This window comes from Clarias gariepinus, chromosome 16 (genome assembly GCF_024256425.1).
Source record: "Clarias gariepinus isolate MV-2021 ecotype Netherlands chromosome 16, CGAR_prim_01v2, whole genome shotgun sequence".
Lineage (NCBI taxonomy): Eukaryota > Metazoa > Chordata > Actinopteri > Siluriformes > Clariidae > Clarias > Clarias gariepinus.
The window spans coordinates 18,638,105-18,768,671 of record NC_071115.1 but is presented as its reverse complement, the minus strand read 5'-3'; the positions used below and the strand labels follow the sequence as shown (position 1 = coordinate 18,768,671).

General features: G+C 38.0%; 9 protein-coding genes and 1 long non-coding RNA gene across 12 annotated transcripts; 4 read left to right on the top strand and 6 right to left on the bottom strand.

Annotated features, from left to right (window-relative positions):
- Positions 1-20,637: 20,637 nt before the first annotated feature.
- Positions 20,638-23,348, bottom strand: LOC128544124 (galectin-3-binding protein A-like). The gene is made up of 6 exons (XM_053514101.1): positions 23,277-23,348; positions 23,057-23,146; positions 22,629-22,838; positions 22,353-22,484; positions 21,939-22,206; positions 20,638-21,858 (listed from the first exon to the last, which is right to left on the bottom strand). Exons 2-6 carry the CDS (start codon positions 23,133-23,135, stop codon positions 20,823-20,825), a joined length of 1,725 nt encoding a protein of 574 aa, XP_053370076.1. The 5' UTR covers positions 23,136-23,146; positions 23,277-23,348; the 3' UTR covers positions 20,638-20,822.
- A 6,321-nt stretch (positions 23,349-29,669) lies between these two features.
- On the top strand, positions 29,670-31,063 carry LOC128544179 (retinal cone rhodopsin-sensitive cGMP 3',5'-cyclic phosphodiesterase subunit gamma-like). The gene is made up of 3 exons (XM_053514184.1): positions 29,670-29,881; positions 30,259-30,299; positions 30,391-31,063. Exons 1-3 carry the CDS (start codon positions 29,700-29,702, stop codon positions 30,465-30,467), a joined length of 300 nt encoding a protein of 99 aa, XP_053370159.1. The 5' UTR covers positions 29,670-29,699; the 3' UTR covers positions 30,468-31,063.
- Positions 31,064-33,116: 2,053 nt separating this feature from the next.
- Positions 33,117-35,065, bottom strand: LOC128544591 (tetraspanin-10). 2 transcript variants are annotated; one of them, XM_053514808.1, is made up of 3 exons: positions 34,799-35,065; positions 33,814-34,412; positions 33,117-33,588 (listed from the first exon to the last, which is right to left on the bottom strand). In XM_053514808.1, exons 1-3 carry the CDS (start codon positions 34,889-34,891, stop codon positions 33,279-33,281), a joined length of 1,002 nt encoding a protein of 333 aa, XP_053370783.1. In that variant the 5' UTR covers positions 34,892-35,065; the 3' UTR covers positions 33,117-33,278. The 2 variants fall into 2 exon arrangements, with proteins under 2 accessions (XP_053370783.1, XP_053370784.1); XM_053514809.1 differs by having other exon boundaries at positions 33,814-34,295.
- A 12,756-nt stretch (positions 35,066-47,821) lies between these two features.
- Positions 47,822-52,452, top strand: si:dkey-282h22.5 (uncharacterized protein LOC107988040 homolog). Its single transcript, XM_053514053.1, has 4 exons — positions 47,822-47,897; positions 48,375-48,469; positions 50,192-50,318; positions 50,685-52,452. The coding sequence occupies exons 2-4, from the start codon at positions 48,376-48,378 to the stop codon at positions 50,944-50,946; spliced, it is 483 nt and encodes a 160-aa protein (XP_053370028.1). The 5' UTR covers positions 47,822-47,897; position 48,375; the 3' UTR covers positions 50,947-52,452.
- Positions 52,453-52,455: 3 nt separating this feature from the next.
- Positions 52,456-55,247, bottom strand: LOC128544092 (protein NATD1-like). Its single transcript, XM_053514054.1, has 3 exons — positions 55,002-55,247; positions 54,751-54,869; positions 52,456-53,148 (listed from the first exon to the last, which is right to left on the bottom strand). The coding sequence occupies exons 1-3, from the start codon at positions 55,150-55,152 to the stop codon at positions 53,032-53,034; spliced, it is 387 nt and encodes a 128-aa protein (XP_053370029.1). The 5' UTR covers positions 55,153-55,247; the 3' UTR covers positions 52,456-53,031.
- Positions 55,248-55,774: 527 nt separating this feature from the next.
- Positions 55,775-60,847, bottom strand: dhrs7ca (dehydrogenase/reductase (SDR family) member 7Ca). Its single transcript, XM_053515167.1, has 7 exons — positions 60,541-60,847; positions 59,797-59,969; positions 59,592-59,704; positions 57,693-57,903; positions 57,503-57,595; positions 56,803-56,955; positions 55,775-56,711 (listed from the first exon to the last, which is right to left on the bottom strand). The coding sequence occupies exons 2-7, from the start codon at positions 59,942-59,944 to the stop codon at positions 56,503-56,505; spliced, it is 927 nt and encodes a 308-aa protein (XP_053371142.1). The 5' UTR covers positions 59,945-59,969; positions 60,541-60,847; the 3' UTR covers positions 55,775-56,502.
- A 2,640-nt stretch (positions 60,848-63,487) lies between these two features.
- Positions 63,488-67,436, bottom strand: LOC128544869 (uncharacterized). The gene is made up of 6 exons (XR_008365819.1): positions 67,208-67,436; positions 65,195-65,503; positions 64,757-64,819; positions 64,623-64,685; positions 64,387-64,539; positions 63,488-64,277 (listed from the first exon to the last, which is right to left on the bottom strand). It is a non-coding gene; the product is annotated as an uncharacterized LOC128544869 (long non-coding RNA).
- On the top strand, positions 66,664-81,270 carry LOC128544868 (splicing factor U2AF 65 kDa subunit-like). Its single transcript, XM_053515169.1, has 11 exons — positions 66,664-67,117; positions 70,099-70,228; positions 71,004-71,107; positions 72,304-72,455; positions 72,834-72,950; positions 73,587-73,725; positions 73,980-74,059; positions 77,083-77,205; positions 77,357-77,443; positions 77,689-77,931; positions 79,973-81,270. Exons 1-11 carry the CDS (start codon positions 67,069-67,071, stop codon positions 80,102-80,104), a joined length of 1,356 nt encoding a protein of 451 aa, XP_053371144.1. The 5' UTR covers positions 66,664-67,068; the 3' UTR covers positions 80,105-81,270.
- Positions 81,271-82,527: 1,257 nt separating this feature from the next.
- On the top strand, positions 82,528-95,451 carry LOC128544735 (phosphoribosyl pyrophosphate synthase-associated protein 1). Of its 2 annotated transcripts, XM_053514982.1 has the most exons (11): positions 82,528-82,883; positions 84,469-84,521; positions 84,711-84,777; positions 85,039-85,211; positions 85,685-85,800; positions 85,884-85,939; positions 88,745-88,890; positions 89,846-89,884; positions 92,307-92,377; positions 92,963-93,109; positions 93,941-95,451. In XM_053514982.1, the coding sequence occupies exons 1-11, from the start codon at positions 82,801-82,803 to the stop codon at positions 94,097-94,099; spliced, it is 1,110 nt and encodes a 369-aa protein (XP_053370957.1). In that variant the 5' UTR covers positions 82,528-82,800; the 3' UTR covers positions 94,100-95,451. The 2 variants fall into 2 exon arrangements, with proteins under 2 accessions (XP_053370957.1, XP_053370959.1); XM_053514984.1 differs by lacking the exon at positions 89,846-89,884.
- Positions 95,452-97,161: 1,710 nt separating this feature from the next.
- On the bottom strand, positions 97,162-98,104 carry rasd4 (rasd family member 4). The gene has a single exon (XM_053515297.1). The coding sequence runs from the start codon at positions 98,102-98,104 to the stop codon at positions 97,478-97,480; it is 627 nt and encodes a 208-aa protein (XP_053371272.1). The 3' UTR covers positions 97,162-97,477.
- Between the last annotated feature and the right edge of the window lie 32,463 nt (positions 98,105-130,567).

Here is a 130,567-nt window from a genome sequence, read left to right as displayed (position 1 = left end):
TGGCTATTTATTGTATTGCCACATTATGTTACTGAGGCCAGAACTGACCAGTTAAAGCAAGCTGAGCTCTGCCTCCAGATGCTTTACAGTAGGCACTATTCACGATGGGTGCATCACTTCATGTGCTTCCTTTCTTGTCCGGATGCACTCATCACTCTGGATTGGGGTCAGTCTGGACTCATCAGACCACATGACCATTTTTTATTGCTCCAAAGTTGAATCAATATGCTTCATAGCAAAATGAAGACTCTTTTTTTCTGGTTAGCATCACCAGAAAGTGACCTGTTTAGACCCAATCTTTGTTTGTGTTAAAATGCTTTTAGTTTTATTACTAAATATAGGTATGATTTCAACTGACAATTATTTTACAATGCAACACCATTAAGTAGAACACTTAAAACCATTAGGTCTAAGGATCAGTTCATTCTCAAAGGCTCCAAAGGTTAGGTTAAGACATCAAGGGGCCTTCTATTTCATTGCACCTAAACTATGGAATGAGCTACATTTCCAAATCAGACAAGTGTCATCTTTTTCACTTTTTATACCCATTTCAAAACATTTTTGTTTGATAAGCCTTTTAATCGGTAACCTTGCTGTATATGGTGTTTTTTCCTTCGTAAATGGTCAGTTTTTTTATGCTCTATACTATTTTTTTTTATTTTGCCATGTTACATCTTTTAATCATTGTAAAGACGTTTGGACAACCTGGTTGAAGTCACTGTGCTATATAAATAAATTGCATTGATCTTGTTTCTCTAATTTACCAAGATTTACATGAAAGGAGTTTGGACCACTGAGCACAGTACAGTTCTTTTTCTACTTAGCTCAGGTAAGATGTCTGTGTGGGGTGACTCTTGATGCATTGATTATAGCCTCAGTCCGCTCCTTGTGAAGCTCTCTCAAGGTTTTAAATTGGCTTTGCTTGACAATCTTCCTAAGGTTGTGGTCAACCATGTTCCTACCACAGTTTTTCCTTCCAGTCAACTTTCCATGATTATGCACTTTGCCTTATAGGACTCTGGGAGCAGCCAACTCCTTCAGCATAGACCTTCTGTGGTTTACCCACCATGTGGAATGACCAGTGATGATCTCCTGGACAACTGTTACATCACCAGTCTTCCCCATAACTGTGGTTGCATGTACTTAACCAGATTTAGCGATACACAGAATTTATACTGTATGAATAATAATTTACTCAAACTTAAAATGAAATGATCTAATATTTTCAGGTCCTAGATATTTTTTTTTGTTTTTTGAGCTGTAATCATCAAAATTAAAACAAAAAAGACTTGAAATATTTCCCTTGACATGTAATGAATCTATAATGTATGAGAGCTATAAGAGTTATAATTAAATGACAAAAAAGCATTGTAATGCGACAAAAAATTAACATTTATTATATGCCCATTATTACAAGTACAAGACAGCACCTAATAGACTTAAGACACCTGTAAAGTTAAAGTTTTTCTCCGCCCACGCTCATGGTCTGGATGTCTACTTTCATATTTGTTTGTGAAAATTAGAATGTTGTGAAAAGGAATTGTACAAGAGAGAGAGAGAGAGAGAGAGAGAGAGAGAGAGAAAGTGAGAGAAAGAGGGACTGTTGAACAATTTATCATAAAAGTTGAACCAGACTTTGGAAACTTTGGAAATTTTAGTTTCTATATATTTAGCTAATTTGGAAAGTACTTGAAATTCAAACAAACAAACAAACAAACAAACATTAATGCTCTATATTATCGTATACTTTAGCAAAGCATTTACTAATTTACTAATACATTTTACATTATTTACATTTGTGTGTACATATTTTAATCATACATTAGGCAGAAATATACTGTCTGCTTTAATTACAGTTACTTAATCGGCCTACAGATAGAGGTAAACAGCATCAGTTAATGTTCGCATCAGAATAGAAAAAAAGTGTGGTTTGAGCATTTGAGTGGGAAAAAAACAAGTTGGAGCATTTCGGGAACTACCGTTCTGCTGTGATTTTCACACACAACTGTCTTTGAGACGCAGAATGAGGGGAAAAAACATTCTGTGTGGGGAGGGTCTGCAGTCTAAAACACCAGGATAATAAGAGATCAGAGAGAAGAATGACCAGTCTGGTCTGAGATGACAGGAAGTCTATACTAAGTCAAATCTGCAAACAAAATTGTGGTGAATTTGTGGTAAATGGGTGACATCACCAGAAGACCACATCAGGTTCCAATCCTGTCTGCCAAGAACACACCAATGTGTGTAAATTCCCAGGAGATCAGTTGTGTCTGAAATATCCAAACCCATCTGTCGTCACCAAAATACCACAGTTAAATGAACAAAAATTGGAATTTTTCCACATGTCTTTAATGGCAACATGAACTAAAGGTCATGACCTGTATCTTCATCATTTTATGCACTGTTCTGCTGCCACATTATGGTATTTATAGACATATAAATGTGCAGGTGTATTAGTAAATGCAAATGTATTTTGTACCATTTAACCAAACTTTAAGTAATATGTACAATCACGGTTTTTAAAATATATCTAAAACGTAATAACCAATAACCAGAAAGAAAGGTTTGAGTAGGTCAACATAACTTTAACAGAATCTCTCAGTATCTAAAAAAATGCTGTTTATTCCAAAATATTACATTTTATTAACATTAACATTACTCTTATTCTTGCTGCCTAAACAGAATAAGATGAGTGCCAATCAGGGTATAAAATAATCACATTTGTTTGCTTTTCAGCCCGAAATGAAGACAGAATTTTATTAAGTGCAGTTTTTAACATCCAAGTGAAAGATATAAAATGTCAGAAAAATGAAGAAAAAAAATCAGAATCACTGATTTGGAAAAGGATCGCCCCATCCTAAAAAATAATCTAATTACCTTCTGAATGGCACAAAAAACTATTTAACTTTAAACCGTAATCTGCTGTAGTCATTTTGTTTAGTTCAGCAGGAGAAACTGGAGCATTTCAGTCCCAGGTAGTGCAACTGAAGCAAACAGTCAACTAAGGGTGGCAACGCACTGTCAAAAGATCTCCAGGACGAACTCAGTAGATAAATACAAAAAAAAATTAAAAGGCTTTATCACTGCCTAGAAAAGTGAAGTCTACTATTAAGAAGTAAAAGGTATTTTGTGCAACACAGACCCTTCCTGAATGTCACTCCAAACTGGATAAAAGAGCCAGGAGGAAAATGGTCAGAGAGGCTACCAAGAGGCCTACAGCAACTCTTAAGCAGTTGCAGGAATTTATGACAAAGAGCAGTTATTGTGTGCATGTGACAACAATAACACAAATTCTCCATAAATGTGGCTTGAATGGGAGGGTTGCAAGAAAAAAGCCTGAGCAGCTGAGCTTTTCAAAAATGCACGGTAAAGATTCTAAGGCCACTGAAAAAAGTTGTTATGGTCAGATGAGATTAATTTAATTATTTGTCCACAACACTAAACTATATGTCTGACGGACATCTGATACAGCTCAAAATCCAAATAACACCATTTTTACAGTAATTGCTGGAGGCGGTAATATCCTGTTGTGGGGGTGTTTGTTTTCTGCAGGGACTGGAGGACTTGTCAGGATAAAAAAATGGATAGGGGAAATACTGTTAAATCCTTAAAAAAAATCTGTTGCCCTCTGCCAGAAAGTTGTCAGTGGGAAGAAGGTTTACATGACAATAATCCAAAGCACACAGCAAAACTGACCACACAGTGATTGAAGGAGAAAAAGGTAAATGTCCTTATATGGCGTAGTCAGGGCCCAGACTTAAACCCCATTGAAAGTCTGTGGAATGGCTTGAAGACTGCAGTCCATAAACCACCATCATCAAATTTAACTTCAAGTTCGGCAAAGAAGAATGGACAAATTTTGCAAAGTTTATATGGGCTTTGTTCGCCTTGAGAAGGTGATTAGCTTAATCATTTTAGGAGAATTGATCCTCTTCCAGATCAGTGATTGTGTTTTTATTCTCCTCTTTTCTGACATGGTGGCGTTATATCTTTCACTTCAATGGTAAAAGTTGCACTGATTTAAATAACCCTGATTTAAGGGAAATAGGGCCTGTCCACACGGAGACGTGTTTCGCTGTATATGTATACATTTTTTATCGTATTGGCGTTTCGTCCACACGGATCCGGCGTTTTAGGAGACTGAAACCGCTATTTTTTTAAACCGGGTCCCAAAGTGGATAAATCTGAAAACGACACCCTTGCGTCTTCGTGTGTACGGCCAAATCGGATATTTTGTGAAACGATGATGTCATCACATCACGTGTCGGCTGCGTCACACGTAACAGCAACAACAATAATGGCGGACTACATGATTGTGTTCGTGTTGTTACAAAGCCTACTAGCTTTATTACAGCAAAATCTATTGCTTCTATGCAACTGTTATGAGCAACAAGCGATAATGGACAACACCATCTTAGTTCGTATACAGCGCGAAGGTTATGCGCATGCTCAAAGTCTTCTTCTCTGTGTATAGTGTATCACTATGGCAGAATTACAGCGCCCCATACTGGTCTGGCATATATACCACACCGTTTTCAGTGGTTTCGTGTGTACGCAGATATTTCTTGAGATGATGCCGTGTTCACGAAAAAAAAAAAAAGATTGGATAGGGAAAGCACCGGCTTCGTGTGGACGGAGTCTTAGTCTCTAATAACTACCTACCCTTAATGACACGACTTAAACAGAATAGAAATAGGTGGACCTCTTTACTGATTTCGTTCTTTGGAGGAATTAACGCTATTAAAATGAATGTGCTCCCCCATTTTCATTACAGTGGATTATGAGCATGATTCGTTTCGGAAGTGTGTTCGTATTCCAAAACACTTGTGAACCAAATGGAATTTTCCCGTAAGAAATTATGGAATCTCAAATTATTCGTTTCACAGCCCAAAAAAATAACTAAATAAAAATAATTAGCACAAAATATTAAGTAAAAATAAAACAAATTACCCTGCACTTTACCTTTTAAAAAAAGTAAAAATAAATCCCAAAAGATAAGTGTTTCCTTTTGTGCGCCCAGGCACTGTGTATGTGTGTATGAAACTAAAATAAGGAACCCCTCCCCCTCTTCTCCTCTTCCACAATTACCCTTCCTCAACTCTTTTTACACACTGGCGCACACACAACGGAAACACCGTTTTACTCAACTCTTTTCATACACTGGCGCACACACAACGGAAACACCGTTTTATCTGAAAAATAAACAAGAAATCTCTCTAATGACACTCGATTGAGAGACACACTACAGAATCACTGCTGTAAAGTAAAAATAAAACAAAGTAACCTGCACTTTACCTTTAAAGAATCGTGACAGAGCAGTGTTTCTGTGTAAAGCAGAGAGAGTATGTGTGTCTGTGAAGGCGAAAGTAGGAGGGGTCTGTGTGTGTGTGTGAGTCGCGAGCATACATACACAAAGAGCAGGCTGAGCCTTGAGCAGAGAGAAAATGGATTTTTAACCTCTTTAATGAGACTTTCTTTACATGTGCACTGTACACACACATAGAGACACAAAATAAAAAAGTCTGTGTGTGCACGTCATTTGACATTATGCCACACACACACACACACACAAACACACACCCCTACTACTTTCGCCTTCTCAGACACACACAATAGTGATGGGAAGTATATATCATTTTAGTGACTCGATTCTTTAAATCTCTTTCATCAAAATGAACAAATCTTTTGAGTCATTTAGTTATTTTAATCAGAAATAAAATAAAATGTTCCATTTTCACTAAAAAGACCCCCAATATGTCTACATACACAAATTTGGCTATAGTTCCAGTAATGAAAATACTACAATGCAGCTAAGGACATATTATAATAAACAGAATAAGTAGCTCACCTCTCATATCATCCAATCTGAGTCGTTCGTTCTTTCAAATCTATTGCACCCCATAGCGTCTATGGGAGTTACGTAACAAAGGAACGAACGACTTGGGACTTGAAGACTCACTAGCAGAACCGTTCAATACTGTTTTCTGTGTACTGCACTGCATATGGGAGTCACGTGACAAAAGAATGAACGACTCAGGAACGAAAAGACTCAAAGCTAACTACTCATTTCCGTTTCCTGTATAACACATGTGGAGGTTTTGCGATGCTTTACGCATGCGAGCCCAATAGAAAATGAACGAATCACTCTCCGAGACAAAAAAAAGTTGGCTTAGTTTAGATAAAAGTTGGCTTAGTACTCGTAAACCAAGACTTGTTTGTTTCAAAATTTATAAAAAAAATCCTTGCTTGTCTTGCGGAACTCTTGCAAACCGCGTTACTCGCAATCTGAGGTTTTACTGTATTTATTTAAGTGTATATCCTGGTTTTTGAATTATAATTTTATTAAATGGTCTAAATGTAAAAAACCCAGAATCAAATTTGTTTCTTTCCTCAAGCCCAAGGAGTATAGAGATGCCCAACATACAGCTTTATTTTTGTGCTGCTCAGATCAAACATGCGTAATCTCTTCTTTTTTTACTAAACAAAAATGAGCCATCTCAGAGAAGGTTCATATTTGTCTTGTGTGTTTCCGCAGTGCAATATCTTTCACACATAAAGTATACAGTACTTGAAAACTGTGCATTTGGGTTTTCTGATATGTTCTGTAGAAATAAACGTATCATTACTTTTGAAAAAACATACAGTTTACTGCTACCGGAATGTTGATGCAAAAATGTGGAACTCTCAAAAAGAATACTATTACAAATTATATCCTTGATATGAAATGTATGTTTGCAGACAAAGAGAGTTTTTATTACATGTGTCACTTTATTTTAGATGGCATAGTTAATGTATGCTTTCTTCTTCTCATTATTATTATTATTATTATTATTATTATTATAATTTATAATATCTTATAAATCTGTTCTATTTTTTTGCCTATATGATCCATTTTAAAATCTTTTCTCAGTCATGTGTGCATAGTTGGTCAAAATAAAATAAAATTCAGTTCATTATATTGCCTAGGTTGTGCTGAAAAATGTCACTCTATATTGCACAAGCCTGACTCATATATATGTATTAAAACATAATGCAAAGAAAGGCTAAAGCCACTCAGACAGAGAACAGTATGGAGACTGACTGGTCTCAGGTGGTGCTAGTTGGGGCTCATAACTGTATGCTGTTAATTGAGAATTTCTTTTATATATATTTAATAAACCTATAACTAAACACTAATGTGTGTTTTATGCTTCTCATTTATATCTGGCTTTAATCTCATTATGGTCTTATATATGGCTCATTTGCTTCCCCTTTAAATGCAGTTCTATTTCTCATGTACATCTCATATTTCTTAAATGTTTCTTAAGTAAGGTTTGGGTTGTATCTCAGTTGTGTCTCTTTGTTTCTCAAAGTCAGCTTTAGGAGAATTAGAAAAGACAAAGTGAAGCTTGTAATGAGAAAGCTTATTTTAGTCTTATGAGAATAGACAAGCCTAATTCTGAGCAGCAAATTTTTGCTATGGGATTCCCAATCACCTAGATCCCTGACCTCCCTGATTTGTTAGCCAGTATTGGGCTCTTGACCTTGGCAGAAAAGAGTATTTCTAATTTAGCCAGTATATTTACAGATAAAGATATTCTCAAATCTTTCAAGACACGTAGGCTGGATTACCAACATCATCAAACAGATTGTGGATGGAAAACCTCTATTAATCCAATCAACATCATGGGAATTGAGGTGTTAAAAGATACAAGTTTCTATGTGTACACATAGACAATAAGCTAGACTGGTCAAAAAACACTGATGAGCTGTATAAGAAAGGCCAGAGTCACCTGTATTTTCTCAGGAGACTCAGGTCTTTCAGTGCCTGCAGAACCATGCTGCAGATGTTTTATGACTCAGAGGTTAGCAGTGCCATATTCTACACTGTAGTGTGTTGGGGTAGCAGAGTAAAGACAGCCGATGCCATCAGACTCAACACACTAATTGGGAAATCTGGATCTAGTGGAGCTAGAGTCTCTTTCGAAGGTGTTTGAAAGAAGAATGATTATGTACTGTATTATCTTTTAATATATTTTTCAATATCTAAAAAAAAATTGCAATATTGTTTAGCAAAATAATGTGCAACATCATTAAGCAATATCATCTGCAATATCTTTTAACAATATCATGGGCATTATCAGTTAAAAATATCATATGTAACATCATTTAGCAATATTATGTGGAATATTACTTGTCATTGCTGATGTGTAAATTCTTATCAGACAGATTACTACTAGTTGCTGCATTCTACTTCGTTTGGTTTTTGCAGTCTCCTTTTGTTTATCCTATGTCTAGTTGTCTTATGTATATATCGGACCTCTAAAAAGTATAAGTATGCATATGTTCTAAGTACTTGGTTTGGGCCCCTTTTGCAGCAATTACTGCCTCAATGTGGTGTAGCATGAAAGCTATCAGCCTGTGTCTCTCTCTCTCTCTTTCTTTATATATATATAAATTCCAAGTCCTGTCGGAAAAAGTCAGCCTCCCCATAAAGCTCATCTACAAAAGGAAGCATGAAGTGCTCCAAAATCTCTGGTACAGTAGACGGCTGCGTTCACCCTGGACTTAATGAAGCACATTGGACCAACACCATCAGATGACATGGCTCCCCAAATTAACACAGACTGTAGAAACTTCACACTGAACTTCAAGCATCTTGTGGTGTGTGCCTCTCTATTCTTACTCCAGACGTTGGGTCCTTTGTTTCCAAATTAAATGCAAAAGTTGCTCTTATCAGAAAAGAGGACTTTGGACCACTGAGCAACAGACCAGTTCCTTTTTTTCTTTAGCCTAGGTAAGATGCTTCTGACGTTGTTTGTTGTTCAGCAGCGGCTTGACAAGAGGAATATGACATTTAAAGCCCATGTCCAGGATCCCTGTGTGTGTGGTGGCTCTTGATGCACTGACTCCAGCTTCAGTCCATTTCTTGTGAAAGTCCCTAACACTTTGAATGGCCTTTTTCTGACAATCCTCTCAAGGCTGTGGTCATCCCTGCTGCTTGTGCACCTTTTTTCCACACTTTTCCCTTTCACATAACGTTCTATTAATTTGCTTTGATACAGCACTTTGAAAACATTACCTTTTGAGGCTTACCTTCCTTTTGGAGGATGTCAATGATGGTTTTCTGCACCATTGTCAGGTCAGCAGTCTTTCCCATGATTGTCCATCCTACTGAAACAGACTGAGAGGCCATTTAAAGGCTCAAGAACCCTCTGCAGGTGTTAAGGCTTAATTAGCTGATTAGAGTGGGACACTTTGAGCCTAGAATATTGAACCTTTTCACAATGTTCTAATTTTCTGAGATTGTGGATTTGAGGTTTTCAGGAGCTGTAAGCCATAATCATCTCAATTATGACAAATCACGGCTTGAACTATCTTGCTTTGCATGTAATGAGTTTATCTCATATATTAGTTTCACTTTAAGTTGCATTACTGAAATAAATGAACTGTTGCACTATATTCTAATTTTTTGAGTTTCACCTGTACATATATGAGTCAGGCTTGTGCAATATAGAGTGACGTTTTTCAGCACAACCTAGTCAATATAATAAACTGAATTTTATATTATTTTAGCCTATTATTCACACATGACAAAGCAAATATTTTAAAAACGATCATATAGGCAAATAAAAAGGACAGATTTATAAGATCATGTGTGACCATACAAAAAAAACTTTTTTATTTTATATTATTGTTTAGCAAAATCATGTGCAACATCATGTGCATTATCAATTAAAAAAATTATATGTAACATAATTTAGCAATATTATGTGGAATATAATTTGTCACTGTTGCTATGTAAAATCTTGTGAAGTCATTGTGACTTTATCATTTTTGATTTGTGAACATCTAACTGTCATGTACTATAAGATGTAGGACTGTGGGCATGGTGTTTAGGCATAGATGCAGATGGGGATGATGGAAACAAAGTCTTTTAATAATGAACAAACCAAACAAACAAAACATGAACAAAGGAAGCTGGCTTGAACTTGGAGCATACTATAAACAAAACTCAAAACACTTAAACATACACAGACTAGGGATTACACAAACTAATACAATATAGACAGGGGATACAAACCAGACCAGACTAGACACACTAAACAGACTAACGGACTAAATACTACGGACTATACATGCAGGGGATAAACACACACGGCTAATTCTCCTAGAGACTAATCCTGCAAGGAGACACAGACACAAAGAGACATACTAACTTAAGACAAATATAAACTTAATTTAAAGAGCTCCGAAAACCAAAAGGCCAACTATAACTAAACAAACTAAAACCCACTTAACAGAACTGAAATTAGTGCTCGACCCAGTTTCCCAGAACAACCAGCTATTTATAACGAGAGTAACGAGCACCCGCATCACCTGACCGAGGTGCCTTCTGGGAAACTGAGTCTACCAACAAAAACTCAAAACTAAACACAGTGCCCTCTAGTGGTGAACCCTCACACAAATTATTTCAGCAGGAGTCACGCATTAGTTAAACCTTACTTAAATATATTTGTATGGAAGTATCCTCAGCAAAAAAAGAAACGTCCCTTTTTTAGGACTGTGTATTTCAACAATAATGTTGTAAAAATCCAAATAACTTTACAGATCTTCATTGTAAAGGGTTTAAACAATGTTTTCCATGCATGTTAAATTAACCATAATCAATCAATTAACATGCACCTGTGGAATGGTCGTTAAGACCTTAACAGCTTACAGAAAGTAGGCATTTAAGGTCACAGTTCTAAAAACGCAGGACACTAAAGAGACTTGTCTACCAACTGTGAAAAACACCCAAAGAAAGATGCCCAGGGTCCCTGCTCATCTGCGTGAACGTGCATTAGGCGTGCTGCAGGGAGGCATGAGGACTGCTGATGTGGCTAGGGCAATAAATTGCCATGTCCGCACTGTGAGACGCCTAAGACAGCGCTACAGGGAGACAGGAAGGACAGCTGATCATCCTCGCAGGAAGACCACGTGTAACAACACCTGCACAGGATCGGTACATCCGAATATCACACCTGCGTGACAGGTACAGGATGGCCACAACAACTGCCCGAGTCACACCAGGAACACACAATCCCTCCATCAGTGCTCAGACTGTCCGCAATAGGCAGTCCATGAGGAGGAGATGCACTGCAGTACTTCAAGCAGCTGGTGGCCACACCAGATACTGACTGGTACTTATGATTTTGAGCCTCCCTTCATTCAGGGACACATTGTGAAACATTTTTAGTTTGTCTTATGGTGTTGACTCTTTTAGTGTTCATACAAATATTTACACATTAAGTTTACTGAAAGTAAAAACAGTTGAAAGTCAGAGGATGTTTCTTTTTTGCTAAGTATATATTAGTTTCCTTATTATTGCAAATCTATCAATTTATTTGATGGAATATGAAATACTTTGTCGCTTTAAGCCATCATTAGAATTTCAGAAACAGTCTTTTATCTGGTGGTATATAGCCTTATATATTTTTGGTACACATTGTTTCAACTAAAAGTCATTCATTCTCACTTATCGTCTATACCACTTTTCCCTGAGACTTATGGCATGAGGTTGGATGGGGTGCCAATCCATCGCAAAGCACACACATACACACACTAACACACTACAGACAATTTAGGGGAAAAACCAATTAGACTAATCTGCATGATTTTAAACTGTGGGCTGTGGGAGGAAACTGAGCTACCCAGAGGGAACAAACTAAGCACAGGAAAATCATGCAAATTCCATGCACACAGATGTGGGAATCGAACCTAGCTAGGAATTGAACCCTGACCCTGAAGGTGCAAGGCGACAGTGCTAACTACTAAACCAATATGCTACCTTCAGTGTGAAATATTTTGTTTGGATAGCAATTTCTTTAAAAGTCGAGTAAACTTAAAAATGCTGTGCAACTTGTTATTAAACTTTTTACATTGAGGCACCTTATTATTTATTTTAAAGTGTATGTGTCTTAGCTATTATTTTGAAATGACCTGTTATAGAAAAATAATGTACTTTCCCCTAATTACATCAAAGAGATGGTATGGGACCATAAAATGTATGCAATTGTGATAAGTTGAGTTTTGATGCACTATTACATGCAAAGTATGTGATAGTGCATCATGTTTAGCTGTATTTTGTTTTGTTGTCTTTTAGATGTCTCTTCCTATGTGTAAACATTTTTGTTATTGTAAAGCGACCTTGAGTCTCTTGAAAGGCACTATATAAAATAAACTAATTATTATTATTATTACTATTATTATTATTATTATTATTATTAATAATAAAGTTCAGCTACAGCCCTAAGTACTAACCCGATATTGTGCAATGCAGATTATCTGACAAAATAATGACATGTGCAATTTCAACATGAACTTAATGTTCACTTCACCCAGCTCTGCAAATGTACCAATAATCGATAAATACTTTTTTTTTTTTTTTTTTTAGAATATAGTGCATCAGCTTAAAAAATAAATAAGACAAATCAATTAATAAGATAAAAAAAAGACAAAAATAGTTTCTTGTTGTTAGTTTGCAATAATGGTTATGATAATTTAGGAATCAGTAAGAAACTGATAAGCATTTGGTGTTATCAAGGTATTTAACTGATTTTTAAGCAAAATAAAACATATATTCTCATGATTTAGGCAAATCACTGTTTCAACTTTGACGTTAATAGGCTAAGGCTATAGATAAATAATTATCTGAACCACCAACTGCAATAGAAAAAATAAATTAACTTTTTTAAATAGTCAAAAAATTTGGCTGTCAACCCTAGAGAACAAAATTGATTAAGGCCACAACCAATACTATTTGACTAGATGGCAATTTCTCCAAAAGTTGAGTAAACTTAAAAAAAAAACTGTTTAACATGCTACTAAACTTTTTACATTAAGGTGGCTTGCTTATTTATTTATTTTACAGTGTATGTGTCTTAGGTGTTAGGTATTATTGTTACCATTTATAAAAATAAATTACTTTCGCCTAATTACCACAGCAAAGAGACGGTATGACGCCATAAAATGTATGAAGTTGTGAAAAATTGAGTTTCGGTACATGTAAAGTTCAGCTTCCGCCGTAAGTAACTCAATCAACCTGATATTATGCAACACATATTACATCTGAGGTCTGAATAATGACGTGTGGAATTTCAACATGAACTTAACGTTCACTTAACCCTGAACTCTGAACTCCTAAATTAACCAGTAACCCCTAAGTAACCTGCTTGGTTTATCCAGGCAGTTTTTCTTTAGAGTACAGTGCAAAAGGTTAAAAATAAAACAAATCAATCAATAAGACTAAATAAATTTAATCTTGCATATATTATTTATATACACTCACCTAAAGGATTATTAGGAACACCATACTAATACCGTGTTTGACCCCCTTTCGCCTTCAGAACTGCCTTAATTCTACGTGGCATTGATTCAACAAGGTGCTGAAAGCATTCTTTAGAAATGTTGGCCCATCTTGATAGGATAGCATCTTGCAGTTGATGGAGATTTGTGGGATGCACATCCAGGGCACGAAGCTCCCGTTCCACCACATCCCAAAGATGCTCTATTGGGTTGAGATCTGGTGATTGTGGGGGCCATTTTAGTACAGTGAACTCATTTTCATGTTTAAGAAACCAATTTGAAATGATTCGAGCTTTGTGACATGGTGCATTTGGTGCATTATCCTGCTGGAAGTAGCCATCAGAGGATGGGTACATGGTGGTCATAAAGTGATGGACATGGTCAGAAACAATGCTCAGGTAGCCTGTGGCATTTAAACGATGCCCAATTGGCACTAAGGGGCCTAAAGTGTGCCAAGAAAACATCCCCCACACCATTACACCACCACCACCACCAGCCTGCACAGTGGTAACAAGGCATGATGGATCCATGTTCTCATTCTGTTTAAGCCAAATTCTGACTCTACCATTTGAATGTCTCAACAGAAATCGAGACTCATCAGACCAGGCAACATTTTTCCAGTCTTTAAATGTCCAATTTTGGTGAGCTTGTGCAAATTGTAGCCTTTTTTTCCTATTTGTAGTGGAGATGAGTGGTACCCGGTGGGGTCTTCTGCTGTTGTAGCCCATCCGCCTCAAGGTTGTGCGTGTTTTGGCTTCACAAATGCTTTGCTGCATACCTCGGTTGTAACGAGTGGTTATTTCAGTCAAAGTTGCTCTTCTATCAGCTTGAATCAGTCGGCCCATTCTCCTTTGACCTCTAGCATTAACAAGGCATTTTCACCCACAGGACTGCCGCATACTGGATTTTTTTCCCTTTTCACACCATTCTTTGTAAATCCAACAACCATGCCACGTTTAAAATAGCTTAAATCACCTTTCTTAACCATTCTGACATTCAGTTCGGAGTTCAGGATATTGTCTTGACCAGGACCACACCCCTAAATGCATTAAAGCAACTGCCATGTGATTGGTTGATTAGATAATTGCATTAATGAAAAATTGAACAGGTGTTCCTAATAATCCTTTAGGTGAGTGTACATCTTATATCCATTTAGGATCTCATGACTACAGTACACAGCACACAATTTATGCACATGATAGACTTTGAGTAACAAAAGGACTGGACGTACACCTTTAAAGTGTACAAATTTTTATTGCATTTGGAGAGCGAGGATGCCCTCAGATTCAGTTGTTGGGAAACCACCTCTTGTTGCCAAATATTTATGTCTGACACATTGGGAAAACAGATAAAGAAAAACAGTTTCTTTTTTGTTAATGAAAAAATGGTTATAATAATTTGATATAAAAGAATCTGTAAGAGACTGATAATGCATGATTACATGTAAAGTTTCAGCTTCCACTGTAAGTAACTCAATCAACCTGATATTATGCAACACATATTACATCTGAGGTCTGAATAATGACGTGTGCAATTTCAACATTAACTTAACGTTCACTTAACCCAACTTTGAACTCTGAACTCCTAAATTAACCAGTAACTCCTAAGTGCTTGCTTGGTTTATCCAGGCAGTTTTTCTTTAGAGTACAGTGCAAAAGGTTGACAAATCAGACAAATAAGACAAATCAATCAATAAGACTAAGTAAATTAAATCTTTTATATGATAACCTATGTCCATTTAGGATCTTGTGGATACATATATTACATGCACATGTAAATTGCTTACATTTCCAGAAAGTGTGCTGTCTTAAGTTCTAATTTAGAAGCTGAAATTTAGTTTTGAATGATTATTCAAACCTTTTTGGCAAAAGAAGCCAAATAGAAAAAATGGACAAATTTAATAACTAGGAATTTTGCTACAGGTGCCATGGAGGCTTAGTAGTTAGCACTGTCACCTTGCACCTCCAGGGTCCCAGTTTGTTTCTCATCCAGGTTTAATTTCCATCTCTAATTGCATGGAGTTTGCATGTTCGCCCAGTGCTTGGTTAGTTTCCTCCAGGTACTCTGGTTTCCTCCCACAGTCCAAAGACAAGCAGATTGGGCTAACTGGTGTTTCCAAATTGCCCATAGTGTGTGAATGAGTTTTATGAATGTGTGTGTGTATGTATGAGCCCAGCGATGGATTGGCACCCAGTCCAGGGTGTACCCCACCTTGTGCCCTAACTCTTCTGGAATAGGCTCCAGGCCCCCCTGCTATCCTGTATACTGTACAGGGTAAAGCAGTATAGCCGATGAGTAAATGAGTAAGTACATTTTTTTACAGCAATTCTAAGATAACTACTTTCAACCTTAAAAAATATTGATGTATCTTTTAAAGTTAAGTTAACATTTCGGCCCACTATAATTAATAAACAACTGAATTAATGTTTAAGTATATATAAAATGCTATAATACATGTATATTCCATAACATATTGTGTACTTTAGCTGTCAGTTACTTTCATTCTTATCCCACAAAGTGCAGAAGGAAGTGACTCAGCATCACTCCAGCAGAGGGCCAACCAATCTCACAGACAATTTCCACTGATTTATTGTAGCAACAAGCAATACCAATAACACATAGACATGCAATTTTGTTTTATAACATTTGCTTAATATAAAAGAGGACAACCTATAATTTTGACGCATGCAGAACTTCTCCACTCATTACTCTCCAGATGTTTGACATATCTTTGGGAAACTCAGACCGATGACACACAACCTCAAAGTCATTTCTTAATCACATTGCAACAGTCACTCTGGGTCTTTCATTATGTCTTTAACTGTGATCTTAGTGAGGTTAATCAGAATACAATGTAAGGGTATTTAAACTGTGGGACACAGGGTAACTTTTTTATATTAACAAGTACAAATGAATAGATTTTTATAACGTATAGGTGCCTTTGAATATGCACTTTATCTTTCATAGAGTATGATGGGAAAGATTACATGAAAAAAGGATATAAAATGTCTTCTTACAGTCATAGCAAAATTGCTGCTCTTAGGTATTACTGTACAAATGTATACCAGGCATTGGTGATTCCCAGAAAATGCCCAAACCCCAGACATTGGATACAGTACCAGTCCAAAGTCCAGATAAAATCGGAGGTTGCATGTGCATCAGCATGTAGATCACCATGGGTCAGCCGAAAGACCAACAACAAAATACAGTACTGGCAGCATGGTGCATAGTGGTTAGCACTGTGACCTCACACCTTCAAGGTTTGAGTCCACCTGAACGGAACCCTAGTCCTGATTGTGTGTTTGCTTGTGCCCTGAGAAAGATTGACACCCCATCCATGATCCATCTAGTGCCCATGTCCTCCAGGTCTCATGGAACCCTCTACAGGATAAGAGAATGAGTAAGTGAGAGTGTAAAAATGTCTACTCATAATAGACTTATAAAAATTATTGACAAACAGGAATGTGTGATTCTTTTACTAATACAGTACTATATGGATGGATATGCATATAAAAAACTAATTAGAATGCATTAACAGGTAGCGTAGCAGAAAGAGTAGCAAAAACCAAATTCTGATAAAAATTTACACAGCAGCAATGACAAGTAATATTGCACATGACTTTGCTAAAAGATATTGCTAAATGATGTTGCAAATGATTTTACTAACCAATATTCCACATGATTTTGCTAAACAATATTGCAATTTATTTTTTAGATATTGAAAAATATATTAAAATATACAGTATATAACCATTCTTCTCTCAAACACCTCCACCAGAGACTCTAGCTCCATGCCAGATTTCCTAATTAGTGTGTTGAGTTTTTGTGGCATCGGCTGTCTTCTCTGCTACCCCAACACATTAGTGTAAACAATGGCACTGCTACCCTTTTTCTTTTTTGTCTTTCGGCTGTTCCCTTTCAGGGGTCGCCACAGCGAATCATCTGCCTCCATCTAACCCTATCCTCTGCATCCTCTTCTCTCACACTTCATGTCCTCTCTCACTGCATCCATAAATCCTCTAGACCTCCTGTCTGGCAGTTCAAACCTCAGCATCCTTCTACCGATGTATTTACCATCTTTATCTCCAAAACATCTAACGTGGGTTGTCCCTCTGATAAACTCATTCTTGATCCTATCCATCCTTGTCACTCCCAAGGAGAACCTCAACATCTTCAGCTCTGCTACCTCCAACTCTGCCTCCTGTCTTTTCTTCAGCGTCACTGTCCCTAAGCCTTAGAGCATTGCTGGTCTCACCACTGTCCTGTACACCTTTCCTTTCATTCTCGCTGATACTCTTTTATCGCACAAAACACCTGACACTTTTCTCCACCCATTCCAACCTGCCTGAACCCGCCTCTTCACCTCCTTTCCACACTCTCCGTTGCTCTGGACTGTTGACCCCAAGTACTTAAAGTACTGCACCTTCTTTACCTCTGCTCCCTGTATCCTCACCGTTCCTCTTGAGTTCCTCTCATTCACACACATGTATTCCGTCTTACTGCGACTAACCTTCATTCCTCTGCTTTCCAGAGCATACCTCCACTTCTCCAAATTTTCTTCCACCTGTTGCCTGCTCTCGCTACAAAGCATAATGTCATCTGCAAACATCATATTCCATGGAGACTCCTGTCTTACCTCATCTGTCATCCTGTCCATCACCAGAGCAAACAAAAAAGGGCTTAGAGCCGATCCTTGATGCAGACCCACCTCCCTCCACCTTGAACTCTTCTGTCACACCTACAGCACATCTCACTACTGTCTTACAGCTCTCATACATGTCCTGTTTGGCACTGCTAACCACTGACTCACAAAACATCATGGTCCGGCAGGCATTGAAAGACCTGTGCTTGTGTACTTTATTTATGCAATTCTACTATATGCAGTACAAATAACAAAAAATATATATGACCTTTGTATGAAGAGTAAGATCAATTATTTAAAAAGAACTAAACACTGTTTAGTGTATATGGCACTGTTTGTTAGAGCACCCCAGCTCTTAAATCCCTGAGCAGTTTTAGCCATTCTTTGCATTATGTTTTAATAAATATATTATATTATATTATATTATATTATATTATATTATATTATATTATATTATATTGGACAATGAAACTGAAACGCCTGGTTTTAGACCAGAATAATTCATTAGTATGGTGTAGGACCTCCTTTTGCGGCCAGTACAGCATCAATTGGTCTTGGGAATGACAGATACAAATCCTGCACAGTGATCAGAGGGATTTTGAGCCATTCTTCTTGCAGAATAGTGGCCAGGTCACTACATTATGCTGTTGGAGGAAAAAGTTTTCTGACTCGCTCCTCCAATACACCCCAAGATCTGGTGACTGTGCAGGCCATGAGAGGTGTTCAACTTCACTTTTATCAAGCCACTCTGTCACCAGTCTTGCTGTGTGTATTGGTGCATTATCATCCTGATACATGGAACCACCTTCAGGATACAATGTTTGAACCATTGGGTGCACATGGTCCTCCAGAATGGTTCAGTAGTCCTTGGCAGTGACGCGCCCATCTAGCACAAGTATTGGGCCTAGGAATGCCGTGATATTGCATATAGATAGTTTACTCCTGTTGAATGCGGTTCATCTTTCTTGGTGGTATGCTGACATGACCCTCGATGCCGTGGCTCTCGATACATCACAAAAACTTGCCGTCTTGGTCACAGATGCACCAGCGAGACGTGCACTAACAATTTGTCCCCTTTTGAACTCTAATATGTCACCCATAATCTTGTGTGCATTGCAATATTTTAAGCAAAACTGTGCTATTACTCTGAGAATTAAACCTTCACCCTCTGCTCTTACTGGTGACATGTGCAGTCAATGAAGATTAGCCACCAGGCTGGTAAAACTTTGCCATGATACCTCCATTATTAAATTGGCCAGTGTTTCAGTGTCATTGTCCAACCCATGAATAATAATGAATGCCTTATTCTGCATGTGATGACACAAAGTTACTGTGCTTCTCATAGAATAATTGAACTACTATAACATCTACTATAAAAATATCTAAATTGTTTTGCACTTTTAAACTTGTTGAACCATGTCATCAGATAGAAGACACGGGAAATGATTCTAAAAGTCAGCAATTTCTGGAAACAGGAACAAAAACTGCTCACAAGAAGTCTAGTCAAACAGAAAAACAAATTTCCAAATAGGACATCCATTACCAAAGCAAAAGACATTGCATTCTGTAAATGTTTTAGCATGTGCAATGATTTTATAACCACAATTTATATCCTGAATCCAATACTTCTGTAGTTACAAAAAAATTAGGGCTAAAAATTATGTAAGTACTGTACATAATTTTACAAATGATTTATAGTAGTATATTCTATGATCGTTTGTATCCTGAAAAACTTAAAAAGTCTTTAAACCAAACTGTAAGTGAATGGTGCTGAGATAAAATATATAAAGCATATTCAGTTTCTGGGCCATTAGTACATAGGCCATGACATGTGTATGACATTGGGCAATGTATTAACAAAATACACACAGGAACCTACGAAACACGGGAGGTGGTTTGCATAATCTGAATGGGGTTTAGAATACTGATTTAGGAGCAATTTAATTGAGCTCTTATATGCATAACTCTCCTTGGGTTAAGAGTGTAATTTTGCACACATAGACTCTTGAAGTCCTTAAAATGCCCTTATTAGATTTTTAATACATTCAGTAGTCTGTATGTAAGCACTGTACCAACAAAATAGATGTTCACAAAATTTACAATATAGTTGTGTGTAAAAGATTTGGTGCAACTAAACTTGCATTAAAGACATATACAATACATTGTGTTTTTTTTGTTTTCAAAAACTTAAACTAAAAAGTAAGTGTGTAAAAGTTATAAAGTAAATTTCTTTTAAAATATTTTTCATTTGAAAAATTTTTGCATTTATGTTTTTGTCACTGTATAATATGTTATTTTCTAATTTTGAATGTTTTTGTTTTGTTTTCACTCACTCACTCACTATCGCTTTATCCTGGGGACCTTGAGCCAGGAGACTAAGGGCACGAGGCGGGGTACACCCTGGATAGGGTGCCAATCCATTGCAGGGAACTCACACACACACACACACACCCACGCTTATTCACACACTACAGGCAATTTGGGAACGCCAGTTAGCCTAATCTGGAGGTCTTTGCACTGTGGGAGAAATGCAAATTCCATGCACACAGAGACCGGAATTGAACCCGGACTCTGGAGGTGCAAAGTGAAAAGTGACAGCACTAACAGTGGCAAAGTACTTGTCTGTGATCACACAGTGGTTGAAAACATTAGTCAATAAACACACAGTCTTTGAACTTGCGAAGATCAGCAACCTTTAATTTCATCATTTAGATTTTTTTCACATTGACAGTTGATAAATGTTAACTAAAATACTAAAGAAAAAAATCATTATCATTGGCATACAAAAAAAATTGAACATTGCAAAATAACAAAAAATGCAAGCAGAAACCCATTAGAGTAAAGGGGGATTTAATTAGATGTACTCTGGACGCACAACAAATGTAAAGCTATAGTCATTAGGGCAGGGATGGGACAGACCCATACTGCTATTACTTGGAATTACAGCTTTATCACTTTTAAAATCTTGGACGTAGAAAACAACGTTGTTAGTCTTGCATGTGAGAACTAGCTTATTGTTGAATCGAATAGAGCTGTTATAATTACTCTGGCTGTATGAGGAAATGAGCCTGGCTACAGGAAGAGTGTCACAATTAAAGCCTTGGTTAGAACATTCCCATGCATTCTGCAGAACCTGGACTCGCCACTCGATTGACTGGTGACTGTAAATCACACTGTTATGGGGGGGAGTCCTGAATGAGCCATAATTGTAGGAAGAAATATAGCCATAATTATAACGGGGATTATAATTCCTATTGAAAGTGTCATTGAGGACAGTGCTCCAGGGCTCTGCGGTGTAGATCCTGGGCAGATAGTCTTCAAAGTTGCTAAAATGCTTTTTAATCTTTGAGAAACTCAGTGAGTTGAATTGAAAGCTTTTCAGCAATGCATTTTGGTAAAATGCTTCATTGCTTTGGTACATGCCTGAACTAAACTGAATATCATAAAGCTTTTCAACTGGAATCATGGGGAAGCGAATGTGACTCAGTAGGTTTACCTTGTCTTCTAAACTTAATGTCTCTCCTTTCTCTTTCACTGACTCCTCCAGAACCTGAAGCACAAAAAACTCATCCTTCACCACTAAGTCAGAACGTGACAGAAGGTCCTTCATCATTTGCATGGAGACAGTTTTCCAAACAGAAGAGACAACAAGGAATTCAAAATTCCATGAGAGGTACTGAAGAACATTTTCCTGAAGCACCATGTCATTTGTACGGACACCATACTCATACAGCGACACTTGAGAATGGAAGGTATTGTCCTGAGGAAGAAACAAAATAAAGATTTTGCCTATCTCCTCCAAAAGCTGCTGCAACTGGTAGATATAGGACAGCAGGTGTAGGCACTGAGCTGAAGACATGGTGACCTCAATCTTGCGTGTGTACAGATACCTGGAAGGAAATGCATGACATGAAATTCATAAACAAGAATAAATGTAGCTGGATCGGTTTATTCAATCAGCAGACCTTACCTCAAAAAGTTGGAGACATAAGGATGGCAAGTTTGGCTTATTTCAATTGTGAGATTGTTGGAGCTACTAGATATATTAAATTGAGGATAGAGAGAGAGAATTAGCCTATGGACACAAATTGTCTTCTGTTCAGCTTGATCTTCACTTGAGTCACGGACCAGAATGCTGAAATCACAGTTGTCCCCGCTATCAAAAAGTTTCCCAAGCTCTTCAGAGAGGCCCAGGCTGTGATCCAAGTGGAATTTACGACTGTCATCCATATCTTTTTCTGTAAATATTAGAGCGACTCAAATCAGATAAAGAACCCAGACCTAAAAATAATTCATGCAAATGTATAACATTTTTAGTCAAAAGCAATTTTATGACTGAAAATGCTAAAGATATACTGTACAATTAACTATGTACTATGCTCACCATTTTCACAGACCACTCCTGCATCCTCTTTGTGAGAACAGTCAGTAACACCCCAGCCTTTAAAATGACAGCTGGACAAAAAATTCTCTGATCCCTTGCAGTTCATATCATCAAGCCAAATAGGGCCAGAACCTAAAACGCAGTCCCATATACATGTTTATATTAATAATCAATTCATTTGTCAGCAGGAGACTACCACTTCATCCTCAGCAAAGTCACAATAAATGTAATTTATTGATCATGTCTACAATCAGGTCTTCTGAACTTTGAACTTGCCTTCTCCATATGTTCCTCCTACTGCAGCTGAGACAGCTCCAGGAAAACCAAGCTGCTGACACACTACCTGGGCCTCAGCTAGTTCCCAACCATCATCACAGATTGTCCCCCATTGGCCATCATGGTACACCTCCACACGGCCTTTATTGGGCAGGTCACCTCCCACCAACCTTAATCCACCCTCCACGGCCGGTCTTTTTTTTTGAATATCTGCAAATTGACATTATGCAATAAAATTAAGTAATTACACCACTTGGCCTATTTGTTCTTGAAAAACTACGCCTTCTGTGTCATAGATGTCACAGTCCTCCAAATAGCCTTTCTTTATTTAGTGAAAACATTTTCTTTTGTCAAATTTTTTAAATTAATTTTATTCATACTCAAATAAATTTTTTAAACTGATTGAAATCCTACAGTAACATACTGACCTAATACATTCCAGCCATGTGTGGAGACATGAAGAGACAGCAGCATCCAAATGACAAAACAACTTCTAGATGACATCATTTTAGAACTAACTGTGTAAACAAATATGAACAGTGTAAGCATAAAAAAAAAAAACCAAAACCTTGTGATAAAACTTTAAAAAACGTCCAACAAATCTATTATTTAAATGGTTCGATTCTGAGCAAAAGAGCTGTAGCTTACCTTCAGAGCAGAAGAAGGAGTAATGAGACTTTTGTCCCAGTCTACCAGAGTTTATTCAGCACACTGAGCTGCCTTAAGTTTCGTTTACCAGAAAACATAAGGAAGAAGGTGGGTATGTTACAGAACTTAAGTCTAGCATGTTCAAAAAAAATGCTGAGATCAAATTCCATGCTTGAACAAAGACATGCTTGAACAAAGGCATTTGGGAACTGGGTTTGTCCAAATAAAGCCAGTGAAAAAGAAATCGGAACTTACCTTTTTAGAACCAATTTTTGCCAAAATGTCAGATATTACAAGCAATATTGCAGTTGCAATTGTGTATATTGTCATTACTTAGCTATGTCACCTAGATCACATCTGTGCCAAAAATCTGTATAATCACACTCTTGCTCATGTGACATTGGTTAAATACTGTATACTTTTTTTCTGAATCAAATTACTTATATAGCGAAGAAATTCTTCTTCTTCTTTTTCTTCTTCTTCTTTCTATTCCTTATTTCTCAGCATATTAGGAATTGCTTAGCAAGTATTTTATGTTTAAATGTGCTTATTTTGGAAAAATTTACAGATACCTGTCCTATTTATATCCTATGTACAGAGTGGTGGGGGGCTGGAACCTATCCGCACGTGGCAGGGGACAATTTGAACAGAATACTAATTCATTAGAGTACATACACACACATAAACACACACTTACACACACATTTGCTCATTCACACTACCGGAAGTTTTGGAACGCCTATAGTCTGCATGTCGTTGGACTGTGGGAGGGAACCAGAGCACCTGGAGGGATCCCACCAAGCACGGAGATAATATGCAAACTCCACGCACACGGACCTCGAGGCAGGAATCAAACTCAGACTTTGGAGGTGCAAGGCTATGTAAAATGCTAACCACTAAGCCACCATGAATATTACAAACTTTGTGCTGTAAATTTTAGACTTCTAGTCACAAATTCTGAATTATATTAAGGTACATTTGGGGACTACTGACAACTGTAGACACATCAAACTACCTGCTTATAAAAGTATAAGCTGACTCCAAACTTTCCTTTCATATTTTACTGAATTTACCGGGTTTTTGGGTCACCAAAGCTCTGGAGTACAGCAGGAAAGAGATTGTTCACACTTTTCTTTGTAAATCTGACCCAATCAGTCTGTAACCTTTGTCTTGCCCAAATATCATTTCCTAACAGCTGCTATTTCTTGATTTCAACATTTTGTCAGCGACTATAACAAAAGCAAGGTAGTGGTGTAAGGGGACAAATCTTAGTAATCTCTTTTCCTGTGCAGAATTGCACATGCTATAGAAAACCCAAGACTTCACCTTCAGGCCCTTTGATGATAATGGAGCCTTCTGAGATGTAACATCAAAAGCACAGAATGAAATATGAGCAGGGTTGATACTCCCAAAAAGTAGTCTGTCTGTCTGCAGTGGACATCATGACTGCAGCACCTATCATCATTAAATGCACTGAGCAGCTACCGTCACAATTAAGCACATAAAGAGTACATTACAGTATGCCCACTGCCCTCACCACTCAATAGAAGATGCCTTTTTTGCCGTCATCCACCTTTTTTGACACACTTGAACCAGTACTATTAGGATACTGTTCATAAGCTTTAGTTAAGCAATCAACACAGTTATCCCACAGCAAAAATGCTAAACCTGTTGGGTTTGAAATCCTCCCTCTGTAACTGGTTCCTCTGACTACGAGATCGTAGTCTAATTGGCAACACCGGTGTTCCACAGGGTTGTGTACTGAACCCAATGCTATATGTCTTACTGACTCACGACTGGGCTGCGAATTAGAGCTCCAATCACATTGACAACATTGTTGCTAAAACTACAGTGAAGGGTAGTTTTAGCAACAATTAGTTAATACCATGAGCAGGTGACCCAGCTTAGAGAATGGTCCAGAAACCGCAATCTGTTTCTCAATGTTTATAAAACCATTGTTTACTTCAAGATTATTGTTGACTTTATGGAATACTCACCACTGTGTATCAAAGGAGCAGTTATGGAGACAGTCCAAGTTTTTTGGTGTGCACATCAGTGGTGACCGCCTCAGGACTCTCAACACCATCCATCAAAAATGACCAGCAGTGCCTTCAGCTCATGTGGAGATGGTTATAAAATCTGATCAATTTCAGGTATTAAAACCATACAGTGAAAAGTGAAAACAACTAAAAAGGTCTTTGGGGTTTTTCTACCAACCATTAATGTCTCTAACTACAACTGCTGCATCTTTAAGGCCAGAAACTTTGTGGATGATCCCTCGCACCTCTGTTATGACCTCTCACCTAGACACGTTGTTCACTGGGAGAGTTAGAATACTCAACACACGGTGGCCAACACATGCTGTGGGACACTTTTATCATTTTAAGGCTCTTGTTTTTTTTCTACCAATTATCACCCAATATTAATGCTAAATTGAAGTACACAACACAATAATTTACAGACTTATTGTCCCATACAACACTGTCCTGTCTAGTTTTACTGTTCTTGCTATTTATCTTTTTTTTTTTACTTGTCTTACACTGTCTTGTATATGCAGAAACACACTCTTAAGTCTCCTGAAGAATGTATATTTATATTTAATGCCTTTATGTAGGGGTGAGAATAAAGACCCACTTGTATAAATGACTTAATTCTGGATTAAAATAATATTCTGTGGAGATAGATGTCACATAAAGTACCAGTCAACTACACGCATTCAAATTCTGTGGGCGTTCTTAGTTTTCATTTCTTTCTACATTGCTGAAGCTGTCCATAATATGTAATAATCTCCTTTGAACAGTTGATATTGATATGTGTCTGCTACTTATTCTCTGTAAAGCTTTCGTAATGGTTCCAATCTGAGGTGCTGGTTGTTGATTGCTGCTTCTCTGATTGTTCTTTTCTTGGAATGGTCTTTGTGAGAGCCAGTTTCATAATGATGCTTAATGTTTTTTAAAAAAGCACTTGACAATACTTTTCTGGAATATCTGACCTTCATGATTCAAAATAACAAATGACTGTTGTTGTTGTTGTTATTTAACTAATGCCATATGTGTTATTTTACAGTTTTGAAATTTCCAGTATTGTTTTAATTAAAAAAAAAAAAAAATTAGATATAAATTAGGTGTGCATAAACATTTTACTGATGGCAATAACATTTAAATCTAAAATGAGGGTGTACCAGTTTGCTTCCATCCATCAGAAACAGACTGGTTGTTGGATTGAGGAATTCCATGGTAAATGTAAAGATGATTGTAATTGTATGTGTGAAACCCTGTGAAGTACAATCTAGTGTGAGTTCCTGTCCTGGTGCTAGTGTTCCCAGACCATGCTCTAAATCTAGCATTGGGGTTACTGAAAATGAATAAAATTTATCCATTAATAAACCCATTAATTAATTAATTACTTATTTTTTAGCCAATTCAAACATCAATTAATTTGAAACTGTATAGATTTCATTTATTATTGAAGCAATTCAGTAAAATTCAGTGTAAAATTCAGTAGACAAATAACTGTAGCTCCTTCAATGATGCAGCAGCCCCACCTAGTGAAAGATGTACAGTGGACAAAGGTTAAAAATATAGTGCTGGTCAAATTTTTACTTAACAGCAGTATCTGCATCACTTACAGCCTTATACTGTATGCATCCACTTAAATGATTATATTTACTAATTTAATAAATGAGTTAATAAATAAAATAAAATGTTATATTTATTTTATAACAAATAACCTTACACTAAAACAATAGCTATAAAGTTAAATTCAGCCCTGTTAAATCTAATGCCATTTATAATATTATGCTGTCCTCTGTTCAAAGCAAATTAGCTTAAAACCAAATGTGCAGAAATTTTTGAGCCTGAAATGCAAATGTTCTTTGGACTAAAGTTACATATATTCATTCCATTTGTCATCTTTGGTGATAGCACAGTTTTGCCATTAAAGTAGATTTCAGATGTTACATAACTGATGTTATGACTTTTTGAACCTCCTAATTTTACAGATGATTTTTTTTAGAATTCAAAGTGAATTTAAATTCAGCCTTCCAAAAGCCCTACAGTAGTTCATTTATGATGTAGCAAGGGGGCAATTACTTTCTTTACACAGGGCCAAATAAGTTTGTACAGTTTTCCCTTAATAAATGACATCATCATTTAACTTTTTTTTTTTAATTACTCAACTCTTTGTAATATCAAACAGATGATCAAATATAAGAAATATTTTAAATATACATTTAGACAAGCAAGTTCAGGATCAGATGCTCTATGAATGCAAAACAAAAGTGAAGGGATAGGACATGCCTATGCTACTGTTGGGTGCAACTACAATTTTCCACCTTTTAAAATCTTGAAAATGGAACACAAGTTTATGACCCTGCATGAGAGAACCAGTGAAAATGAACGATTTTTTAATAATGTGGGCTATTTGTCATTGGTGCTGAAACTTGGCATGGGTGTAAAATGTAACATGATGGGTGCACCAGGCCTGCAGCTTGTCATGAGCCTGTGGCAGAGAGGACCACCTTCATTGACTTTTGGTAAGAGCCTGCCTAGAACTGAACTTGGGCTTACAACAGAGGAGGCCACCTCATGGGCCCCTGGAATGAGCCTGACTTGCAGAATGTTTTTAAAGTTGGTGGGTAAGGCTAAGAAGGGCATGTTTGCTTAGCCTCACCAAACAAAGGAGGTCATGGCAAAGAAGGCCATGACGCAGACAAAGCTGTTTCCCTGGCTTAGGAACCAATAATATCTCCTTGTAGAATTGGCATTGCTTAAAGATTGTGCTGGGGTCAAGCACCATCACACTGTACAGAATGTGTTTCTTTAGGTTCATTGGCCTGGTTAATGTGATTGGTTGGATTGGTTAAGATGATAGCTTAGCTTGGTTAAGATCATGAAGCTTTCTAAAGTTCTTAGTAACAGGATTATTTAACAACACTTTTGAGTACCATTGTAATGACTTTGAGCATTTTTTTTTGTAATCACCTTTTTTTTTTTGTTTATATACAAGATAGAAGGTTCATGGAAAAACAACTCATCATCCCCAGACAGGTACACTATGCAAGATTTCACAAAGCTTTCTCAGAATAATGATAATGATACGGATTATAAGCAAGAAAGCACCAATCCATTGAAAAAGAGTTGCCACACAGCATGAAAAGCAAAAAGGACCAAAATCAACCAACTGCACTGCAGACATGTACCTACTGTACACCACATACAAACATCCTGTGCTAAATAAAAAGCACTTCATGCTAAATAAAAAATCACAAAGGAACAGATGTGCACCATGCCCAGTGAATTATAGACATGGGAGCATCATGATATGGGCTGCTTTTTTGAAAGTGGTACTGTGCCATGCCAGTAGAGGACACAAAGTTTGAGAATATGAGTGGAGTCCAAAAGCCTGAGACCACTTTAAAAATGATTTCTTTCAATCATAATTTTTTTCATTAAAATATTAAAAAAGAAGGTCTCATTTAAAAAAAAAAAAAAAAAAAAAAAAATATATATATATATATATATATATATATATATATATATATATTATGACAAGAAAGTCAATGTTTTATTAAATATCATTCAATAATTTGTTATATATTTTCTTTCTTTTAAGCTTACATTTTTCCTGTAATGAGGTGAAAACAGGCCCCTTGCTTACATTGGCAGATAAACAAAACCGCTTGTGCTCCAATCAGCATTTTATGCATTGTCCTTTCCCTAATGAGATTATTTAAATACCCAGTAGACAGGAGACTGACTTACAGGGTGACCGAGGAAGGAGTTTATAGTAATCCTACTCATTGTTGTAGGTCATTAGTTTGGTATTATTTTGTTGAGTCTACGTTTCATCAACTCTAGTCAAGGCAATAAGGAAGACTGGGACCCTTATGGTCCTACAAAACTGAATAAAAGCTAAACAATTTAACGTTCAATAATAATAATAATAATAATAATAATAATAATAATAAATAACCTTTTTAGCTAGATGGGCAAAAGACAAAATTGACTGGTCCAACAGGCCAAACAATTATCAAAGCTTGTTATAGAATGGATAAAGTAGTCCAACATGAGGCTCTTTTTAAGCCCCACCACTTTAGGAAACTTGTGGACTGTGTGTAAAAGTCAGGAAACTAACAAATTTAATTGAACACAACCAACTTTGGTTTAAAAAAGTGATAAGTTTCCATCAGGTCTAAAAAATCATCAGCCCTTGATAAATTGATCATCAGCAGGTGGGTAGTAATCAGTTCTGGGCTGATTCTGGCTACTGACTTACTGTATACACCATGGCTTTAGGGGATAATATTATGCTTCACTGTGCTGCTTACGTCATCTTCAACCCAACCTCGGCCTTATCTCCTTACTCTAATCCATTCACATCTTTGCATGCAGACAGTCCACTCAGCATCCATCGCTTTCATCCATGGGCCTAAAGACTGAGCCTGACTTTATGAATGTGGATGTCTCCAATTCTGAGCATAAAGCTGGCAGCAAGAAGCCAACTCGTACCACAGGGCCAGGATCTCCCCACAAGGCACCACCGCGATTCAAACAGAGATCCACTCGGCAGTTCAAAAGCAAACCACCCAAGAGAGGCGTCATTGGGTAAATTACTATTATTTCTATCACCATGATTTTTTCACTATATATGTATTGTTTTACATATATAGACTTAAGACACCTTAGGTATAGACACCTACAGTATAAGACACCCAAATTTGTAACACTAATATTCTACACTATTATACACTCAAATAAAAGTATTCGAATTATTCTTTAAATCAATGCACATTTATCAGACTATATGCTAGTCAATTTGAGTACTGTAATAAAAAAAAAATTGATGATTAAATCATTTCAACATCTGCTATCTGTAACTGACACGCACTTTACCAGAAGCCTTACCGGGTATGTTTTACTAAAACAGAGAGTTTATGAGAGTTTATAAGAGTCATAAATGTGTGTGGGTGTGTTATTTACAGATTTGGCGATGACATTCCTGGAATGGAAGGCTTGGGAACTGGTACGCATTACATGAAAAGCCTTGTTCGTAACTCCTTAAATCAGCAACAGTGAAAACCCAAGTCTAATACAGCTGTTGTTCTCTTTTGCAGATATCACTGTGATCTGCCCCTGGGAAGCATTCAGTCATCTGGAACTGCATGAATTATCTCAGTATGGCATCATCTAAGAAAAAACTTCTCCTGTTCTACACAAAGTTATCTAGCTGTATGCAATGGATTTCTACATGATCTGTTCAAAGTTTAGAGACTATAAAGAGGATCAATTGAAAAAAAAACTGAAAAAGCAATAATTCTGTGGTTGGAGACATACAGTATACTTCCTTGTAGATACAGTAACTATGATATACGTCAGGGTAGATAGCCATACTGTACATAGACCATGTGTAAACTCTATAAAACTAGAACCCTAAAGAGTTGTCTGTCTATGGAAACAGCTAAAAGTACTTTTTAGAATTATATAATGAAGTTCTTTTACATGAGTCAGGGTTTCATGTCAAGTGACTGTATTTAAATATTTATTCATAGTATGTTCACTGCAGTGATTTTAAGTTTTTACTCTGTAGAATAGATTCAGCTCTTATTTTTACCTATATTGTCTTTATAAATCTATTTAAGATCAAAAATGTTATTAAAAAAATACTATAATATCAACCTTAAGTAAGCTACAGTTAAGCATTTCTTCCTCTATGTTACTTTTTTCTTCCTTTCTTTTCTGTTTGTAATTTCTGTGAACAATACACCAAACTATTTCAGCTTGCATTCACATATGCTTTCGTGTCATACTTGTAATTCTAAAGACAACAAAGCATTGTAAAGCATGATCAGAAACATATTTCCATTTGTGATGAAAATATGTTTCTGATCACGCTCTCCATTTTAAATACAGTATTAATTTGTATTTTACCATTAGTTATTATAGTGTGAATCTTATGTGCCGCTCATGCTTTTAAAGGGGTTATCCAGCCCCATTTTTAAATGTTAATATGATTCTTTAGGGTCCTAATGAAAAGTTTGTAATATACTTTAATTAAAAATTCTTAATGGTTGTGTAAAAAAAACACGACTTTTACCTGGTAAAAACTAGCTCTGTTCTAAGTAACCTATTTCAGTACATGTTCCTTTAAATGCTTATGACCTCTGCTGAGCCTGTCCCCCAGTTCTGTGGGGCGTGTCTTCACAACACACGTGGGGTATAGCCACGGGAGTGTAGTCCAGTGCGGGCAATGCTTTGGACTGCATTACCCACAAAGCATTGCCCACAACGCAGTGCTTTGTGGGTAATGCAGTCCAAACTGGAAAACGCTGGAAGAGCCTGAGCCTGTTTTCTTCAGTCGTTTTTGGTTTGATTTAAGTACGGAACCTACGTGGAAGTTTGTAATATCGCCTGACAACGCAGAAAAAAAAGAATGGACATACATCGACCCGTTTGTCTTTCTCATCACTGCATGGGCATGAATTAACGGGCTGTTACGCTGCTGCGAGCAACAACAACAAAAGCGGAGAAACTTACCGAGAGAGATACGGACGCGATGTGTTTACTGATGTGTTTACATGACTTCTTAATCTTCGACAGACATCGTTATAAACCATCTAACGTTACAAAGGTAAGCATAATATAGTTTTCCGACTACGTACACAGTTTGCAACTAGACAATCACCTTAATGCATTGTTTATTATAAACGGGCGATTAGGGATTATATAGAGACGGATGTACATAGAGAAGAAGCCATAACCATGTTCTATGAGAGTGTAGGTTAACTTACACTCCGCATTCATCGTGATTATTAGAAAAGGCGATCTGCAAAGATTCATAGAAAAAGGAATTACACTCACCGAGCCTGGTGAAGATGAAGCAGGAACACGAAGCGTTAGTACAGATCCATTTTTTAGGAGCAGCTTCCTAGTAAAACCTGCTTTATATTGACCCGCGTTTATAAAGCAGTCTGGTGAAAAAATTATTAGCGCAAACATGAACGCATTTAGGTAGAACGGCGGCGACGTTAGCTTCAAAAACAAAATTCAGCCACTGCGTCCTCAGTGGCTCAGATGTCAGTAGTAAATGACGACCGCTGTGTTCGCTATTACACCCAACAACTGTACACAACACTCGCTTAGGCGACATTTTGCTCCAGCGGCGAAAAACAATGGCCGACAGTTTCTTTTCATTCGGGGCGGGTCTTTGCTAAAACACCAGTGTCAATCAACTAATGTAGAAGCGGCCTCTTGTGGTGTGGCGTCACATCGACAGGCATTTGCGATTGGCCTGATTTCAGAAGGGGTATGTTATTGTAATAAATGAAAAGAAAATTACTGGGCAGCTCTTTATCATCGTAGAGTGGTTGTGTACACACTCTCCTAACACACAGTTCAGTCCAAACAGCTTGAAAAAGTGCATGTAGGCCTGTATGACCCCTTTAATGGAAATTGTTCATTTTTAAATAGATAAGTTTATTTTAAATTAAATAAGTTTGTTTTTAATTATTTTGCAAAGTAAACATTCATTTTTATGTTTTCAAGTCATGTCAGTCATATGAGTCGTGTCTTAAATCAGTTAAGTGCTGTGGTGTTTACTGGGGTTATGATGCTTCTGCCCTGGAGAACAGGCAAGACGCAAAATCATTTGCAGCACCGAAATGATCAAGCACTGAATAAAGCTCACATTCCATCAAAGTCTATATGCACCTTTTTCAGTAGTGTGGAAAAGTATGAAATTGGAATAACTACATGTCTTTGCAACAAAACATGTCTTTTTAATTGTACAACAAATGAAAATCAATAAAAATGTATTGGGAAAATAATATTCACTTTTTTTTTTTTTTTTGCTGTGGGAGTAGTAAAACATACACAGAATATGATGAGATATGAAACAGTAGGAGTAAATATACAGCAGGAATACAGCTAACTTGCCTGTCTTTTGTACCTTGTATTTCTCAATGACAAAGACGTTTCTTTATGCAACATTAAGAACGTGTTTTTTTCAAAATCCTCGTGTTTTGTTCCATTGGATCCTGTCCAGCAAGCGTTTAGTAGTGACCAGTGTGAGGAACTGGACTGAGAGCAGGCCAGCTGTTACTATGCCAATAATCCCAGAGTGCAGGTTGATCCAGCGTGAAATATTGCCCATGCAGCCCCCTAGGAAAATCACACTCTGAGCCGAGAACTCGTCCAGCTGCTGTGCCCCGAGGCCACACTGCGAGTTCCACACTGTACCGTTCTCTAGTGGATCCACGCAGCAGGAAGGAGGCACACCACATGCCTGCACACCTGGAGAGGAGCAATTAAAGTACCTACAACAGAGAGGGGTAATCATTTTAAGTATAATGACAGGAAGTTACATGATTCTGCTCTAGCAGTGCTTGTAAGTTGACTTTATTGTACCTACTTAAAATGTATTATTATCATTATTATTATTATTATTATTATTATTAGTAGTAGTAGTAGTAGTAGTAGTAATGTGGTGTGTAATTTAGTGTGTCTCTATCATAAATCATTTTGGGGCATGGCATACTTACTGATTGACTTCCCAGTCTCGATAGTTATCCACCCCACAGCACTGCAACCCGATCTGGACCTCATCTGTAATGAACCTTAAGTCCAGGTCAGCCTGGTAGCGTGTCATGGCTGTCAGCATGCCTGAGCGCAGCAGCTGAGTAATCCAGCCCTGCATGCTGTAGGCCACAATGACCACCAGAACCTGAGCAGCTACAAGAACCAGCAGTACTGCAGAGAAAGTACGCAGTAGGCACTGGTTCTCCCTCAGTGCTCCTACACAGCCTGTCAGACAAAGCAGTGAAAGCAGCAAGCCCAGAAAAACTGAAAACAGCATGGGATCAGTGCCAAGGCCATCCAGCTTCTCCTGAGCGAAGGACTCCTTGATCACAAGACCCCAGAACCCGAGCCCTAAGGTGGCCAGGCCCAGCACAGAGAAGAATAGGTTGCTAGTGAAGAGGACATATTTCAGCAGAAAGTCAGTCAGATCGGAGGAACTGTGGGTCTGTAAACAGGGAAAGGTCCAGGATGACAGTTTGTCATTGCTTGATAAGCTTGAATCGGTTTGGCTCACTGTGCTGATATCGGTCGCCAGATATTGAACGTCATTTCTAGTTGTTACCTAGGATATGTAATGGTTGTAAAATCTTTAATAATTTATGAATATAGACTCTTATACATGACAAAGAACACCAGATAATATAGTAAAGTATAGTAGTTATTGTCTTATTAATGTATTTACTGTATTATATAACAGTTACTGTAGTTCTGACTGAGTAGTCTGATTGAATGAGAGGCTTTCTATGGTGATAATAGACAATAAAGGCACTGGCACAAATTATATTTAAGTAATTAATGACATCTTACTAAAAACAAGAAACAATACAAATATTTTGCACTAAAATTTTACGAAATTATGAACACATTATATAACTGTTACACTTAAATTCACTTAATACATGAAATAAAATCAATTAAATATTCGTCGATCTCCATGGGGGATGTTACCTTTGATATGAGCGGTTTGGTCACATCATCTTGAATTTCTGACCTTGGCTTCCACAAAAAAGAAATCTTTCTTAAAAGCCAGAAGAAACTCATCTCATATTTCTGGTATGGGACCGACTGTTCCCACCTGCATGCTGGTCAATGTTAAAGGGAGAGCTTGCAAAAGAGAGAGACAGTATAAAAGAGCGTAGCTGAGATTTTGATCATTCCCGCATCATGTGAGAGTCACAGTGCTGGGATTAGAGAAAGACTGTGTGTATAAATGAGATCTTGTGACTTCTTGCTCGGTCATGGACAAGGTTCAACAGAACACAGAGTGATCTTTTCCGAAAAGGAAAAAAAATACAGTATGACAGAATGTGATATAGTGAAAACTACAACAATAAAACCAACAAGATTTGGGGATTTAAGAAGTGCAAAAAACATTCTTTTTCAATAATCTAATAATTCTTTAAATATGTTGATTGTCACAAAAAGGCTTCTATATTTTATCCCTGTTTCTGAAAATACTCAACTACTAATCAGACTTGACAAATTATTTGGCAACACCTGAAGGAAATATTTCAGAAATAGCAAAACACAGAGCTGCATCAATAAATCTGTCACCTGTGACATCTGAAGGAATTTCTTCCAAAACGTTTCTCACTCATTGGCGTGCTTTAGTATCAGCTGCAGCTCTGACAAGAAATAGACATTCACACAGTCGAACTGAAAGCATTAAGCTAGGATCAGTTTATGCTTTTTATGCTTATTCCACATATGGTACACAGGCAGAAAGTTTTCAGACCCTGTCAAGTTTTCCATGCACAATACTCCACAATGACAAAGTAAAAACAGGTGTCTGGAGTGTTTAGTTTTTTATTTGTAAAAATGAAATAAAATAAAGACTGAAATATCCGATTTACATAAGTATTCAAACCTTTTCTTCTGACCCTTGCAACTGAGCACTGGTGCATTCCACTCTAATAAATGTTTTTTTGGAATGCTTCTGCAACTTGATTAGTGTCCACCAGGGCAGGAAAAACACCATTTCTTTTACTTCCACTCCCTGGAAATGTTTAAGCAGGTTTTCGACCAAGGAAGTTGGGGTGCAATTACTTTTAATTCGGCAGGAAAAACAAGGAATGGTGGAGTTTCTTCACCTTGAGTGAGTTGGAATGAGCCTGTTTTTGAAATTTGCATTTCACAAAGGTCTGAACTGTCAGATGTTGTGATAAGGGAAAAATCTTGGATGCAATTGATCTGATCATCCATCTTGATTCCTTGATGTCTCATAGAGCAGCTCTTGTTGAAGCCACCAATCTTTTACCCTCATGAACCGATGTACCAGGAAACAGCACAAAATGAAGCAGCTACGCTAATGCTGTGGCAGCAATCAGCAAATCACTCCAGACTGCAAAGTGAGAACTGAAGACAGAGGAAGAAAGCCCAAGTCTGAGTGAATCAAAACTGCTACTCATACCAGCCCGGTGAGTACTCTCACCCTCAGACAAAGCCTTTTTGTGTCAGCATTGTTCGAGTTTAGGGCATTGGGAATGCTGAAGAATATCAAATTCCATTGATCCACTTGCAACAATCTTTGCATATCGAAGCTCTGGTTGGAGGGCTTATGAAGGATAAGTATCACATAACACATTAGTTCTACCTTGGGCAGGGTCAAAGTAATTCTGTGCTTCCGTTGGATGCAAAAATATGATATCCTGGAAATGAAAAGACATTATGCATTGGTCCATGATGAGTAAGGAACACTGATTCATGAAATGAGCCCTTGTGGCAGCATCTGCCTGTGAATCACAGAATAGGGCACTGTGATCAGTATCCACAGGCTATATAAGGATATGCCCCATAATGATAAAGGAATGTAATATGATAAACTGAATTTTACTTAATTTTATACATACATGACTGAGCAAAAAATTATAAAATGTGTCACATAGGTATAGAAATAGAAAATATACACATAGTTTTACTGTTTCTATTGTTTCTAGGACCAAAATAAATATTAATATGCTCATTCTGAGAGTGGTAACATTTAAATTGTGTAATAGTATTGATACATTTTGTTTGAAGACTGAAGTTTCCCAGGAGTCTCACACCAGCAAGGCTTCCATATAAGCTCTTTTTTTTTTTTTTTTTTTTTTAATCATCATTGACCTATGCTATGTTGCTGGGTTTTAGAGGTTTTAATTAAATTCTTTTGTGATTATAGCATGTCTCTAATCGTTCTCATTTCAATTCATATCTGGCAGTTCTAATATTGTTTAATGAAAACAATCTGCTTCACTCCTGACTTTTTAAGTCTCCAACTTTTTTTATTTTGCAGCCAGAATGGTGTAGTAACAAATAAATAAATAAACAAATAAATAAATAAATCCACAGACCTCTTTATGTAAAGAATACTGTATATGTATTCTTAAACATCCCACAAACGACTAGTTCCCCTGTGTGGAAATATTTTGTATCTTTATAATAATAATTTTAAAAAAACATTATAACTACAACAACTAAAACAACTTTGATATTTGTTGCTAAGGTCTCAATTACCTGCCTTTACAACCCGACTTTAAGAACTGCACAATATTTATAGAATATTATTCAGTCTTTGCATACATCTTTACATAGATTTATTATTATTTTTTTTTTGGTTGGCTACATATCCAGACAGGCAGGCTATCCAGAGGAATCCGGGTCTTGGCCGTGGCCTTACATTGCACACATATTGAAGAGACTATCTCCAGTAAATTTTAGAAATCAGCTAAAAAAACTCTTCCTGAGTGACTTTTCTGAGTGTTTAAGTTATCTTAACTGTGGCCCAACCAGTTCCAAACCTCCTACTGTATCTATTTAATTAATTGACCAGATTAGTTCAATTCAGTGGTTCATAATATGATCTCGGTGTTAAGATTATATTTTTTAATTATAGAAGACCGTTAGTAAGTTTTAATAAGTTATTTCTACATGCTGAATTAAATGGCACCACAGAAGATTAAGGCCAGCAATGGTGTATTGCTCTGACATGCCACCTAGTGGAGGTCCAGGAAAACAACACAAAATAGAGAACCCCAGATGAGGGACAAATTAGTGAATGCACCCATGATGACAGGTTGTTACTCTTCCACTACTCTATGTTATAATGTCAGTACTAAGTGTATTCAAAGGATCTTCCTTACAAGGTTTTAGCTTTAATTTGATAGGCACTAAGGGAAGTGAATGATAGCAATCTTCAGGGTATCTGTGTGGTAATATTCACAACAACATTGTGGCAATCCTTGGTAGCAATGAGTGACTCGCAGTTAAGCAGTGGTTAAGATATTAAAGGTAAAAATCCTAATTAAGATTCGTTGTTTAAACTACTGCTATATATTACTTACTTTCTCATTTATTCATCCATTCACTCATTCTCTATGTAAACTGCTTATCCTGTACAGGGTTACAGGAAGCCTGGAACCTATTCCAGGTGACTTGGGGCAGAAGGCAAGGTACACACTGGAAGGGGTACCTATTCATATCAGGGAACAAGCACACACAATCACACTCGCTCACTCGTCTTCTGTACCGATTTAACCTGTGTACAGGGTCATGTAGCCTACGCCAGGAGACTTAGGGCACAAGCTCCCAGATTAATACATTTAACCAAACAACATAATTATTGAGCAAAAATCCAACAAAACAGATAAAAAAAAGTCATATCCACAAGCAATACCATGCTTTGACTCCAGAAGATCATAACTGATGAATAAATATATCTAGAATCAGATGTAATCTTTTTAGGGTTTTTTTCCACAGAGGGTTCCATGCAAAATGTTCATGCAAAAACTATCCAAAGAGCTCTTTGTAGCGTTTTAACGTTATAATGACAATGAAAAGCTGCCGGCATTCTCCACCATAATATATAGGTAGAGTTTTAACATAATAATGACCATGAATATTTTCCGGCATTCTTCATCATTAATACGTAGGGTTTACATAATCAAGACAACGAATGACGGTTGCATTGTCCACCAATAAATATAGACATTTTAATGTAGACACAATGCCAACGCATCCGTCATCATTAATAAGTAATTTTTAGCTCTGGGTCAGAGTTGTATCGAATCTTTAACGATTTGGTTTAATTTGATTAATTGAATCAAAATTTATAACGTACACTATATTGACTACCCGTCCAGCGTTTAGCACAATTTAGTGTATCTTACCAGTTCTGGTTATCACATGGCCAACGGCTATAACACAAAATTTAGTATTTAGCAATTTATGAGCAAGGTAACACGATCTGGGCAAATGTTTAGACTTTAAAATACATGACCAAGACAACAGTACTTTATAAAGAAACGAGAATTTATTTGACTAATCTACGATACATGAAACTACACTACTTGAACGCACGCGCACACACACACACACACACACACACACACATACACACAAACAATTTGGCAAGTGAAAATGAATGAAGTTATTCTAGTACTGGTTACTAGATCAACGAAAGTCACAAGAGCAGAGTCTTGGGTTCAATCTTACGGTTTAGTTATGAAACGAGCACCAACTTCAGCAAGGTATGCAGCATTGTTTGTTTACTTGCGTTACGTTTCGTTCTCATCCTTTGGTTCACCTCCAACGAAGGGAATCATGGCGTTGCTGGTTGGTTGGTGCACTGTTGTAGAGATGACGTCAGTCGGGAAAGCCCTTCGGTGAGGCGTTGGTTGCCTGGTTACCGATGGCTGCGCTCTGGAACTTCTCCTGAGGTTTCCTTCGTTGCAGGACTTTGGAGTTCTGGCACGAAGTCTCGTTGAGAGTTCTTGAAGAGCGGATGACGCCAGCAGCGGCGGCGCAGCGCCCGCAAGGGCAAAGCCTGAGCTGCTTGGAAGATGTTGTAGGTTGCAGTTGTGATGATAACTTCTATTCTTCTCCTACTGTGGACTTCCTGAGGGTTTTTGTCCCTTGGGGGTCAGTCCGTCCCACAGGTTATTCATCCAATCGGATGTGATTGCAGGGCTTAGCCACACCTCACGTGGTCCTCCTTCCATGCATAAATGAGCCAGGTGTTTCGGCTGTCACGTGTGACCCATCCGGTTGGAGTTTTTAATACTTTATAAGAAGTAATTTTGCATGAGCTCCCTTCATGCTACCAATTACCCATGTTCACCAACATTCTTGAAATAAAGCCAGCTTGAGATTGACACCAAACATTACATATCTTACCCACTCATTCCTTCCTTTATCTAATAAAAAGGTTTGTAAATGCTGATTACACCTTGAACGTTATGCAGATTAATCAAACATATACACAGGAATAAAAGGAACTGAGTAAATATATGTAAATACGTTTTGCCCTACTGGCACACTTTAAAGATGTTTAAAATAGTGTCCATGCCGTATGCCTTTGTTCATGGAAAGGCACGTCTTCCAGAGGTCAAGAGACTGTCCAGGTGTGATGAGGCCTCTTCCTCCCCAGCTTGGGGTGGAGCTGTAAAGCTGTCTTCTTTGTTTACCGGATCGCCGATTTACACCCTCGGTTTCGGGGTCTACTTCAAAGCATCTGGCCTTGTGGAGTTTCTTAGTTTTACAGACGTCCCCCTTAAGATAGCAAACCAGATAAGGTTATCAGGATGGTGCCATGCATGCTGGAAGAGGGTGTTCAGGAATGTGATCCATTGACTGTTCTCTCTATGTCTCTATTCGCTACATCTTCAAATAGTTTTATTTTATTAGGTTCTCTCAAACGGCCTATTCCTGCATCCTATCCAATTAGGTCCAATTTTGGTAGATTTAGTTTTTTCATTTGAAATATATGTAGGGCAGATGTGTGAAAAATCTACACTGTTTTTGTTTCTTCCATTCACTTAAATTAAACCCATCTGCTGAAGGCGCTGAATGTTGATGCACAAATTTCACCATATTGTGGCGTTTTTATCGCCCGAAAGGAAGGTGCAGAGACGAGTGCGCTTATATTGCTGCCCAATGCAAATGGCTGGGAGTATTTTATTAGGTAGGACAATCTCACACACGAACATATGAGACGGCTCAAAAGAAGAACACACCTATCACACATACCCTGGCTGAAGCCACTAAACCAAACACCTTTCCCCAACACGGTGAACACATAACAGTCCCTCCCGCAAAGCATGATGGTTATTACCCGAAACCCCGCCCACGCCACATTGCCCCCACCCGAGCTGTGACCGTCCCCGGTCACCATGGCGAACTCAGTCTAGCAGGCGTGACGGTGGTCGGCGCTGGCGTTGTGAACGCCGGAGTCTTTTTGCGGGGGAAGGCGGGGCACAGCCCTCTTCCTGAGGCGGACCGGCCTCCACAGAGCTCGATGTTTTGCTGACGTGGGGCTGGTAGGGAGCGAGCCGGTCCCGGTGGAGCACGACCAATCGCGACCGCCCCGTCAACCGCACCCGGTAGACCACATCAGAGAGCTGTGCGACGACCGTGCAGGGGCCCACCCAGTGCGACATAAGCTTAGGTGAGAGCCCCCTTTTCCTTCCGGGGGAATACACCCAAACCTGCTCCCCAGTAGCAAAGTCGCGCCCCCGGCTGTGAGTATCGTACACGCGGCGCTGCTTAACCCCGGCGTCCGCCAAGTGTCTACGCGCCAATTCGTGGACACGAAACAGTTTGTCTTTCAATGAACAAAAATAATCCAAACCTGGTTTCGTGGGTAAATCCACTTGTTGCCAGCTCCTCGCCCGCGGCCTCGTTACGGTCCCCTGCGCCGAAACGGAAACAGAGCGACTGCTGCAGCTTCAACCAGTTGTCCCGCTCATCAGCCCGGAGATCTTGCAACGCCCGCAGCGCGTCACCCTCCAACGAGAGGGCCACCCGGACGGCTGTTTCTGCCGGGGACCAGCCCGCGAATTTGGCGGCTAGCTCGACCTGGGCGATGAACGCGTGGGGATCGCCGGCGCCGTTGTAGGCCGACAGGCGCAGCTGTAGGTCGCTTCGCTGGCGGACGGGGCACGGAGCTGTAGCTTGCTCCGGTGTCGGCGCCGCGTCACTGGAGGAATCCTCCCCGAGGTCCAATGCCGGAACCTGGAACGCGCCGCTCCGCTCCGGTCGCCGCTCTTTGCCCGCGCTGGCACCATCAGGGAGGGTCTTCTTCCTCCTCAGCTGCTCTGCTACTCGGCGGCCTATTTGGATCCTCCGGATTTCCTCCGGGGTGCGCTCCAACTCGCGACTCTCCATATCCCACTTCTGACACCAATGTGGCGTTTTTATCGCCCGAAAGGATGGTGGAGAGACGAGTGAGCTTATATTGCTGCCCAATGCAAATGGCTGGGAGTATTTTTATTAGGTAGGACAATCTCACACACGAACACATGAGACGGCTCAAAAGAAGAACACACCTATCACACATACCCTGGCTGAAGCCACTAAACCAAACACCTTTCCCCAACACGGTGAACACATAACAGTCCCTCCCGCAAAGCATGATGGTTATTACCTGAAACCCCGCCCACGCCACAATATTATCCTGCTGGTAATAAGCTTTAATTCACTCACACACAACCTGAAATACCAAGAATTAGAAACCAAAGTCAGAATTTTGGAGTCAGATCAGATATAATAATATTTATGTATACATTTACACATAGAAACGTTTTAGGTCAAAGGAGAATAAATTGTGTAAACAGCAGTTTATTTATTTGACAGTAAATAGCTCACCTGCACATGGATCCCTGCTTTCTGTTTTGGAGTTCAGATTTCTGGAAAACCGATTGCCTCAACTTTGTATGTTAAAAAAACCCCATCTGTTTTTTTACTTGCATAATCCTTTATACCCCATTCCACTCATTATAATATGCTTCCTGTACCAATTCAGTTCATTTTCAAGCTTAGCAGCGTACCATTGCACTATTAACAATTCAATTTAATTCAATTTAATTTGTATAGTGCTTTTAACAATTGGGGACATATGTCAGATGCTCAGCTATTTAATGACAGTGAGCTGAAGGAGTGCATAGAGGATGGTACCATATACATAAACTTTCCTCCACCAGAAACCATGACAAATGATAAGCCTATGCCTTATTTTAACCTTGGTGATGATGCTTTTGCCTTGAGGACTTATTTGATGAAGCCCTACAGTAGACTTACAGATGAAGAGCTTGTGACCAACTACAGGTTATCTAGGGGGAGACGTGGTTGTGGAGAATGCCTTTGGCATCCTTACTACTTTATCATAGAAGCTCCATTAATATGCAAACTAAATGTTACCTTAGTGATTTTAAGGGATCCATACTAACTGACAGTACAAATGTCTGTCACAAGACCAGCTGGACAGAACATCTTGCTCTTTTTTTTTTTTTTTTTTGATTGATCGGCATAACTTCAAACCCCTCCAGCATGTGAATGCTTACTGTCACTAATAGACACGTGATGAACGCTATAAAGGATGATTAGATGCAGCCTCAAATCTTTTTTTCTGATTACAAAATAAGATGTGGCAAACATATGCTGCTGAATTCAAACTTCTCAAATCGCTACACAATCCCTATGTCTTATGTTCAGTGCTGAGATTCATACCAATAAAAATAAAGATAGGTAAATATTATGATAATAAATAAATAAATATTGAAATAAATAAAAATAAAGAATATACAGGTAAGTCTGCATTACCTTCATGAAATCAGTAGAAATTGTGGCTGTCAGACTTCTTCTAAGTCCCAGTTCGACTCTTGAGGAGATGTCCTGGCCGAAACAATGGACTGAATACAATAACAATATTGAACTTGTGCTTGAGGATAAATGAAATGTCAGAATATGAAATTTAGCATAAATCTGGAACCAAGTTAACCCTGGGAATATATTAGGGACATTTTTGGCACTCTACTTCGGACTATTCATCATCCAAAGCTTTCCTCTCTCTGGAACTGGCAGCAGGAGACTGTTAATGAGGAAAAATCATATCTTAACTACAATAGCAGTTGAAATGTTAAAGCGTTTAGTTTCTTTGAGAATTTTCTTCTTCAGTGAAGTTGCCTGACCTGTTCGGGTCGCTCTATAAATTAAATAGACTACGTAGGCTACTTGGAAAGGCTACTGTATGTAGGCTACTGTGTATCACAGAGATACATGCAGCTCAGTTATAATTTAGATTTGTGTTTTATTAAATTTTTAATTAAACTGAGATTGAAAAACACTGACTTTTATAAAACTTCTGGTTTTATTAAGAAATATGACTACTGACTGCTAAAATTTAAACCTTAAACCAAATATTCAATACCAAATGTATTGGAATTCTATAATGTCAAGTTAAAAAACTTTTACTAGATATATAGGAATAAAGCACTGATTGAACCAATTGCAAAGAATGATTGTCATGCTAAGAATAGAGTCTAATAAAATATCACTGGACAAAAAACAAATGCTGACTCAAATGAGAAAGGTGAAACATAGTTATTGTAATACATATTCGTTTATTTGTTTACTCTTAATACAAACACATATGACTGTCTTTTTAACCTTTGTTCAGTTTTTCATGGGAATCTTAAAGGATTAATTCAGGTAAATTGCAGATTGCATTAACTGAATTGAATACTCAGCTGGGAGCATGATATCCACAATCATTTTCCATACCTTCAAATGATAATACCAATGAAACTATCAGTTTAAAACATTGAGACTGCACATATTCAGTGGAGGAAAGCAATTAATTTACTAATTATTTTCTATGGGTGTTTAAACAGCTATAGAAGATGGGGTGATAAACTAAGATATCATGGGTGTTCACTAACTGGTGACTGATAAAAACTCTTTGCCACTTTTAGTGTGTATGCACAGGTAAAATTATATACTCTTTTTCTGCGTTGTTACTTCTGCCTTTTTGCTGCCTGACTTGAAAGTTCTCTACCTAATATAAGTACAGATATGACTAAGTTAAGAATCATAGTTCTCTTTTGTGCACCGTTTCATGTATCTCCACATTGACTCGATTTGGCAGTTCGTTTTTAGCTTGTGCCTCAGACGTAACAGATTCTTTAGTTACATTATCAAAGGTTAAAAAATTATTCGTTAAAAAGCTCCCGATCTGCCTTTTTTACACGTATCAGAACCATGCGTGATAAAAGCTGCGTGTGCCCGTGCGCTCACAACTGCTCAACACGTTTAGGACTTCCATTTGTTCCGAGGTGGTAAAACATCAATGTTTCCTTATAATACTACAGGTGGTCCACTCTAAACTATTTACATTGGCATCCCGTGTGGTAGGAGTGAATTTAGTTTTGAAATAATAATTTTGGCAGATCACATAGTTACATGCTACTCAGTTAAAATTTTTACTTTTGTTTATTTAAATGTTCTCGGCATTCATCCAGGCTCTTTTCTGTTCTGGCACCTAGGTGGTGGAACGAACTTTCTCTAGATGTCCATACAGCAGAAACTTTGACTATCTTTAAACGACGACTCAAGACGCATCTGTTTCTGCGTCTGCCAAATGCCTAAATGTAAAATGTAAATGTAAATGTTACAAAAATGGCTAAAAATTAAATAAATTAGTTTTAAATAAAACTCTTACGTTGTATTGTTTAAAAGCTAAGGAATAAACTTTTATGTTATGACCACCATTATTTTTAAGACTCAATATCTTAAAATTAAAAATAAAATTGGAAAAAATTTTATATCAAGTTAGGATATTTTAAAATTGTGACACTTAGGATATTTTACCACTTACAGAATCACAATACTAATCAAATCAGCACCATGTATCATGATACTATTGTATCAGGTAGTCCCAACTCTATTTATAATTATTAATAATATTATATAATTATTTATTATTATTATTTACAGCTTGGTCAACTACTAGGTGTTTGTGCCAGTGACAAGGATCAGATAAAGACATATTAATTTTCATTTATACTGATAATATAGTACTCAAAAAAAAAACGTCCATTTATGATAAATGCTGTGCTGTGTTGTACCTACTGATTGACAAAAGAAATGTTGCACTATACAGTATAATACAATACTTCTACTGTTAAAAAAACCTGAAATCTAGTTTACAATATTGTTTGCCTTTATCGTGAATGACCTAACTTACATCTTCTAAAGGGGTGCCATGCTTGAAATCTGCCATGTCATTATGTCATGGTATCAGAAGTAAGGAAAAGCTTCTGATTGTGCATCTTGTCTTATATGACCTCATTTTTTACTTTTAAAAAAATAATAAAAATCTAATTCAGGAGGACAGAAATTTGTTCACTTTCCAATAGTGCTACAAGCTGTGGTTTGTTCAATTCAGCCTTCCTCCAAGTCCAATTCGTTTGGGAACATTATCCAAAACACTTACACACAATGATATCATCATTATGTAATTCAAGTACAAAAGTTCACATCTGCATGAGAACACGCATGTTGTTTCAGAACAAAACACTGGTTTCTATTTTGATTTCCTCTCATAAACAATGTCCATAGAAGTCCTTAAAGCAACACTCCCGTTTGATGTAACAACTTTTTTTCTTTCTTTTTTTTTGTCAGAGGCTTAATTACTGTATCCAAGGCATAATTTGGGAAGAAATTTATAAATTTGCATTTTAATAAAGAATGACGAACATCAAAGGAACATAAAACCAAAATTAAAAGAAATGCATAAAAGTAGAAGAGAAGAAACTCTAAGGGAATAACTCTTTCCTTAATATGGATTTAAACACTGCTCTTGTGTTACTCATTATCTCTCACAATGTCCTCAGACAAGGTCACTCTAATATATCTTTCATTCTGAACAGACAGTGTAGCATAAATACAATACGTATTCAAATTAGGTTTTTATTAAGTGTGTCGGTTAGAGATTTCCAGATCTACTGCTGTCATCTTTCCTGTTTCAGGCTGCTTGCTTACCAGAATGGCCCAGATGTTCCACAGACCATTACACTGAGAAGCAGGAATGCACCGCTGGAGCGATGCCCTCACATGAAGATTTTCTCTACTGGAGTCGAGCACGACCTCCGCCAATACTTGTTCTTAATCGGCACCTCTGGATTTAAATAAGTGCAACAGAGGATGTCTGTGGGTGGGACATGGATCACTTTTGTTTGATGTGAAAAGTGAGAATGGGGTGAAGCTACTGTGACTTTTTTATGTCACAGAACCTTTCTTAGCTCCTGTTTCAGCCATACCACTGCTGAGCATACAGTACCTGTCAAATCTCTGTTATAGGTTTAAAGACAGTTTCCTTATTTAATGAGCTTGTTTCATTACCACTTAAAGTCATTCCAGGCCTAAAGTCATTTTTAGAGCAGAATTTCCCCAAAATACAAAAAGTATTAATATTCTTTATACATTTACAATACCTTTAGGAAAACTGGCAGTTACTTGCAAGGTGTTATGATTATCAATTATTAATATATTGATTCCATTACTGATATAATCAAGGCATCTATTTTGTAACATTGTGGATGCTACAGTACCAAGAGAAGAATTCAAATGATACATCTTACCGACTGTACAAGGGCAAGACAATGAAACAATCCTGGAATGTAGAGTTGTTCTCATTTGATCTGTTTCTGGAAATGATCATACTTTTGGCTGTAATTACTATTCAAGCTGTGATTTAACTCCTATTTTTGATTTAATTTTAGAGCTACCTAGATAAATCATCAATTATATCCTGCGGTTTTATTTTTTGCTGAAGATGGAAAGCCATGTGGACACAGGGAGAACATTAAAAAACTCCATAGATACAGTAGGCTGAGCTTTGGGACCCTGGTGCTGTGAGGCAGCAATGTACAACTAGATATACCTATCAATTTTTAAAAGATAAAAATGTTTGTTAAGCAAATGCAAAAAAAAAATATTTTTTTTAAATAAGGGGTAAAAAACTACATAGATAAGTGTGTCATTGACCACTGTAACAATAATGTAAGTCATTAATATGAGTACTTTGATATGATCTCTCGCTTTCTTTTTACAGTTGGTCTCTCTCACTTTCTGTGGACGTGTGGAGGCGGGAGCAGGTTGAGGGATGGCTTTTGGGCTTTAGATGCTGATATAAGAGAGCAACTCTGGTCATGTTGCTTCATTGTCAGCACACACAGTTGAATTAAGCTAAGCCTTGGATATTATTGACCTCAAGAGAACGGCCATCATTTTCAAGGTATTTTACTATGACCCAGTGGTTTTGTGTTGAATATTTTCATAACAATTAAGTTGTCAGAATATATAAATATATATTTTGCCAAATGCTTATAATGTGCACAATGTGGTCACCGAGCAGAGCATGTGGAGGCTTTACACTATTAGACAATGGTACATCTGTTCTGTAATTTTATTGACACCTCAATGCATGGTCTTTATGTTAGCAAACATCCAAGATTTATGTTTTGGAAGGCGTATCATTTACATACAGATATGTGGTTACAATCCAACTTTGAACTCCTATGCCAAACTCCGCCTAACTTTGTTTTGTCCGGGAAATCTGGTGATCTAGGGATGAATATGTGAAACATATGCTATTGTTGGAATAACTGAGATCAGATGAACTCGGGAACTTAAGAATAATGTTATAATGTTTGCACTGGCTGTATATCAAAGGACTACAGAATTGAACTGATATCAGTGTTGTACTGCTCAGGATGATGAGACTGAAGAGGGATCTGATCCTGCTGGTGCTCATCTCCTTATGTGTCGCTCAAAAAAAGAGCACTCAGGTAACTTGGGAGCACAGAGGTAACAGTTTTCCTTTACTAATTTGACAATTAACTAGGTGAACCATAAATTTGTGTTGTTTTGTAATGTTTATTATGAATAATTTGCAAAAAAAGTGTTGATCATAATTTTAATAATAGATGCTTTCAGTAAGGAAAAAATACAGTAAAGTAAAAACACTTTCAAAAATGAAAGTGTTAATATTTTATTTTTATTGATTAACAAAATGAAAAGTAAATGAACAGAAGAAAACCTAAATCAAATCATTATTTTGTGTGACCACCCCTTGTCTGCTAAACCAGTTCTCGAAGAACTAACTGCGGATCTTCTGTGGACGTAGGCTGACTCAAATCCTTCTGTTTACAGTATATAATCCCAGACAGACACAATGATGTTGAGATCAGGGCTCTGTGGGTGCCAAACTACACTTCCAGGATTTCTTGTTCTTCTCTACATTAGAGACAGTTTTTAACCACATTGCCTCTCTGCCTGGTGTTGTTTTCCTGCAGCAGAATAATTTGAAGTTATTATATAATCATTTCTGATAACCCTGAACCCTTCAAATGAAATGCCCCAAACTTGCAAACTGTTGCCTGAAGCTGAGTTTTTCTACTCTCAAGCCCTTCGCTAAACAACTTGTGTCCTGCTACAGCCAAATATTTCAATTTCATATTAATTTTTCTTTTATCTGCACCCCAGTTCCTATGTTTTTGTGAATAGGTAAGTCATTTAGCCTTGATTCCATGTTGAAGATGATGTGTCTTTCATCTGCTGCATTACGTCTTCCTGGCCAACAACTGCATCTATAGTCCTCCACATTGCCAGGTTTTTGTGCTTCTTCAAATAAGTTTGAACAGCACGTTTTTCAAACACACAGCTGATTGGAAATTGTTGCCTGGGAGCAACCTTGTTGCTGCAGTATAACTACCTGCTTGTTGCTCAGTCTGGCCATGTTGTATGACCTGTGGAACTTTCTTCCACAATCTAACCAGAGTAGAAGAGTGTGGCTTTTCCTTACACGACCGTTTTAGTTTCGGTTAATGGCTGTATTTTAACCTACAAATGAAATTCCTGACTGCAACTGCAAGAACTGATGAAGTATCGGTTTGAGATCGATTTTTCTTCTGTTTGCTCACTCTGAATTTGGTAGTTTGAAAAAAGTCCATTCAAACATTTTTTCACACATGCCTAGCATTTTTGCAAAGTATAGCAGTCACCTTTAGCTCTGATTACATCACACAATGTTTCATTGTAAAAAGGTTTTCCATATGCTCCTAGAATTACATGCCTTCATGAGCTTCTCTTCTTACTCTGACGTGCCCATCACTCTCTGAATTCATTAGATTACATGAACATTTTCCATTGCTCCAAATTCCAATCTTCATGCTCCCTAGCACATTCAACCCTTTTTTGATTAGCCTTATTAGCAATTATTAGCAAATGGTTTTCTTATGGCCACAGCACTGTTTAGTCCCATTCCTCTGAGTTCTCATCACATTATACATGATGACTATAACATTGTTTATGCATATAATTTTTTTTTATTTTACTATTAAATAGTATTTTTTAACCATGCACCAAGTGTTTAAGAGCTCATTCTGCAGGTAAAACAAAATGCCTTTTATAAACGACCAACACTCCACCACTGAGCTCCTACCCATTATATGGGCACATACTACTCAATGAATATACATGCATTAAGTATTATTTCTATATTTTTTTGCCTAACTGCTTACCTCATAGAAAAAACAAATGGCAAAAGCTGCTCAAACATGACCCAAGTGCTGGACAACTGGAAATATGCTATCCTCCACCAGGTGAAGCAGATGTTGGTGAATGACTATGCTTCAGTCTTACCTGAATATGTGAGGTAAGTAAATGGCTGTACAGGATGCATAAAAGAAATGCACCAAATTTTCTTGTGATGAGTCATTCTTACTTCACCAGAGCAATGGCCAAGGCCATGTGCAAAAACAATTACTTGAAAAATGAGTGTGTGTAGTTTTGAATAATTATAATCAAATCACATTACCCAACTTACAGATTTTATATTTGTTCCAGTCATATGTTAACTTGCCAGTTACTGGCACTGAGTCAGTTCCTATAATGATAAAAAAGAAAGGGAAAAAAGGACATTGTGCCATGAAATTACCTCATACATGGCAACAATTTCTGTAAAATTTAAGAGACATGATTGCCAAACATCTTTTCTGTATTTCTGTTTTAATTTTCACAGGATCAAGTCTCTGTCTGATGCAGTAGATGACCTCTACAAACAATTCAACACAATGAAAGAAAACCTGGCTAAACTCACCAATAAATTTGATAAGGTGGAGGAATTCGTGGACGAACTGCAAGCAGGGAAAATACCCAAAGCCTGGCTGTGGAAGCCACCACAGCGTCCAACTGTGAGAGTGCCAACTCAAACACCAATGAGGGCATCAGGTAGAGGGCAGTGGGTTCGGAGAGCAAGAGCCAGGAGAGGCCCTGTCACTTAGTGGGCATCTTTTAGTGGGATATTGACAAAAGGTGTTTAATTACACACACTATTAGCAAAAAGTTCCTTCTCTGTTTCTTCTATGAAAAAATACAACAAGCCCATAAGGGTTTTAAATACCTTTGAATGGGATTTCTTCATTACACAGCAAGAATAAGGATACAATGGAACCTTGGATTACAAGCATAATTCGTTCTGGAAGCGGGCTTGTATTCCAAAAAACTCATAAATCAAATCAAATTTTCCCAAAAGAAATAATTCACATTATTCATTCCACAGCCCCAAAAAATAAATACATAAAAATAATGAACACAAAATATTAGGTAAAAATAAAACAAATTAACCTGCACTTTACCTTTAAAAAAAGTGAAAAAATAAATCCAGACAGATAAGTGTTTCTGTTTGTGCGCACAGCCACTGTGTGAGTATGTGTGTGTGTGTGTGTGCGCGTGCGTGTGTGAAGCTAAAGTAAGGAGCCCCTCCTCCTCTCCGCCTTCTCGTCTTACACACTTACCCTTCCTCCACTCTTTTTACATACGCGCACACAACAGAACCAATTTTATAAGAAAAATAAACAAGAAATCTCTCTAATGACACTCGATTAAGCAACACACTAATGGAATCACTGCTGTAAAGTAAAAATAAAACAAATTAAACGGCACTTTACCTTTGAAAAGAATCGAGACAGAGCAAGGTTTCTGTGTAGAGCAGAGAGAAAGGGTGTATGTGTGTCTGTGAAGGCGAAAGTAGGACGGTCTGTGTCTCTGTGTGTGGTACAGTATCCAATGGCGCGTGCGCACAGACACAAAGAGCAGGCTGAGCCTTGAGCAGAGAGAGAAAATGGATTTTTAACCTCTCTAATGAGATTTGCTTTTGCTTTACACGCGCTGTATACACGCATACAGACACAAAATAAAATGTTTTACGTGCACACACGTGGTCACAGTGTTATAGTAAAAACAAGAAGCACATGCGTGATACATGATACTCGGGACTCGTAAACCAAGACTTGTTAGTTTTCCAAGTCAGAATTTATTAAAAATCTTTGCTCGTCATGCAGAACACTCGCAAACAGCATTGCTCGCAATCCAAGGTTTCACTGTACATAGTTTCTTATACAACTTCATAAAAAAAGAAAAATACTGACAAATGGAGTTAGAATTATTTTCACTATAGGAAAAATTTTAGGTGATGTATTTTTATTGAGAAGCTTTGCATACAATATCTAGTTTTAAGGTTAGCAGCCAAATCAGCAGGGCTGATTACTCTTGCTTTGGCAAATCTATATAATATATAAAGTTTGAGTGATAAAAATATATAAATACAATTAGCTCTTTATCAGGTACCAGGTATATTATGATCACAGATATTATGTTGAATGTGTGCAATAATAATAAAAATTACAAATGGGTTTAAAAGTTTTAAATTTTTCATGAGTCTTTGATTAATGATGGAGATATGAAATATAGACAATTTACTTTTATATTTAATTCACTAGTTCTTCAGACAATGCTGTTTATTTCTTTCAATGCAGCTGCAAGAAAATAATGGAACAGCCTAAGTTTATACACAACTTTATAATCATCCAGGACTATTCCAGATTTTTATCTTTATAAACAAAAGACAATGGATGAGTTAATAAGTCCTTTCAACTCTTCTTCTTGTCACGTTCCTGACAAATGTTTTAATGTTTTAATGACTTTGTTAAATTAATTCAGATTTTCTACAGTATGTGTAAATTCTGCAGTAGGCAGTCTGTTCTAGTTGGGCGTACAATGAAACCTGTATGCAAACTGTTGATTAAATAAAGGCAATAAAGTGTTCATCAGGCTTCATCCATTCCGTCCATCTGGTCAGTTTTAAAACAACAAGATTCTAACAGAGTATAGCATTTATACAGTATGTACATCAGTAATTTAAGCATCTGTATAGTTTTAAAACCAATGGTCACCCCAAAACTGACTGCTTTAATGAACACTGTTAAATTAGCAGCTCAGACTGGATTCTGTGACTGCAGCTGTAATGAAATGGAAGTCCTTGCTATAGAGCTGGTGCTCATTTGGTGCTCATTTGGTGCTCTAAAATATTAGTTTTCAATGTGCAAGTGGTATCCATGATGTGGATTTTCATCAACATATTTTTTAATATACCAACAAAAGATGCTTGCTTTTAGTCTTTCTTCAACCACAAAGTCGAGTGCAGCCTGTATTGGAAAAAAGGTACAATTTGTTAGATCTATTGAGTAACCTATTGTGTTGCTAAATGTGTTAATAGGATTTCGCTCAGGAAAATATTATGTGAAATACGAAATGTGATGCCCATTAAACCAACATATTTAACTGTTGGCATAATTTGCTTACTTACTTATGGCACTGCATTAAATCAATGTGGTGGGTTGTTAAATGTATAAATACCTAACATGCATTTTACCTCATTGGTTTCTAACAATGAAATATGTAATAATAACGTAACATATGAGTCATACTACAGGAAAGGTGGAATTTGGGTCATAAAATTCTCCTGAAATGTATTTCTTCCTTCACACCTAGAACTTCTTTAATTGCAACAGCTTCCTTTATTCTTTTAAGTGGAACGTAAGTAACGTTATTTCTCTTCCAGGTAACACCAATGATTGCAACAATAATGGGAATTTAGAGAAAAATCTTAACTGTTTGCAAAACAGCCTCCATGTGTAAGACCACATGGTTTTCAGTTATGTCAAAATCAACGAATTATTAGATGTAGTCAGTTTTTATGGGCAACATTTGACAGTTATAATTATAAAATGAGTAACACCAATTACGAGCTTAAAAGCTTCCCCTAAAATTGCTATATGAATTCTGACATTTCAAAACAAATGAAGAGAGACATCTGACATGCCTTTTGCACTGGTCCAGTGCTCTTCATCTAGTGACCTCTGACAGGAACAACTACAAATTGTCAAATGTATTTCTAAATAAAACTCCCTGTGTAACAGAAACCAATGACATAGTTTGGGGTGACTGACATTTATTTCACATTATTCATTATACATCAATTATTGTTTTGTGGTTTTAGTGTTTAACCTATTTTAATAGATATTATTGTAATTATTTATCAAATTTATTTCAAGTAAAAAATCTTTATCACATGAAAGTAAAAATCTTTATCCCATGAAAGTAAAAATAAATAAATAATGTATTTCACCCACTCAGTCATCGTCTATACCGCTTAATCATGTATACATTGTTGTGGGACGGGGTACACCCTGGACAGGATGCCAAACCATTGCAGGGCACACACATGCTGCACACACACTAAGGGCAATTTGGGAATGTCAGTTAGGCTAATCTGCATGTCTTTGAATTCCATGCACACAGAGGTGGTAATTGAACCTGGTCAGGAATCAAACCTGGACCCTGGAGGTGCAAGGTGACTGTGCTAACCACTAAGCCACTGTGCTGTCTCATGTATATCATTAAATGTTAACACATATACTGTATATACACGAACATACTGTATACAAGTATCTGCTATGTTTAATTTAAATGATTTTGGCATCAGTAAAACCGCAGTACAGCACTTTCCACCATTTTCATAGAATGACCCATATATGTTTAAATGATTTGTTAAAAAATGTACAATATTTCTTAAATTAGATTATTATTAGATTAGATTAGTTTATCACGTGTACTGTGCAATTATTTACAGTAATGCACTTTGAACGGGCTCAGTGGTCTATGAGTGTTTGTGCACGTATGCCCTGAATTGTGTTGGTAACTATTTATTACGTGATTACATTTATGCCTGGTATTTAAGCATGTACCTTGGCGAGACTGGCAGCTACTCCTTTACCTCTGGAACTTTCTGGAACTTCCGTGGACAGCAAATGCACGCGCCCGTCACTTACGTGCGCGTACTTAAGCACCGCGTTTTGCTCTTTACCTTTAACACACGGTAAAAACGCAAGAGTTAGTTTAAAAGTGATTTATTTACAATATTTGTCTTTGGCGTTAAGGGATATAGAGTAAATAAGAACCATATTCGATATGAAAAAAGAAATGTGTTAGACGTCACCTCCGTGGTCCAGTCTGACGGTAAACCTACACTGTTTCCTGTCGTGAATCACTCGGTACGGCGCGCTACTTAGAACACCGAACTGAGTTGTGCTTAATTTGATTTTGGTCAGCGTCCGAGCGGCTGTAAAGACGCCGTGTCGAGAGAGCATTGTGTACAGCACTGTGTCTCAATACAGCACTCGAAAACGTCATTTATAAAAACGACTTGTTCGTGCTATCAGCCATGTTTATGAATGCGAGTCGACGAAAGCAAGAAAATTCCTCAGATGAACACAAGAGGGCGCTCGTGTAACTTCACCAACTTCACATAGGCTCTCACAAAAATGGTCATCGCCAAGTTCTTTTAAAATATACAACAAAAATACAGTGTATATATATATATATATATATATATAAGTTCAGCCTTTATTGTTCGTCAATTAGTAATTCATTAATATAAATGCAATTATATAAATGCAATTATAACTTTATCATTTTTTATACAATTATTTTTTGAATGAATCAAAAATAAAGTATGTATATTCTTCTTGCCAGTATTTAGTATTATATTTAAAATAAAATTATAAACTACCACAGAGGTGGTTCAGGTGGCTAAGGCTCTAGACTGGGTTGTTTATCTGAGGATCCGGGTTGATGTTGGGTCCGGTTGCCGGTCGTAAGCCCAGTTACAAAGTGAAAGGGTTGACAGGAAATAAAGCTTCCAGCGTAAAACCTGTGGGAACCCTTTGACAGGAGCAGCAAAAAGAAAGACTGCACACCATTATAAACATATATATTCCACATCTTTATTACCTAATGCACCTTATGTTTACTATAGCACATTCACTGCACAATGTTGTACAGTGTACATGTTATACTGTACATTACTATATCACTATACTGTATATACTGTACCATAACTTTATTACTAAATGAATCTTCTGTTTGTAAAACACATTGTATTTATTGTAAATAGGCCACTTGTGCACTTTTGGTTAGATGCTAACTGCATTTCATTGGCTACATACATGTACTCTGCACAATGACAAGAAAATTGAATCTAATCTAATTGAATCTAATCTCCCGCAATCCAAGGATACAGATTACTTTAAATGGCATTCCCAAAATGCCCGTATGTGTGTGCCCTGCACTGGATTGGCACCCCGTCTAGTGTCAGTGTATACAGGATAAAGCGGTATAGATTATGAGTGAGTGAGAAGGTAATTAAAATATGTCAAACTGCTTCAACCATGACCAACAATGAAAATCTTAATTCAGAAGAGAGGAAAAAAAACCCATAGGCTTACAGTAATCCATTAACAAATGGAAAAAAATATTTAAAGACTGGTCATTAGAAGGAAAGCATAGAAAAATACCACAATTTCATTTTATGACATTCAGAAACAGATCTAATTGTTTTACTACAATTAACTTTTGCACTGTGAATAGTATGCTGATTTTGGCATTTAATTGTATTTTTTCATTATGTCACCAGAAAATATGCAGAAAAAGTTTGCATTTTACTGCACTGGCTCCACACCTGCACGATTTCTTACCCCTGCTGCCATAACAGCAAAAAAGAAGTTGGGAAAGAGAGAGCGAGTGTAAATAGCTGCTTTTGAGATGAAGTGAGACATGATGATTTCCTTCTGCTTACTGCCCAAAGCTTGCAGTATTGCATTGGCCATCATCTCTGGTGAAACACCTTGATATCCCTGTCCTGTTAGGACTGCAGATATAAATGAACAGGAGACAATTAGAAATCAAAAGGGACGGTGTGTGTTTGTTTTGTTTAGAAGATGATCATGAGGAAGATTTACCTGACAGGATGGAATTGCTTGAGGTGGTATGGTGTGTTGTGGGAGCAGCATTTATGAAGGTATGATTGATGGTACTAACAGAGATGCCAGACTCTTGCACCTCAGCTCTTAAGCAATCGAAGAAAGCCTGTACAGCATGTTTGGAGGCGGCATCTGCAACAGCAGACAGTCAGCATATTTAAAATATATATATATATATATATATATATATATATATATATATATATATATATATATATATATATATTGCATACACACAAAAAAAACGATTCCATATCAGTGCTTGCATTTTTCGAAGAAGAAAAAAAGATGGACAATGCAAAGCAGAAAGTTATAAACACTCATCCTGATGCGTTTTTTTCATCTTATACTACAGCTGACTAATCAAAATTGTAAATTGAGTGCCCATTAGTTATTACAATTAACCTTGTCTAAGGTTGATTGTAATAGCTCATTATTTGCTATATATTTTATGTGTTGTTTTTTAAGATACTGTGATATGGTACGTAGTTATGAAGTTACTGTATTGTTATTAAAGCTGTACAGTCTTAACATCACACACATTTTTCATTATTGCCATTTAATGATTTTAATGGTCACTTATTCTAATATAGTTAATGTAAACAAAACAATTGACATTTGAATTTAGACACAGCATTAAGGTGAGCCCTCACAGCCATCAATTCATCACCAAACTCACAAGTTGTTCGGAAGGGAACAGCCAGTTTTCCCTGAATGCTATTAACCAGGAGAATGTGTCCAGACCTTCTGGAGATCATTGAGGGAAGAACACCTGCAATCATGAAACAAGTGCACTTTAACACACCATGCCACTAATTCAATAGTGGTGAAGAAGATGATGATGTCACACTTTATAAATAATATTATACCTTTGGTCAGTGTAATTGGTCCAAAGTAGTTCACATCCATAACCATCTTGTCCATTTCCAGAGACAGAGACTGTGCAGGTGCCTTCACTTTCAGGCTGCTGTTGATGATGAGCATATCCAGGTAGCCATAACAGTCAAGTACATCTGAAACCACATCTGGCAAAGTCTCCATGTCTGTGAAGTCCAGCTCTATTAACTTGGGTGGGAATGTCTAGAAATTTGCCATTGAGAAGAAGGCGAATTAGAGGAGTTCACATTTATTGTAAACCTAAATGTTTGCAATTACATTTTTAAATGTAAAAAGGCGGGGTACAGGATGTACCCCGCCTCGTAACCTAAGTCTCCTGGGAAAGGCTTCAGGCCCCCCGCGACCCTGAATACAGGATAAAGCGGTATAGTCTACATAGTATAAGAGTGAGTGAGTACTATAAAAGAACTATTGTTGGTTCCCCATTGATTGTTTTCACACATGATTTATTCACATGACCATTTTAGTTGTTGCCACAATAACAGAATAATTGTTCAACGTAATCCTTTTACATAATGGTAATATTTTTGGTGGAAGATTTATTTACAGGTATTAGTGGCACCAACAATATATCAATTAAAAGTGTGTTAAGAAAATGATGAAAAGTGAAGAAAAACAGATTTTTTTTCCTGTCACCTGTATTTTTTTACTCTGTTATATTCACTTTATTTATAAAAGACTGCAATTAAACTGCAGATGTGTACAATACCCTTTCAGGTAAAATATGCAAAATACTCAAGCATTATTTTGCAAATTCAAAGTGATAAAAGTCACATAAATTTGATCTAATGCTATCAGGACAGCATAATTCTAAATGATTACACCCAAAATTCCTAGGGCAATAGGATCTTCTATTTAAATACATATGAAATGTTGTATAAGTCCAGGTGGTTGATCATTGCATCTAGAAACACCTCTAATAATACACAGTGGTAATGATATCTATGCAATATGTTTAGATTTTAACTACAGTCATGTTTGTGTGACTTAGGTTGCGACCACAAATATGGAATGTTATATTAATATGTAGTTCAATGAAGTTCTTTAAACAAGTCAGAATTAATCTATTTACTACCAGGGATGTTCTTGAAATGTGTTTGCACAGTTTATACAAATGAGGATGGGTTCCCTGTTGAGGCTGGTTCATCTCAAGGTTTCTTCCTATTGTCATCTCAATAAGTTTTTCCTAACCACCATTGCTGTCAGATTGTCAGACTGTAGACAGATTGTTGAAAGCACTGTATAAATAAACCATTTACAGTAGATTTGCTACAATAGTCCTAGGTTTCTTTTCACTCACCCATCATCTGTACCGCTTAATCCTGTATACCGGGTCACAGGGAGCCTGGAGCCTATCCCAATGAAACCTAGGGAACGAGGTGGGGGTACACCCTGGACACGGTGCCAATCAAACGGCACACACACTCATTCATACACTATGGGCAACTATGGGAATTAGCCTAATATGAATGTCTTTGGACTGTGGGAGGAAGCCAGAGTACCCAGAGGAAAACCACCAAGCACGGAGAGAACATGCACACTTCATACCCACAAAGGCAGAAATTGAACCTGGCTGGGAATCGAACCCGGACCCAGGAGGTGCAAGGTGACAGTGCTAACCACTAAGCCAACTTGGCGCCTTATGCGAATCCCCGATATTCCTTAATGCTACCCTTTGTTTTGTAGAATGTTTGGTACATTCTCACACACTAATTTAGAAGAAAAACCTAATTGTGTCATTTAATTAGATCCATTCTGAAAATTGCAAAAATGTAAACCAATATCACAACATACACAGTACAACTTGTATATTAGTTGAACAACTAATATAAAATTCAGTTAAGATTCACAATAAGTCTTTTTCTACTTACTAAAATGGGATCTGATTCATTGACCATCTGTTGTGCAAGAGCTTCAAGCTTTTCCCAGTCCTTTCCACAAAGGATCAGCCGGGCGCCCCGTTTATGGAAGAGTTTTGCACACTCTTAAATAACAGAGGGCCATAATCAGAACTGAACATTCAACAGTATTACATGAACTGCATGATGAAATCAATGAAATACAAGCATACTGTACCATTCCCAAGAGCTGATAATGAATCAGTTATTAGCACGACTTTGTTTTGCACAGGTGTTTTGTGCAGCAGTTGCAGTATCACATGGTACAGATGGAATATTCCTGCTGCCACCAACACCACAACAGATAGCAACAAGACTGTGGACATTTGGGACTCCTGAAAGACCTAAATACTGTAAAAATCAATCAAAATGTAAAATTAATAGTCTATGATATTTCGTGCCTTGTACAGTACATCCATTTAATTACCACATTAATGTATTTATTCACAAGTTTTACAAATCTTTAGAAAAATAAGGGCAAGTCACAAGAATATGAAAGACATTATCATAAAAAAATGACCAAATAAGAAAGCAAAAAGAAAGGATGTTTTGGGGGGTTTAATTCAGATATTTCATTTGCCATACATGAATTGTAGTAAATAAACATTTAGATTTGGTTCTAGAGTCTTTAGTGTCATGTCACTGTGTACAGCAACTATGTTTAGTGAAGAGCTATACATATTCCCCATCCCTAAATATACTCCAAGCACAAATTCCAGTGATGTAAATTACCACAGAGGCAAAAATGAAAACACTTACATTAGGTAAAGGTAAGCAAAATGGGCAGACAAATTATTTAGCCTACAAAACATTATACACTAAGCTGTCTAACCATATCTAAAGTGTGACAGTGCAATCCAACATTCAGGATTTTCAATACATTCAAAGACACCTACATAAGAAATTGTTTTGGGTGACTTACAAAATTGCAATGAAGGCTGAAGTTTGAGACTTTTTCCTTGTTTGTCCTGGTTAAATTATTATCATTTGCAAACTCTGTCCACAGCTCTACAAACAGCTCAGGTCTGAAACACTGAAGAGCGTCTCCACCAGAAGGACCTTTGAGATTTCTGTGCTTTTAATAGCACACAGCTGAAGCTGTCTGTCTGTGAAGGTTTTCAGGCATCCGTGTGACATTAAAATTTGCAGAAGTAGTAGTGTTATGTCCAGGAAGCCTCTTAAAGTTGTTCTGAATGCTTACAGTATCTGTTGGATTTCAGCAGTGCTAACACCAGATCATAGCAGGATTTAAAGCATTGTGCTATTTCAAGGGAGCAGATGGGTTTAAGTGTCAGTTTATTTTCAAAGACATGGTTAAAAATAGGTTCTGAAATATAGTTGGTAAGAATGTATTAATAATCTTTTATTACAGCAGATTCTAACACGATAATAGTAACAAGCAGTTCAAAGGTTTATAATAAACCTGATATGTTATATTAAGCCTAATATATACTAATATTTTGTAGTTTATTGTGAAAACTAATTCAAATGCTACACATCTGAATTTTACAATCTTAGTCTCAAAATACAAATGATTGAACAAATAATAAAAAAATAAACAAAATTAAATTTAAACAATTTAGTACTGTTAAGCTTTCTATATTAAGATGCTTGTTTAACATTTATGAAAGGAGAGCAGTGTCTACATTGAGGATGTCAGAGGATATTTTTTTGTCTTAATATCTAGGGTGAGAAACAACAAAAAAAAAAAAAACAGCAATGTTTTAATGCTATTACTTGATAACAGAAGTTACCTTGCTGTGCAGATCTGCCACAACATTATAACTATATTGTGAAAATGTATATGTATTATTCTTTTAAATAAGGGGAAAATGCAGATGCTGAAAAAGTGTTATGGAATAAGAGGAATAAAAGACTTCATTTTGCTGTCATTCTTTATACATTAATCATGTTTATTTAGTTTTTTCTATTATTGGATAGAAAAAGTGAAATTTTATACAAAACACTTAAATATAAAAAAGCATTGCCATAATTTATCACACAAGTAATAAAATCAACTGAAAGATTTTAAAATGTTTAATACTATTTTTAAAAATATATTTAATATTATCCAGTAATATTACATTTAGGATACAGATTTTTTTCTTACAGGAGCTGTAGCTGTCACACTTTCATCCTTGTCATCATTTTGAGTGGGTAGAGACTATGCATTTATTTATTTATTTATTTTTATAGTTATAGTTATTCGTTGTGCTAACAAATATTAACAAATATGGCCATGTTATATTTTTTGGCAGCAACATACTGAGAGTCTTAACATTTAACAGCTTCCTCAAGGAGCTTCTCTAAATGTTCAGACCAAATATGTTTGGTCAAATATTTTGACTGTCATTGGTGAATTCCAACAGATTAACAAATTAGACAACAAATGAGCTCATAAAGCCTTTCCATAACGTTCCATTGCTGAGTCAAAAACAAATCAACAAAAACATCCTGGGCTACTTTCATTTGGAGAAATAAATTTTATGCAATGTGTTAATTAGCCACCATCCATGAGGGGAAAAACCCCACCAAATCTACATTTCAATGCAAAGCCAAACACCTACAGTACTGTCATGTAAGACGGGCAGACACGAGATAACCCAACCCATGTGGGCATTGAATGAACTCTGCACAGACAGTAATGAGGTAGTAGCAAGGAAAAAGGTGTTTACTGCTGTTATTTACATTTACAGCATTTGGCAGATGCCCTTATCCAGAGTGATTTACATACGTGTTTTAAAGTTTCTGTTAATAAATACTGTACATCCTGATATTGGTTTGCTGGGTTACTCACTAGGAGTACTATAAGACTTAAACTCATTGGATATTTTTTAAATTAAGTTTAAATGTAAATATAACCTGATAAAAAAAAACTATGTTGTAGCTCACGTAGTTGTTTGATTATCATTTAATTACAACAATAATTATTATTATTACTATACTCCTGGCCGTGTTGAGGAGTACAATAATAAATAGTAATTAAACATGTTATCCGTCCTTATATGTGTAACGGGTGCTGTGTGTGGGTTTTAGATGAGGCATATAAGCAGAGGTGATTGACTTTGAAAGTGATTTTCAAAAACGAATTACTAAACGTTAGCTAAGTTAAGCAAGGGCTAGGATCAACAAAGGCTAACTAAACAAGGAGCTTAACATAACATGGAGATAAACTACTCAAGGAACTAAACATAACAGGGAGTTAAACATAACCAGGAGGGTATTCCAGAAAGCAGGTTATGTGATATACTCGGGTAAGTTAGTGGATAACCTCAACTTTCTGGGTATGTATGTAACCATAGCAACTTACTCTCTGAAGATAACCTGCTCGGTAGGAGGTTATGTTCCAGGGTAAGTTTGTTTCAGAAGGTTATTGAGCATGACGTGCCCTTTTGATGATGATCCTGTGGACGTGAAGGCACAAATTATGAGTTTTTTTTGCCGAGAGAGAGTTATAAGGTCGCATATTGATGTTTTCATTTCCCAATGATTATTTTAAAGAACATTATCGGTTTTCAAGGGAATCGTTAATTTACTTAACACATCTCTTGAAACCGCATATTGCACATGTCACAAACCGTAGGGCTGCGGTTAGAACCCCAAAAAAATCCTGTGCATAGCACTTCATTTTTTTGCGTCAGGGCATTTTTTGTACAATGTGGGCGATGCAGAGCATGTGGGAAAGGCAGCTGTGTGTAGAGCCGTTCGTACAGCCTGGCACTTAAACACTTTTTACACTCGTTTGTTCCCTGGCCTCTCCATGTTATTAAAGAGGAATTCTAGAGTGGCAGGTTTGTCCTTTGTAGTAAACTCTATGATGCATATTTAATACGTAGTCACACTATTTATATACATTCATCCTGCAAACACACACTTGATACTTCCATATGCTGTACAGTATGACTTCATTTCAGAGTTTCCAAATGTAATTGGATGAATTGATGGCACCCACATTCCTATAAATGAGGGAGACTATATTAATAGGAAATCGATTCATAGCATCAACATACAGATAACTTGATTGTGTCCTTAATTTTTTGTTTTGTTAATCATTAAACTTATTACTTTTTTCCCCACTAACTATAGGTAATATGTGAGGCAACCCACATTATTACTAACGTTGAGGCCAAATGGCCAGGATATGTGCATGATGCCAGAATTTTCCAGGAGTCATCATTATGCCAGACATTTCAGCAGGGTACGTTTTGCTTTATACATTTTTTTTGCCGTTTTACAAATTTGTATTGTACACTTAAATCACTACAGGACAGTACAATGTTACTTGCTAGGGGACAGAGGATACCCTTGTCTGCCCCATTTAAATGACACCCTACCCTGAACCACAGACACGCTTTAACCTGGCTCACAGCCGAACACGGACCAAGGTGGAGATGACGATAGGGATCCTAAAGTCTAGGTTTCAGTGTCTGCGTAGGCTCCGGGTCAGTCCAGAGAGGGCATTTGACATAGTGGCTGGTGTTGTGCTTTATAACATTGCCACTATAAGAGGAAAGAGCCACCCTCCTTGTATCGAAGATGGCCCAGAGGAACCTCTACAGATTTATGCACGCAGATGGAAGACTTTAAGAGACAGGATTTGGCAATTTCTTTTATTAACTTGTTAGCACTGATCGGCTGTGCAGTTAATTTCTTTATTTCCTGAAAAACAATGAAAGTAAAATGAAATAAAATGTGGTGTTTATTACATTGCTTTATATACACACAGAACGTTTAACATGCAACAGATTAATATTACACAAGTTCTCACCTTAAGGCGAAGCTCCAGTAATTCAATTTCTAGAGTAGCTTTTTTATTGGATAGCCTTTTTTCTTCCATTTGAAGCTGTATAAGGTCCATCTCCATGTCACTTTTTCTTATTTGTTTTTGAAGATGGACCCTATACAGCTTCTTTACTGGCAACTAGAAAGGCAAAAATAATTAAATAAATAACATTCTGTCATACAATAAAATTAACATATGGACAACTGCACACAAATTCTTACATTGCTTAGATTGTCCACTGAGGTTGAAGGACCCTCATCTGTTGGTAAATCCCCAGGTATGTACTGCAAAAGAACTATGACTTTGTTAGTCTAATGTAAAAAAAGAGCATGCATTATAATAGTATGCATCATACCTCAGTGGATCTACCAGCATTGTCTACGTCCGTCACAGCAGATGCGGTCTCTTCATCGTCATCCTTCAGTGGAAATATACAAATATACATTATCTGGCAAAAAGAAAAATAAATATCTAATAACAACTAAAAGTATCTGACAACACTTAGAACTGTGACAGACTGGGTCATTTCTGCAGGGTCCAATGATACAATCCTTTTATCAGTATCTATAAGAATACAACCCATAAAATTCTCAATATTATCAAAGAAAAACCAATAATGCAGGAAAAAAAAAGGAAAAATAATACAACTAAAATCACAATAGCTTATACATCTTATGCAGTTAAATAAAGTAAGCCTGCATAAAAACTGTAAGCATGTTTAAAAGCCTTTAAGTGACAAAGATAGAAATTTATTAAATCATATAATGAAAACAAATCATAGTGGTAAACTTACATTTCACCATGTTACTTCTGGTACATGGTGTGTGTGATGACGTGCCCCCTAGAATGCCAGCAACCACTGGTCGCCCCTTAAGGGACAGGGCCAGCTCCTTAGATGGGGTGAAGAGAGGTGGTGCTGGGCCCCTGCCAGTTAGACGGGCTTCAGTCTTCTTTCTATTAGCTACATGACAGAAAGAATAAACTAAACTGTGTTTAATAAATAGTTCAGTAAATGTGTAATCAAATATTTCCTTTTTTCAGAATGTTCTTGTATTTCACTTTGATTTGGCTCAAAGTTCTTCTGGCTCCAACCTTCTTTAACCTAAAGAAATAAGGCAGGAAAAGGGGAGACTATGTCAAATTTTCAATTTAACACAATCACGCATTTACTCTGTCCATTATTTTTTGCCAAGCCAACTCTCTTTAGCTGATGCAGCCATATTGCTTTTTCTCCATTATTATAGGCTTTAATTCCTTAAAAGCGTGCATTTAAACCTCCAACTCTCTGAAGTATGCCACTCTTTGCACTTTGATTTTCCATTTTGACTCGTGATATCTGCGATCCATTGAAAATGTCAATGTATGCACCGAGCACACACATTAACTCTGGGTAACCAATAGGAGGTTGATTAAAATTTTGAAACCTACATACTCACGGTATGCGGGTTTGGGATAAATCAAACCAGAGGTTATGATTTACGAAATGGTAAGTTAACCAAGCTTTCTGGAATACCCCCCAGATCTAAACATACCCAAGAGATAAACAGGATGGAAAAAGTGAAAAGAAAAATGTAAAAATGCTTACACACACCAGATGGCATATTAGTCAACCATAACTATTATGAATCTGTGGACGACTGTTCTTTTTAAAAGTATTCAAACCCCTTGAACTTTCATGTTATAACCACAAATGTAAATGTCTTTTATTTGGATTTTATGTGGTAGACCAACACAATGTGGCACATAATTGTGAAGTGGTAGGAACATGATAAATGTTAGTTTTTTCGCAAATAAAAATTTTAAAAGTGTGGCTTTCGTTCAACAATGGCTTTCTTCTTGCCACTCTTCCATAAAGGCCGTGGAGTGCACAACTTATAGTTTGTGGAGTGCACAACTTATAGTTTTCCCGTGGATTTTTGCAGCTCCTCCAGAGTTGCCTTCTGACTGCTTCTCTGATTAATGCTCTCCTTGCCCAGCATTTCAGTTAAGGTGGATGGCCATGTCTTGGTAGGTTGGCAGTTGTGCAATTCTCTTTCCATTTACATATGATGATGGATTGAACAGTGCTCTGTGAGATGTTCAAAGCTTGGGGTATATTTCTTTGGGCTTCATGATGCTGTTTTTTCACCAATGTTTTTTAACAAACCTTGGAGGGCTTCACAGAAGAGCTGTATTTATACTAAGATTCAATTACACATAGTGGACTCTATTTACTAATGAGGCGTTTCTGAAGGCAATTTGTTCCACTGGATTTTAGTTAGTGGTAACAGGTATCATTTTCCTTCCACTTTACAGCTATATGCCACTTTGTGTTGGGTGAGATTACATAAAATGACATGAAATCCCAATAAAATACATTTACGGTTGTGGTTGTAACAAAACAAAATATGAAAATGTTTAAGAGGTATGGTATAGTGAACACTTTTGCAAGGCATTGTAATATCCTTTCTTACAAAAGAACATTCACGATTAACGTATTCCATTAATGCATGCTATGTGCAGGGAAAATATCACCGCTTGAGGCGCTATAGAGCAGCGACCGAAACCTACACAACCTCCTCCATTCCAATGTAAAGCCCATTGCGCTTTAATCCATCAAACCCTTCTCCTTATAGCTCCAGCTTTCACTGCTGTAGTTACCTAACTGTTCTGGGGTAACCGGCCAAAATGTCCGATTTCGAAGAGTTCGAGAAACAGCTGAGCGAAAATAGGCAAGGTAATAGGTTTTCCTTGGGACATGTAATTCCTCTACAGTGTATTTACTGTAACACCGTCGTTTCGTAATATGCTTTCGTGTGGATAATACCTTGATCATGCAAGTTGTCATCGATAGGTTCGTTGGTTACAAAAATGTACCCGTTAGCTTGACTACCAACCACACTGTAACCGAATGGCAACACGGATGGGTCTCGTCTCAATAGTCTGCCTGTTGACTACGAAGGCGCACTATGTTGTGGTTAATGTTATGGCGTCTGCGCCCTGTGTAGTGCACTGTGTACGGTACAGAGCCGTTTAGGATGTAGCCATGGAAATCCGATAGTCTTGTTGGTTGTTGGTTAAACCAGGTTATATTCAGTCACTAATATTTGAACGTTTTCCTCTTGAGTTCACATTTAGGTCTAAACGCAATAAACATACAGACACCTCAGATGCCACGTGTTTCATGTTGGTTTGTTTCCCCAGACGCATGTCTGTAGTAATGTTGTCGGATGCCGCTTGAAATACAGTATACAGTACAGAAATGTGACTGACTGTCATGACGATAGAACCGTGGAAAACCAAAAGACATATATCTTTACTACAGACTTGAATCGGTCAGGTCTTTATCATAACCGCGTGTAGGGTTTGTAGTTGCGCCTGACCGTTCGTGAGTCACGTGACTGTAACACGTATGTATAAAAGAAATATCCATAGAATTCTAGTTCTGTCCCAATGTCAAGTCTTTGACAAGTCTTTAAACGTCATGTTATGTTGTTTAGATTTCTGTACTTTGCAATAATGCATTCCGTTTCAAGAAGAGCCAATAGGAAAAGGGAAAGGATGGAAAATATTTTCCTCTATTTCAGATGGATCTATTATCTTGAGTTTTATCTGTTGTCTTTACACTGATCAGCCGTAACATCATGACAAAACATTCACTTGCTGCCTAATATTTCACTCCTACTTCCAGGTGCCATTGACAGAAGATATTGTAACAGTAACTACTATACAAATTGCAGGACAAATTGCAACATCTAGATGACTGGGTCAGAGTATCCCCAAAACTGCAGTTCTTGTGGGATGTTCCCAGTGAAGGTCATGGGAGGCCAATGCTCATTGATGCACATGGGAAGTGAAGCCTTACCTGTGTAGTCTGATCCAATATAAGAGCTGATGTAGCTCTAATTGCTGAAAAGGTTAATACTGGTTTCCTAATAAAGGTGTAAAAACACACAGGTCATTACTGTTTTGGTGGCAAAAGGAGGGATTTACTCATTATTAAACAGAGGAGTCATAATGTTATGAATGATATATACTAGGTAAAATGTGGATGATTTTTTCAGACATAGGATATGCAGTCCATAAAAATGAGAGACATATGTTTTTTTATGAGACTAAAATCCCATAGTTTTTTTTAACTGACATCTGCACATTGTCCAACTGTTGCATGGAGGGTTCTAAGTATATACTGTATACAGTAACATTAGACGAAAGTGAAAAGTTTGCAATGAGGCCAAACAGCCCAATGCAACAATTTTGATCACTATTTTGTCTTTTACACATGAGCACACAGTGCTTATGTAAGTAAATTGGGAGGTCCTGGAGCACTGAGAGGGTGCTGCTCTGGCAGGATATGAGTAAGAAAAGAAGTCACAGAAAAATGATAAATCAATGCTTTTCAATATGCAGAAAGAAATCTGTCATTCGTGTATTTGTTTTTTGTTATAAAACCATATATATATATATATATATATATATATATATATATATATATATATACAGTATATAATATAAACATTGCTCAAATTAAACATTGAATAAACAGATAATGAGCGTTCACTTTTCATTTTTGTTTCTTCTCTGAATGGATGCAAGTAGCGTGGCCCGGAAGTTATGGGTCTTGCTTAACGGGGCAGCCTGGCGGACCTGGGGCTTGAACTGCCAATCTTGTGCACTGTCCTTCTTCTGGTTGCTCTATGCTTCCAGTGCCTATGTTTGGATATTGACTGGGAACCGATCCCTGGCCTTTTACATGGCAGGCGAGACCAATGAGTCACTAATGCCCAGCCATACATATGTGCATATATATATGTCCATCCTGTATGTACAAGATATGTTTTAATTGGACCTATTTTAGACTCAACATGATGCCATATTTCAGCTGCTGTAGGGGCAATGCCCTTCCTGCCCCTCCAAACACTGTGCCAAGATATCCCTTATATCTACAGGGTGAAAATTAACTAGGCAATATTTAATGGCTATAGAACTTGTAGTATCACTGGAGCACCACTCCATTTTGCTCTTACTGTGCCTACGTGGTTAGACCAACATTTTTCAGGAAATTGGCTGGGACGATGCAGATCTCATGAATGGTTTCCAAGAAGACCAGATCTCACTTCATGACATTAGTTCCTGGGGGGCTACGCAAAGGAGGAGGTAAACAAAGATGTGCAAAGCCTCGCACACTGGAAGACCTGGAGGCATGGATTTAGGAGGTTATCAGCAATATGCCACATGACTGCCTGCATTCCATCCAAGGTCATTTGAGGAAACTGGTTGCTGCCATCAATGCCTATATTGCATTGTTCTATGTAATAAGGACATTTACAATTTGTTTCAATGAATTAGTATTAGAAATATGGACTTTATTACCAATTAACCCTTTCATTCACCCCGTATGTAACATCAATCCAGAGTAAATTGAGCTTAAGTCAGATACATCTAAAATGAAGATATACTGTATAATATGTTGCTTTTTTTTTGTAGCACAATAAAATAACTATGGGTGCTATTACAAAATAGGCCTTTGCATGTAGCCTACCTTAATGTCATCTACAAATGACTGTTGGCTTAGAAAAAGTATTGTATGCTTCTTGCAGCCCTTCTCAATTTAATGAACAGTCTCCTAACATAAAAGGAAAGTCAAATGATGTTTCCCCCTCTTCAAAGATGAATAATGAATAAAAGATGAATGATGTTTATCCCTTACAAATACAGAGAGAGAGAAGGAGAGGCACAGGAAAAGAAGCCGGAGTGGCTCACAAGGTCGTGTTGAGAAACATCACAGCCGAGAGAAACGCAAAAGCCGTGATTGCCGGAGCAGCTCAAGAGATCATAAAAAACACAGGTGCATTTACAAGATTATTAACAAGCTGAGTTATATTCATTATTTGGCTTAGAAGAGCTGTTGCACCTATGTACAATGCACAATTAATTTAACTAGCCACTTCTCATCTAATATATAAAATGCTGTATCAGCTCAGTACAGGAACTACTTGCAATGCTGATAGTTTATTTTGTGCTGTGTTTACCAAAGAGTGAGCTATATTGGTGAAATACGTGCCAGCATGATATAGTGCTTGTTAATCCTTATTGTAATATTGATATTGTTAATATTGCAGATATTTTTATAACAGTCTAACAGTAAGTTTTTTTGGTATAGCTGGTGTAAGCATTTTGATTATATATTTATATATATATATAAAATGTAATATCACTCTAAATATGTGATAAATTTTATACAATACCTTGTACCCCATTTTTGATGCTACTACATTTTTAAAATCACAAAGCAAAAATCTTCATAAGATCTTCATCTGACAGTGAAGTGTTATCTATGTTGTTCATGATTTAATTGTTTCTCCAGTTCATTTTCAATAATTTTTATAAAATAAGGCATACGCTGTTGTTACTTCAGTTATACTAGTACAGTGTCATTGTCATTGCACTGTAATGAAAATCAAGTCCATTTTAAAAACAATATGTTTACTTTTTGTTTTATTTTCTGTCAGTTGGTGGTTATAAGTAAACCGTTAATTAGACTTAGGGGCTGAAAAAAGTCTAGTATGAATCAGATTCTGCCACTTGTCAAATCTTGGCCAATACTTTTTTGTCTTGTTCAGTCATTCTCCACGGAGAACAAGAAAGAAAAAGGCATATAAATACTGGGATGTTCCAGCACCAGGATTTGAACACATCACACCACTCCAGTATAAAGCTATGCAAGGTACAGCCAATGTCTATCTTAAATCATGAGCAGGGTGCCTAAAATATCTAAAATATTAGTTTTTTTGAGAGAAGAAAGTTTTTCAAGAATCAGTTCAATATTTGTTACTATAAGACTGTTATGTACATAACCTTATAACAGTATAATTTTTAGGTGTCCATATTATATAAAGGTGGCACTTTGGCTTAGTGGTTAGCACTGTTGCCATGTACATTCAGGGTTGAAGTTCGATTTCCGCCTCGGGTCTGTGTGCATGGAGTTTGCATGTCTTCCCTGTGCTTGGTGGGTCTCCTCCGGAAACTCCAGTTTACTCTCACAGTCCAAAGACATGCAGGTTAGGCTAATTGCCAGGTGGTGTGAAAATGACAATTAGGCGTCGCCCCCCTTAGTAAGTGCCACAGAAATGATGAATATATGCCCAGGGTGGAGAGTGTTCGTCGCCCGATATGCTGGATGTAGCATGGATGGACCAAAATATCCCCAAAAAATTATTTAATGGGTTGAATGCAAATATCTCATCATATTTATTGGGGAAATGTAAAATAGGAGCATTCTATTAAATATGCATCTCAAGAGGTTTGAATCTGCATATTAATGTTAAAGTACTGTAAATGGCATATACTGCATACTGTATATAGGAGATATTGCAAAATTACCTCCACTTGTGCAGTGATAATAGCTTGATTGTTCAGATTGCAATGACAATTAGTTATGAAATTATATTATATTATATTTGTATTTATTTTAATGGTATGGTGAATCTGTAGCTACCTTTTATTTAGTATAATACACCTCAGTTTATTGGTGTCTCAAAATTAAGCATGAACACATTATGTTGAATTGGATTGGATCAGAACTTTAGGGTGTTATGCCCCTATTATTTAATATATGATTAAAGATTCTACAATAATTTGACAACTAGGTCTTTTAATGTTTGTACAGTGGTTGATCCCTGTCATCAATAAAGTAGATGATTTGCTAAATCAATATATACTGTAGAATAGCTACTGTATATAATAACTATATTATATTATATACTATATTACAGTGTTACTATATTTTTAGCAACTTTTCTTTGTAATGCACTTTTTTGTTGCTATTCCTAACAAGATGGAAATTAATAATCCCCCTATTACGCATTTTTGTATTAATTACCCTATTACAAACTCTATAATATAGTATTTATCTTCTTGTAGCTGCTGGGCAGATCCCTACCATAGCTCTCCTGGCTACATCTAGTACAGCAGGAATGGCAGTGATGCCAGCACAGGTTCCTGCTGTTGGCAGCCAAATGACCAGACAAGCGCGACGTTTGTATGTTGGGAACATACCATTTGGAGTCACTGAGGCGAGCATCCCACATTACATTAAGGCATAACTGCAAGAATGATACAGTCATGGTTTCTATTAATTCTGAAATGTGTATCTGTACAGGTGTGCTCTTTATTCTGATTTTGTTGATTATTTAGCTCTCCAATTCATTACTAAATATTTAACTTGTCATTTTTTTGTGTACAGAAAAGTAGGACAGCCATGTCTCACTGGGATTGTGTTCCATTTTTAGTAACTTGGCACTGTTGTAAATGAGGGATTATTATCATCCAGACTGGAACTATAGCTTCTCATGTCTATTTTGAAAGGCAATAGCTTAAGGTTATCCCTATTAGGGAGAGCATGTGCTCTTTAATTCTTAATAACAAAATAATCTGATTTCTGTTCCGTTTAGGAGTCAATGGCGGAATTCTTTAATACTCAAATGAGATTTGTTGGACTTTCCCAAACACCCAGCAACCCTGTGCTTGCAGTGCAGATCAATCAGGATAAGAACTTTGCCTTCCTTGAGGTAAATAACCTTTAGTTATAGTACAGGGTGTATGTGGTTCAGTAATTCTTTTTTAGTTACAACAATATTAAATAATTAGAAGTTGAAATTTACATGATATAATTTTTAATCTCATCTTAATTATGTTTCTTTTCATTTTTTATTATTCATCTTAGTGTAAGCTTATTCTAAATATTTGGTTCTCTTTTGTGTTGCTAATGAAGTCATTCCTAAATAAAATCAGTGCACTTTAGTGCTACAGTCAGCAACTGTGGTTTACCTAAGCGCTCACGTCGTTTCATATTTTTGTAAGGTACAGTTACAAGCAAAAATTAAAATTACTTAATACTCAATACTTCTTTAAATATATATGTCAGCTTTGTACTTTTAGATCCTGCTGTTTTTGCCCAATGAGTGTTTTTCACTGGCAATTTCCAACTCATGCCACAGATTATATTGAGGTACACAGTCTAAAGACACCTTCATTTCAGTATACTTCACAGACAACACAGGGTGGATGATGGATTTGCCAAATACTTTTTTAGACACTTCACCTGCATAGCAATGACAGGATAAGCTGATATACTTACATTATAGATTATGTGTACTTCTCTATCTTTATTGCTTCAGTAAATGCTAAAAAAGATTTTCCTTCAGTTTCGATCTGTAGATGAAACCACTCAGGCAATGGCATTTGACGGAATCAACTTTCAGGGACAGGCACTGAAGATCCGGCGACCTCATGACTATCGACCTCTGCCTGGTATTTCTGAGCAGCCTGCTTTCCATGTACCAGGTAAGTAAAATGTACTCACGTTAGATGCTGTAGGTCTAGCAACTAGTGCATTATTTGGTTTTAAACATTGACTATGCATAATGAGACAATAATCAAAATTATAGTATTTGACTTTGGCAATTGAAAAATTAAATGTAATCACTAATAATTATCAGTAATATGACAGTAAAGAACAAAATTCCTTTTTTTTAATGCTAAACATGATGTGTCTTTTGTATGCCTTAATAGATTTTATTTAATTATTGCACCACCAGGAGTTGTATCCACAGTTGTACCAGACTCTCCCAATAAACTCTTCATTGGAGGTTTGCCCAACTATCTTAATGATGATCAGGTATTTTTTTAAACTCTTACACAAAATCCTAATACAGATTTAAATTCCAGTCTTAAATCTCACTCCGTCCATCTTGGAATAGCTCTAAATAGCTCTGTGCATGTTGTCCAGTTGTCTCACTTATTTAAGCTGAAATAAATAAGCTCAATTAGTTTTGATGCCACAATGATTACAGATAATCCTGGCTTGATGAGTATGATTCTTAAATAGCAATTTTAGATTTGTAGTTGTTAAATTATAAATACAGTAAGTATAATGATATTATAACATTATAATAACATTATGGCACATATTTATTTATTCAGTTTTCACATCATGATGGTCAGATCAAAAAGTGAAAGGATATTTTTTTCACCTAGGCACATTATTTTACTTACTTAAGCATCTGCTGATTAAACAAAAGAGAGGGTAAGCTGGTTGATTTATTATCGTTCATAATGATTTCTCCATAGGTTAAATTCTAAGTAGGTCTATGACTATGACTTTAATTATTATTATTATAATTATTATTATATTATACCCGGGCTTTGCCTTTAGCCCAAAGCTGGCATTGTCTTTACTGAATAGCGCTTTTAAAATGGTTAGCATATCTCCTAACACTTAGTTTGAATTTAGCCAGTCTGGTCATTTTTCATTATTATTGCAACATTTATGTCTTTACTAAATATACAGTACTGTGCAAAAGTCTTAAGCATATGTAATTCTGCTTGCAAAGATGCCTTCAAAATTTAATTAAACAATCCTACAAATGATAAATGTATCATAAAAATACTAAATCAAATTATTTAAAATGACTACCTTAAAAAACCTAAGTAAATAAAATAAAATACTGCTATATTGTATTTTTTTCTGAAGGAAATTGTCCTGTGAGTTTTTTCTAGCATTTTAAAGATCTGTAACGGAAATAGATTTAGTTTCTTGCATTGACTCTCCGCATTCTTTTTTTTCCCATTATATTTCATTTTTTATGTTTTTACAAGCAAATAAAACATAGGAATGCAAAAAATTAAATAGAAATAAAAATAGTTTTATTCCTGTATTATATCAATTATTTGTAGGTGATACAACTTTTTTATTTTTTTAAAGAATAAAAGTATATCAGTGATTAAAAAAGCTTTTTAAAATAACACACTTAGGATGCTTTCACATTACAAGCCCAGGCAAGGACCCAAGTGCACTTGACCCCACTGTGTGCTACATTTGCATTAAGTGAACCCTCAGTACTGTGCCCAGGTGTTCACTTCATGGAAATGTACCGCACACTGGCGTCAAGTGTACAGTACTTGAATAAAGTGGACTCGAGCATGGTACAGCATAATTGTGCACGCTATCAAATATAAAAACCAACTGGAATTACACATGGAAGTGGACCGCTGTTTTAAACGTGACCACATCAGTGCTGTTTGCTGATGACATCATCAGTGTAGTGGCTTTAGTTTATGTTGAGCATCCATCATATAACATTCATTCATTCGTTCATCTTCAGTAAGTGATTTATCCTGGTCAAGGTGGCAGTATATCTGGACAATATTAATTTAGCATAACCAATCCAAGCATACCCAGTCTATCTGTTGGCATGATTTTGTGCGGTGCAATGCAGATCAGAGAATGTATGTGCATTGAACCCTCACACACTGCAGGTGATGTGAATTGAAGTCAACACTACTGTCAGATCTGCTGTTATAGATCATCACTGTGGTCATTTATTGTATTCTAATAATTTAATGTTTATTACATAAATTTATATATGCTATGCTTATATGTCTAATGATTTTTTTTTTTTTGGAAATCTAACTCTCAAAAATTTCTTTGCTGTTGACAAATCAATGCAGGTTATGTAAAATTACATCAAATATAAAAATAATATAAAAATTAGTTTTGCCTAAGACTACACAGTACTGTATATTTCCCAAATATGATGCCAATGCTGATTGTCATTATCATGAACATGCTGAGAAACTGATTGCATTTTGTAATGAACTGTAGTTCCCTAGGTGACGTGGTAACACGTCACGTGTAATTCTTAAATAGTAAACCAGTAATGACTACAAAATGCTTGTTGATTTCTGTTCTGGGTGGATCAGTGATGGTATCTCTCCATTCTCTCTCATGCACACTCACAACTTATGTTTGTAAATTTGGATGAACATAATGATATTAATAGTAATTAGGGTAGTTTCTTTGCTGAGCTAGATGCCTTTACATTACTTAAAGTAATAATTCAGTAAGTTCTCCTTTCTAATTGGAATATAAAAGCCAATGCAAACTAGTAGTCACAAATGGAGGTTAATGTATTTCTTTTCTTCTTATATTATAAAAAAAAAAAATCATGCAGTCACTGTTACTGCCCTGAAACTCACAGCTCTTTCGTTTTTGTTCCCCCCACTTTGTCCCCAGCTAGGGGCCTGTAAGATCGTTAAGTCTGCGCTCATAATTTGTTCACTATTACTGATCTACTGCTGCCATGTCAACATGTAATACAAGGCAAGTAAGACATTCCGTACCTCACACGGATCAACTTCCTGCCAGCAAGGGTATTTCCCCCCCTCACGGCTGCCACTCTTTCTCCTCTCATCACTCTTTGGGAGCGCGCAAACCCGCTCAGGGTTTTCTGGGGGGCGGGGAAGGGTGGGTGTTGGATGACTAGTTGTGGTGGGTTTACAAATGTTTGCTCATAAACATAATAGTGGTGGTTTTTATTAAATACATCATTAGTTTACATTGTTTTTGGTATTTAAACGCATTTCTAATAATGTGACTAATTTTATTGTTATAGTCATGGCCTAGTGCTCTACTACACTCCCTACTACAGCAATGATTCAAATTTTTAAACCTTTCAACTGCTTTTTAAATGGGCTTTTTAAACAGTATCCATACAGTAAATAAATTGTAAATGTTTTTTTTATAGTTTGGGATTTTTGCTGTCATCTCATTTTACCAAATAATTTATTTTTTCTTTAGTAAGTAATTTATTCCCCTCATTGCCATTATGAAAATAGTGTGTATCCTTATCTCTTACACAGGTTAAGGAGCTTTTGACATCATTTGGACCACTCAAAGCCTTCAACCTTGTCAAAGACAGTGCTACATCACTGTCCAAAGGCTATGCTTTCTGTGAATATGTGGAGATTAATGCCACTGACCAGGTATAAACATGAAATTCAGAGCAAAATTAAATTAAATAGTTAGAGGGTTTATGGGTAATTTACAGTTTGAGTCCCAATGGGTACATATTAAGTAATGCTTTTTATCCAATGTTGCTTTATGAACTCAACATTATTCCTGTGTAAAATTTAGGCAGTGGCAGGACTGAATGGAATGCAGCTTGGTGATAAGAAGCTCATCGTCCAGCGTGCCAGTGTCGGGGCAAAGAATGCAAATCCAGTAAGCATCAGTGGTATTTTTCCATGACCACTATGGGTGGGCTTTTTTGTCCTCACTTGTGTTGGTACCCAGTAAATGTTGCTTTCTGGTTTGTTAGGCAACATTAAATCTTTAGAGCTTTCTGTTTATAAATTTGTACATACATGAAGACAAATTACAAAGACCTGTAAATGCATACTGTATATTCTACAATGAAGCAACTTGCTATGAATCAAATGCATAATCATGAATGTTTTCTCCTATAGACTGTGATAACAGAGAGTCCAGTGAGCCTGCAGGTGCCCGGGCTGCAGAGACTACAGAACTCGGCCTCGCCTACTGCAGTGCTTTGCCTCCTCAACATGGTGCTGCCTGAGGAGCTGCTCGATGATGATGACTATGAAGAGATCCTAGAGGACGTCAGGGAGGAGTGCTGTAAATATGGCAACGTGCGATCCATTGAGATCCCTCGACCTGTCCATGGAGTGGAAGTCCCTGGCTGTGGGAAGGTCTGTCCATATAAAGAGTGCATGTACTCCTGTTTATGGCCCAGTGGCTGCAAGAAGAGCTCGCAGCTGTAGCTATAGCTGTATTTAGGAGCATGATGGTATATGGAATATTGCAATAAACCATGATAAGAAACTTCAAAGTAATGTAACAGTTAAAGTAATGTTTTACCAATATTAATGATGACATCACAAAACTATTATTATTATTTCCTGTAGAAGTACCATTCTTTTATAAATCCTAAAGTGTAAGCTGTGACCTTACATACAATTTCTACAGTGTATACATCCAAATACACTGATAAAAATTACAAAAAGAGCATTCTTTTTTTTTTATTAATCTAGACAAAATGCCACAACTAATGGTACCAGCCTATTCCTGAAGGACAGTGACTCCACCTCACCTTACTTGTGATTCTGTGCGTTCTGTGTGATTTTGTTCTTGTGCATACAGTAAGGCCCTGTTAGGGGTCTGTCTCCATGATAACATGTTTGCTAACCATAAAAGGTCTGCAGACACTCTCTAGAAATTTAACATGTTGGGGTGTACAATTTTCTGACCCCACAAAATGGCATAATTGGTCTTTGCATTTATATGTGAAGCTTAGTCACTACTGCTATTGTTGGGAAATTTATAATGACATTACAAACATAAATGTAAGGTAAACCACCAGGATTCAAAACATTGTTGGGTGAATGGGAGCTATTTCATATATTTGTGAAGGCGTTCTACAGTAGTTCATCGAAGAAAACAAAAATCAATAGGGTTTACTGTAGGTCAGAGCTCTACTAACTTGAGTTTTTTCCCTTCAACATCTTCATGAAGCTTGACTTATGCACAGAGGCTTAGACATGTTTGGACTTTCAGTAAAGGTAAATTTCAGTGCCAAGTTCTAAGTTATTTAATATGTCTAAATGTAAATATAAGGAAAATAAAGCTGATTTTTTTCAAATTCTTTGAAAGGTAGATTTTTCAAATTGAACGTTGGATCTTAAAAATACATAGCTTCAGCGGATAGCAAAAATAAAAGGATTGGCCATAATTTTCCAACACTTTTTTTTGTCTTTCTTGGTATAATGCTCATGTGTCCACATAATTTTGGCCACATAGTGAATTTGGTAGGTAAAGATAGCAAGATCAATTTAAATGAAAGTATGCAGACCTGAATTAAGTGGTTACCTTATTGAACACTTCACCAACCACCTAACCCCTTTACATGTACGGCATCAACATCACTGATAATCCAACATCCCTGTATAATATCTCTGTAAATATTACCTGTACATTCACTTGTATAACCTGCACATAGACAGTACACTAATATATGTATATTAATATATGTATACAGTATATGTGTGTATAGATATACTCTCTGCATTCCCATCCAGCTGTTAAGTTACTTATATTTATTCGTATATATTTCCATATTATTGCACATCCTGTAAATTCAACCATATATAGTTTCTGTATATCTTTATCCCATATACTTATATTTAGACATATCTTTATATCTACACTTATTCAGTCAATTAATTCATCCATCTCTGCTCACTTTACACTGTATATTCATTTAAATATATACATACTTAATATTCTTCTGTAAATCCAATTCATGCATAGCCTTTATTTTTATTTATTTATTTATGTATGGTATAGTATGTATATATATAGTTTTATAGATCTGTACTGTATCTATGTTTATACCCCACTGCTAACTTACATTTCTGGTTAGATGCTAACTGCATTTCGTTGCCTTGTTACTATGTGCAATGACAATAAAGTTGAATCTAATCTAATCTAATCTAATCTGAATATGTACATGTATGTACATTTCTTCTCTTAAATTAGTGCATGTTTGTGGTTCCCTAAAAGTGATCAGGAATATGTACATGAACATGTACACATATATAGGGCAGGGCAAATGTAATCTAATTTGTTATATATGTAATATATGTTTAAATATTCCTGACAGTTAGATCTGTTTATGTACTGATTACTGAAGTGCATGCACCCACTCATTTTTTTTTTTTTTTTATGTTGCAGATATTTGTGGAATACGGATCCGCAGCAGACTGTCAGAAGGCCATGCAGGCTTTGACAGGGCGAAAGTTTGCTAATCGTGTTGTAGTTACCAAGTACTATGATCCAGACTTGTACCACAGACATGAATTCTGAATAATCTCAAGAAGACAGGGAAATGCTCAACTTGACAAACATGCTGATAGTTACATTTTTGTGTGTATTAGTTTCACCACAATAAAATATTATAAACTATAAAATATTTTCACATTAAGGACTTTAGCATTCATAATTTAATAATTCAACATTTAATATTAGCAATACAGAATATGTGATCTAAGTAAGACTTATATTTCTGTTAACTCAAAACTCTAGCTAGCTTTAATATATCTATTTATCGTAAAGTTATTTGCAGAAAAAAAATCATAAAAGAGTTAAATGATGTGTATAGCTTCATGCTCAAGCCTGATGTGTTGTTCTGGCCTGTATTTATCAATCCTCTCATTAATTATCTCAGAATCATTCTGGAACAAGTGTTCTGTACTCATTGTTACCTGCTGGTACTAAATCATCCATGCTGTACCACTGCATCTTCTCCAGTCCTAAAAATGCTACCTGCTAATCATTTTAAGCCCAAATAATAGCATGTCAAATCTAACATCTGTTAAAAGTGCACAACCCACTCAGTAACCACCTTAAGACTGCCTGTGACATTTCACAGATTCTGAATGGTACAGTATATCTTCTGTGCAGTTATTTTGTCAAACATTAACTCACACTTAACAGTCCTCCCACATTAGTAATCTTGATGAATCAGTCATCTAATCAGTCACAAATTTTTGTGATTGTTATGCCTAGTTGACTATTGATAGTAGAAGAGGCTTGATGAATGAAGGCTCAAAGCTCAATTGTGGCAAATACCTTATGTTTTATTTGCTGGGTATTATTTATTGGTAGTACAAGTGAAAATGAATCTGATATTAAAAAATGTTCGATGGAACCTTTGCTGCTTATCCTATGGTGTTGATACATTTAAAAACTACTAACAGTGTAGATACTCTACTGCATAAAGTATATGTGATTGTTTGAAAAAGAATAATTTTATATAATCATATTCTATTTATACTGTTTATCTGTATTTATTATGAGTATTTTGCACCTTATGTTCTGGCAAAAGACAAGTAAAGTAGAAATGAAGTTAGGAATGTATGTGAATCTGAGTTGATTTAAGTGAACACTGTTGTATCATAGACAATTTTAAACTGGCTACTAGAGGCTACTAGGAGCTCCAACAGAGAAACCCAGCAGAGAAGTAAAATCTGAAACTGGATTACCTATAATAAAATATTTTAGTCTACAATACATTATACTTCTGTTTTCTGTGCTGTCACACATGTACTATCTGAGGATCCCGGTTCCATCCTTGCTGTCAGGTTGCCACACCCCATACCACCCAGCCACTGCATGCAGTGCTGGTTCCAAGCCCGGATAAAATGGGAGGGTTGGACCCAGGGGATTACCTTTCCATTCTAGCCTGAGACCAAATATTACCTGCTTAGCAAACAGGTATAGCAGTTACATGATATTAGTGGCTACAATATGTTATTGGGTGTCTTTACTGCTACTCATTCATCGTCTATACCGCTTTATATTGTATACATAGTCACAAGGGGGCCTGGAGCCTATCGTAGGAGACTTAGGGCACGAACTTAGGGTACACCCTGGACATGGTGCCAATCCATCGCACTACGGGCAATTTGAGAATGGCAATTAGCCTAATCTGCATGTCTTTGGACTGTGGGAGGTAACCGGAGTACTCAGAGGAAACCCACCAAGCAAACTCCATGCTCACATACCCTAGGTGGTAATCGAACAAAGATCATGGAAGTGCAAGACGACAGTCCACTAAGCCACCATGCTGCCCGGTGAATTATTTTTTACTATAAACAAAAAACAAATAAAGGCGAAACAAAAACAAAAAATAAATAGAATATAGAGTATAAGCAGACTTAACAAATAATATGTAAACAAATAATAGCAATACACAAAGTAAACCAACCAAAAAAACAAATAAATAACAAAAAAGGGGGTGGGGGCGGGGATATAAAACTAATTAGCAGAAAAAAAAATCGCAGTGTTTCATTGATTAAATCTGAATGTCAAGACAGAGGATTTGTGGTTTTCTAAATTTACTAGATTTAAGGAGTTTAAGAGGTTTCGGATTTCACAGATAAAAGGTAATTTGTTAGGAAATAATTTTCAAGTTGCCTCCAAAAACTGTACCTACCACACCACAAGTAAAAAGAATGAGAAATAAATTATTTCTGTTGGTTGCAGAACGTACACATCCGGACGCCACATATTTAGCAATTGTGGAACTAATAGGATAAATAACGTGAAATATTTTCAAGTGAACTCTTTTAAAATGCTCCGCGCTCCAAGGGCTACGCGCTACAGTACCGTCTGTGACGCCAACTCGAGCACAGCCAATAGGAAAACAGTCCTGCGCTTCGTAGGCGCTACTCCAGACCTCCTGGGGGCAGTGAAGAGGAGTTCTGTCTTTGTTAGCATCATAAGCCTGTGGCAAAAAAGAAGAAAAGAAATTATTGGTTGTTCAGAAACACAATACCGCAGAATGTGGACAGTGGAACAGTTCGATCGTGAGTTTATGGCTGGTTCGGTTAGCGGTTCTGGTCTGGTGTTATTCTGAAGTTTTAATCATACCGATACTGTCTTTGTTACATGTATCAGTAATCCGAAAAGACAGAAAAAGATACAAGCATACTCTGCCAACCTGACGGACTAACACAATCCAAAGTTTTACCTGTTAGAACTGTTTAGTTTGATTCAGAATGAACGTGCCGAAAAGCGGTTATCGTGTCTTTTCTGCCAACTCCACTGCGGCATGCACCGAGCTGGCGAAGAAGATTACCGAGTATGTATTCTGTTATTATTGCACACACGCCTACTTAATACACAACGCGAGCAGTTTACTGAACAGCGCGGTCCAAACTAATACTAGCCAACTAAGCTTGTTAGTGAATTTTCTAGGTCGTTATTAACACGTAATAACCTGTCGCAATGCAGCTGGTTTACTAGCCAAACAGCTAATATCTGTAAGTTAAAACGGACTACCATAGTAATTAATGTGTGCAGCTAGTCACAGTGTGTGGTTTCAACTAAAGCCTTCGTCATTCCACAGGACAAGCTAACTGCTTTATCACCTCAGCTAATATAGCTAACCATTTAGCTACTGTAAGATAGGTTTTTGTTTAGACAACACCATTGTAGCTCAACAGATTAGTCATGTCAATTAATGGCAGTGTGGTGTTTGGACATAATGTTGAACAGCAGATATCACAGCTTTTTGGAATAAAGGCCAGGCTGTCTAGCACTATAAACTGTGTTGTTCTCACTCAGTGGACATATTGCTGGCTGCAGCCAATCTGCTGCTACACAAATCTGTTAGATCTCTTTTTTTCCCATTCATCAATGACACAACCTTAGCAAAGTCACTGATATGATAGTGTATGTGTCAGCAGACGTCCTCTGTAGATCCCTTTAAAGTAATGTCCAAAATATGTATTTCAACATGTACATATAGTACCGATCAAAAGTTAGGACATACGTTTTTGATTTATTTTTCTACATTCCTGAACACTACTGGAGATTTCATAACTATGAAATAACACCAATTGAATTAGGTATGTAAGCAACAACAACAGTTAGTTGTTATTTTAAGACCTGAAGATCAGCTGTTCAGGAATAGTTCCTGTCAAGTGCATTTGCAAAACCCATCAAGCACCATGATGAAACTGACTCTCACGAAGACCATCCCAGGAAAACAAGACCGCTGCAGGGGAGAAGTTCATTTAAGAGTTACCAGCCTCAAAAATCACCAATTAACATTACCTCAGATTAGAGCTGTTATGAAGGCTTTACAGATCATATCAGTATCAGCTATTCAAAGGAGACTCCTGCATATTTAAATGTCTTCAGCATTATTTTACAATGTAAAACAAATAAAAATCAGAAAGGATAATTGGATTAGATTACTTTTGACTGGTAGTGTATATACATTACATGGAATAATGATACATCAGTTTAAAGAAAAAAAATCCTATTCTTATTTTCTTGGGAAGAAATCCTGTCCGACCCTGTTTAATCTGAATGTTTATTCGTCCAGGCCATTTGAATAAATGAGTAAATGCAGTAAAATGCATCACAGTTTCACATGAGTGACTGGGTAATTTTTGTGTTGGATGTTATCCTTTCTGGCAATTCTTCTGTTGAAGTGCTGATACACAACGTGAAGACAGTATTCAAGAACATGCAGTCGACTCTCTGTTGGACTGTTGGGCTAGTTTTTCTACAGCCATGATTGTCACGATCTTTCTCATGGTCCCATACATGCAAGATTTCCTATCATTCTCTTTAAAATGTTCTAAAATGTTCTCTTTAAAATATTTATCATTCTTTCTGTTTTTTTTTTCTTTCTTTTTTTTTTTTTTACTCTTTAGGCGTCTTGGTGTGGAGTTGGGCAAGTCTGTTGTTTACCAGGAGGCAAACAGAGGTGAAATAAACTCCCATTATTTTTATGATATTATATCATAATATCCAATTATTATTAAATATTATGAATACTTTTTTATTCTTAGAAATTGCCTCTGTGTCTATCTTTTGCGTCTATCTTTGGTCTATTTAACAGTGTTTAAATTTTTCTTTCAAAAAACCTAGTCTAATTGATTTTTCTATGTCACAGAAACTAGAGTTGATGTCAAAGAGTCTGTTCGAGGCCAAACAATTTTTATCATCCAGACTATTCCCAGGTAAGGCATATCTGTCAGTGTGTTAAAATATGCAAGTGAGAGTAAGACACATTATCTCAAAGGCTAACTGTGGGTATAATTTGAATAGATGAAACATTGATAGCTAATCTATTCAAAATATTTTCACGCAGCCACAATTTACACAGTTTGAAGTGTAACTTCAATATAATGAGATCTGCATATAGAAGTATTTTACTCCTAGTTGCATAACCTTCCTTGTAAATATAATTGTACTGAAGTGTGTGTTTGTGTGTTTTGCAGAGATGTTAACACAGCGATCATGGAGCTGCTAGTCATGGCGTATGCTCTTAAGACCTCCTGCGCCAAAAACATTATTGGGGTCATTCCTTATTTTCCGTATAGCAAGCAGTGCAAGATGAGGAAGAGGGGATCCATAGTGTGTAAATTGTTGGCATCCATGCTTGCCAAAGCAGGTATCAAATACCCTCTAATTACAGCCATGATGTTGATTTTAATTTGTTTTAACAACTGTTTTCTTAGTTTCATGTTCAGAAATAACAAATTATGATTACTTGGTTGTATGAAAGTGAGTAATCTGCTTTAGATTAAATGAAATGTTCAACAACTTTTTCATATCAAAACAGTCATCTCCAGGGATTTGAATCTCACCTCCTCTGTCTGTTCATGGAGTTTGTATGAGTTAGTTTTTTTGGATAGGTGTACCCATTCAGGATATACTCCTGCCTTTTTCCATAAGTTCCCTGGGATAGTCTCCAGGCCCACATTTGGATGAATGTTCAATTTGTTATTTGTTTTAATAAAAGGATTAAGAGATCTGTGCATAGTCAGAACTACTACTGTATGTATTACCAAGATCATGTTTAACAGTTGTTTACTGAAATATCGTGCACTCACCTAAACTGTCGTTGTTGGCATTATTAATCAGGTTTGACACATATCATCACTATGGACCTGCATCAAAAGGAGATTCAGGGTTTCTTCAGTTTTCCTGTCGATAACCTGCGTGCTTCTCCATTCCTTCTACAATACATTCAAGAGGAGGTTAGTTAACTTTAAAATGACTCTTATCACCCAAATTATTCTAAAAAAATGTGTATGTTTATTTAAAATGTTTTTTCTTTTAGGTCCCTGATTACAGAAATGCCATTATTGTTGCAAAGTCTCCATCTGCTGCAAAAAGGTATTGTTGCTGAACTGTAAATGGTTTCACATTTTGTTATTCATATGTGATCCATTGTGTCTATGCTTTTGGAATAACTACAGATGTGAAAACTATATATGTACAGTGGTGTGAAAAACTATTTGCCCCCTTCCTGATTTCTTATTCTTTTGCATGTTTGTCACACAAAATGTTTCTGATCATCAAACACATTTAATTATTAGTCAAAGATAACACAAGTAAACACAAAATCAGTTTTTAAATGATGGTTTTTATTATTTAGGGAGAAAAAAAATCCAAACCTACATGGCCCTGTGTGAAAAAGTAATTTCCCCCTGAACCTAATAACTGGTTGGGCCACCCTTAGCAGCAATAACTGCAATCAAGCGTTTGCGATAACTTGCAACGAGTCTTTTACAGCGCTCTGGAGGAATTTTGAACTCATCTTTGCAGAATTGATGTAATTCAGCTTTATTTGAGGGTTTTCTAGCATGAACCGCCTTTTTAAGGTCATGCCACAACATCTCAATAGGATTCAGGTCAGGACTTTGACTAGGCCACTCCAAAGTCTTCATTTTGTTTTTCTTCAGCCATTCAGAGGTGGATTTGCTGGTGTGTTTTGGGTCATTGTCCTGCTGCAGCACCCAAGATCGCTTCAGCTTGAGTTGACGAACAGATGGGCGGAAATTCTCCTTCAGGATTTTTTGGTAGACAGTAGAATTCATGGTTCCATCTATCACAGCAAGCCTTCCAGGTCCTGAAGCAGCAAAACAACCCCAGACCATCACACTACCACCACCATATTTTACCGTTGGTATGATGTTCTTTTTCTGAAATGCTGTGTTACTTTTACGCCAGATGTAACGGGACACGCACCTTCCAAAAAGTTCAACTTTTGTCTCGTCGGTCCACAAGGTATTTTCCCAAAAGTCTTGGCAATCATTGAGATGTTTTTTTAGCAAAATTGAGACGAGCCTTAATGTTCTTTTTGCTTAAAAGTGGTTTGCGCCTTGGAAATCTGCCATGCAGGCCGTTTTTGCCCAGTCTCTTTCTTATGGTGGAGTCGTGAACACTGACCTCAATTGAGGCAAGTGAGGCCTGCAGTTCTTTAGATGTTGTCCTGGGGTCTTTTGTGGCCTCTCGGATGAGTTGTCTCTGCGCTCTTGGGGTAATTTTTGGTCGGCCAGCCACTTCTGGGAAGGTTCACCACTGTTCCAAGGTTTTGCCATTTGTGGATAATGGCTCTCACTGTGGTTCGCTGGAGTCCCAAAGCTTTAGAAATGGCTTTATAACCTTTACCAGACTGATAGATCTCAATTACTTTTGTTCTGATTTGTTCCTGAATTTCTTTGGATTTTGGCATGATGTCTAGCTTTTGAGGTGCTTTTGGTCTACTTCTCTGTGTCAGGTAGCTCCTATTTAAGTGATTTCCTGATTAAAACAGGTGTGGCAGTAATCAGGCCTGGGGGTGACTACAGAAATCGAACTCAGGTGTGATAAACCACAGTTAAGTTGTTTTTTACCAAGGGGGGCAATCACTTTTTCACACAGGGCCATGTAGGTTTGGATTTTTTTTCTTCCTAAATAATTAAAACCATCATTTAAAAACTGCATTTTGTGTTCAATTATGTTATCTTTGACTAATAGTTAACGGTTTTTGATGAGCAGAAATATTTAAGTGTGACAAACATGCAAAAGAATAAGAAATCAGGAAGGGGGCAAATCGTTTTTCACACCACTGTATATATGGAAAAATAGCACTTTTTCATGTAACACTTTATGCACTTACCCCAGTGTTGATAAATAACCTTAAAAAAAATTTTTTAATACCATAATTTATACAACAGTTCATTCAGATAGAGTAATCTGATTGGACAAGAGTGCTGATATATGGCATAACAGCACTGGGCCATTATGTAATATGTATCACTTCACGTAGCAACTGTCGGTCGCCATCATGGGCGAAAATAGGTTGGTACGGTCAACAGTACTGGAAACAAGAGTGCAACTGCCTGCAATGAAAAAATTTAATTAAAATTCTAAACCTGCCATAAAAGCACTTTCAGAAAGGAAACACATCTGATAAAATTATCTTATCTTAGTATAATTGCTACTAAGTTATTCTGGATTGCCTCTAAACTGTTCCTGTTCTTTTGTTCAAAGCTTGCGCATGCTACAATGCTAAATAGCTTCAAACATAAGGCTGATTCTCAATCCCTCCCCGACCCTGGAACAAGGGCACTTGTTGCGTAGAACAAGGGAATTGTACACCCTAGCACACTGTCTTACCTTTTAACACAATTTGGGAGATTAGCTGATGTTCTAAAGTGAAATAAGTGGAAATATAAAGTAAGTTTTGTGAGTTTCTCAGGATTGTCCTCCACCTTCAAGATTTATTTTCGTCACCTTTTCGCCTGTTAATTACACATTAACTATCGGTCGCCAGTTCCGCCAGTCATGGTTAATTAGTTCTGCCAGTTGCGGAAGGATAGGTGTTGGTGGAGCAAAATAACTGGTTAAATAAACAAACAAATTATGATCTGTTGATAATAAATGCTGTTTGTGGAACTGTTGTATAAAAGCAATATCACACTCGAAGTAGTGCTGTTGTACTCGATATCCCTATTATGTGGAATTGCTGAATTACATTACAGTTATCACTGTTAGACTGTATTGACTGAGGAGTAGCAAAGCAAACTTTTCTTATAAAAGGAAAATATTCCCTTTTAAGGTTGCTCGGTCATGGACTTGTGTCCTTATAAAAAATGAATGTCTTTCTTGTCATTTTAATTCAGAGGCCTTTCTTTTTGTATATGCTGATCACAGGGCTCAGTCATATGCGGAGCGGCTGCGTCTGGGCCTGGCTGTTATTCATGGGGAGGCTCAGTGTTCTGAATCAGACATGGCAGATGGACGACACTCTCCTCCTTGCGTGCGCAACACTTCAGGTCACCCAGGCCTTGAGCTGCCATGTAAGAGACCAGTAAAGTCAAATAACCCCCTTTCAGAGCAACAAAATTATTCAAGGCTTCCTGCATGGTTTTCCCAAAAAGACTACCAGTAGACCCACTGCTAATTATTCAAAATTAAGTATCAAGTACAGGTTTACTAAATATTGATTAGGTTAGGAACACATGCCTAAACATCTTTATTGTTTGGGGTGGTGGTAATAGGGAAAAAAAGATTTTGCGTTTCAATACTAACAGCCTTTCTGAAGCGCTCTCTGCGATATAGTTATCTTTCTATTGCTTTGCATTATTAACATTTAACACAATTATCTTATTACTTTCTACTGGTTCACAAAATCTTTTGGGACTACTATTTTGTTGGTTTTGTATTTATATAATTATTATTGCTTACCAGTGAATTCTGTTTCATTTGTGCTTGCTGTATATGTCATGTGGACTTGGACAATTCTCAGAGGGACCTCTAAGAGATATTTTAACAGTATTAGTCTTGTGATCTATTATACTCATCTCAGTCTTAGCTGAATTTATAATATTCTGTAACCTCTCTACATTGTAAGGGGTAAATAATCTCTTTTAGTATGTAGTTTTACATATAGCTGTAACAGTAAAAATAATAAACAGAACTCAACACACAAAATGCTTATTTAATATAAAAAACATTGCTACACAATTGGCTATAAATGTTTATCATCACAAAATTATGCTTCATAGGTGTTTTGCACTGGTCCATATAACAAAAAAAATATAGAGAAAAAGTTAAAACACTATTGTTTGTAAACATATAAAAATGCAGTAAACAGAATTAGTGGTACTGCTTGCAACAATTAGTCCTGATTAAACAGCATAGGTTATATCAGAATGGATTCTGAGGATTTTTGAAGTCTCGCTCTCATGTTCTGTGTTTTATGAGCTGTCTGTGTGGACATTATTTAATGTGGTGTTTATTTGTTGATAATAGGCAAGCAACAAGCTCCGTTCCCAGGCATAGAGCTTCCAAGTATGATGATTAACTCTCTTTGCTTCTGATCACGGCAGTGTTCAAACTAAAATGGTTCCTCTATGCATGCATGCAGTAACTGAGGCGTCTCAATACCTGCAGCCAAAAGCATTCTATGCTCCTTAGATGGGTAGCTGTGCTAAATTAAATTCCCATTACTGTAGTAAGAAGTTTAAGATTTGTCTATTTGATGCTGCTTGTTTCATGCATTTAAATTATATAGAAGTGTGTATAATTAGAGTGCTTCCTGTAAGGATTGAGAAACCTCAAATGAAGTGATGCATTAAAAATATTTTGTAATTATTATCTTTTAAAACAAGTCGAACCATTTAAAGACATATACATACCTTTGGTTTTGATCTGGCCCCAGTTTTGCTAACAAACACATCATGGCTGCTTGTGGAGAATTCTCTAAAGTAGATATTTAGACTAGTTGTTTTGTAGCTGCTTGGGACCAAGACCTCTGCACGGCCTTGGAGACACATGACCTTGAGTAAAAGATCTACAGAATGTAAACAATATAACAAATGATAGACATAAAAAGGTGATAATTTAATCATGTCCAATGTAATCATCTCCAATACTTCAACAGAGCTGACAGGATAAAAAAAGATTTATCATTAAGTACAAGTAAGAGCATTTGACATTATCAAAATATGATACTGTAATATGATACAGATTAAAATTAGAACACAAATTAATTCTAAAAGTAAATGCTATTTTAAAATTCCCTTTCAGACTCACAACTTAATATACGGTTTACCTAACAATAAATGACTGTGCTTTGCTGGCTAGATGAAAGGCATGTGTTGATGGCATGTTTAAATTTTTTAAATGCTCTGAACCTGATCTGCCCCTGTGTGTTAAACCTTACTCAGGTGTGCAAGTGTGAGTGTGTTGGTTGTGACTTCCTGTGCCTTTGCCATGACAGAAGACTTGGAAATCAACCCGTGAATACCAGTAGTTCCAGCCAGATTTACTCAGATTTGCTGGATTTGTGTAACTAATCCTAGGTGTTTTCATTGCATCTTATCTGCACAGACTTTTTGTGTAGGAGCCTTTTGGATGCAATAGCCTTGATTGGTTATGTTGGACAAAAAACAATGATTTGTTTTCTGACATTTTGCATGGCATGTGCTGCAACTACGATTTTGCTATTACTAATGTAGCCAGATTTATAGGTGGGGTACAATTGGAACCATCAAAGAAAACTATAAAAGTCCCTGTAGTGAGGTAAAGCAAAGTAACTAGGGTTTGCATAGTCCCACAGTCAGCATTTAGTGATCATTAAGATACAAAACATGACAGAGTGTGCTGTTATAAAATTATCATCGTCGTGGGTGGGGGGATGAAGACAATCAAACAAAAAGCAGTGTTCATATTTTGACAATGACAACACATTCCAAAGCGTTTAATTCTTCTTATACCACAGCAATTAAATAACAAATACTAATCTATAATTAGTTACGAATGGTACCATGTTGTAACTGATTCATACAGTTACATTAAATGGTTTGGAGATGAGTTATCTACTTTTCTTACTTACTTATATAAACAATTATAGCAACTTTTTTAAATGTTAATAAGACAAAAAAAGTGAGAAAGTTTTGCCTCTTATTAAAAAATAAATATTTTTTAACGTTTATTTATTAGCCTTTTATTAGATTATGTGGGATAACCTGCATACAAATCTCTATGAAATGAGCTCTTGATATTTTTCCATCTTAGCCTCTAGATTACTCTGTTGCTATCACCAAATTTGGTGAAACATTTCTCACCTTACTTTGAAGGAGAATTCATGGTTGATTTTCTAATGTCTTCTTGAAAGGTTGATTAGGAGCGGAAAGGACCTTGAAGCATTTATGAGCACACAAATCTGCTAGCTCCTCCTTTTTGTGTGTATAAAGGATCCTAGTGTGTTGCAGCAGAAGGAGAACATTTTTTCTTTTATAGGGCAGTTAGGTAAATAGGAACAGTTTTAAAAGTGTAGTTGATTATTAGTAAATATGAAGGTAACTTTAAGGCACAGGCACAGTAACATTGATGATGTCAGTCCTTTGACCCATCTGAGTGGGAGCAATTATGCAGTGCAGAATCAAATGAAATGTATGTAACAGTTTAGAACAAGGTACTTAATATATTACTACCATTTCTTTTTTAGCTGCCAAAATGGTGCTTATATATAAAATAAAACCCTCTGACGTTTTTAGAGTTTAACAGTTCTGTGGTATAAGAACGTTTTGGTATTAGTTTAGACATTCAGTGTTATAAAATTCTGTATACTCGAATCCATTCTCCCATTCTATATACTTGAATCCTAAACTACACTGACTCTGAAGCCTTTTTCTTTTGATGGTATCCTTCTCCACCACCTCTTGTTTTAAGTATAAAAATAAAAATCTGCTGAAATTTCTTTTTCTAGTAATGATGGCCAAGGAGAAACCACCCATTACAGTGGTGGGAGATGTAGGTGGACGCATCGCAATCATTATTGTAAGATACACCTTTCTTAATTACCCTTTAGAGTATTATTCAGTTTACTTTAATGTAGATCAATTGTTCAAATGTGCAAAACAAGTGATTGTCATGAATTAAATGTGGAATATTGTTTGTGGTTTAGTCTGCTAATGTTTCTTAAATGGTTATTGAGTTTCACTTACAATCGTTTCAGTGGTTTACTGAGAATAGCGGCATATATATATATATATATATATATATATATATGTGTGTGTGTGTGTGTGTGTGTGTGTGTGTGTGTGTGTGTGTGTGTCCACTGAAAAAATTTTATTTAGTATTTGAATGGCATGATGTAACTTTTATAAAGCTAAACCACACCCGGATGCAAACTCATATTGGTCACGCTCAGTATGGTGCACCCTGTTGGAAAGGTTCAATTAACATGCATTGTTCCATGATCTGCATAACCGAGTCAATAAAAGTTGAGATGATGGAGATATAAAAAGGTCTACCTATATATGTGTCTGTCTTTCTGTCTGCCTCTTTGTCCGTACTGTGTATAGGAAAAATAAGAAAAATAAATTCCTTACTATTTTTCCTTATTTTAAACCCCTTATGTAGGATGACATCATTGATGATGTGGAAGACTTCGTGGCATCAGCAGAGATCCTGAAAGAGAGAGGAGCCTATAAGATCTACATCATGGCCACCCATGGCCTGCTGTCAGCTGATGCACCACGCCTCATTGAGGAGTCCGCCATAGATGAGGTCACTTTCCCATTTTTTTTTACTTAATGCGTGCATGTGTCTGTGTGTGAGCGAGAGAGACGTGCGTGTGTATGTGTGATATGAGTGTTTTTGTGTATTTGTGTATGAATGTCTGCGTGTGTGTGAGAGGGAAAGATGTGTGTTTTAGTGTTAACATTTGTGATGTGCCAATGCCCAAACCCCAGCCACTGGATGCAATGCCGGTCCCAAGCCCGGATAAAATGGGCGGGTTGCGTCAGGAAGGGCATCCGGGGTAAAACCTGTGCCAAGTTGTAGTGTGAACCAGATATTCTGCTGTGGCGACCCCTTGCCGGGAGCAGCCGAAAGGCCAACAACAACAACAACGTGTGTACAATAGGCCGTAGATGCAAAAAGAAAAAGCATCACAACATGATGTTACTTAGTGTGATGTCACTTTGGCTCAATGAGCTCTAAATGTGTATCGGGCTTTGTGTACATACGTGCAGGTGTTAATGAGCTATGCAACAAAATAACGTGTCCCTGAGGGTTTTTGAGCATGTTAAGACCCCCAAAATATGGGAAAAATAAATTTTCCTTAGAAAAACAAAAGGGTACTGTCATCCTGTCATCAATTTATTTCTATATAATTGATATCAATGTTACATTTATATCATTAATTGTATTAATCTTATGGCTGAATGGTGTATGTCCCTTTATTCCATTTAAAAGTTTTAAATGATTGCTTTTTTATGTAAATTATTCTCAGAAATAAATGATATAATTATTTACTCATTATTTTCTGTGAACTACTGTTGCAATTGTACTTAGAAGTGAAAATATGCTGTTAATATTTTAAATTTTTAAATACAGGTGGTGGTGACAAACACTGTTCCCCATGAGGTGCAGAAGCTGCAGTGCCCGAAGATTAAGACGGTGGATGTGAGCATGATCCTGGCTGAGGCCATCCGCCGAATCCATAACGGCGAGTCCATGGCCTACCTGTTTCGCAACATCACTGTAGACGATTAGGATTAGCATTGATCTCACTGTGGAAGGGAAGTCATTACAAAGTTTGAAGAGGTTCTTCCTTTTCTTTTGCATGTGCTAAAAGTGCCAGGTTTTCTAAAATGTGTTGTTAGACCAATAATATGATATAAACTTCTTAAGGCCAGGTCAAACAAGTTACATTTTAGAAACTGACAGTTGTTGCAGTATGAAGGCAATCTCTTTTACACTTGTGCAATACTATAAGCTATGTAGCTTTAAAAGGGTGCAACAGTACTTGAGATATACAGTGGGGCAAAAAAGTATTTAGTCAGCCACCAATTGTGTAAGTTCTTCAAATTAAAAAGTTGAGAGAGGCCTGTAATTTTCATCATAGGTATACCTTAACTACAAGAGACAAAATAAGAAGAAAAAAAAAACCAGAAAATCACATTGTAGGATTTTTAAATAATTTATTTGCAAATTATGGTGGAAAATAAGTATTTGATCAGTAACAAAATTTCATCTTAATACTTTGCTATGTACCCTTTGTTGGCAATGACTGAGATCAAAGGTTTTCTGCAAGTCTTCACAAGGTTTTCACACATTGTCGCTGGTATTTTAGATGAAAATTACAGGCCTCTCTCATCTTTTTAAGTGGGAAAACTTGCACTGTTGGTGGCTGACTAAATACTATTTTACTCCACTGTGTGTGTGTATGTGTGTGTGTATATATATATATATATATATATATATATATGCAACGGTCCTGATTGTTGCTTGTAGAAATAATGTTAAATAAAGCCATTTGTTCAAAATTGGTTTGCTTACACTAAATTAATTGATTATGACTATTGGTTTATTTCAGAAGGCTATTGAAAAAAATTATCTAATATTAGTGCTTGAGCCAACTTGACCTAAAAATATAAGCATTTAGCTCTTTATTTAAAAAATGTAAAGAAAAACCTTTCACTTCTTTCCATGTGGTTTTTAGGTCTTCTTATTGTTGTGTTCCTATACTTTGCGTCTTGTGCACTGCGGTAGGGCCATTTTCTAACATTACCAAGGTTATTTGTTTATACTGATGTGTGAAAGTTAATGTCTTTACACATGTTCTTTGTAATGTCTCACCCATCACTTCCACTTCCTATTTAGAACTCATTCCTTTTGTTTGACGTTCAGGCAGGTGGCGAGTGAGGTGACTCTGTGACAGGGACAGCTGTTGCTCTGACAACCATATTCAAAATGTAGTTCCTTGTTATTCTTTTTTTACCTATTGGTTTTCCCCAACTCATCCGGGCTGCATTCCAGTTATCGAAATTGACAATATGTTTTGTGAAGTTATGTCACTGAATTTGATTTATAACCATATTTTTGTAAATAAAGAGAATGGCTGACGTTGTAGTGCTTCACTGTGTCTTTATTGAACTAAATATGAATCATAAACATGTTTACTTAGAAGTTTATATAATTTGTACTTAACTCAAATTAATTATCTCCTTATGACAGTTCAGAATAACCATAGATGTCCTGAACAGATTCACAGGTTACATTACACAGTCTTGCTGTCTCCAGTACAACCTTCATACAGTTTAATTTTGCACTTTTATACTTAATTCTATATAACCTCGTTTTAGACTTTGAACTAATTCATTTACACTCTTCCACTGGCTACTAGCAGGATCTCACTATATGATTTAGTCACAGACCCTGTACTTGCTCAGAACTCCTCAGGGAATCTCTGGGGACACTGAGGAGCTTAGACCAAGTCAAGGGGCAAAGACAGCAACTCATATACTGTCCATTTTGCATGCCATTTGCTACCTTAAAACAATTCTAAAACAGTATGGCAAATTGTTTTAGTCTTCTTCCTAAAGACACAACTCTTGAGCCCAGCCTTCCAAAAGGCAGAAGTTCCAGTCCAGCTCCATGTTGTCTTCTGCTTTTTCCCTTCTGTCGTGCTTCAAATCTGTTTTGTTTCCACCACCACCAACTCAACATGTGGTTATTAAAGTCAGATATAGTACAGTAAAAAGTAGTCAAATTTTACAGTGATCCTGATATTCATTTAAATCTATTTCAATGATTAAGAATTGCATAAAAACATGAACACTGTGTTTTTCAGATTATTGCTATTTGGCAACACACTTACCTGAGTTTCTGAGGCTCAAGCAGTCCAAATGTCAAAATGCAAACTGAGCCAGGTGAAGCAGATAGACGACTGTGTGTTTTAACCAGACCTTTAAGAGGAAGTAGAGCGCTGACATTAATATTACTTCACATTTCAGCTCAGGGGAACAATGCACCTTGTCTCAGAAAGGGGAAATTGTGTGTGTGTGTGTGTGCGGGGTAGGTGTGGTGGTGTATGTCTGGATCTGACTTCCTACACAAGCGCACAATATGGTGCTGCTTCACTTGTTGCAAAGGAAAATAAAGCGTGAATAACCATTAAATATATATACCTAATCTATGATCCTGACCTGTTAATCTTGCTGCATTTAACATGATTTGACTTTGTGATGTCTGCAGTTGTCTGAGTTTAAACTTTCAAAAAGAATCCACTTGCAGATTCATTTATTTAAAAGGCCATTCCGTATAAGGGGCGATAGAAGCAAGACAGCATCCCACACAAATGAGAAGCGAAAATTGGCAGTCAGCTAACAAACCATGACCTTGCCTGTCATTTTATTTCTGCTTTGACAATCAGACCCTTATGCATAGCATGAGCTGAGAAGATGCAAGCAGGGAGAATCTTCACTAGATGGCAGTAGACTGCTAGACGATACCTCTTCTTATGGTTTGGTCACTGATGTAAGCCTTTAAATCTAAAATATGCTCTAAAACGTCGATATTTGTGATGTATGATGTTATAAGAATGGAACAATAATCTTCAAATCATTACTCAGACATTTATGATCATTTTAATATTTATTTTTCAGACTGTAACAAAACATACAAAATGTGTAGCATTATTCATTCTAGAATATCAATATGCCAAAATACATGAGTTTTAATACATTTATGGATTTTAATTTCATTTTTTTATACAAACATGCTCCAAAAAACAAATGAATTTGAATATATATATATTATGTACACTACAACCTGGTCATATATTTTTTTAAATAATAGAATACATGTTTTACTGGCTTGCCCACTTGCATCATGTTAACACTTGACAGTAAGCTTTTATCAGAGCTTTAGAAGTTTAGTGCAACTTATGTTTGAAAATAACTGCCATAAAATTCACTATATTTTTTTCCAAACACTCAGCGGTTCCTTCTTTTCCCACACAATTTAAGTTCTTGTTTACTTTTTCTTTTCCTCTTATCAGCAGTTTCCATCTTGTTCATTGTCAGTACTGAGATAATAAGAAAGATGCTGTATTTGAATGAGTTAAAATGCTCCTTCGTCCTGTGAACTTTAGGACATGGTGCAGCTGTTGGTCTTGTTCATGGGTGGCCTTACTCCTGCGTTCTTGGGGAACGTCTCTCTGCGGCGCCTTAGTGCTGGACTCAGACGACTTGGCACATTGGCTTGCTGTAGCAGTTCTCTAAACACCTCCAGCACATTTTTGTTCTCTTTGGCCGAGGCTTCCAAGAAGCAGTAGTTCCAGTCCAGCTCCATGGTGGCAACAACATCTTCAGCTTTTACACTTCTGTCACTTTTACAATCTGCTTTATTCCCCACCACAACCACTGGTGTGAACTTATTGTCTTTGATCTCCAGGATTTCCTTGCGCAGACTTTTAACTGTTTCAAGTGACTCGGGGTCATCCAAGGAATACACCAGGGCGAAGACATCGCCATTCTGGATTGAGAGTTTACGCATAGCTGGAAAGGAGTAGCTGCCACTTGTATCCATGATGTGCACAGTCACTTTGATGCCAGCCACCTCATACTCCATGCTGTGGAGCTCCTCTACGGTCCGCTGGTGCTTCGGTTCGAACCGGTCCTGCAAGAAGCGCTGGATTAGAGCTGTTTTGCCCACGCCAGCAGCTCCCATGAACACCAGACGTACTTCTTTCTTTTCCTTTACGTCTAGAGACATGCTCTCCGAAGGTTGCTCTTACCCTTGAACTCTGTAGAAGCTTGTAGAGCTCTTTAAAAAATTTAGTGTAGCATTTGCTGATAATTAAATTACATAATGAGACGTGTTGCAGTAATGCATGGCGCATAGCTGACAGGTGCATCTGTGTCTGTGGGTGTCTCTGTGTCCTATTTATAGAGTTTCTCAATAATGGTTCGGTGCTCCTCCGGAGCTCTCATCCAATTGCTTCACAGCAGAGGTCCTTTTCATTTACTTTGTGACCAATTGAACAGAAGTATGGAAATGAGAGATGTTATGAATATGCTCAAATCAGATGTGGTGGGAGCAACACAAGGACATGATATATTTGGGTGCTTCAAATTCTGTGCATAATGTAATGGCTGTGAAATAATTCTAAGAAAACAGTTACATTTAGCTGATTATATTTGCAGTATATGGGGTTTGAACTTATTAGGATCAAAGCTGTCAATTCAATTCAATTCAATTTAGTTTTATTTATATAGCGCTTTTAACAATAGTCATTGTCTCAAAGCAGCTTCACAAAGATGAAAGAAATAAAATAAAATAAAAATAAATAAATAAATATATATATAAAATAAAATAATAATAAAATAATAATAATAATAATAAATTGTGTATGTGTAATAAAAATGTGTCTAGATAATAATGAGATGAATGAATGATGAATGAAATGTCTCTGATGAGCAAGCCAAGGGTGACAGCGACAGTAGCAAGGAAAAACTCCCTGAGATGGCAATAGGAAGAAACCTTAAGAGGAACCAGACAGGGAACCCATCCTCATTTGGGTGATAACAGATAGAGATGATATAACACCATGTGTGTTATGCAGCTGAAAGTACAGTACAATATAACAGAAATTCTTTAACAGAAATTCCTGTGGGAGCACAGGAGCAGGATGTGTACTGTAGCTCCAACCATAATAAGGCAGAATTCAGCTGGAGCTGGTTCTTCTCTGGATGCCTCAGGATCCTCGCAGGGTTGGCCTTTATCTACTGAAGCTGGTACAATCTCCAGATGCCTCGGGATGGGTAGAAAAGTACAGAACAGATGGAGAGAATTAGCGTAGTTGCCATTCAGAATAGATGTACTGAAGTATGAAGTTATGGGATGAGTTACGCGTATGCCAGATTAAAGAGATGCGTCTTGAGTCTACTTTTAAACTGGGAAATTGTGTCTGAGCCCCGAACACTGTCTGGAAGGCTATTCCAAAGCTTTGGAGCTAGATATGAAAACGCCCTCCCTCCTTTTGTAGATTTTGAAATTCTGGGAATTACAAGAAGTCCAGAGTTTTGTGATCTTAAGGAGTGTGGTGGATTATAGCGTTTCAGAAGACTGGTTAGGTATGTGGGAGCTAAACCATTTAAAGCCTTGTATGTAAGTAATACTATTTTGTAATTAATTCTAAACTGAACAGGTAGCCAGTGCAGGGATGATAATATTGGGGTTATATGATCATATTTTCTTGATCTGGTGTCGGATAAAGTAAATATATTTTTCAGTATAGTACATAAAAATCAAGATAGGGTTAGAGTAAGGATCTATGGAAATGTAAATTAAATCCACATTAGGGCTTCAGTAGATGGATAACAAGCTTAATTTAATCCTTAGTATACTCTGCAACACAAGAGCTGCTAATGCTAAAATTAGTTTGGACTAAATATTTGGCTTTATATTTGAGACCAACCTGAGACCTGGGACATTCAAGCTTGGTGTTCTGATGTTTTTTGGCTCCAAGGGACCTTAGATCTGGTCCACACCTTGAATCGTTCCCTGGCATTTGGCCTCAGCGGTTCAGCTTTTATTGATAGTTTCTGTTAATGTTGGGAATGAATTCTGAAAATGTTAGAGAAAAATTGTACAGAAAATGCGAGAACTGATCCAGAATATTTTAATATATACAGTGTATATAAACAGGTGACTAGTGTGTAGTAGCCAGCAAACTTGTTGTTGTTGTGGAATCCATTGAGGACCTAGATTTGAGTAGTTATGAGGCAGTCTTACACACAATGATGACAACAATTGGACTAGTCATCTTGTCACACTGCAAAACCCAATATTTTGATGTTCAGATAAAATATAGAAGAAGCAAACTTTGAAAAAGGTTTTAGTGCTATATTTAGACTGGACATTATGATGAGAACATATTTTTTAATTATTATAGAGATTGTGCTCTTTTACATAGCCATTTTCTTGTGTGAATCATCGTTAGAATAAGCTTTATACCACCTTACAGACACATGCAAACAAATGATTGCACGCACACGCACGCACACACACACACACACAGCTTCTTGTCCATGAATACTTTAATCATAACCAATCAGACAGCTTTATCTGAAACAATCAAAAACCCTTTTCTCTTGACAAAACTCAAACTGCTCAATTTCGTGCCTTTCTCTTTTATTGACTTTCAATGAATGTTGCTTGTTTTCCGAGACAACATTAAATCCCTTTTCTGGGCGCTAAGTTTTCGATTTTGTTTTTCATTGTTGTTTCGCAATGTATAGATAATTATGTTTACATTTGTCCACACAAGGCCACATTCTTTACTTATACACTTACTGATAAAAATGATCTGATAAAACTATAATGTAATTGAACCTCATTAAACAGTAGTTAGGTAGGGGAACTGTAGAAACCAAGGTTATATCAAGAAGGCCAAGAAGACTTTCACCTAGAACTATGCTGGCCATTAGGTCAATGCACAACATATGACACCAGGAACTGCAGGAAGGCTTAGTGGACAAAGGAATAATAGTGCACTATTATATTGTGCTTGCATAGTCCTTTCAAATCTTAATAATGCATAAACCTTAACCGGTTCCAATAATTTCAAAAATCTTTTGTTTCTTTGCTTGATCTATTCCAGTAATCTGATGTTTTTAAAATAGTTATCTTTTTTTGTGAGGCAGTGTATTAACAAATCCTAGAAACATTTATGGACATAGTCAGTCAAGAAACTAATCTCAAAACATATTTCAAAATCCACCACAGTGTATCTACTATACCTCAAAAAAATGTAAGCTTAAGATTTTGCATTAGTTCTCATATTCCCCTGACTTTAACATTATTGAAAAGCTGGGGGTGGATCTTAAACATGCTGTACATGCAAGGTGGCCCCAGAATATCTCAGAACTACTGTAAAAAAGTTCTTTAAGGAAGAGTGGGTGAAAATTCAGTAGACAAGAATAGAAAGACTTTTATCTGTCTACAAAAACATTTGAAAGCTGTGATAGTTGCCAAAAGGGGTGTTAGAACTGACTGTCCAACCTTTTTTTCCCACATGGCACAATTTTTTTTAAAGATGTATAAACAGTAAGTTTCCATAAATGTGTAGAGAAAACTATTTTAATATATAAAAGGGCTGAAGCTCCAACTATCCCCAAGATAATCCAAAGAGGGAAAAGTCATGTGGCTGAAACAAAAAGCTCACTGGCAAGTAACCAGGATTTTCTTGAGTGGTGCAAGTGGGACAGCATCGGAGCGGCCTGTGAACCAAAGTGTGGTGGGTGCCGTTGAGGTAACTGTAAGCCTGGAGAAAAAGAATGACTCCAGCAGAAAAGAAAGAATGGCATGGTGGTTAGTGGTTAGCTCTGTCGCCACCCAGGTCCTGGGTTTGATTCCTGCATCGGGTCTGTTTGTGTGGAGTTTGCTTTCCTCTGGGTTCTCCGGTTTCCTTCCATATTGGAAATATGTTAAAATAATAATGAGATTATATAGAATTAGTTATAAAAAATGGAATCCTATGAAGTAATATTTTTATACAGAAATAAGGTTCTGTATATTGAGTAACCTCCTTGGATGCAAAAGTTATGTCTCCAACTTGGCCCTTTTATATTTTAAGAAATGGTAACATAATGTAAAAAAATTATAATTTAAAATAATTTGATTTCAGATTATCTGATTATATTAGCTAAAATGTCAAAGCACAGTAAATGTTATTTTCTAAAGCTGGCAGTATTAGTGCCATAATTTCAACATTAACAAAGCATTTATCATGATTTTAACTGTTGTCTTGCAGCCATAGCAAATTGGCTTGCATTTACAGCTGTTATATCCTACAGCTCAATAAAGATTTTTAGGTAAACTTAATAGCTTTCTTTTGTTTAGTAATATATGGCCGTAAATATATATTGTTGTTGATATTATCTCTACGACATAAGTCTTAATGCTACCCCTATTTTAATCGTGGGTACATATGTACTGGTTTTATTTGTTGGAGTGTACGGCGAGTCTTTTTTCATAGTGATTGGGTTCAGACGATGTCTCTGATTTGATTTAGAGTTGAGGCAGTATTGAGAAAAGTCACATCTGGTCAGCAGCTTTACTGTACAATAATAGCTGCCTGAGTCATAACGGCTGTGTTTACTTCCCTCCACTTATCCCTTCCCTATATTCTCCATCACCATGGAGACCACAGATAGATCTTTTTTTATCTAATTTATTGACAGAGCAAGAGTCACTTGGACACTAATGTGCGACCACTTACACATGCACTTAATGTTTCTCGTACACAATGTCTTTACTCTGTAGCATGCTGTTCACATCTAAATACAGAATTTTAAGCTAATTTGTATATACAGCTGAATTTTACATTTGTTTTTGGAGATATAATAATTTTTCCACATAATATTAAATTTATAGACTATATCTCTATTCATTTGTTTTTTGGTACTGTACAACTAACAATTTTACATAAAACTCATAAACATTCTAATGAGCACTCTAAATCAATGATTCATGGCTTCATACAAATTAGATTATATTTCTTAGTAATATATTATTTTTTAAAATATTTGGGATTTTACAAATCTTCCTCTGTAGGACCTTGCAGTGTGCACAGATTTATTTAATATTTACATGATTAAAATTATCTCTGGTTATTTGCTTGTCTAAACCTTAAGCATGTTGACAATAAAATGTATCCTTTAATATCCTTTAAAATTTATAATTTATTTAAAATTTATAATGGTGCAATTTATGATAAACTGACATGTTCAGAAAACTGAGCTTATTTTTATTATTTTATAAGATCTTAAATATTTACTATTAAGATTCTCTGAAGCAGCTGAACACACATTTGCAATAAGATGCCAACCCCATCTGACTGACCTGCATGGTGTGTTTACAGCGCCAAAGCAAACAGACACTCTGGTTAAAGAGGAGTTTCCCATTACCTTGCTTGAGCGTCATTGCAAACATGGAGTTGTAGACTGTACAGGTCCTGTGTTTGGGTTTGAGAATCCATGATTTGTTTAACCATGTAATGCATCGTAAACCCGGGTCATGTTGTGAGCTCAACCATGGAGGTTAAAATTAAGCTTTCACTTTTTGGGGTTTATAGTTTCAAATCAAATACACAATAGCAAATTAGAAAATGCAACAGCAGCAGCAATAAAACAAGAAATGCTCTCAGGTAATCATTTCAATGCATCAATCCCGACCAACCAACTAACCAACCAAGCCAACAAACAAACAGACCAACAACAGAAAAAAAGAGAATTTAACAGTGTTTATATTAGATACATTTTCATTTATTTCAAGCTTTCCTCTGTCTTTAGCAAATATTTTTTTATTGTTGGAATAAAGGATAAGATTATCTAAATATTCACCACCATTCAAAAGTTTGGGGTCACTTTATAACTCCATGATCATTCCTGGTTTTTATTTCTTTCTACATTGTAAAGGAATGCTGAAGGTGTCCAAAAATGCATTAATCTCCTTTGAACAGTTGATATTGAGATGTTTCTGCTACTTATGCTCTGTAAAGACTTCATAACGCCTCTAATCTGAGGTCCTGTTAATTGGTCATTTTTCAGGCTGATAACTCTAAATGAACTTCTCGTCTGCGGCAGAGGTAGGTTTTGGTCTCGCCCTCCTGGGATGGCCTTCATGAGAGCCAGTTTCATTATGGTGCTTGATGGATTTTGCAAATGCACTTGACAATACTGTTCTTGCAAGAACTATTACAGAAAGGCTGACCTCTGTGTCTTAAAATAACAACTAACTGTTGTTCTTTTTGTTGTTACGTAATTACCTAATTCCATATGTGTTATTTTATAGTTTTTGTTGTAGAATGTAGAAAATGAATCACTAAACAAAAACAAAGAGATTTACAAGTCTTCTAAAACTTTTGAACGGTAGTGTATGTAAATAAGACAATGCTACGCTTGAAATTAGTAAAACATGGCTAATAATTGGTTAATAATCATATTTTGTTTCATATAATGATAGGAAATACTAGCTGCATTTTACTGTATTCAAAGTATTTCCACTTGTTAATTTAGGTTTATTTAGATGTTAAAACTTTGGCTATATATATGGCACTGTTGTATTTCTTTATAGATGAAATCTGGTTTTAGCAATTATTATTATACTGGTGCTTGTTTTGCTTGGTTTATTACTTTACTCTTCTGTTTAACTATGTCATTAAAAATGTTCAGGCTAGTGCAAGGTTGTCAAACTACCTTGCAGTGTTGGTCCCGGATAAAAAAGGGCATAAAATCTCTGCCTAAGATGTGTGCAGATCGGATTAGTCTGCTGTGTCGACCCCTTGACAAAAGCAGCTAAAAGAAAGTTTAGAGTAGTGCAAGAATAAGGCTTTTCAGGAAGTACTGTACAGTAGGTGCTGTACCTAACTAAGACTGCTCTGAAATTTTTTTTGAAAAAAAGAATTACAAGAATTTTGTAAACAACTGACCAATACATTATTTAAACCTGGAAGCATACTGCTAAACTGTCAACTTGAAGAAGAAATGTAATTGGAGACACTTGTTAACTTGTATTGCAAAAACTGACAGTAGAAATGAAGCTACAGTATGTTCAATAGCAAAGCTGAGAGCATTTCTACACCCATAGTGTGAGGGAAATAACAGAAGTCGGACCAAACAGCTCTGTGGACATAATATATACATTTGTTAGTGCGGGTAATTTGAAAAAAAGACCTCAATTTGATAAAAAGCATTGAACTTTGGAGCAAGGAAAAAGGTCATGTGGTCTGATGAGTCCAGATTTACATTGTTCCAGAGTAAGTGCGTTGACTACCTAAATGCTCTGAATGATATTTTGAATATGTTAGATTATACAAATGAGTTGATTTTGTTTTGTATATCTTTTGTCACAACCTAAGACATTCAAATTTTGTTATTTTCCTAGAATTTCATATTTCTAAACAAACAAACAAACAAACAAACAGTCAATCAAACAAAAAAAATTAACTGAAAATCATCATTCCAGACTGTGTGCATGGAGTCTGCATGTTCTCCCCGTGCTTGGTGGGTTTCCTCCCACAGTCCAAAGACATGCAGGTTAGGTTAATTGGTGTTCCCAAATTGCCCATAGTGTGTGAATGAGTGTGTGAGTGTGTGTATGTGTGTGTGCCCTTCCCTAAGTTTTCTGGAAGAGGCTCCAGGTCCTCGCGACCCTGAATACAGGATAAAGTGTTATAGAAGATGAGTGAGTGACTAAGGGGAAAAGTAAATAAAATGGAATAATATATTCTACCACATGCAAATGTGATGAAGAGCACATTTTGTTTCATTTTTATTTGAAACTTCTGGCAGTGGAATGACTTGATTCAGCACTGATAACCTTTTTCCAAATTTACTTTATGTACATTGCCCTCTATCTTTTATTAGTGTAATGGACAAAAAATAAGAGGAGAGGTAGAATAATCGTGAAGAATCTTAGAATTGAAAATGGGTGAGAAAAGACAAGGGTAAAACATTATTGGCATTGATTAGCAAATTAAAAAGCAAAAAAACAAAGAACAGTCAACAGCCAATACACAAATTACTGTAAGCAGCCAAGGTAAACACAACTCAGAACTTACAGTACTTGAGAGAGGTTGAGTAAGACTTCGAATAAATAAATAAAAAAAACTACAACATTTGCTTATAAAGAAAGTAGACAGAAAATAGGAAATGAGAAAGAAGCAGGAAATGGTGATAACCAGTACTGTTTTGAGCCGTTGTATCTATTACTTCCCAGAGCATTCTCTACCTAGCAGTGGCATAAAGGTGTTTAAAACCCCCACAATATGATGGTGCATGATGCATACTGTATTAACATACTCATGAATGTTGTAGAATGGAGTAATGCATTATGCATAGGAAAAGATGTGCTACACTCAGTAAATATATACCTTCCTGTTAAGTATACCTGACAAAATGTAAAATATAATATGTAGGGAAAGTTAGGGTAATTATGACCATTTTCATATTTTCTTTAAAATTAAACTAGAGGAAACATGCCTCTCTGCTCCCGCGTAGATACTGACACCAGTATACTACCACTGCCTGTGAATGTAGTACAACAAGTGTCAACTTGCTGCCACGCCTCACGCTGCACCCTCACAGTATGACATAAAATGTGATGATGACCTGTCTGCTGTTATATTTGATGACACTGCCTTAGTAACTTCACAAATTATATACCTTATATTAAATCAAAAGTGAAAAAAATATGATGTAAGCTTACCTTTCCAGCAGCAGTTAACATGGGTCTTACCATTTCCATGTGAGTAAGAGACTTTGGCAGCCATGGCAACATGCATTCAGTAGGCAGAAGAGCAATCTTTGTAGATAGGTCTTTATCTCCATATTTTTAGTTACTCCTGAATTATTATTCAACTTTAAAATTGGTTTATATGGTTTACATGTGTCAGTATCTACACCTGCACCCATAATTGTTTTTACTGCAAGGATAATGAGCATATTTTCATGTCTGTAACATATAATAAAAGCTGCATCTAGAAAAAGGGTTGAACAAGTTATTGAATACTATTTAGGTACATCGTGCCTGAACCCTAAACAGTGGAGATAATAATAATAATAATAATAATAATAATAATAATAATATATTATTATTATTATTATTATTATTTATATTGACAATATAATGTCAATATAACAAATTTGCATATACAGTACAGTATATAATAATGACAATAAATACTCCAACATTCTAAAAGTTCCCATTTATTTTCACATTTTCAGTAAGATTTCAGATTTTAAACCTTATCAGAAGCAGACATACTGTATATGTATCCTTGCCCTTGGCAATTTGTCTTGCCTGGACTTTAAATGCTGGTGGTGTTTTAGTTGATTGATTGATCTGCAGACCTTGCTGTTGTTACCAATTTATAGTGCTTATTTCCTGCTAAAATGTAGAACTTTTTGTTTGCCTTAATAGCTCCTGAATGCTGAGAGATTTGTTTAAGTGAATTTTTACCCTTAATTTACTTGGACCATGATCTGCTTTTGAGAAATTTGCTGTTTTCACCTTCTCACTAACAGAGCTTAGCTGGACTTTAACTGTTACTACCAGTTAATGTTTTTTTTTTTCCCTGAAAGTTTTTAATTCTTGTTAAGAAACAAAAAAAATGTAATTCTGTGAAATAATAATTGATTTATTTAGCCTGGAATTTAATGTGCTTACAATGCTTAATGATGATAGATATGCTAATGATTATGTTATCGTTGCTATTATAATTTAGTCTGGATTAGCATGCATTATTAATATTATTATTATTACAAAAAAGACACTGTTTTTGTTAGTCTTTCGGATAGTCCTATTTAGGGGTCACCACAGAGGACCATCTGATCCACACATTAACTTGGTACAGGTTTTACGCCGGATGCCCTTCCTAACGCAACCTCCCATTTTATTCGGGGGTTTGAGATGGGGTTTTTAGACCAAGCATAAAAACATAAAAAGTCTAAAAAGTTTTTATACCGTACTGTAGCTCAATTCTGCCTCCTTCTGTAGCCATGCTGAAATACATGATGTTAAAACATGGGGAATGTGAACTGTTTGGTAAAGCGTGTGTGACTGTAGCTTGCATATTATACTTATTTTATTAAGGGTAATTCGTACGTTGTTTTACAACCAGGCATAGTCACAAAGCAGTACACAAAAATCCATGTCTAGAGCTAGACAGATAGTAAGATTAAATTCCCATAAGAAACAATGAGAGGAACCAGACACTGGATTGGGAGATTGTGCACATATTCAGCTTACAGTCATGCATTGCAAAATATACAAGTAAGTATTTTTTTTATTAGCTTTATTGAATCCAAATTATATTTTGTATATGGTAAGTAGGTACAGAGTAGCACATAGAACCTGGAGTTACAAGGTGACAGTGCATACCTCTAAGCCACTGTAAGCAAGCCAGATAATAATAATAATAATAATAATAATAATAATAATTATTATTATTATTATTATTATTATTATTATTATTATTATCATCATCATCACATAGTTAACATAGTATGTTTTTTTTCTTATACTGTTTAATAACAGAAATTTTCCAAAGTCAAATAAGTGGCAGACCCAGCAAGAGCTTAATCAGGACCCAAATCAGGAGTAAAGGAATACCCTACAAGAATGTTAGGACTGTCCTAGGAACCCAAATGTTTTGCAGAAGTTAATGAGCATTGTTTGGACAGCCCAATCTATTTCATCAGAAGGGTAGCAGAGTGGGCACCATCTTCATTCTGAAGAAAAAGGACTCTTTCAACATTAGCCAATTTAGAGGCATTGCCCTGCTGAACAAGGTAAAACTTTCTTCACTGTGGTGAAAAACAATTACATCAATACTAGTTGCCAGAAGAAAAGGTTTCCAGGCTAAATGGAGCACTTGGGCATGATTTAGTAACAAATTGCCAAGTGCACTTGCCAAGTGTAATAGATCAGACCTCCATATATCTGGTTGGGTGTTGAAAATGCCCTGTTCTCCACCAGCTCATTACTTTTTTGTCCTATTAAAGATAGGACAGCAGTCAAATTATGTAAGCCATATTTAATATATTTATACTAATTTCACTTCAAGAGAGCCACTACATACAGCAGAAGAGATCACAGGTACAGTAGTTAGACACATATGAGCACACACACGATGGGGTTTATTCTGTAGCCTACTGCATGTTGCACTTGGTTTCTTTGTTCTTTAAGACTATAGATATTGAATAACAATTATATATTTACAGCTCTGTGGTAATGTATGCAACTATCATCTAGTTATAAAACTAACCAATATGTAAGAATTCTTAAACTAAGTAATGCTCCAGCTTACACCACAATGCTTAGTATGTTTAATTTATTAATGAACAATAGAATCTTAATGGTTTACTAGAATAAATGTTGCAGAATGTCTGAGTCAGGTTAGTTCCTGTTGTTGTCTATGGTAATTCTTTTAAAAAATAGTCTGCCATTATTAAAAGAAGTCAGAAAATATAAATTCCTCTCTCTTCTATTTAACCCAAACTTAGGATCAAAACCAGGACCCTGGAACTGAGCTGTGCTCCGCTGAGTCTATGTACGCTTTTACATTAATATGTATCTGCTGCCTTCCAACTACTTTTGAATCTGTTTTCTGTCTTGAAACGGGTCACTGAAAAGAGCCAGCAGCTAATGTTTTGTTGCTGTTTCCTTCTTAAGAAAAGCGTACTGCCAGCCACAAAAAGTGAAAGAAGAGACATCAAGCAAAGAAGAAGCTTAACTTGACTAAAATTAAGGCTTGAAAAAAATGATGGGAGTAAATGAGAATGGATAATATTTTAGATAAGAGGATGAGAGCTAAGACCTATTGGCCCAGATCAGAAGAATTTTAAGTAGCATATTTGATCATTACTTTAGAAGAGATTAACTTTATGGATTCAGTGCAAAATATATTGTGGCGTGGGTGGGGTTTGAGTAATAACCATCATGCTTTGCGGGAGGGACTGTTATGTGTTCACCGTGTTGGGGAAATGTGTCTGGGGTAGTGGCTTCGGCCAGGGTGTGTGTGTGAATCAGAAAGTGTGTCTTGTTGATTGTTTGTGTGACTTTAGTGTGATGGAAAATAAAGTACTCCCAGCCATTTGCATTGGGCAGCAAGGAAGCTCACTCGTCTCTCCACGCTCATTAGTAGCTGTGAAAAACGCTACATTTGGTGTCAGAAGTGGGATGGAGAGTAGCGGGTTAGAGCGGCGACCAGAGCGGAGCTGCACGTTCCAGGTTCCGGCACGGGACCTTGGGGGGGATTCCTCCAGTGACGCAGCACCGGAGCAAGCTACAGCTCCGTGCCCCGTCCGCCAGCAAAGGGACCTGCAGCTGCGCCTGCCGGCCTACAACGGCGCCGTCGATCCCCACGCGTTTCTCGCCCAGGTAGAGCTAGCCGCCGACTTCGCGGGCTGGTCCTCGGCGGAAACAGCCGTCCGGGTGGCCCTTTCGTTGGAGGGTGACGCGCTGCGGGCGTTGGAAGACCTCCGGGCTGATGAGCGGAAGGACTGGGCGAAGCTACGGGAGTCGCTCCGCTGCCGGTTCAGCGCAGGTGACCGTAAGGAGGCCGCGTGCGAGGAGCTGGCAACCCGCGTGCGGAGCGCCTCCGAGCCACTGGGGGCGTTCGCCATGGACCTGAGGTCTCTCGCGCGCAGAGGCTACCCGGAGTTCGGGTCCGTCCAGCAGGAGGAGCTAGCGCGCCGTGCGTTCCTGCGGGGAATCCGGCCGTGGCGGCTGCGCGAGCACATCCGGTTAGCGGCATCGGCTTCCTTGGCTGAGGCGCTGCGCGAGGCTGAGCGCGCCGAACTCATCATGGCAGAACGCCACGGCGAAAGAGCCGAGCGACCTCCCGTGACTCAGGGCCGCTCGGTAGGTGAACCTAGCCGGGGACAGGGCAACCCGTCGCGGCTAGGCCCCGACCCAGCTTCCGAGATTCCGCGACGTCGCCGAGGCCAGGGACCGCCGGATTACCGCTGCAGTGTTCTCAGGCCTGAGGACAACGTACCCCAGCAGCCGTTAAAACTAGCTTCGGGGGGCGCCGAGGTGAAGCCGGCTCCCACAGCCTTCTTTGTTTCCCCAACTACCGGGTTCAACCTCCGGTCAGGACGTGCAGGAAATCGCTCGGGGGTCTACGTTAACTGTGGCCTGGACAACGTTTCGCTGCGGGCGCTCGTGGACACTGGCTCCACAGTTTCGCTGTTGCGCTGGGGAGCACTAGGACAAGGCGATCGCGGTTGTATGCTGCCGGCCCCAGCCGTGAGCATTCGCACCGTGTCGGGGAGCTATCTAGAGATACGGGCCTGTCGCACAGTGCGCATACAAGTAGGTGCAATCATTCTTTTTCATCCATTCTTGGTGGCCGACATTGAGGATGATTGTATCTTGGGGTTGGATATTTTGGAAAGGTGGGGTGCAGTACTTAATCTCGTGGACGGAACGTTGCGTGGTAGCTTCGGGTTAGCCAGGTTGCTAGTGCCCAAAGCGCAGCCGGACATGTTAGTGAAGCACACCAGGGGGGCGGAACTTCCGGCGGGCGCGCCATGTAAACATCCGGTAGCAGACCGAACGAGAATAATGGCCGAGCTTATGCAGCGTAGCAGCGTAGGGCTCAGTCAGACACAGGCCGACACCGTGAAATCCCTGCTACACGAGTTCGCAGACATTTTCGCGGTTGATGAGAGCGAGTGCACACATACCAACTTGGTGCAGCACACGATTGATACGGGTAACGCAGCGCCTGTTCGGCTACATCCGAGACGCCTCCCATTAGCTAAACGAGCTATCGCCGAGCAGAAGCTGCGCGAGATGGCCGACTCGGGCGTCATAGAGCCAGCGTCCGGACCGTGGTCTTCACCCGTTGTGCTCGTGCGTAAAAAGGACGAATCGTGGCGGTTTTGTGTGGACTACCGGCGGTTAAACGAGGTAACGCGTAAAGATTCTTATCCGTTACCGCGGATAGATGACGCGCTGGAGCACGTTGCGGGCTCGGCCTGGTTTAGCTCGTTGGATTTGCGTAGCGGGTATTGGCAAGTAGAGCTCGCCCCGGAAGCACGACCAAAAACCGCGTTCTCGATCGGCCAAGGGCTATGGCAATTCCGGCGCATGCCGTTCGGCCTCTGTAACGCGCCAGCGACGTTCGAACGGTTGATGGAGAAAGTGTTGACGGATATTCCTCGCAACCGTTGCGTCGTTTACCTGGACGATTTATTGGTGCACGGCAAGGAGTTTGAGCTCGCGCTAGCTAACTTGCGTGAAGTATTTTCGGCTATCCGGCGGGCGAATTTGCGGCTCAACCCCAAAAAGTGCCAGCTGTTGCGGCGGGAGACGGGTTTTTTAGGACACGTAATTAGTGCTAGAGGTATTGCCACCGACCCAGCAAAAATTGCGGCAGTGCAGAATTGGCCTGAACCGCTAAATGTGTCACAACTGCGCACCTTCCTCGGGTTAGCCTCTTACTATCGCCGGTTCGTGAAGGATTTTGCCACGATCGCCAGTCCGCTGCACGGCCTCACGAAAAAGAATCAGCCGTTCCGCTGGGACAGGGCGCACGCGCATGCTTTCACTCGGTTACGGGAAGCTCTGGTCACGTCGCCCGTTCTCGGATACCCTGACGCGTCTCGTATGTTTATCCTTGACACGGACGCGAGCGATGTAGGGCTGGGGGCTGTCCTGTCTCAGGTGTCCGAGGGTAAAGAGCGTGTTATCGCCTACTTCAGCCGCGCATTGTCTGGACCTGAGAAAAATTACTGCGTCACGCGGCGCGAGCTGTTAGCGGTCGTCGCGGCCCTAAAACATTTTAGGCCGTATTTATACGGGCAATCATTCTCGCTGCGGACCGATCACGCTTCGCTGGTGTGGCTACTTAGTTTTAAAGAGCCCGAGGGGCAGTTGGCGCGCTGGTTAGAGCGGTTGCAGGACTACGATTTTACCGTCCAGCACCGAGCTGGAAAACTGCATGGTAACGCTGACGCGTTATCCCGCCGGCCGTGTGGCAAAGGGCATTGTCGGCACTGCGAGCGGGTTGAAGAGCGCGTGCGTGGTCGCGACATCGAACACTCCCCGACCCCCGTAAATCGGAACATTCTCCCTGCGCAGTACTTCGGAGTCTCCGTCGGTGATCCGCCGTCCGAGCCGGCGTGCAGCCGAGTTACCGCGTCGCCTAAAGCATCGCCTGTAGTCGTTCCGCCTGTGCTCCAGATGGACTGTGATCAGCTAACTGCCGAGCAGGAGAAGGATCCGGCGCTGCAGCGGGTGCTGGGGTGGGTCAACGCGGGCCGGAGACCGGATTATGCCGCGGTTGCTCACCTGGGGCCCGAGGAAAAAGCTCTCCACTCGCAGTTCAACCGACTAGTGTTGCGGGGAGGTTTACTCTACCGTCACTGGGAACAACCGTGTGGCGCTGGAGAATCTTTTCAGCTGCTGGTACCGCGGAATCTGCGGTCACGAGTGTTGGGAATGGTACACGGGCATGCGGGTGCGGGACACTTCGGAGTCACTAAAACGCTGCGGCGGTTGCGCGCTCGCTTCTACTGGCCGGGCTGCCACACGGATAGTGAACTCTTCGTGCACAGATGCGACATCTGCACGGCAAAGAAGGGACCTACCCAGCGCTCGCGGGCACCTCTGCAAGACTTTCGGGTGGGGGCACCCATGGAGCGTATGGGCGTGGACATTCTTGGGCCGTTTCCTATCTCCGATCGCGGGAACCGGTATGTGCTGGTGGCCATGGATTATTTCACCAAGTGGCCGGAGGCGTTTGCTGTCCCTGACCAGAGCGCTTCCACCACGGCTCGAGTGCTGGTGGATGAGGTGTTCTGCCGATTCGGCGCCCCGGAGCAGTTGCACAGCGATCAGGGGCGTAACTTCGAGGCGGAGGTGTTTGCGGCGGTGTGCGAGCGCCTCGGGGTGGAAAAGACCCGCACCACGCCCCTTCATCCGCAGAGTGACGGCCTCGTGGAACGCTTCAATCGCACGCTCACCACCCAACTCGCCGTGCTTACCAGCGACCGTCAAAAGGATTGGGACGAACATTTGCCTCTCGTGCTTTGGGCTTATCGCACAGCGGTGCAGGAGTCCTCACAGCTCACGCCAGCTGCGTTAATGTTCGGTCGCGAGTTGCGCACGCCCGTGGACCTTGTGTTCGGGCCTCCTCCACAAGTGGATTTACCCGCAAAGCCGGGGATGGATTACTTTTGTGCTTTAAAAGACAAACTGTTTCGTGTCCACGAGCTGGCGCGTAGGCACTTGGCGAACGCCGGGGTGAAGCAGCGCCGCTTGTATGATACTCACAGCCGGGGGCGAGACTTTGCTGCTGGGGAGCAGGTTTGGGTGTATTCCCCCGGAAGGAAGAGGGGGCTCTCGCCTAAGCTTATGTCGCACTGGGTGGGCCCCTGCACGGTCGTTGCTCAGCTGTCCGACGTAGTCTACCGGGTGCGGTTGACGGGGCGGTCGCGAGTGGTCGTGCTCCACCGGGACCGGCTCGCTCCCTACCAGCCCCACGTCAGCAAGACATCGAGCTCTGTGGAGGCCAGTCCGCCTCAGGAAGAGGGCTGCGCCCCGCCTTCCCCCGCAAAAAGACTCCGGCGTTCACAACGCCAGCGCCGACCACCGTCACGCCTGCTAGACTGATTTCGCCATGGTGACCGGGGACGGTCGCGGCTCGGGTGGGGGCAGTGTGGCGTGGGTGGGGTTTGAGTAATAACCATCATGCTTTGCGGGAGGGACTGTTATGTGTTCACCGTGTTGGGGAAATGTGTCTGGGGTAGTGGCTTCGGCCAGGGTGTGTGTGTGAATCAGAAAGTGTGTCTTGTTGATTGTTTGTGTGACTTTAGTGTGATGGAAAATAAAGTACTCCCAGCCATTTGCATTGGGCAGCAAGGAAGCTCACTCGTCTCTCCACGCTCATTAGTAGCTGTGAAAAACGCTACAATATTAAAGCATATACGCAATCAACATTTGTAATTTTACAAAATGAAGACAAGTAATATGCAAAAAGTTAACTGATAATTTTTTTTTTGCCAAGATGAAAAGGATAGACTTAACTTGTAAATTGTGTACTTTTTAATTTTATAGCATGTCTTTGGTATTAGCATGCATTAACATGGTGGATGGCCTTTAGAATCTATCCACATGCATCATAATTTATTATGAAACTCACATTTCCCGATATACACAGTCGGTGTAGGAGCCCTCGAATAACCCAGAGGAAGATGAAAGATATGCCATTTCAATACTTAAAATCAGCTTTTCTATTTTGCACTTCCAACATTCTCCATCTCCAACACACCTCATCATACTACATTGTATTATTGCTACTTGAGCTGACAATGTTTTGAGAAGAATTGCCAATATTGTGCTGCTGAATGTATCTATAGGGAATAATATTAATAATAATAATAAAAACATAATATGCAAAGTCAGAAATAAGTGACAAGTGAAAAGTGTACAGACCACATTGATTTTTTACTCAGTGTTTATGGACACACACACACACACACACACACACACACACACACACACACAATATAACCAATTTAATTACAGGAATCTAGGAATAGGAATTACAGTATATTATTATTATATAATACTTGGGTATTAGCCAGCAGGTGGCAGTGTTGCTGTTGTTTTTGCTTTTATCTTTGTTGATTTATTTATTAGTATTTTTAAAATCTATTTAACTGGATTGCTAAAGTGACCAATCTGCTCACCTAAACAGCCTAAAAAGTTACTGCGTATGGAACTGTGAAAGTTTTGTTTGGTAGAAGCTCACATCATCATGTCGAAATTATACCTATTCGTTAAATAACAGATTTACATATTTGATTAATACAAATGAATGCTTTACTCAGCCTTCTTTTATATTTCTATGTCTTTGATGTAAGATCATTTGTTCATGGAGTATTGACATTAAGGTGAAAACGGCATAGTTTATCTATAAACACTGTGAAAGCCGAGAAATGATTAAGTGCCGGCTGTGAGACAGAGGAAGACTCATGGACGATGTAACTATTCATTCATTTTCAATAACTGCTCTGTACATGTCATGATTGCTGTGTTCAACAACCTAGCCTGGGATCACTGGGTGTGAAACAAGATTTCATCCTGAATAGGAAGACAGTCCATCATAGAGTAACTCATGCATGCGCACAGACACCCAAAGGAAATCCATACAGAAGTAGGGAGAATCCTATACAACTAAAATGTAACTTAAACCCAGGGCTGAACCTTGGACTAGCTGTGATGCAGCAATGAAAAAAGGGGGATTTGACATACCTATAGATGGTCTTTAGGCAAGCACAGCTGTATGCTAGTGATTCTTTCAACCTATGTGTGCTTTTTTCCTTCTCTCAGTAGGCTAGCACACGGTTATGTTTTACATGCTGTGTGCACTCTGGGTGCTGGGAATCATGCTTTAGTTTATAGAATCATCACTTGCATGTAAGGTTGTTTCTCTTAAATATTGAGCACTTATTTGCATTTTGCTTTTTAACTGCCATGGTATTATCTGGAAATTCTGTGAAATTTCTTCCTCTTCCAATATGGAATTAACAAGCCAGAACGGGTAACCCTGAATGAAATCTTATTTGACAAGCCTAAAAGCAGAACACACTATTGATTTTATGTAAGATGCAAGTTTTGGCAAGAACAAATAAAAACATTAGCAACTCTGACATATCAAGTAAACTAAAGAAGACATTTAAAAAAAAAATCTAACTTGAAAAAACAACATTTTCAGTAGTGAGAGGTAAACACAACATTCTCCATCAGCTTTAAAGTAAGACAGTCTTTGAGAATGAAAACTAAAATCTGATTTAAGCCACCTTTATAAAGGTCAGAAAGCCACTTTCATATAACTGTTTAAGCATTCTGCCCATATATGAACATTTTATGCATCTGTAGGACCTTTGACTCTGTGCCTCATTGACCTTTTTTTTCCCAAATATGTTTTTTTTTCTCACAGCACCCATTAACATCACTACATTATTTTGCATATTTTAGTGTTTCTTTATGTCAAGTTGATAGTCAAGTGTTAAATGATTTTACCGATTGAATGACAGAGAGTAAACATCACATGTTTTTTATACTGTGTGTTAGCAGTATGTTCTTAATTTAGTATTTTGTTGACATTTTATTCAGAGCACACACAGAAAATGACCAATCCATTAAATAATGCTCCTTATAGGTGTCACGGTCGGGGCTGGATAAGAGTGAACCCAAAAGCAGACAGTTCCTTCTAAGAGGTCTTATTAAAATCCAGGAATGTTTAGTGTGTTGGTGCAGTCCGAGCAGTGATGCGTGTGTGTGTGTGTGTGTGTGTGCTTGGTGACTGACGGAATGGAAAAGCCTCTAGTGACGAGAGAGGAGGCGGGTCTATGACGTGAGGGAATCTCCACAATCCCGGAAGTAGAGAGCGGGAATCCTCTCGGGTCTTAGCGAGTGTTTCTTGGTTTTTAAAACGTTTAGCGCACCAAGGATGGAATGCAGAAAGCGGCGATTTAATTTTTTCTCTGTGAGAATGAAGGTCGTTGCGCAGCGCGAGCGCTCTCCTGTGATCCGCGAACACGGAAGTGTCTGTATCGTAGGGTGAAAGCCGGCTTGTGAAGAAGGAGAAGCGAAGGATGAGAAGAGTCGTCTTTTCCAGGCAGGGGTCGGTATACCGGGGTCCAGTAGCGAGGGCGAACGAATCCAAATCGTAAGTACTTATCCGAAGTCCAGAGAGCTTGCGAGGTCATGCACGTAAGAAAATACACAGGCAGATAATCCAAAGGGTTAGGCACGACAAGTAGTGGACAAGATACTATGGGTCTTATCTGGGAGACATGGAATGAGGGGTTGATGCGTCTCATCGTGGACGGTAAGAGCAGTCTGACTGTGCAAGGGTTGATAATCTTGACAACAGTGAATGGGCCAATAAACCTAGGAGAGAGCTTGCGGGAGAGTGTCTTTATGGGGATGTTGCGAGTGGAGAGCATGACCCTTTGTCCAACACGGTAGGTGGGAGCAGTAGAGCGGTGGCGATCGGCTTGATGCTTAAACAGTGATACTGAATGGCGAAGCCTAGCTCTCGCCCGCAGCCAGGTCCTCTTGCAACGGCGTATAAAAGCTTGAGCAGAGGGAACCGCCACCTCCTCCTCTTGGGATGAAAATAAGGGAGGCTGGTAGCCCAGACAACATTGGAATGGGGAGAGGCCTGTAGATGCCGTAGGTAGGGAATTGTGTGCGTACTCTACCCACGGTAGCATCCGGCTCCAGGAGTGTGGGTCCTTGGAGGTCATGCTGTCTCCAGATCCTGATTGGCTCTCTCAGTCTGCCCATTGGTCTGAGGGTGATAACCGGAAGATAGGCTGGGAGTAGCTCCAACCAGTTTGCAGAATGCCGTCCAGAACTGGGCAGAGAATTGGGGTCCACGGTCAGAGACGATGTCCACAGGGATACCATGGATGCGGAATGAGCAATTCGGCCGTCTCTTTGGCTGAGGGAAGTTTAACCAGGGGAACAAAGTGAGCGGCCTTGGAGAAACGGTCGACAATGGTTAGGATACAGGTGTAACCCCTTGAATCAGTGAGCCCTGTGACGAAGTCCAGGGCAATGTGGGACCAGGGTCTGTGGGGCACTGGAAGTGGTCTGAGGAGACCTGCCGGTGGTTTATTGCTCGTCTTATTGCGAGCACAGACGTCGCAGGCAGCGACAAATTGGCGAGTGTCGTCTTTGATCGAAGGCCACCAAAAGCGCTGCTGTACCAGAGCGAGGGTGCGAGCTCCACCAGGGTGACAGGCTAATCGTGAACTGTGACCCCATTTGAGAACTTGGGGACGAGCTGCCAATGGTACAAAGAGCTTGCCCGGTGGTGCTTCTGGGCCGTCATGCTCTTGTTCTAGGCCCTGCTTAACCAAAGATTCGATGTCGAGGGAAGTAGCTCCGATGAGACTTTGAGACGGCAGGATGGTGGAAATTGGAGTCTCTTCTGTGACTGAGGTGAACTGACGGGAGAGGGAATCAGGCTTGGTGTTCTTGCTCCCTGGTCGAAAAGAGAGAGAGAAGTTAAAACGGGAGAAAAATAAGGACCATCTTGCTTGACGAGCATTTAGACGTTAGGCCGATCTGGTTTTTGTGGTCCGTCCAAATGAGAAATGGAACCTCGGTTCCCTCGAGCCAGTGTCTCCATTCCTCCAGTGCCAGTTTAATTGCGAGTAGCTCTCGGTCGCCGATTCCATAGTTTCTTTCTGAGGTCGATAGGCGGCGAGAGAAATAGCAGCAGGGGTGTAGTTTGCCATCGGTAGGCGATCTCTGAGAGAGCACCGCCCCAACCCCGGAGTTTGACGCGTCTACTTCCAATACGAACTGAAGAGTGGGATCCGGTTGGGTGAGGATGGGTGCTGAGGTAAAGCGATTCTTAAGTTTGGCAAATGAATCCTCTGCTTGATCAGACCACCGAAAGGGGTTCTTGGTGGACGTGAGGGCGATGAGCGGGGCTGCGACTGAGCTATAATTTCGGATAAACCGACGATAAAAATTTGCGAACCCGAGAAAGCGCTGGAGATCCTTTCGAGTGACTGGTCTAGGCCAGTCGGTCACTGCTTTCACCTTAGCTGGGTCCATCTGGACCTTAGATGGGGCGATAATGAAGCCAAGAAAGGAGACTGTGCGGCAATGGAACTCGCACTTCTCTGCCTTTACAAACAGTTGGTTCTCAAGAAGCCCCTGTAGGACTTGACGAACGTGCACTCTGTGTTCCTTCAGGGAGTGAGAGAAAATCAGGATGTCGTCCAGATGGACAAATACAAACGTGTTCAAGAAGTCCCTGAGAACGTCGTTGACTAAAGACTGAAACACGGCCGGTGTGTTGGCAAGACCGAACGGCACCACGAGGTATTCATAGTGTCCCGATGGGGTGTTAAAAGCAGTCTTCCACTCATCTCCGTTTTTGATCCTGACTAGATGGTAGGCGTTACGAAGGTCGAGTTTAGTAAAAACATTGGCTCCCTGGAGAAGATCGAAGGCCGTCAACATGAGGGGAAGAGGGTAACGATTCTTGATTGTTATCTCATTTAAGCCTCTGTAATCAATGCACGGCCGTAACGTCTTATCTTTTTTAGCCACAAAGAAGAATCCAGCTCCGGCAGGGGACGAAGAAGGACGGATGATGCCGGCAGCCAGGGATTTTGAGATATACTTATCCATAGCCCCTCTCTCCTGTGACGACAGCGAATAAAGTCTCCCCCTGGGAGGTGTGGAACCCGGGAGAAGGTCAATAGCGCAGTCATAAGGTCTGTGAGGTGGCAGAGAGAGGGCCCGCGATTTGCTGAAGACCTGCTTGAGGTCAGAATAGTCAGGAGGAACAGCTGAGAGGTCAGGAAACTCTTCATTGTCAGAGGGCGAGGTTGGTGAACAGTGAGCTGACTTAAGACAGGAAGACAAGCACAGAGGACTCCATTCCAGAATGGTGTCCTTGGACCAGTCAATGTGAGGGTTGTGACGAGTCAACCATGGGCGTCCGAGAACTATAGGTGAATGGGCGTTCTGCATGACCAAGAAGGATGTTTCTTCGGTGTGATTGCCAGACACCTGTAGAGTTATCGGGACCGTCCGTCGGGTGATGGCAGGCAGGAGGGTTCCATCAAGGGCCCGAACGGCCAGTGGGTTCTCTAGCGCTAGCGTAGGGAGGTTAAGTTCCTTGACCTTTGCGGTGGAGATAAGGTTCTGATCCGACCCGGAGTCGATTAGTACAGGAGTAGCATGAGCCTTGCCTAGTACTATGATAAACGCTGAGAGGAGTGGGCGTGTGCTAGGGGAAGAGTTGATGACCGGCCCCTCCAGGGCCCTTAGTTCACCAGAGGGGCTTGGCTTTTACTGGGCATTGGAGGCGATAATGACCCGTTTGACCACAGTAGAGACAGGCGCCTGACTGGAGCCTCCGTTGACGTTCCTCAGGAGAGATCCGGGCACGCCCCACCTGCATGGGTTTCGGGGCTGGTCTGGGGCTTGGCCAAGAAGCAGAACTGGGAGGCTGCCTGGATGGGGCAGAATACCTGGGTGCAAAGGTGGTTGGAGCATGACGCCTCTGTGTCAGTCGAGCGTCCATACGTCCAGCTAGGTCCATGAGGCCATTTAGATCGCTGGGGAGTTCCTGGCTGATTAAGTGGTCCTTAACATCCTCCGAGAGACCATGCAGGAAAGCGTCATAAAGGGCTTGGGTGTCCCAGTTTGCGGACGCAGCCAGCGTACGGAACTCAATTGCGTAATCATAGGCAGAACGAGAACCTTGACGAAGCTCCAGTAGATGTCTGGCTGCCTCTCTGCCCGAGTGGGAGCGGTCGAATACCCTCCTCATCTCATCAGTAAATGATTTAAAAGAAGAGCAGCATGGGTCATTTGCGTCCCAAACTGCGGTTCCCCATTCACGGGCCCGGTCAGTGAGGAGCGTGATCACAAAAGCCACCTTTGAGCGCTCAGTGGGATGCTTGAAGCTCCAACAGCAGGGAACATTGGGACAGGAAGGAACGGCAGGTTCCCGGTTCACCGCTGTAAGGCTGTGGGTTAGGTAGCCGAGGTTCATGATGTGGAGTGTGTACTGGGGCTGAAGGAGGACTGGGTAGTAGCTGCTGAAGTTGCGAGGTGATAGATGAGAGAGTCTGGGTAACCTGCTGGATACTTTGCTGGTGGGAACCCAGCAGCGCCCCCTGTTGTGAAAGCGCCTGTCATAACTGATCCAAGTCTGCTGGGTTTGTCATGGCCGATGTATACTGTCACGGTCGGGGCTGGATAAGAGTGAACCCAAAAGCAGACAGTTCCTTCTAAGAGGTCTTATTAAAATCCAGGAATGTTTAGTGTGTTGGTGCAGTCCGAGCAGTGATGCGTGTGTGTGTGTGTGTGTGTGTGTGCTTGGTGACTGACGGAATGGAAAAGCCTCTAGTGACGAGAGAGGAGGCGGGGCTATGACGTGAGGGAATCTCCACAATCCCGAAAGTAAAGAGCGGGAATCCTCTCGGGTCTTAGCGAGTGTTTCTTGGTTTTTAAAACGTTTAGCGCACCAAGGATGGAATGCAGAAAGCGGCGATTTAATTTTTTCTCTGTGAGAATGAAGGTCGTTGCGCAGCGCGAGCGCTCTCCTGTGATCCGCGAACACGGAAGTGTCTGTATCATAGGGTGAAAGCCGGCTTGTGAAGAAGGAGAAGCGAAGAATGAGAAGAGTCGTCTTTTCCAGGCAGGGGTCGGTATACCGGGGTCCAGTAGCGAGGGCGAACGAATCCAAATCGTAAGTATACTTATCCGAAGTCCAGAGAGCTTGCGAGGTCATGCACTTAAGAAAATACACAGGCAGATAATCCAAAGGGTTAGGCACGAGACGGAATCCTGAAAACGGGCGAGGTCGAACACAGAAATAGAGCAATAGGAAAAAACACTGATGAAACGGGACAAAAGGCACGCAAGTAAGATACATCGGTGAGGAGTGAGATCTTCGGCGTCTATTTAAAGCCACCAGTCTATTGCCAAATTAGGTACAGGTGTACTCAGGTAATCAGCCAGGGACGCACGGAAAACCTTGGGTGGAGCTATGACCTGGATGTGCTGGGTAGATTGTGCAGGTTTGTGACAGTAGGCACCATTTGTATTGACATTACCGTTAGCTGTTTAATACTGTATATATCAGGCTTATAAATGATATGTGAGTATGTTTCTGATTGATTATCAATAGTTTAATTCATCAATTTGATATTTGACAATATCAATACATCTGCTATGATACACTAAGCTATAACTTTACAATGCAGTTCAATGTTGTGTAGATTTCTCCTGTGCTCCTGATTCAGCTCTAGCTCACCATGACATGGTTTCACAAGATTTCTGGGGGTGTCTGTTACATGTATGTTAGCAGCATAACCTTTGGGTGCTGTGGGGCCACCATAGATTGCACTTATTTGTCCTGTGCATGTCCTAGGTCCTTGATTGGATAGGGTTTGGCTCGGTTGGCAGCCTTCGGTTTTTCAACAAGTACATCTGTATAAATATAAATTATTATTATTTGCACACTTCTTCCTGTCTATCCCTTGTAAATATTAAATACATTTCTAAGCGGTCATAATTGAAAATACAAACTTTAGAATTTTTAAAAATCTTCTTTATATTTTTAATCACCTCCAGCATCTTACTTAGGGGCAAATAAAAAAAAATGTCTATGGAATTTATACATTGTTATACATAATATATAAAATTTATTGTAAATTCATAAATTATTTATTATCCATTTTATTTATTACATCACTATCACCCCCAAGGGAGAAAGGAAGATCATTGTTCTAACCAAGTGCTGCCAATTAACTTACTGATGACTGAGATACCATTAGGATTTGAACAGATGTAAGACAAATGCTAAAACAGTTGGCTACTTAACAGCATGTTGAAACATAATTCTCATTGAATAGTTAAATAGGTTGCACAAAACGATGATATATCCCCTGTTTTAATCAAATTAATGCAAAATAGAAACAAATCTTGCAAGTAAATACAACCAGAAATCTAGACACTCACATGGTACATTATAAGCACCTGAACAGGGACATCAAAATGAGCAGTAGGCTATTAAAATCAGATCTGGCATAAAATAAGTCTACATTTTATATATTTGGGGTTAAACAAGATATAAATGGAGCAACTCACAGTGTTAATTGTACACTAGATTTAATTATATCCCATGGTATAGATGTCTCTAATATTGAGATTTTACCTTAAAGTGATGATATCACAAATCACCACCTCTTGATATATACTCTACCTGTAGAACAGATTAGCTGTGTCTCCCCACGTTATCGATTTGGTAAAAATATGAATCCGACTACTAAAGACAGATTCACAAGTAATCTGCCGGATCTGTCCCAATTTCTTATTAGACATCTAAATCTAGATGAAGTGACTAACCGCATGGGCACTATTTTTACCAGTACATTAGACTCTGTTGCTCCCATCAGATAAAAAAAATTCAGAGCAATTTTCTTGCACCATGGTACAATAGTCATACTCACGCCCTAAAGAGAGCAACCCGTAACCTTAAGCGAAAGTGGAGAAAAACTAAATTAGAAGTTTTTTGAATTGCGTATAAAGTATATAGTAAGTGCAGCTATAGACAGGCTCTAAAAGAGCCTGAGCCGACTGAAACAATCCCAGGTTCTTATTTAGTACAGTGGCTCACCTAACAAAAACTATGATGCCTGCAGAGAGTATCACATCACAGTTTAAAAGGGAAGACTTTATGGACTTCTTCAATGAAAAATAGTATAGAAGAAAATAATGGATGCTCAACCTCTAACAGCATCTCATGATCCAGTCCAGTCTAAAGCTTCACATTTAGATTATCAGTGCTTTACAGGTATAGGACAGGAAGAGCTGTATAAACTTGTCACCTCAGCCAAATCAACAATGTGCTTGTTAGATCCAATCCCAACCAGATTTTTAAAAGAAGCGATGCATACGGTTGGAGACCCGCTTCTAAACATTATGAATTCATTATATCTAGGTCACGTCCATAAACCTTTCAAGTTGGCAGTTATCAGGCGTCTTCTTAAAAAAATCTAATTTAGACCCGAATGAAATTACAAATTACAGACTGATTTCAAACCTTCCATTTATATCAAAAATATTAGAAAAGGTAGTATCAGCTTAAATATGCACATTCTTGCAGGAAAACAATTTCCTCAAAGAATTTCAATCAGGTTTCAGTCCCCATCATAGTACAAAAACTGCACTAATTAAAATTGCAAATGACTTTTTAAAAATCTTTTTTGTTTTTATCTTCGGACCAAGGCTGCATCTCAATACACGTCTTTCTTGATCTTAGTGCTGCTTTCAACACTATAATCTCATAATATACTGTATGCATAAATCCTACAAAATCACATAGGTATTCAGGGACAGGCATTTAAATGGTTTAGATCATACCTGTCTGATCGATACTGTTTTCTAGATCTAAATAGAGAATTGTCTGGTGAAAAATAATTTATATCCGTTATCACCCAAATGATGGGTTCCCTCTTGAGTCTGGTTCCTCTCAAGGTTTCTTCCTATTGCCATCTCAGTGAGTTTTTCCTTGCCACTGTCGCTGTCACACTTGCTCATCAGGGACAGTCTCATTGTTATCTAGACACATTTTTCTCACACATACACACTTCCATAAATTTAGTTTTTCAAATTTTCTTTTCATTTTTGTGAAGCTGCTTTGAGACAATGACCATTGTTAAAAGCGCTATATAAAGAAAAGTGAATTAAATTAAATATAGTATGTTTTGTCATTATATAATTTACACACACTTTTTCTTATCAGTGTCAGTGTTAAGACTCTTCTAAATGAATTAATAAATCATTTTAACTTAAAAATAATAAATTGTGTTAAAATGTACAAATGTAAAGTATACTCCCACACACCAAAAGAAAACCATCCTGGTTTGCCAGGATCACACCATCTGTCTCTCTGATGAGTTAGCAGACACACCGTAAAAACTTCATCTAAATTAATGTTGAATGATATGCTGGGTAAGTATTTATTTATAAAATAAATAAAATATGGTTTATTATAGCTTACAGGTATTTTAGACAGTTAGCTTATATACTGTACATGTTTCTGCTTATTGTTATGCTGAGGCACCCTGACATTACTGAGGTGAGCTTAGCTATCATTAGGCTTCATGTTACCGCACTGTACGGGAGTTAGAAAGCTACTGTAAATGTTCATAACCGTTTCTATCTTTTTTCCCAACTTTGGCTTGACTTTTGCCCAGCAACAGCGTCCTGCTTTCAATCCAGCAGACATGCCCTTGCAGAAGTTCTAGTAAAACTTCTAGTGAAAAGTTTTAGTGTGTGTGAAAAGAGTGGAGGAAGTGTAACTGTGTAAGTGAGAAGGGGGAGAGGGGAGCTTACTTTAGATTCACACACACATACAAAGCGCCTGCGCACACAAACCAAAACACTTATCTGTATTTTGTGTTAATTATTTGTATGTATTTATTTTTTTGGCTGTAAAACAAATATTTGAATTTCCATTATTTTTTATGGGAAAATTCAATTTGGTTTACAACTGTTTTGGAATATGAACCCGCTTCCGGAACAAATCACGCTCGTAATCCAAGGTTCCACTGTACCACTGTCAGTGGCATTGCGCTATTCATACTGTAGCTCGGATATAAGATAAACCTACTATTCAAAGAAACCCTGACTTGGATAAAGTCAAGGTGTGTGTGTTTGTGTGTGGTGGGGGTGGGGGTTTGGGGGGATGCATCTTCTTTAGAATAAACAATGAAAGCATTGCAGTTATTTGCTTTATCTTCTAAAGAAGGAAGAGCATAACATTATTACACAGGAACATTCCCAAACAAGAATGATTGTATACAAAGGCAAATAAGCAGACAACATTTGCTAAACCTTGAAAGAAATGTTATTAGATGGCTCTGAAATTATTTACATCCATTGTTTTAAGCATTTCGAGACAGTTTTTTAAGCAAAGGTTGAACCCATTCCTGCACATAACGATGCAAAAAGGTAGCAATATGTAATTACTAACTAGACCCTAAACTTATTATTGTTTTTTATTTATCATGATAAGACCTTAATACATATTTATTTTTTTTTTTGCTGTTTTGCAAACTTGCTATGGTGCGGTGATATGTGATACGTACATAATCTTGAATATTTTGAATATGAATAATCTCACATTAATTTCTGGTGGGTTCATCTTTTTAAATATGTTGCTAAATGTTTTAGTTTAGTGTTTTACATGTATGTATACTTAATTGGATCATTTGTACAGCCTGTTAAAAAACCAGGATTTGTTTGTGATTGCACCATGTATTTTGGCAATTAACATGCCACAATACCTAATTGAACTGCTAGTGTCTAACTATCTGACATATCTTGATCAAATGATTCTGGCTGCTTGTCAGTATCGCATACTATAAAAATAAAAGAAGGAGAAGAGCTTTTTCTATCCTAACACTTAATTTTTGGGACGTAGACACAGTCTCAGTGTTTAGGTCTAGGCTAAAACCCCATTTATTTAGGCAAGCATTTTTGTGAATAGTCTGTGATTGCACTCTGCCTTAAATATACATTTACCTTATACAGGACACCTATTTCTGTACTCTTCTCTTTTTTTTATCTCTTTTTTATCTCTCTCTCTCTCTCTTTCTCTCTCTCCTTGTTTCTCTCTGTCAAGCTACACATGCTGCTCCTGAGCTGCCAGTGATCCATATCCCCTCTGCCCGCTGGACCTGTCTGATTCATCCTGGTGCGCCGTTTCTGGTTTGAGATCTTGTCGCATAGAAGCCGGTGTGTTCTGCTTGAGATGCAATTGGCGACAGTTCCATTTTACCATGGAGACAATTCTGGCCTCGGGTAATGCAGACAGCTGTTCTTTGAGGACTGCAGTCACTCACTAGTTAAGGACTGGAATTTCGTACAGTTTTGTACTCGAGTTTTCAATAACGAACTGGACTTAATATTAACTTGAACACATCTTCTGTTATATTGAACTTCCAGCTGCCAATATGCACACAGTATGACTGCAGATAAATTCCTGCTATCCGTTGTCACCCACATGAATATGGGTTCATGGTTAAGTTTGGCTCCTCTGAAAATTTACCATTGCCACATCAGGGTGTTTTTCCTTTCCACCATCACCCTCGGCTTGCTCATTAGGGACAATCTTATAATTTTAATTCATACAAATTTCCTCCCACATTTCTTAATAATTCTGTTCTTCATGAGGACTAGAAGTTAGCTGTTAACTACAGTACTAAAGGCTAATCTATCCTTCTTCAGCTCTTAGCTGTGTTTTAACTTTTATATCCCTCAATATTGGAAATGTCATTGTGAAGGAATGCTCTGACATATATTCTTCCCTTTATTATAAAAAACATTTCCTGGTCTTTTAATTGCCTAAAAAAATCCATTTACCCCAATGGGGCATTCAGGGACAGTTAATTTAAAGATAAAGACAATTTAACAGTGGGTTTGGACAAGGAGTCAAACAGTTAAAAAATCAAGCATGCCAGAATGCAGGATACAAGTATTTTGTCTTTTTTGACAGAAAATTAAAAAACACATTTTTGGCACCTCTAAGGCTTATGTAACCTTGTTTAAAAAGCAGTATAATATATTAGAGTGCATGAGGTATAATCTATGAATTTATGCTCATGTAACCACTAACATGTATATGTGATAAATAATTTTACATTATAACTATATCTATATAAAAAAATAAGATTTTGTCAGATATTTTGGTCAGAAGTTATGTTTTATACATACCCAAAACCAGTCTCAGAAAATTTAATGTCAGTGTGTCCAGCCAGAATTTGTCATCATGCATAACTGGCTGGACAGAATTTAATAAAACTTTGAAAAATAAAAAATAACATTGAAATGTTTAGTAGAAGTAAAGTTATGAGCAGTTATGTGCCAGATTATGTCACAACCTCTAGTGTTTTCATAAAAAACAAACAAAAAAAAAAACATTATTTGACAGAGCCAATGAACGTGATAGTTTACCGTGTATAGACAGAGTATTGGCTTCACGGTGGTGTAGTGGTTAGCACTGTCTCCTTGCATCTCTAGGGTCCAGGTTCGATTCCTGGCCAGGCTCAATACCCGGCTCTGTGTGCATGGAGTTTGCATGTTCTCCCCGTGTTTAGTGGGTTTCCTCCAGGTACTCAGTTTCCTCCCACAGTCCAAAGACAAGTATTTCCCAAATTGCCCATAGTGTGAGAATGAGTGTGTGTATGTGTGTGTGCGATGGATTGGCACCCTGTCCAGGGTGTAATCCGCCTCGTGCCCTAAGCCTCCTGGGATAGGCTCTGATCCCCGCGACCCTGAATACAGGATACAGCGGTATTGAAGATGATTGAGTGAGTGAGACACAGAAACAGACACAGATTGAGTGTGGAAGCCACAGAAACAACGGTAATACACCTATAAGCCACCAAAATCCTCAAGAAAACAAAAACGAAAGCGCAACACAGCATGGCTTACTCTAAAAAAAAAAAAAGTTGACTATAAAAATTTACCCTCCAAGGATGGATAGACAATGATCAATTTATGTTTTAAATTTCCTGTGGGAAGCTTAAACCAGTTTGTCTCACATGTTGATATAGGCACTAATAAAAAGCAGAAATGTGAAGCACCACTGTGAGATAAAACACAGAGCAAATATAGTCATTAGAGCAAATATATCCGCAGCACTCCGAAGTGAGAGCATGTAAAATACCTGAACTGAGATCACAGTGTTAGGCACTTAAATGCCCCCTGGCATGGATTTCCCCATGTGTAGCTACACTGGTTCAAAAAAAATGTTGGCCACGCATCATACAGATGCCTTTTGAACTTTTATTTCTCTCTTTCTCAGCAGACACCGTGAAAACTAAAATAAAATAAAAGGACATAAATATTTGAATATGTACACATCTCTCAAACATGTTTTTATCCATTGATAATCAGGCCCAAGCATACCAGCATAAAGGAAATGCAAAATAATTAAGTAAAATTACTAACATAGTTATTTGTGCACATTAACAGTGTTAAACATAAACATAAGTGAGGCACAATTACCGTGTGCGCCTCTTGAACCAAGTGCAGAATAAAGTTAATTTAAATACGTCTCTTCTCTGCATCCATGTTGACCCTGACCCATAATGCCACTGTGATACAGAGATATTTCTCACCTTGTCAGGTGACCTGTTTACCAAAATAAAAGCTTTCACTATGTTTAGGTGTATATTTACATATATCTAATACATATATTTGTATATACATATATTTAAATCAAATTTTAACAGCTGAATGAACTTAAGCAATCATGAATTTATTATCAACACAATCATGACCAAACAAAAAGGACATCTTAATAAAACCTTCTCTTTGATAATTACACCATGTATAATATAAAAATGTATATTACAAAATTATTTTATTATGTGTAAAAATAAACAAAAGGTTTTGTCTGTACATTGGTCAGACCTTTCTCTTTCAATGATATTGTTAATGATTATACATTGGATGACCCAAAACAGGTCTCAGAAAATTGTCTGTATGTGTGTCTGGCCAGCCAGATTTGTAACAGCATTATGCAAAACTGGCTGGACAGAGTTTAAACAAACAAACCAGCACCAATAGATTTTTATTAGATAAGCTAAACTGAATATTTTTATAATAATTTTTTTAAGTGAACTTTAGCATGCTGCAGCATGAATCAAAGAGGAGAGGACCTAAACACAAAATCAGAAACAGGATCAATACCTGAATATCAAAACAGAAATAAATGGCATGGTATTGAACTGGCAGAAACTGACACAGAGCTTATACTTCACAGTGAGGGTGTGTTTAAAAATACTTTATTAATCATTAGATTACTGAGATAACAATAAATAAGAAAAGCTAATAAGAATTCTTATTGTTTCTTGTAGTAATTTAACCCACTTTTGCTTTAAACAGGGTGAAGCAGGTTCTAAAGATTAATGAATGAATAAATATTATGTTAAATGCATCACACTGAGTCAAGCAAACAACCTAATAATGTTAATTAATTTAATGACCTTTTTTTATCCAATCAGTTTTATATCTGATTAACTCACCAAAAGAAAAGGGAAAAAAAGCCTGTTCCTTTAAGCTTTTGTCCCTATGCATACCTCAGGACTGTGT

Excerpts from the sequence above, each read along its gene's own strand:
- LOC128544124 (XM_053514101.1), bottom strand. The coding sequence starts at position 23,135 with ATGATGTCATCTAGAAGTTGTTTTGTCATTTGGATGCTGCTGTCTCTT. Across the intron at positions 22,839-23,056 it reads ACATGGCTGGAATGTATTAG|ATATTCAAAAAAAAAGACCG; the intron begins GTCAGTATGTTA and ends GTCAATTTGCAG. Across the intron at positions 22,207-22,352 it reads AGGAGTGGTCTGTGAAAATG|AAAAAGATATGGATGACAGT; the intron begins GTGAGCATAGTA and ends TAATATTTACAG.
- LOC128544179 (XM_053514184.1), top strand. The coding sequence starts at position 29,700 with ATGGGCCTAAAGACTGAGCCTGACTTTATGAATGTGGATGTCTCCAAT. Across the intron at positions 29,882-30,258 it reads CCCAAGAGAGGCGTCATTGG|ATTTGGCGATGACATTCCTG; the intron begins GTAAATTACTAT and ends TGTTATTTACAG. Across the intron at positions 30,300-30,390 it reads AATGGAAGGCTTGGGAACTG|ATATCACTGTGATCTGCCCC; the intron begins GTACGCATTACA and ends TCTCTTTTGCAG.
- LOC128544591 (XM_053514808.1), bottom strand. The coding sequence starts at position 34,891 with ATGAGTTTCTTCTGGCTTTTAAGAAAGATTTCTTTTTTGTGGAAGCCA. Across the intron at positions 34,413-34,798 it reads CCAAACCGCTCATATCAAAG|GTAACAACTAGAAATGACGT; the intron begins GTAACATCCCCC and ends TACATATCCTAG. Across the intron at positions 33,589-33,813 it reads CGAGACTGGGAAGTCAATCA|GTACTTTAATTGCTCCTCTC; the intron begins GTAAGTATGCCA and ends TCTCTGTTGTAG.
- si:dkey-282h22.5 (XM_053514053.1), top strand. The coding sequence starts at position 48,376 with ATGATGAGACTGAAGAGGGATCTGATCCTGCTGGTGCTCATCTCCTTA. Across the intron at positions 48,470-50,191 it reads GGTAACTTGGGAGCACAGAG|AAAAAACAAATGGCAAAAGC; the intron begins GTAACAGTTTTC and ends CTTACCTCATAG. Across the intron at positions 50,319-50,684 it reads GTCTTACCTGAATATGTGAG|GATCAAGTCTCTGTCTGATG; the intron begins GTAAGTAAATGG and ends TAATTTTCACAG.
- LOC128544092 (XM_053514054.1), bottom strand. The coding sequence starts at position 55,152 with ATGCTCTCTCGACACGGCGTCTTTACAGCCGCTCGGACGCTGACCAAA. Across the intron at positions 54,870-55,001 it reads CGTCAGACTGGACCACGGAG|GTAAAGAGCAAAACGCGGTG; the intron begins GTGACGTCTAAC and ends CGTGTGTTAAAG. Across the intron at positions 53,149-54,750 it reads TAGCTGCCAGTCTCGCCAAG|GCTGCACTCGACTTTGTGGT; the intron begins GTACATGCTTAA and ends TTTCCAATACAG.
- dhrs7ca (XM_053515167.1), bottom strand. The coding sequence starts at position 59,944 with ATGTCCACAGTCTTGTTGCTATCTGTTGTGGTGTTGGTGGCAGCAGGA. Across the intron at positions 57,596-57,692 it reads ACCAATTACACTGACCAAAG|GTGTTCTTCCCTCAATGATC; the intron begins GTATAATATTAT and ends TCATGATTGCAG. Across the intron at positions 56,956-57,502 it reads TGTTCCCTTCCGAACAACTT|ATGCCGCCTCCAAACATGCT; the intron begins GTGAGTTTGGTG and ends CTGCTGTTGCAG.
- LOC128544868 (XM_053515169.1), top strand. The coding sequence starts at position 67,069 with ATGTCCGATTTCGAAGAGTTCGAGAAACAGCTGAGCGAAAATAGGCAA. Across the intron at positions 73,726-73,979 it reads GCCTGCTTTCCATGTACCAG|GAGTTGTATCCACAGTTGTA; the intron begins GTAAGTAAAATG and ends TTGCACCACCAG. Across the intron at positions 77,444-77,688 it reads GGGCAAAGAATGCAAATCCA|ACTGTGATAACAGAGAGTCC; the intron begins GTAAGCATCAGT and ends TTTCTCCTATAG.
- LOC128544735 (XM_053514982.1), top strand. The coding sequence starts at position 82,801 with ATGAACGTGCCGAAAAGCGGTTATCGTGTCTTTTCTGCCAACTCCACT. Across the intron at positions 88,891-89,845 it reads CCCAGGCCTTGAGCTGCCAT|GCAAGCAACAAGCTCCGTTC; the intron begins GTAAGAGACCAG and ends TGTTGATAATAG. Across the intron at positions 92,378-92,962 it reads GACGCATCGCAATCATTATT|GATGACATCATTGATGATGT; the intron begins GTAAGATACACC and ends CCCCTTATGTAG.
- rasd4 (XM_053515297.1), bottom strand. The coding sequence starts at position 98,104 with ATGTCTCTAGACGTAAAGGAAAAGAAAGAAGTACGTCTGGTGTTCATG.